Source organism: Cajanus cajan, chromosome 7 (assembly GCF_000230855.2).
Source record: "Cajanus cajan strain Asha chromosome 7, NIPB_CcT2T_4, whole genome shotgun sequence".
NCBI lineage: Eukaryota > Viridiplantae > Streptophyta > Magnoliopsida > Fabales > Fabaceae > Cajanus > Cajanus cajan.
In genome coordinates, this window is record NC_138523.1 from 60,898,462 (window position 1) to 61,040,728 (window position 142,267).

The 142,267-nt window shown below is 33.2% G+C and overlaps 16 protein-coding genes across 29 annotated transcripts in view; 7 read left to right on the forward strand and 9 right to left on the reverse strand.

Moving 5' to 3' along the window:
• Positions 1-6,800: 6,800 nt before the first annotated feature.
• On the reverse strand, positions 6,801-11,485 carry LOC109789091 (selenoprotein O). The gene is made up of 8 exons (XM_020347957.3): positions 11,200-11,485; positions 11,013-11,122; positions 10,711-10,767; positions 10,331-10,630; positions 9,628-9,875; positions 8,496-8,802; positions 8,129-8,402; positions 6,801-7,279 (listed from the first exon to the last, which is right to left on the reverse strand). Exons 1-8 carry the CDS (start codon positions 11,443-11,445, stop codon positions 7,025-7,027), a joined length of 1,797 nt encoding a protein of 598 aa, XP_020203546.1. The 5' UTR covers positions 11,446-11,485; the 3' UTR covers positions 6,801-7,024.
• A 931-nt stretch (positions 11,486-12,416) lies between these two features.
• On the forward strand, positions 12,417-17,297 carry EML3 (Emsy N Terminus (ENT)/ plant Tudor-like domains-containing protein). Of its 5 annotated transcripts, none has more exons than XM_083060406.1 (10): positions 12,417-12,690; positions 14,144-14,343; positions 14,433-14,542; positions 14,647-14,884; positions 15,010-15,198; positions 15,280-15,348; positions 16,095-16,340; positions 16,445-16,513; positions 16,603-16,666; positions 16,959-17,297. In XM_083060406.1, the coding sequence occupies exons 1-10, from the start codon at positions 12,663-12,665 to the stop codon at positions 17,024-17,026; spliced, it is 1,281 nt and encodes a 426-aa protein (XP_082916532.1). In that variant the 5' UTR covers positions 12,417-12,662; the 3' UTR covers positions 17,027-17,297. The 5 variants fall into 5 exon arrangements, with proteins under 5 accessions (XP_082916532.1, XP_082916530.1, XP_082916531.1 ...); XM_083060404.1 differs by having other exon boundaries at positions 12,417-12,687; positions 14,138-14,343; XM_083060405.1 differs by having other exon boundaries at positions 12,418-12,690; positions 14,138-14,343; positions 16,955-17,297.
• Positions 17,298-17,439: 142 nt separating this feature from the next.
• LOC109789119 (alpha/beta-Hydrolases superfamily protein) lies at positions 17,440-18,600 on the reverse strand. The gene is made up of 2 exons (XM_020348003.3): positions 18,143-18,600; positions 17,440-17,811 (listed from the first exon to the last, which is right to left on the reverse strand). Exons 1-2 carry the CDS (start codon positions 18,498-18,500, stop codon positions 17,489-17,491), a joined length of 681 nt encoding a protein of 226 aa, XP_020203592.1. The 5' UTR covers positions 18,501-18,600; the 3' UTR covers positions 17,440-17,488.
• Positions 18,601-24,346: 5,746 nt separating this feature from the next.
• LOC109795378 (cytochrome P450 76A1) lies at positions 24,347-26,404 on the forward strand. The gene is made up of 2 exons (XM_020354854.3): positions 24,347-25,479; positions 25,561-26,404. Exons 1-2 carry the CDS (start codon positions 24,583-24,585, stop codon positions 26,191-26,193), a joined length of 1,530 nt encoding a protein of 509 aa, XP_020210443.1. The 5' UTR covers positions 24,347-24,582; the 3' UTR covers positions 26,194-26,404.
• Positions 26,405-27,727: 1,323 nt separating this feature from the next.
• On the reverse strand, positions 27,728-30,258 carry LOC109818856 (Nse4, component of Smc5/6 DNA repair complex). Its single transcript, XM_020384393.3, has 7 exons — positions 29,928-30,258; positions 29,766-29,846; positions 29,445-29,667; positions 29,271-29,364; positions 28,835-29,051; positions 28,655-28,746; positions 27,728-28,210 (listed from the first exon to the last, which is right to left on the reverse strand). The coding sequence occupies exons 1-7, from the start codon at positions 30,052-30,054 to the stop codon at positions 27,956-27,958; spliced, it is 1,089 nt and encodes a 362-aa protein (XP_020239982.1). The 5' UTR covers positions 30,055-30,258; the 3' UTR covers positions 27,728-27,955.
• Positions 30,259-31,619: 1,361 nt separating this feature from the next.
• Positions 31,620-32,885, reverse strand: LOC109813673 (AP2/ERF and B3 domain-containing transcription factor At1g50680). Its single transcript, XM_020377906.3, has one exon. It carries the CDS (start codon positions 32,874-32,876, stop codon positions 31,872-31,874), a length of 1,005 nt encoding a protein of 334 aa, XP_020233495.3. The 5' UTR covers positions 32,877-32,885; the 3' UTR covers positions 31,620-31,871.
• Positions 32,886-35,121: 2,236 nt separating this feature from the next.
• Positions 35,122-38,013, forward strand: LOC109813682 (protein NRT1/ PTR FAMILY 7.1). Its single transcript, XM_020377917.3, has 6 exons — positions 35,122-35,196; positions 35,281-35,340; positions 35,487-35,592; positions 35,817-36,034; positions 36,133-36,689; positions 37,020-38,013. The coding sequence occupies exons 2-6, from the start codon at positions 35,293-35,295 to the stop codon at positions 37,843-37,845; spliced, it is 1,755 nt and encodes a 584-aa protein (XP_020233506.1). The 5' UTR covers positions 35,122-35,196; positions 35,281-35,292; the 3' UTR covers positions 37,846-38,013.
• A 3,637-nt stretch (positions 38,014-41,650) lies between these two features.
• Positions 41,651-46,367, reverse strand: LOC109816101 (zinc finger CCCH domain-containing protein 14). The gene is made up of 3 exons (XM_020380972.3): positions 46,155-46,367; positions 45,626-45,686; positions 41,651-42,502 (listed from the first exon to the last, which is right to left on the reverse strand). Exons 1-3 carry the CDS (start codon positions 46,222-46,224, stop codon positions 41,734-41,736), a joined length of 900 nt encoding a protein of 299 aa, XP_020236561.1. The 5' UTR covers positions 46,225-46,367; the 3' UTR covers positions 41,651-41,733.
• Positions 46,368-50,384: 4,017 nt separating this feature from the next.
• Positions 50,385-55,724, forward strand: LOC109795192 (uncharacterized). 2 transcript variants are annotated; one of them, XM_020354628.3, is made up of 11 exons: positions 50,386-50,752; positions 51,082-51,176; positions 52,246-52,303; positions 52,619-52,813; positions 52,897-52,973; positions 53,234-53,316; positions 53,872-53,923; positions 54,349-54,417; positions 54,798-54,884; positions 54,979-55,040; positions 55,251-55,724. In XM_020354628.3, exons 1-11 carry the CDS (start codon positions 50,635-50,637, stop codon positions 55,351-55,353), a joined length of 999 nt encoding a protein of 332 aa, XP_020210217.1. In that variant the 5' UTR covers positions 50,386-50,634; the 3' UTR covers positions 55,354-55,724. The 2 variants fall into 2 exon arrangements, with proteins under 2 accessions (XP_020210218.1, XP_020210217.1); XM_020354629.3 differs by lacking the exon at positions 54,979-55,040 and having other exon boundaries at positions 50,385-50,752.
• Positions 55,725-56,092: 368 nt separating this feature from the next.
• LOC109795191 (ENTH/VHS family protein) lies at positions 56,093-63,789 on the reverse strand. Of its 6 annotated transcripts, none has more exons than XM_020354627.3 (14): positions 63,497-63,789; positions 62,692-62,767; positions 62,509-62,560; positions 62,217-62,296; positions 62,072-62,150; positions 61,707-61,790; positions 61,432-61,577; positions 60,826-61,170; positions 59,654-59,695; positions 59,480-59,566; positions 59,172-59,371; positions 58,204-58,379; positions 56,877-57,789; positions 56,093-56,778 (listed from the first exon to the last, which is right to left on the reverse strand). In XM_020354627.3, exons 2-14 carry the CDS (start codon positions 62,724-62,726, stop codon positions 56,390-56,392), a joined length of 2,628 nt encoding a protein of 875 aa, XP_020210216.1. In that variant the 5' UTR covers positions 62,727-62,767; positions 63,497-63,789; the 3' UTR covers positions 56,093-56,389. The 6 variants fall into 6 exon arrangements, with proteins under 6 accessions (XP_020210216.1, XP_082916535.1, XP_020210212.1 ...); XM_083060409.1 differs by having other exon boundaries at positions 58,204-58,388; positions 62,692-62,762; positions 63,497-63,787; XM_020354623.3 differs by having other exon boundaries at positions 58,204-58,388; positions 63,497-63,787.
• A 7,257-nt stretch (positions 63,790-71,046) lies between these two features.
• LOC109806586 (uncharacterized) lies at positions 71,047-76,227 on the reverse strand. Its single transcript, XM_083060411.1, has 3 exons — positions 74,598-76,227; positions 71,556-73,900; positions 71,047-71,466 (listed from the first exon to the last, which is right to left on the reverse strand). Exons 1-2 carry the CDS (start codon positions 76,075-76,077, stop codon positions 71,592-71,594), a joined length of 3,789 nt encoding a protein of 1,262 aa, XP_082916537.1. The 5' UTR covers positions 76,078-76,227; the 3' UTR covers positions 71,047-71,466; positions 71,556-71,591.
• A 22,019-nt stretch (positions 76,228-98,246) lies between these two features.
• Positions 98,247-105,818, reverse strand: LOC109819091 (lipase class 3 family protein). 4 transcript variants are annotated; one of them, XM_020384685.3, is made up of 14 exons: positions 105,345-105,818; positions 105,139-105,268; positions 104,867-105,071; positions 104,687-104,787; positions 104,471-104,592; positions 104,292-104,383; positions 103,218-103,323; positions 102,055-102,209; positions 100,809-100,936; positions 100,399-100,520; positions 99,733-99,830; positions 99,375-99,637; positions 98,761-99,226; positions 98,247-98,658 (listed from the first exon to the last, which is right to left on the reverse strand). In XM_020384685.3, the coding sequence occupies exons 1-14, from the start codon at positions 105,591-105,593 to the stop codon at positions 98,583-98,585; spliced, it is 2,313 nt and encodes a 770-aa protein (XP_020240274.2). In that variant the 5' UTR covers positions 105,594-105,818; the 3' UTR covers positions 98,247-98,582. The 4 variants fall into 4 exon arrangements, with proteins under 4 accessions (XP_020240274.2, XP_082916539.1, XP_082916538.1 ...); XM_083060413.1 differs by having other exon boundaries at positions 104,867-105,052; positions 105,585-105,813; XM_083060412.1 differs by having other exon boundaries at positions 105,585-105,812.
• Positions 105,819-106,478: 660 nt separating this feature from the next.
• LOC109788023 (transcription factor bHLH128) lies at positions 106,479-111,427 on the forward strand. Its single transcript, XM_020346655.3, has 5 exons — positions 106,479-107,182; positions 107,370-107,501; positions 107,587-107,652; positions 107,738-107,806; positions 111,012-111,427. Exons 1-5 carry the CDS (start codon positions 106,664-106,666, stop codon positions 111,063-111,065), a joined length of 840 nt encoding a protein of 279 aa, XP_020202244.1. The 5' UTR covers positions 106,479-106,663; the 3' UTR covers positions 111,066-111,427.
• An 18,570-nt stretch (positions 111,428-129,997) lies between these two features.
• On the forward strand, positions 129,998-132,562 carry LOC109795221 (isoprene synthase, chloroplastic). The gene is made up of 7 exons (XM_020354660.3): positions 129,998-130,297; positions 130,461-130,728; positions 130,810-131,185; positions 131,269-131,487; positions 131,579-131,717; positions 131,814-132,071; positions 132,159-132,562. The coding sequence occupies exons 1-7, from the start codon at positions 130,052-130,054 to the stop codon at positions 132,453-132,455; spliced, it is 1,803 nt and encodes a 600-aa protein (XP_020210249.1). The 5' UTR covers positions 129,998-130,051; the 3' UTR covers positions 132,456-132,562.
• A 713-nt stretch (positions 132,563-133,275) lies between these two features.
• LOC109792306 (U3 containing 90S pre-ribosomal complex subunit) lies at positions 133,276-135,098 on the forward strand. Its single transcript, XM_020351705.3, has 6 exons — positions 133,276-133,600; positions 133,674-133,848; positions 133,919-133,991; positions 134,378-134,427; positions 134,521-134,634; positions 134,737-135,098. Exons 1-6 carry the CDS (start codon positions 133,378-133,380, stop codon positions 134,876-134,878), a joined length of 777 nt encoding a protein of 258 aa, XP_020207294.1. The 5' UTR covers positions 133,276-133,377; the 3' UTR covers positions 134,879-135,098.
• Positions 135,099-136,051: 953 nt separating this feature from the next.
• LOC109792983 (prolyl 4-hydroxylase 1) overlaps positions 136,052-142,267 on the reverse strand; it is a 9,752-nt gene continuing 3,536 nt past the window's right edge. Inside the window, exons 6-12 of the mRNA XM_020352443.3 lie at positions 140,872-140,946; positions 139,246-139,320; positions 138,654-138,724; positions 138,513-138,564; positions 138,302-138,391; positions 137,332-137,424; positions 136,052-136,325 (exon numbers count right to left, since the gene is read on the reverse strand). Coding sequence (XP_020208032.1) covers positions 136,218-136,325; positions 137,332-137,424; positions 138,302-138,391; positions 138,513-138,564; positions 138,654-138,724; positions 139,246-139,320; positions 140,872-140,946 — 564 coding nt within the window. The 3' untranslated portion in view covers positions 136,052-136,217. The remainder of the gene's footprint in view (positions 136,326-137,331; positions 137,425-138,301; positions 138,392-138,512; positions 138,565-138,653; positions 138,725-139,245; positions 139,321-140,871; positions 140,947-142,267) is intronic.

The following is a 142,267-nucleotide window of genomic DNA, read 5'->3' on the forward strand; positions in this document are numbered from 1 at the left end:
TTACATTTTATAAGAAGTTATTGAATGTATCATTTCATTAATTATATAATATCATTAAATATAATAATTAAATCAATTAAACTTATATTTTATAAAAGATTATTGAATATATTATTTCATTAATTATGTAATAATATTAAATACAATAATTAAATCAATTAAATTTACATTTTATAAGAAGTTATTGAATGTATCATTTCATTAATTATATAATATCATTAAATACAATAATTAAATCAATTAAATTTACATTTTATAAAAACTTATTGAACATACCATTTCATTAATTTAACATGTAATTTTAACGGCTAATTCATCTATATAATTGAAATGTTAATGACTTTCCAAATCGTTAATATATATAAATTGTGATACACGGTTTAATAAACTTATTAATACTTTGATTTCCTTTAGTGCCTTAAAATTTTGCTTACCTCGACTTTACTTTTGTATGTTTCTTTTTTGGATATTTTTTTAATTATATTGTAAGATAATTATGTCTCATGTGGAAAATATGTAATATATAAAGGGACTAATAAATAATTAAATAATTAAAGACTGAATCATAAATGGGTTTAATGGAGCATTTATGATAATAATTTTTATTTGATGGAAATAACAATCTTTAGGGATTATAAATATCCACTAATGTGAGACAAGGTCCACACCCCTGACACAAAGTATTCTCTCAAACCCTAGCCATTACGAAAGATAGAGAGAGTAGAAAAGAAAAGTCAAAGGGAGTGAAATCTTGGTTCTCTTCTCGAAGAAGATCAAAGCACTCTAAGGATCAAAGGAGTTTTCTACTATGGAGAAAGGTACACACTTTCTTATTATTATGTGAGCATCATGAATTTCAAAGATCCTTTAATTTTCTATAAAATAATGATGTACTAGAAAATTTATAAAACTTACATGTGGTATCAGAGCCTGGTTTTGAAATTGAATGATTCTCCGTGAATGATATGTGTTGTAAAATTGTATAATTCTCCATGAATGTTATATATATATACATATATAACGATTTTGCAATGATCAAGAAGACATTGTCAAATCAAGAAATTTCAAGCAATTTTTTCTCCCGGAAGTGAGATAATTGTACAATAATGAAAAGAATATTTTCTCACCAGAAGTGAGATAATTGTACAATAATGAAAAGAATATTTTCTCACCAGAAGTGAGAAGAATATTTTCTCACCAGAAGTGAGATAATTGTGCAACAATGAAAATAAAAGGATATTTTCTCACCCGAAGTGAGATAATTGTACGACAATGAAAATAAAAGAATATTTTCTTCACCTGAAGTGGGAAAATATTATGAAAAGTGAAAAGGAAAAGGATAGATAAATAAACGAATATTATATAAGTGTTATGTTTGATCCTTTGAGTACCACCGGAAGTGGAATAATTCTATCAAGGTCATTGTTGCAATATTATGTTTAATTTTTCGTTGCATGTTGTTTGTTTTGAATCATGAATGTAATTCTTAATTTTGAATTATGATCAATATATTAAATCCCACATTATCGAAATCCTAGTGGTAATCGCGCAAGAATTATTTTCTTGAAAGTTTCCTTTTTATGAAATACCTAAATTTGTATATCAAATTGGAAAGAATTGATTTTTTTTATAAATCAAATTTTGGAATTAAGTGTACGATGAATTTGTTAGTCACCAAAGTGGCCAAATTTTATATTTATTTAATTCCACATTAATGGAAAGAATTGATTTTTTTCTTTTTAGTCAAAATTTGGAATTTGTGACTGTGCATTCTACCTTATGTGTTTCAACGTAAAAATTAATATTTTAAATCGGAAATAATTGATTTTTCCTTTTAATCAAATTTTGGAATTTGTGACTGCGCATGTTACCTTCATGTATTTCAACGTAGAATTTCAATGTTCTCAATTTCTAAAGTATGAAGTTTTACTTTACTTTCTTTTATGAAATTCATGAATGACTTTAAATTGAGACTAGTAAAGTTTTCATTTACTTGGAATTAATTGTATGATGAATTTGTTAGTCACCAAAGTGGCCAGATTTTATATTTATTTAATTCTAAATTAATGGTGATTTAATTCAGTTACCCATAGAATAATGGAAGTTAAATAAAATATTTGTTTGTTTATGGGTATATTGAAATTCATTATTATAAGACATTTATGTATCGCCCAAAGGTTGATTAGTTGTTCTCATAATTAATGAATATAATTGTGTGTGACTTATGTGCTATTAAATTATTTATATACCCAAAGGTATTAGATAATTTTAATTGGTGCATGTTTAGTTGCAAAATAATGATTAAATTTATTAGCATCATTATGTTTGTATGTTGTGTGTTGATGTATCACCCAAAAGAGAGCATCAATATACTATTGATTGATGTTTGTATATATTATATGTAGCATGTACTTTATGTCTCAAAACACTCATGTAAAATTTTACTATAAAATATATTTTCCCAATTCACTGAATTCTCTTGTAGCGTCTGTTCTAATTTTAATGGGCTTAATTTCTCTGACTGGAATGAGCAAGTCCAATTTCACCTCGGTGTATTGGATCTAGACCTTGCTATATTGGAAGAGAAGTCTGCTACTATTACTGACTCTAGTGGCAATGAAGAGAAAGCCTATTATAAAGCTTGAAAAAAGTCTAATAGACTCTGGCTAATGAGAATGAGAATGACTGTTGCTGACAGTATTAAGACAACTCTACCCAAAACTGAAAATGTTAAAGAATTTATGGGTTTTGTGGGAGAGCGCTCTCAAACAACTAATAAGTTTTTTTGCTGAGACACTAATGAGTACATTGACCATCATGAAGTTTGATGGTTCACGTATTATGCATGAGCATGTCATTAAAATGATAAATATTGCAGCAAGACTTAAGTCTTTTGGAATGGTTGTGAATGAGGACTTCCTTGGGAATGTTCTACTTTCTTGTAGCATAGACGTTTAGGTCACATTTCTAGAGAAAGAATGAAAAGATTAATAAAAAATAAAAAAAAAATTCTTTCAAATCTAGATTTTACGGATCTAAATATTTGTGTGGAATGTATTAAAGGAAAACAAACAAAACATACAAGGAAAGGAGCTACAAGAAGCACTCAGCTTCTTAAGATTGTGCATACCGATATATGTGGTCCTTTTGATGTCAATTCTTTCGGAAAGGAAAAATACTTCATTACCTTTATAAATGACTATTCACGTTATGGTTATGTCTATATATTGCATGAGAAATCTCAAGCAGACGATGCCTTAGAAATTTACTTGAATGAAGTAGAATGACAATTAGACAAAAAAGTGAAAGTTGTAAGATTTGATAGAGGTGGTGAGTATTGGAAGATATAATGAAACTGGGCAACACCCAGGTCTATATATTGCATGAGAAATCTCAAGCAGACGATGCCTTAGAAATTTACTTGAATGAAGTAGAAAGGCAATTAGACAAAAAAGTGAAAGTTGTAAGATTTGATAGAGGTGGTGAGTATTATGGAAGATATAATGAAACTGGGCAACACCCAAGTCCATTTGCTAAACTTCTTCAGAAACGTGGCATTTGTGCTCAATATACAATGTCAGGTACACCACAACAAAATGGTGTATCAGAAAGGCGTAATAGAACATTAATGGATCTGGTTAGGAGTATGTTAAGTAATTCAACTTTACCCATATATTTGTGGATGTATGCCTTGAAAACTGTCATGTATTAGTTAAATAGGGTTCCTAGTAAGGCAGTTTCAAAGACACCTTTTGAACTGTGGATTGGTAGGACACCTAGAAATTGGATGCAAGAACAATCAGTGGATATTTCATTGGTTATCCAGAAAAATTAAAGGGGTATATGTTTTATTGTCCTAATCATAATATGAGAATTGTTGAAACTGGAAATGCAAGGTTCATTGAAATTGTGAAGTTAGTGGGAGTACAATTCCACAGAAAGTGGAAGTCAAAGAAGTTAGAATGCAAGTTCCTTTGACTTATGCCTCTGGCAATAAAGTAAATGTTCCTCTAACTGTTGAGTCAAACAACAATGAAGAAGAGCAACACAATAATGAACACATGATTCATAATGAACCTATTGTAGAACAACCACAAGAAATAGCATTAAGAAGGTCACAAAGAGAAAAAAGACCAGCTATTTCGAATGACTATATGGTATATCTACATGAGTTAGAAAATGACTCAAGTATTAATGAGAATGATCCAGTTTTGTTTTCACAAGCTGTAAGTTGTGATAATTCTGAAAAGTGGTTAAATGCCATGAAAGAAGAATTAAAATCCATGGAACAAAATGATGTTTGGGACCTTGTAGAATTGCCAGAAGGTTGCAAGAGAGTTGGTTGTAAGTGGGTCTTTAAGATTAAACGTGACTCTGATGGCAACCTTGAAAGGTACAAGGCTAGACTTGTTGCTAAGGGTTTTACTAAAAAAATATGGCATTGATTATAAAGAGACTTTTTCACCCGTCTCACGAAAAGATTCTTTTAGAATTATCATGGAATTAGTAGCTTATTATGACTTGGAACTACATCAAATGGATGTGAAAACTGCCTTTTAAATGGAAATTTGGAGGAGAATGTTTACATGGACCAACTAATGTGGTTCTCGGTTGAAGGAAGGAACACATGGTGTGCAAATTAAAGAAATCAATATATGGACTTAAGCAAGCTTCCCGCCAATGGTATTTAAAGTTTAATGATACCATTGTTTCCTTTGGATTTAAAGAAAACATTGTTGATCAATGCATATATTTGAAGGCCAGTGGGAGTAAAGTTATATTTTTAATTCTATATGTTAATGACATCTTGCTTGCAACTAACGATCTTGGTCTTCTTCATGAGACTAAAAAGTTTCTCTCTAGTAACTTTGAAATGAAAGATATGGGCGAGGCAAGCTATGTGATAGGAATAGAAATATTCCGAGATAGATCACAATGACTGTTAGGCTTGTCTCAGAAAGCATATATCAATAAAGTACTAGAGAGATTCAGGATGGAAAAGTGCTCAGCATCGCCCGTTCCAATTCAGAAAGGAGATAAGTTTAGTCTCACTCAATGTCCTAAAAATGACTTAGAACGAAAACAAATGGAAGCAATTCCGTATGCATCAGTTGTTGGGAGTATCATGTATGCTCAGATTTGTACTCGACCAGATATAAGTTTTGCAGCTGAAATGTTAGGAAGATACCAAAGTAATCCGGGAATGAAACATTAGAAAGCTGCAAAGAAAGTTTTGATATACTTATAGGGAACAAAGTGTTACATGCTTACATATAGGAGGTCTAATCACCTTAAGGTGATTGGATATTCAAATTTTGATTTTGCTTGATGTGTGGATTCAAAAAAAAAAAAATCCACTATTGACTATGTATTTCTTTTAGCTGGAGGAGCAATATCATGGAAAAGTGTAAAACAAACAATTTTTTGCTTCATCGATTATGGAAGCTGAATTTGTAGCATGTTTTGAGGCTACAATTCAGACTAATTGGTTGCAGAACTTTATTTCAGGGCTTGGAATTGTCGACAGTATTGCCAAGCCGCTGAAAATGTAATTTGATAATTCTGCAGCAATATTTTTTAAGAATGACAAGTACTCTAAGGGTGCTAAGCATATGAAATTAAAGTACTTTGTCGTGAAGAAAAAAGTTCAAAAACAAAGAATGTTAATAAAACATATTAGCACAAACCTTATGATAGTTGACCCTTTAACAAAGGGATTACTGCCCAAAACATTTATTGAGCATGTTAAAAATATGGGCATTATTGTTACTAATGATTATTAAGTATTATGTTTATTTAATATTAAGTGATTGACATTTTGAGCTCATTAATGATATGTTTCTGAGTACCTGTTTTCTATGGTTTTATGCATATTTGTGTTAGAGTAATGTAAACAGGTGTTATCTTGAATAAAGATATAAAGTTGGACCAAGTATGTGCTCCTTATTAATGATCATATTAAGAAGAAGACTTGTTTTTAGTACATGGAAGGGACTATGTCGATTAAACTGATGTACAACCGCCATGACTCAAATTAGTTCATATTTTTAAATATGAAATTATGATGAACCCAATGTATAAAATGATTTAGCCATTTTAATGCGCATTATGTTGATTTAATTATTTATTTATTAGTCCGTTGTTAGAAATGTCACATGAGTCAAGTGGGAGAATGTAAGATAATTATGTCTCATGTGAAAAATATGTAATATATAAAGGGACTAATAAATAATTAAATAATTAAAGACTGAATCATAAATGGGTTTAATGGAGCATTTATGATAATAATTTTTATTTGATGGAAATAACAATCTTTAGGGATTATAAATATCCACTAATGTGAGACAAGGTCCACACCCCTGACACAAAGTATTCTCTCAAACCCTAGCCATCACGAAAGATAGAGAGAGTAGAAAAGAAAAGTCAAAGGGAGTGAAATCTTAGTTCTCTTCTCGAAGATCAAAGCACTCTAAGGATCAAAGGAGTTTTCTACTATGGAGAAAAGTACACACTTTCTTATTATTATGTGAGCATCATGAATTTCAAAGATCCTTTAATTTTCTATAAAATAATGATGTACTAGAAAATTTATAAAACTTACATATATATTTTGTTTTATATTTTTATTTTAGGTAAGTTAACCGTATAACCTATCAAACCGTAATGGGTTGAACTGGATTCGCCTTTTTGTTACTCACTTTGACAGCTTTACCAAGTATAAAATGGAAACTGTTAATCACCTTATTTGGAATCTGATTTCATGTGAAATAATACTTGGGAACGGTGTATTGGAAATAATGTGAGAGAAGAAAAACCAATGTACTTGATGTGAAATAATACTCGGGAACGGTCTATTGGATATAATGTGAGAAAAAAATAAAAGTCAATAAACCGTAAAGCAGCCAAAAAAACTGTAAAAGACTAAATATACAATACAAGCACACTATTTTTTGCTCTTAATTCCTAGTTTTTGTATTTTAATTTTTTTTTAATTCTTTTGACCTATATCTGGTATCTGGGGTACTCACGAAGAACAAGAAAGCATGCATACCCCTGGTCTATATGCCCAAGCTGGGGGCAAGCGAGCATATTTTTCCATTCCTGGTTGCTCATCAAATGGATGCTCCACTAATTTCAGCAACCTCCGGACTTCTTCAAAATCACCTATTTCTGCTGCATCAATTGCAGTCTGGCAGAGATAGTTCCTCAGTATATATTTTGGATTCACCAAATCCATCGATGTTTTCCTCTGTTCGTCAGAAATACCACTGCTAGAGAGCTGCATTAACCAAAGGAATCATGTTAGATGACAAAAGCACAAGACATCTTAGCTATAATTGATTTAACCATGCTCAAATTATTACCGCAGCTTATGGCATAACACAAGTTCAAAATCTTATGAAACCAGCAATTTCCCCATAGTTTAGATAAGAAGAAAAAGTTCAGTTAATATTTATCGAATGGCAGTGATTAGTCCCAAATCCCAATTAAAATCAAATTTTAAGGAGGTATCCAAATCTCAAGACACTGCTTTGAGAGCCCAAAAATATGCAAAGCCATCAACTAGTATAACTGAGTACTTGTTCATCTTCTTTAATCTGAATGAAAAAGTTTGCAATAATTGTATGCGTCTTTCTCGCAAACTGGTGGTTAAATAAAGATATATGAACCACAAATTTCACCAGTATTGATCCAACATTCTGTCACTTGAAACTTTTAAATGAGCCAAGGAAATTAAGTGATGTAAAAATCAATTTATGTGATGTTGGTGGAACAAACTAGAATTTTTGGGCATGGGGAAAGAAATCAAAGAATAAATGGGGATGACTTTGCACATGGATGATAACCTATATACAGCATAAAGAAGCATAAAAAAAATGTTCCAGATGTTCATCATAAATACACAACAAACAATATGTTTCAAGAATAAATCAGGATGACTTTGCACATGGATGAAAATTGACAGTTTCAAGAATGGCAAAGGACATCCCGAGAAAAGTCATGCATATACAAGCTCCAGAGATAGAGAGAAGAAAGGTCACTATCAATGCTTCATAACCAGTCTACATGTATTTTTTTACTACAAGTGGATAACTTAATCAAAAGAAAATACATGAAACAACTGTACCTCGTGTATATAGGTTTTCAACCAACTGGTCCATGCTTCCTTACGCTCTTTACCAATGTCTAACAGTACTGACTTTAGTGGGACTAAGAGCTCATCATCCGGAATACTTGTGTCTGCTTTAACATTTGAAAGCATACGAAAGAAGTTTGTGTAATCAACTTTGTCAACAGCCATATTGCCAAGAAGTTTATTGATCAGCTGCTTATTATACTTAGGGAGGCCAAGCTTTTTGGTCATTATAACCTGATAATCATCCATAAATCTGGTTCCATATCTGAAAGAAACCAACCATGAGGTGAAACATTTAAAGGCAATTCACACCTATTTTCTCCTTTAAGGTTAAATATATCAGAAGTGTTACTACTACCTTTCCATAGCATAGTTAGCCTCTTTTTCATTTATTAAATCAGCAGCTTGTAGTGTTGTGGTGAACTGTGCAACATTCCACAAACCAATGTCTGGCTGGTTTGCAAAACAGTATCTTCGACCTGGAAGATCTGTGGTATTTGGGGTAAATTTAGGATCAAAAGCATCCAAAAATCCAAATGGGCCATAATCTATTGTAAGACCCAAAATGCTCATGTTATCTGTGTTCAGCACACCATGAGTGAAACCAACCCCCTGCCATCTGGCAATCAAGGAAGCAGTACGCTCGGCAATCTCCACCACCCATGCTAACATAAAACACCATTAAGAAGAAGGAGTAGATAGTCAAGATTAAAAGTCCGACTTTTTTTAACATTTGATATGACAATACAATGAAGACAGCAGTATAATCCAGGAGACACGAGCTTAACTACTTAAAGATCTAAAAATTTCAATAGTTTCGATGTTGGCCAGATCGTAACATTCATAGCCTTACAATTTGGAATTCTTATGTTTGTGGTCTGGCAGAGTTAACTTACTTAAAGATTTAAAAATTTCAACAGTTTCGATGTTGGCCAGACCGTAAAATTCATAGCCTTACAATTTGGAATTCTTATGTTTGTGGTTCTCGAAGTCAGGAACTAACATTCTCTATGGAAGAGATTTAGCCCATGTTTGGTAACAACTTTTTTTCAGGAAAGTAATCTCTTTTTTTTTTTTTTCAAAAGCTCTCAAGAAATTGGGCAGAAGAGAAAAAGCAATATTTATCCAAAATAAGCTAAATCAATGACACACTTAGTCTAGTGAATTTGTCCTTGATTGGTCTGTTATTTGGGCTATTGCTTATGTTTGTAGCAGTTGGTTTATTTAACCTTGGCCTAAAGCTCACAATAACCTGGTTCCCAAGTTTAACTAGTCACATAAAGTATTGTATTTAGTTTACAGAGATAATAATGATGAGGATATTAGGCTGACTGATATTTAAGCTGAATGACCAAATAACCAATCAAAAGTGCTAATTCAGTTCAAACTTCAGTCTGAATAACCATCTGTAACTGTTATTTGCTACTTCAAAATAAATCTTATGGTAAAAAAGTCACTACCACTATTTCTCCAAAGTTATTTTATTTTACCTGCATACTTGTTTGAAGTAAGATCTACAACAGAGTGATCTTCATCGCCAGTGCAGAAAGATAAGCTCTCGCTCTTACTCATATTCTCAATATGAGGAAAGTGGTGCTTGATAGCATAGTCTGCCAAAACACGAACAAGGCCTAGGTCCTTATCACCTCTGGCGGCATGTATTTGGTATGACCCAAAACGCAGAAAAGATTGGGCAACTCTGCAAACAATTGCGCCAGGTTCTTCCTTTGGATTTCCACTGCATGTGTGATATTAACAACATATTCATGTAATTAATTTTTAATATGTACAAAATACACAATCATAAAACCAAGGTTTTGATCTCCAATTCCAGTTATTCATCAAATAAAATTAAAATGAAACCTTTAGTTCTCTCTCTCTCTTTCTCTTGTGTGAACATAGCTAAGTTCTATTACAGTGCATGAAATACGACACTAAAATTTCATGACTCATACCAAAAATGCCAAGATACAGAATTTTTTTTTCATAACATGTATGTTATATATAGGAGAAAAAGGATTCATTTAGACATTCATTCTTTGAAGCTCACAGCATTTGTATTATAAGAACTTTGCAGAGGCTGGAATTTTAAATAAAACACGAGCTAGAGACATTTTAACAATAGTATAAACTGATACACAGAATTTTTTTTAAAAAAATAAAATAAAATTAACGACAGTTCAGCTAGCATACTCATAAAACATGTCTCGAGTGACCAGCTTCCCGGTGGTCACAAGACAAAGTGCACGAGTCGTTGGTATTCCCAGGTGGTGCATTGCTTCACTGCAAAGGAACTCCCTGACGCTGCTGCGCAGCACCGCAAGGCCATCCGCAAAGCGACTATAAGGAGTCCTCCCTGCTCCTTTAAGTTGCAGCTCCCACCTTTCAGACTTTGAATTAAGTATCTCCCCCAGCGTAATTGCCCTACCATCCCCCAACTGCCCAGCCCACGTGCCAAATTGATGCCCTCCATAGCACTGAGCATAAGGCAACCTGTACACCAGATCATCAATCACTTAGCACCATTTCCCATCCCAAAAACAATAACCCACAGACATATGTACACCACTTACGCTCCAACTAGAGGCGATGCACCAGAGAAGATAAGGGGAAAATCCGGCCTCTCAAATCTGAAACCCAAAACCAAGAACTGTTAGTAATAGCACATGATCTTGTGTCCAAGAAAAATGGAGACAGAAATATAAGATAATAATCCACATAATAACAATCAGAAATTAGAACTTAAAGCCCAGATATGCATGTGTTTGTGAACATATGTGGCCTCCCCATATCATCTAATATAGAGTAAATTTTCAAGATTAAGCTAAAGAGTCCTTTAGGATGTTATTAAAGTGAAGAAGGAAAAAAGACTGACTCTTTGTGGTCCAAATCGAGGATGTGGGCAACTGGTTGAGAGCAGGCGACAAGCTGAGGATTGTCCACTTGAGCAGAAGGCGAGAGTTTGGAGTAACAAGCATGCAGCACCTGAAATTGAAATGGGAGAAGATGAGGAAAAAGGAAGGTGGAAATGGAAGCGGTGGAGATTAGGTAACCTAAGGGACCTGGCGGGGAATGGAATCGGTGCGGGGATCGGAGGGCAATTGACGAACGAAGGAATGGTCCCAATTGAGATCTTGGAGAGTGCGGTTGTGAGCGGTGAGGTTGTGGTTCCTGAGGCGTTGGGTGACGGAGTCGAGGTCCATGGAGCGGCATGCAATCCGAGGGCAGAAATGGTAATTCCTTGGGAGAGAGAGTTTGAGTGATTTTGGAGAGAAATGGGTCAGGCTGAGCACCAACCCTCCTCCCATCTTTTATCACTTCTGATTTCGGGTCAACCCTTTTCAATTCATTCACACTTCCTTATTCTCTTCTCCACCACATGCCACGTATACCATCTCTACACTTTACATTTAATACCACAAAAACACTTCTTCTTTTATTCGTTACAAACAGATATAACATAACAAATTCAATTTCTTTCCCAAATTGAATTTGTTCTTCTTTATGTTTTATCTCAACCTGTATTCCTCTTACTCAAATTTAACAATATGACTAAAATTAACAATATGACTAAAATTAACAATTGGCCCCAAAATTCTTGATTATATAATATATATTAGATAAATCATCACAACTATCACTATTATTGTTAAAGTTTAGTACATGAGTCGGTCTACTCTATGAAGACTCAATTTACATGTACTCATGAATAAGGAAGTTATGTCAAGTTGACCCATAAAATAAATTGGTCTTTATAATAAATGGTGCACACTAGCTTACTATTAGTTGTTGGTTAGATTGCAAACTTGAAAAAATAACTAATGATTGGTGGTGATGATTAAAATCATGTAAAAAAAGTAAGAAAGAATATCTTACCAACATTTATCTATTTCTAATAATAATGTAATATATTTAAGATTTAAATACAATAAATAATGTGATATAGTAGTATTTTTTAAAAAACATAATTAATGATGTGAGAGAATACGAAAAATAAAGTAACGTTGCACAAATAAATTTGTTGTATGGTATTACTATCATTAATCATTCACATTGAGACATTAATTATTAAATGATGAAGCTAAAATAGTGAGTTAATTATTTATGCACTATTAGTATAATTTTTTTATATACTAATAACTAATTATATTTTTTAATAATATCATATTAATTATTTATTTAATAAAATAAAATAATTTAAAAAATATGATTAGTTATTGATATAAAAAAATTTATATTGGACAATCTATGATGATTAACTCTAAAATAATTATCATGGTCCTAAATTGTTCTAAAAAAAAACCTGGCAGGAACATTTTGAAAAATTGTAAACATCATCGCTTCACATTGCTTGGCTGAAGAAAGGAAGACATTGATCGCGTTGTGTTGGCCTCGAAGCTTTGAATTCAAATCTTCCTTCAGCTTCTGCCTCCGTATTTGGATGCGTATCGTCCCCAATTCTTAACAGCAGTGAGGAGCTCGCGTGCTTCAACAAGTTGATTGATTTTGACGCTTGGGGACCGCAATGGAATTTGATCTCTCCGATAGCAGTGGTGGGTCATTTCCAAAAAAAAAAAAACATTTTTTTTTCTCTGGGGTTTTACTTTTTCTGCTGAGTGTGTTGTGTTGTGTCTTTTCTAGGTGGTCTCCAGGACCCTAGCCTTTCTGGGCTGTGTTTTTGTTTATGATGGATTGTTTTTTACTTTATCTTGTTTATTTAATCTCTTACATTAATTGAGCTAGAGTCAATTTTCATAATGACATCGAACTGAAATAGCACTTTTGTTATTCTTATTCCTGAAGAAACCATTTGGCTGTTGCTGCTATTGTTGTAAGTAGAAACTTTGTTGCCTGAAACTGCAACTTTGTTAAGCTTTCCATTTGAAATGTTGACTCAATGTTGAGAATAGTTGCAGCTGTTTTGTGATGTTGGAGAAGTTGTTTGAATAGATAATTGCTAGAATGAGTTTGGACCTTAATTTGGGATAAGTTAACATCTAATTAGGAATTGCTTTGATAAATACTGTTGATTCTTCACCGGTTCTTATTGTAACTCATGCCACTCTGTCTGACATTATACACAAACACATATCACACATAAAGAGGTTCACTTAGTTTTATTTGGTCAATAACATTATGCAGGTACTAAACAAGTGACTTGAAAAACTTCATTTTACCCCTCCTTTTTGCTAGTCCTGATTTTCGTCTTATGCATGGGTTGTCGGGTTGAGGTCTTGACTCTTGACTTGAAAGATTTTAAGTTTGATGCCATTTATGTATATCCTAAATCCCAGAAATGAACACCATTATTAGCTGATATAGTGTTCTTATTACTTTTAACTCCAAATATAGGAGCAGTTAACAGTGTTTCAAAGAAACGGTTCTAACAGTGAGCAAGGTAGGAAAATAAAAAGAACAAAAAGCATGTACTATCTGTATTTTGTTATCATGACCTGTCATCCTGAATCCGAAACCAGACCATGTCATTGATAATGAACAATTGTTGTGAAATCAGTGTGAAAAGAATAGAGTATGGGACCGAAAAGTGAAAACTCGTGACATACATCATGTTTGATTTATACCTGAAATGAACATGATTTCAAATAGTTTAGCATCTGAAGCAGGGGGAATACCATAAAAAAGTAAAATAAGATAAGCACAACTACCGGCTCCCCAGGACCAAAATCACACAAAGCAGTCATCGCAAATTGGCAGCAATTTTTTTTTCCCTATAAAATATCTATTTTTTCCTTTATAATTATTGTTATCCAACATAAGATATCTATCACATAGGCATAATTCTTGTGCACAATGTTGAGTACAGTTAAACTGTCCTAAATTTTCCGTGATAAAGCTAAATCTCTTAATGATATGAGTATACATTTCACATGTGGAAATGATTATTGTAGGTATTATTTTTTCTTGTTCCACTTGTACTTTGGTTTTTGTATTCAAAAGATTGCTTGCATTATCAATTTCTATAATCTGAAACAACCACAGGAACAGATGATGATCTTCCTCCTTCCCGTCAAAATAGATTTCAACGATCAGATCATGCTGCTGGAAGTGGAAGATCTGCAGTTGTTGGCTCTAGTCCATTGCCTAGGATGCAGAATGACATGGAAACACAAATTCATAACATTGAACAAGAAGCATACACCTCTGTCCTGCGGGCTTTTAAAGCTCAATCTGATGCAATCACTTGGGTACCTTTGCCTCAATTCATTGGTTCATCTTGCTAAAAAGTATGTTGGATAGGACTGACAATGCATTTTTTTGTTCTTGTTTGCTATAGGAAAAAGAAAGTTTAATTACAGAGCTTAGGAAGGAGCTAAGAGTATCAGATGAAGAACACAGAGAACTTCTATCAAGAGTCAATGCTGAAGACATCATCCGCAGGATAAGGTCATATATTTTGTCATATTCTACTGAGAAGTTTCTGTATACCATTGAGCAAACTGTGGTTTGTTCTGCATTTCAATGAGGGGTGTAACCAATTGTGCTGTTAGGGAGTGGAGAAAGGGAAATGGGCTCCAACCTGGCACAGTAAATACTGCACAGCAAGTTCATGATCGCAATACCAGCCCTACCATTTCGGCATCTCGTAAGAAACAAAAGACGTCACAATCTGTGGCTTCATTATCCTTGGGTGCCCCATCTCCAGCGGTTCATCCATCTATGCAACCATCATCATCTGCATTGAAGCATGGACCTCCATCAGGAACAAAGACCAAAAAGCCAAAATCAGTAAGCCTTTTGGTTTTGGAATATCAAGTAAACAAAATACTGTTACACATCCTCTATGGTCATTGTTTCCTGTTCTCAAATAAAAAAGATAATTGATTTGTGCATCCTCAATGAAGTCCACACAGTTCCCTTGTGCAGGACATATTAGCCGAAGCCAGGTCACTAATCAAGGGGATTCTTCAGGTGCCTTTGCTGCAGATGGTCCTGCTGAAGCAGCTTCTTATGATCCTTGGATTGGAAGGAAAGTCTGGACACGGTGGCCTGCAGACAACCACTTTTATGAAGCTGTTATAACTGATTATAATGCTGCTGAGGTGTGTTTACAGTATAATACACTAAAATAAGTTGAGGAAAACATGGACTTCTCCTAATATTGTTATTTAAATATTTTGTAGGGACGACATGCTTTGGTCTATGATATGAATTCAGCAAATGAAACATGGGAGTGGGTCAATCTTAAAGAGGTAAAATTCTTGCAATGTTAATATTCTTCAGTCCACCACAATTACATACGATCTAGTTTTAGCTTTGTTCTTTCTTTTCCTTAAAAGCAATATTTTTCTCGTGATAAGCATAGCCAGAACTTTGTGTTTTCATATGTCTTAAATTTTCCATGGTGACCATGTGTCTCATATTTTGAATCTCATACCTTGAAATGTGTATGCAGTATCTCAAGAATTTGATAAAATAAACATGGTATTTCTGCCCAAAATTAAAATCTAGTTTGTTTTAGTGGTTGAAGGGATTGGCATATAGTCAATGTCGTTGGCTATCTTGGACCAGCATTTGCATTGGTGATTTCCTTTCTAAGTATCTGTAATTGACACAAACAAATGAAATTTCAAGCATGTGGGATGATTCTTTTTTAAAAACAAAAATCAGGCCACATCTCTACTCCAAAAATACGTAGTTACATGGTCAAGTTTTAGTTCACTTTAATTGGGATGCTAAGCATGATGGTGTAACTGTCAACATATTATGATGCATCTTTTGCCTAGCTTCCTGAGGCCTGCTAACTTGACAATATTGCATCATTGGTAGTATAATAAAATCATTATACTTTTACAGATTTCTTCTTTAGTGTTTCTATCTGTCATAATTTACCATATTAATAGCAAAGCAATGTAAATAAGCTTGTTCTCCGCATTTATTGCTAACTATCAACTCAATAAGTGATGAAATCCTAGTTACTATCTATTTGATGTGGTAGATATCTCCAAAAGATATTCGTTGGGAGGGTGAAGATCCTGGAATACCTCGTAAAGGTGGCCAGCCTGGTCTAGGTAGAGGATTGAAGAAGTCTATGTCTCGTGGTGGTGTAGTTACTGGTGCTGGAAGAGGTAGGGGAATGACAAAGGTTCAGCCTAAGAAAGAGTTCACTTCTTCACAAAATGGAAGCAGGAAGAAACCTACAGATGATATTGAGATACTTCATACAGATACACTTATCAAGGAGGTATAAGCATATGCAACAGAAATTTCCAAAATTTGTGCTCGTTAGATTTGGCTACTTTTCTTTGGTTCCTTAGTATATTACCTGACGGAATAGAACCAAAACAGGTTGAAAAGGTTTTTAGTGCCAGTCATCCTGATCCCATGGAAATGGAGAAAGCAAAGAAAATGCTAAGAGTGAGCATCAACCATTTTCTGACTTCCTAGCTTTATTTTTATTTTTCTTTTATTTCAGCAATAATGATGTCTCTCCCTCTGAAATGCAGGAACATGAACAGGCTCTTGTCAATGCCATTGCCAGGCTCGGAGATGTGTCTGAGGGTGAAAGTGGTAATAACTAAGTAGCTAGAAATTTGTTCTTGTATAACTAATTGAAAATTTCTCCAAATTCTGTTGTATTGCTAGTAGGCCAGCAACTGTGGGTGGCAATTTTTTTTTTTTTTTTTTATGAACATTTTCCCCACTATAGTGGTCTAGTATAAAGTCAAGGCTGTGAATAAAACATGTATTCTCTTATTGACTAACTTGATTTTTTACCCAACTCAAGTAGTTTTATTTTAGATTATTGATTACGAGACTCTTTCATCTTTTATGTTCCTTCAACTCTCTTGCTTTAAGCCAGATGCAGAACCTCCCTTTCCACATGGGCAATCAATGGATCAGGAAAAACGCCGGAATAAACACCAGTAAAATCCAGGTTGTGTTAGTATTCAAGGGTTCAATTGGTGCTAAGTTACCAAGAAAAACCAGTGCTCCATTTGAGCATCCGCAAGAAGTTGGCAACAAAACATTACTATTGTAAGATGCTATGTTTATTATTGTAATATTGTGGGTTTCCTTTTTGTTTTAATCTATTATGAGTAGTGCAGCGGGTAGGACTGGCTTCAATCATTCTAGAGGAACATCAAATATGTAACATGGAAATTATAAATAATGAAAAACATGGTTCTTATGCTTGTAATCCCCCGTGTCTCTCCCATTATCCAATAAACAGAAATGCTTATGCTGTCGGTAACTGATTTAATTCATTTAACGGGTGGCATAGGGGACACAAATCAACAGTGCAATCCACAGATTCAACAAGTCAGATTATGTACACAAACTAACCCCAATAGTAGAATCAATTCACACTCAGTGATAAATTATTTGTCTTTACAGTGATGCAATAAACTTAATGATGAGATCCACCATCTGAACATCATAACCAGGCCCTTCCATTTGGAAATGGCCCACCCCATCGATTAGATGTGTTTCAACACGTCCTGCGGCAGAATTAAGCTTGTTTCGTAGCTGCTTTACACTGGTGAATCCATCTTGTGTTCCCATGATGAAGAGTTTTGGTTTCGGGGACTGTAGGATGGCTTTGTGGTGCCGTCCAAAAAGGATCGAAGCAGTCATTCCGAATGGATAACCAATGCTTACATAGCCAATGACTTGTTCAATCTGATCAACAGCAGACCCTGCTATAGGGGCACCTGAAATGAAACAAATATATGGCACTGTTGAACTTGTTCTCAAATATTTGTACATGAAACACTTAAAAGACAACTTTTTTTTTCTTTTGTTTTCGTTGTTTACTAAACAGACCCTAACATTTGGACACTCAAAAAGGGAAACAAGTTGATCTGCAAATGGGTCTACATCTAAATCAGGATAGAAAGGATATACTTGTTTTTTTCAAGTCCTTTGCATAATTTGATTTGGGTAACCTAAAAAAAGTGTCTTTTAGATGTTGAGAGTGAAATTTAAAGGAATGGTAAGTGTGAGATTTGTTGGTAGAGTAGATCTAAGAGATGGAAATGATACCTGCGGAAGAACCAACCAAGAGAATCCTAGGAAGGGAGAGAGAGTGGGAGAGCCAGTTGGAGACAGCAACGACATCCTTAACTTCAGCGAAGCCGGTGAGAGAAGCTCTGCCGGTGGACCTGCCAACGCCTCTCATGTCGAAGGTGACGGCGGTGTAACCGTTCTGAGCCAATAACGAAGCGAGTCCTTTGAGGAGACCTTGGGAGCCACCCAAAATGGAATATGGGTGCACAAGAACGATCCCCAAGTTCCCATCTTTGGCCTCAACTCCTGCTCCTGGCTTGAACACCCTCGTACGGAGCTTCACTCCGTCGCTACCTTCCACGGTGAAGGACTCCAGTCTGTAGTTCTCTGACATCACAGCGTCATGAAAGATGAGAAATGAGAAGCCTTTCAATCACTCTTGTTAATCAATGCTTGCTTCCTTCACTCTAAACTCTAAACTCTAAACTCTAACCTAACCTACTTCAAATTTAATTTAGGATTATTTATTTCACTAGCATATAAAAAATACACTTTATTCTTCATATATTTCAAAACAAAATAAAATAAATTAAATTAATGCTAAAAAATAATTTATGGTTAGTAATTGATTTCTATATATTAGTATAAATATATTTATTTTCTCTCTCTTTCATTTACCCAAATAACTAAATAAGTGAATAAAATTGGCTTCCTTTTAACTTCTATTTGTTCAGACATATTTTTTCGTTCAATTTTCCTTTTATCATTTAACTTCTACCATTTGTATTTCATTTTATTTATTTATTTTCTTTCTATTTTATTCTCCATAGCATAGGCCGATCTTATTTTCAGCACCTGTTACTCTTCAACCCCAACCCTCTTTAAACTTTTTTTTCTTCTTCATGTCGTCAATTTAATAAAACTTAGTTTGCGTTATGTAATTATATACGTTGAAAACTAATTTAGTCAAAGATAAATTTATTAAAAAAATATTAAGTGGTGCAGAGAATAAAAAAGGTAGTACAAATAGCATGACTTAATGCATGTAGGGAAAGCAATTTTTTTTCTTCAGGAAAACACTTTGTTTGTAGGCTAGACAATGGTTTGGGTCAATCCTCACCGATTGGGCTGAAAGGTACATGTGCTGATAAAACGAAACTTATGCTCACAATTTTTAATGAATCATGATATATATACCTCTTTTTTTTTTTTCTTTTTTCTTTTTTTCTTTTTTAATAAGTACATCTACTTTTTATTTTTTTTAAAAATATTTTTAATTTTACACTCCTAATATTTAATTTAACACTCTTAAACTTGGATCATAAAGTAGCAACAATGAAATGCACTTTCAAATTTTACCTAAAAAAGTTTAAAATTAATTTATCTAATGAAATATAACAAATATAATATATATCTTGTTTGTTGCGTATGGTTTTGTTTAACGAAAATTAATAGTAGAAATTATTTTTGAAATATTATAAAAAGTAAGAAAATAAACAATTAAAAAATTATAAAAACAAAATTTATATTTAAGTATTTTTTAATTATTAAATGTGGTGTAAAAAGAATTGTTTGAAACTTAAATAAGGTTAGTTATTTCTAGTCGTTACCCTAATTTTTATGTTTCATTACTCTTTAATAACCATGTTAATTTTCATTGGAAAATTGGATTGATTGACCTATAGTAAGGTCTTTGCTTCCAAAATCTATAAGATTCAAACCTAAAAAACTTTTCTTAAGAAGATCGAATCTTGTACTACCAAGAACAACAACTTATTAATTATGATTCATTATTCTCAAATAATATATAATAAATTTAAACTAAAATAATAATTTAAATTTTTTATAACATAATAACATGTCGTGCATGAGACTGGTCACCACACTGGTTACAATTAATTTTCCGAAGCACACTTTTAATTATGGCAAGGTAACATTAACTTTTATAGTATTTTGTTTCCTCAATTTTCTGCTAACTTAATTACTCATGTATTAAACCAAATACTTTTAAAAGCTTTCTAATCAATACTCAATTCCTTTATTAATTACCTAATTTTTTAAATTAAAAGTTTCAAATATTTTACTCTATATATTTTATTTTATTATCTCGCCTTTTTTGAGTCATTGTATTATTGGTGAAAAATATTCGGATCACTGTCAGTGAAGTCTCATTTCTCAACGTTTTTCCCATCTAAAAATTTTCAGTAATCAGACATGAAATGTTGCTTAAAAATTATGAGTCCATCTCCACATAGCAATAATAAGCATTTTTTCTTTACAAGTGGGTTTTATTTTATAGAATTAAATTAGATTTTATAATGATATTGTAATAAAGACAAATGTGTCTGCATTGTGAATTCCTTTATCATCTGCATAATACAATTGATATTAATATGTTATGATTTATAGATTAATATGGTCCCCTAACTAAGTGTGATAAGTGCGGTCCCTGCATGACATTGGTTCAATTGATAATGACATTCAATGTTTGATTTTTCGTTTTACATGATCATATGTCATTGGTTTCATAATTGATTTTGGGATAATTCTAAACAAAAGAATGTTAAAACCAAAAGCCAAGAATTATTGGGTTAACACTTAATTTATAATATTGTTGATCAAATCCTTAGTAATCCGGTGATATAGACTGTTTGTTCCGTAAGAAAAACAACACTCAGAAAGAAACACTTTAGAATAAGAAACTAGTTTGAATGTGGTATGTATGGAGCATATTGATGCAACTAGATTTTAAAGGTATTAAATCCGATTACACGTTATTCAATGCCTCAATCAAGTCTACAATTTTATTTTCAGCTGCTTATGGCAATTAATTAACGTACACCCACCAAAGTTGTTGCATTTGCATTAAATAAACCCTAACCCCCTAATTGCTGGCCACCTTCCCTGCTCCCCTACAATAACCAAAACACATCATAATTATATATTTCTAATAAAATTGATATTATACTCATTATTATAAACGTGTTTTTATATGATTATTGTTATATAAAAATAAATTTAAGATCCTACCGAAGATATTAATATTACATATATTCTATCAATGTTAAGAAGACAAGATATAAATAATTAAAAAAAGATTTGTTTACTCAAAGAGTAAGTTTAAACTTATTTCGTCTAATAACTCATGTTTTACATCAAATTTCAAATATCTAATCGTTAAATTTAAAGTTCGTAATACAAAGATCAAGTTTATAATTTTTAAAAAAATTGAAGATTATTTTATACTTCATTTTATTAATTCAAATCAACGTATAAAATAATTTTATAACTATCTGTCAATTTGAATTAATGAAACGAAATCTCAAATGATTTTTAAATTTTTTAAAAATTTATAGACTTGATCTATGTATTAAAACTTTAAATTTAATGGTTAGATCTTGAAATTTGACGTATAACATGAGTTATTGAGCAAAATAAGTCTAAATAAACTTATTCTTGAAGTAAATGGATCCCTCATCAAATAATTATATTAGTCTTCATGAAAATATATTATAAAATGTATTGGTAACTTATATCTTTGATTTAGAATTTATGTACGATCTTCACAGATTCAACTCATGATTCTAAATTACTAAGTGATATTTTGATAAAAAAGAATATATTTAAAGTGTTCTAAGGTAATTTTTTTTCAAAATGATAAATATGTTTTCTTCTATTTTTAATTTTATTAATTATATATATATTTATTGATGGGGTTATTTTTATGGTATTTGTCTGAGAGAATATTTTATGAGTTATTTTTATAAGGTTATTACACAAACATACTCCACAATGATGAGATATTGTCCGCTTTGGGCCTTAGCCCTCACGGTTTTGCTTTTGGTCATCACCCAAAAGGCCTCTCAATCATTGAAGCATGTTTGTATTATATAAGTTATTATTATTTGTCATATTTTATCTATGTGGGACTTGTTTGTATCCCAACAATCCTCCTATCAAACAAAGAGATTATAGGGTTATTGGTTGTCACCGAATCCAACCTGCGGCTGTGATACCACTGATGGGGTTATTTTTTATGGTATTTGTCTGAGAGGATATTTTATGAGTTATTTTTATAAGGTTATTACTCAAACATACTCCACAATGATGAGATATTGTCCGCTTTGGGACTTAGCCCTCACGGTTTTACTTTTGGTCATCACCCAAAAGGCCTCTCAATCATTGAAGTATGTTTGTATTATATAAGTTGTTATTTGTTGTATTATTTTATCGATGTGGGACTTGTTTGTATCTCAACATATATATATATATATATGCATTTAGATAAATATTTTATATTGAATTATGGATTTCTTAATCGACACTAATTCGCTGTTCCATTTCAAAGTTCGTAAAATGATTTATATATAAGATTTTACAAGTCATGGTAATAACTTTTAAAATGAAAATGAATTATTCAATTTTCGTTATGTGGTCTTAAGAAACATGATAAAAAAATGTGTATTTATAAATCATATTTCACAATTTGTAAGTCAACATTTCTATTTCTATTCGAGACAGAGCTTGTATTAAAGAAATTAAATATTTTTAAAATAGTGAAATTAAATTGAACATTTAAAATAATTGAATTTGGTCATTTAATTTTCAAATGATGTTTAATTTTACCCTTCCATTAGACTTCATTAACACCATTAATATATTAATTTAGACGAAAGGATAACATTTAACATGTTTAAAAAATCAGAGGACCAAATTGATCCATTTAAAAATAGTAAGACAAATTAAATCTTAAAAATAAAAAGAGTAAACAAAAGTATAATTTAGCTTTAAATAAATGAAAAATGAATACATATGGTAGAACTTGGTTCAAACTCGACTCAACTTAATAATTTTTTTGTTTGATTTGAATTTAATATGAACCTTTCTTTTTGTTCAAATTTAACTTAACTCAAGCTTTCAAACTTTATTTAGCTTATGAATTCAAATTGCATGAATCAAGAGTCAAAATTATAAATTTTATACATTTTAAAATTTTAATTTATTAATCGATTTTAAATAAAATAATCATTTGTTTTTTTAAAAAAAATAAAACAAAACTTATTTTATTAACTTTATAAGGCAACAAAATATGACAAAACAAATATAATTATAGTCAAATTTTACATAAATAAAAACTTTCACGAAGCATAGAACAATAGCAAACACATTTTATAATGATAAAAGTGAACACCTCTTCTCACACACACCTTTAATCAATTCATAAATGAGACCAGTTCAACTATATACAAGTCAAATTTAATATTTGTTTATCAAATTTAATTTTTAATTTAAGTCGAATTCATTTAATTCATAAACTAAATTCATCGATTTAAAACATCAAATTAAGTTTGAAATTGTTTACGAGTAAAATACAAATGCACGTACAAGGCTCTACATTATTTTTCGATAATATAATCATAAAAAAAAGTAGACGTTCTAATACAGTTCGATGTTTCGCATGCGATAGATGTGAGTTTACAATACAAAAATGTTTTTTAGACACGTATTATTTTATGCAATATTTAGAGCATGATTAGTAACACACTTAAGAAATTTATAAGCTTTTTTTATTAACATATAAATTAATTTGATCAAAAATAATTTTATTTGGTACATATGAGAGTTTATTTTAAGTGTTTATAACTTATTTTTTAAAACTAATTGAAATAACTTATAGTTTATATAGTACTCCTAGTTTCTTCTCTCTCTCTCTCTTTTAAATTCTATTTCTTTATTTATTTTCATTAATTTACTTTTTTTTTTTTAATTTTTAAATCATTTTACCTATGTGATTTTTTTACTCTATCATCAAAAAAATATGTTATTTTATATTAATCAAATAACTTATCAATTAATCTTATTAAACACTTTTAATTCAATCATTAATTAATGTTTTCAAAATTTCAAACTCCTAACTTAAACTTATAAACACACTAATTTCACCCAACATATATAAGTATGATACATTATATCTTATGATAGGAAAAAGAGGAATAAAGAAAAATGAAGAAAAATTGAGATGGATCATCTTTGGCTTCTCATCCTCTCTATTTATCTCTAATTTTCCCTACCCTCTACGTTACTTTTTCACATTTTCTTCAAATTTTATTTTACGTTAATATATCCAGGAGAGGCAACACTACATGAAACGGTTCCAATTTAAAAAAAGAGAGGTGTTTTGATAGAATGTTAAAAAGAAAGGTACATGTTTAAATATCATTACTCTACATGACTGCATTTTAGAAAATGAATATGGTTTTTACCTGAAGCCAAACTTGATGGTTAGATCCCAAATCCGGCAGATAGATATTCTGAGGAAGCAAAATGACAGTCAGTTAAATATTAAATAATTTATCTATTGGATACCAATAATGTGGGTGTGTTTGTTAGTATAGCACAAAGCAACTATATAGAGAGCACATGAAGCATTACGTTTTACATTACAAGTGAAACAAGAAAGACAATAAAGTAGTGTGATGGAATACGAGGTGGTGGGTTTATGGGTGTTAGCCATGTTGGTGTGGATGGGGTGGGCAATGGTTATGGAACGTAGGCAGCATCATGGTCTGCTTCCACCAGGACCAAGATGTTGGCCAGTGGTTGGCAACATTTTCCAACTAGGCTGGTCACCCCACGAGTCCTTCACAAAACTGGCTCACAGACACGGTCCAATCATGACCCTCTGGCTAGGTTCCATGTGCACGGTGGTTGTCTCATCCAGCCACGTGGCTCGTGACATGTTCAAGAAGCATGACGTGGTTCTTGCTGGGAGGAAGATTTATGAGGCCATGAAAGGTGACCAAGGCAGTGAGGGCTCCCTCGTTACTTCTCAATACAACTCTCACTGGCGCATGCTAAAGCGCTTGTGCACCACTGAGTTCTTTGTCACCAGTCGCTTAGACGCCATGCGGGGTGTACGTGCCAGATGCATACACCGCATGATGCACTTGATGGAAGAAGCTAGTGAATCTGGCACCACTGCTGTTGATGTTGGTAGATTCTTTTTCTTCATGGCTTTTAACCTTATTGGGAACCTCATATTCTCCAAGGACTTGTTGGACTCCGAAACGGAGAGAGGGGATACATTTTATTACCATGCAGTTAAGGTTATGGAGTATGCTGGGAAGCCTAATGTGGCAGATTTCTTGCCAATTCTAAAGTGGCTTGATCCTCAGGGTATAAGGAGGAAGACACAATTCCATGTTAACAAAGCCTTTGATATAGCAGGGTTGTTCATCAAAGAGAGGATGGAAAGTGGTTGCAGTGGATCAAAGGAAAGCAAAGACTACTTGGATGTCCTATTGAACTTTCGTGGGGATGGTGTCACCGAGCCCTGTACCTTTTCTTCAAGAACTATTAACGTTGTTGTCTTTGTAAGTCCACCGCTTCATATAATTAAACATTTGGTTTGGTAGCGTGGTAATGAGTAGATTAATTAAAATATTTGGTTATAGGAAATGTTCACTGCAGGGACAGACACCACAACTAGCACAATGGAATGGGCGATGGCAGAGCTTCTGCACAACCCAAGAGTGCTAAGGAAAGTGCAGATGGAGTTAAGGAGCAAAATAGGGCTAGATAGGAATATGGAAGAAAAGGACATAGAGAATCTTCCCTACCTCCAAGCAGTGATAAAGGAGACACTGAGACTTCACCCACCCCTTCCTTTTCTGGTTCCTCACATGGCCATGGACTCTTGCAACATGCTTGGCTACAATATTCCCAAAGAGTCCCAAATTTTAGTGAATGTTTGGGCAATTGGGAGGGACTCCAAAGTGTGGGATGCTCCCTTGTTGTTCTGGCCTGAAAGGTTTCTGGAGCCAAACACGGTGGATTACAAGGGACGACATTTTGAGTTTATTCCCTTTGGTTCGGGTCGAAGAATGTGCCCAGCCATGCCACTTGCCTCTCGTGTACTTCCCCTGGCACTAGGCTCCCTCTTGCACTCTTTTGATTGGATTTTGCCCGATGGCCTTAAACCAGAGGAGATGGACATGACAGAGGGAATGGGAATAACGCTAAGAAAAGCCCTTCCTTTGAAAGCCATACCAGTGCGTTACAGAGGACCTCTTGTTGCAAATGAGTAAAACTGTAATGGCATCAAAGCGTTCGCCATAAGTTAAAACCAAAAAAAATAATGTTTAAATTATCTATCGCCTTCAAAGACTAGTATAGTTATCATGCACAATGTTATGTCAGAATTGAAGTCACAAAGAACATGGTTTGAGTGGCGTTCTAATATCGCCGATCAGATGTATTCAATGTAAGATATCTATATATATGATGATGCACCGACTAGACGTTTCTTTCATCATGAACACCAGCTAACAGGTCTCCTTGGTCGTGTTCTGGCTCAAAAGCTTTGAAAGACATCTTACCTGAGGATATCCTTGTTACAATACCAAAAAATGTTTGGATGAAGAACGATATACCAGAAAAATTCATACTGTTGGAGTGTTTGCTGTTTCTGTTAATATAATGTAGCCCTTCTAGGTGCTGTTCAGCTCGCTATTCTTATCCTGCTAAATTCCGGGAAAAAAAATGGCAAAAACAAATGCCATACTATTCAAACACAAAACGAATAGTAAGGAAGTTAGGGAGATTTGATTGTCGTATCAAACAAGCAATAAGTGAGTGCCGCAAATTTTACCCACAGAAATCGAAGTACTAATCATGGTTGTCAAACTCGCGAGTCAACTCGTAGACTCGTACGAGTTTACGATTCCAGGGCAGCAAAACGAGTTGACTCGTTAACAGACTCGTTTTTGGGTAGACTCGGGTAGACTCGGTCAGAATCGCGAGTCTGAGCCCGAGTCCACGAGTCTGGTTACGTTTTTTTTTTACTCCTAAATGGCCCAAAACGACGTCGTTTTTGCCTAGGGTTAGTTAGTGAGAATACCAATTCCCTTGCGTGCGAGCTTCCTCCACCATTCTCACGTTTTTGAGTCTCCCCCTCCGCACAATTGGAACGCCCAGCTTTGCCTCAACGAACGCGCGTCTCCGCCGCTGCGAACGCACGTCTCCGCCGCTGCGAACGCACGTCTCCGCCGCTACGAACGGTGCCGCAATCGAACGCCGCCGTATACGAACGTGCGTCTGGGAAGGACGCGATTCTGTTTTCTCTCCCTCCGCCGCATCTTCTGCCGCATACGAACGCCTCATTGCAGCTTCCAGCGCCATCGTGAGTGTTACTTCTCAGTTCTCACTCTAACATTTTTGGTTTTTGGTTGTTTATGTATGGTTAAGATTTGTATTATGACATTTTATTGTTGTTATTTGACTTATTTCAGACTTAGAATGTTGAAATAGTGATATCATATTGTGTGTTCATGTTTTTTAATATATTTTAATATTAGGTAGACTCTTACGAGTCTACGAGTCGAGTCTACGAGTCGAGTCTACGAGTCGAGTCTACGAGTCGAGTCTACGAGAGCTCCACGAGTTTGTGTAGACTCTCGAGTTTGACAACCTTGGTACTAATACTAGTAAAATCCCTTGCAGATAAATGTGATCAAGTTCAGCCTTCACCCCCACCACCAATGTGTACGAACCATTTTCAGAATGAAATGGTATGGTGCTAGTCCAGATCAATTACCCAAATTCACTAACATAACAACACACTTAAAAAGAAATGAAGAAATTTTCCATTAAGTTGAAATGCAAAGACAGAAAAGGGAGCTACATCATCCATTCTGCCATAATAAATTCAACCTTACAAAAGGCATACTACCAGACCATGGATCTACAAATATTTACATCCTATATACATCACAAAAAACTCAGTTTGATATGCCTAATATAACTAGTCATGTAAACTATAAGTTGATCTGGTACCTAACATGCTATTTCCTAATGAAGCCTACGCTTACACCTACGTAGAGCCCCTTCTCTGGGAGCATTTTCCTCATCACATTCGGGAGATTCTTCAACAACACTTTCATCCTGCACAACCAATCCTCGGTTCCGTGATAGCTTCCTGATAGGTGTTAAAGCCAAAGCAGGTTGGGAATTGTCACCACCCATCTCCTGAGAATCAACTGCAGTGCAACATTGAATCCGATTTGGCATTAACTCTTTTCCATCGGGCACTAAATCTTTCATCATCTGAAAACAATGTTGAGAGTTACAAAGAGAGTTGTAACATGCCTAAGCCATTAAATGAAAAATGCATTATGAACCATAGTATTATTTGCCTACATGACAAAACTGTAAATAGAAGGTTAATTAACTGTAATAGCAATGTAAAGAGAAGGTTAATTAACTGTAATAGCTGGTAAAACCCAAAGCTTTTTAACAATCATTTTGTTTTTCATTTCTCTGAAGGCTGTTTGGTTGAACAACGCATTATACAATAAACATTCAAGCTGTTGAGAAAAAAAAAAAAAATCACTCAAGAAATTATTAACACTTTTCCCTTTTTAAACAAAGATGATGCTGTAACACTAACATGACTGCATTCCCCTCTAAAAATCAATTAATGTATTAAATTCCCGATATGCTCCTTGAATTCTCACTTTACAAGCATTGGACATTTGGACCCGTTCATACCTTCCAATCTTTGTAATCATATCTGAATACAAAATGAGTGTAAGAAACTTCTTTTGACGATACTAAGTTGGCAGCTGGAGCGTTTTTAGGTGCTGAAAAGAAGACAGCGTAAGTATCCATTGTACAAAAAAAGAAACTGAAACAAGTATTCAGTTGATTGAAGTGGAAACACAATCTTACAAACATAGTGTGAACGATCTTCATCCAGACTAATCTCAGCACGACCATCTTTCACTAGGAATGACAGGGCAAACAAGTTTTCCACAGTCTGAGCAAAAGACGTCTTGTTCATAATTAGGTTTTCAAGCCGTACACGCTTTGCCCTCCTTAAGATGTCAAACATAGTCGCCATGTTTTTGTCCGTATCAGTCTTTTCCTCTGTCACAGCCTCATCAAGCTGCTAGAAACAAACAAGGAATAAATAAAAAAGCACTTGCAAGCATATACATAAATAAATTCTTGATCCTTTTCACAAACAAATAAATCACTATATTAAACATCCAGTGTGCATTCGTGCAACTTACAAGAATCTTGTTCATTTTATTTTCACGCACATTATGAACATAGTCAAGCATTGTTTTGCAGGAATGCATATAAAAAAGAAAAGGGAAGTGACCTGTTGGGGCCTAGTAATTGTAGCTGGGCGGGAATCACGAGTTCTGCGCACTCCTACTTTGCGCTGCTTTAACTGATTGTCCATGGGACCAAGCCTTCAAAACAAGCAAAATCATAAGAGAAGTGAAGCATTATAAGTAACGAATAGAGGAAGGAGGAGGGGGTTGGAGCTCACATGGTAGAAGAGCCATGAACCGAAAGGAAAATTGGGGACACAGCAAGGCCAAGTTTCTGCCAGTCGATTGAGTCTTGGGCTTGACCATAGTGTATGAGCAAAGAGGAAACAAATTGTGAAGGGGTGACACCCTCGTTCGCTAAAGACCTAACAGATCCCACCAGAGTGCGCGTGAGATCCAACAGCGCCTCCGCATCTGCAACCTGCTCTCTCGGCTTCTCAACTGCGAAATTCATCCAACCACACGAATGAATCAATCAACGAGGTATTAATGCTATAACAAGAAGAAAAAGAAGAAGAACCCTACTAAGTTGTAGGTACCTTGATCGTGTAACTTGTCGAACTCATCCAAGATGGTGTCGAATTTGCTGCTGTCCGTGTTCAACAAATCGTCTCTTTTGTCTATTAGGTATATTTAGGGTTAGTAAGGGAGAAACAAAATTAATTAAATGTTGTAAATTGAAGAGTGAATGGTAATGTTACCATTGATGAGAGTCTTGAGTTTGAGGAACTGGGAGCGTATGATCCTGCGAGTGGCGGGGTTCTGCTCGCTCGCCTCTTTCTGCTCGGCATCTTTGCCATTGCCGTTGCCTCTGCGCGAACCTCTCATGCTTGCAAAACCTAAACCCTAATTTGAGATAGATAGGGGTTTTGTTTGGAATTGAAATTTGAAACTAATTGTCTGGCATTGGCTTATGGGATTTGAATTTTCATGAAAATGGGGAAAATTGAACCGCGGGATACTTTCCCGCTTAGGTCAAATCTTCTGGCTTTTACCTCAAATCTTCTATCCACTCTCTTTTTATTGCCACACTTGTTTCTTTGGGCCACTCTCTTTTCATGTTTCTTCCTTAATATTGGATCCGTTTTAAACTGAAAAAAAAAAAAAATTAAAAAGGATTTTTAAATAAATACTTTTTTTAAAAAAATAGATAAGAGTTGTTTAAAAAAAATGGAAAACTGTTTATTTAAAAAGAAATAGACAAACATATTAAAAAATTTAAAAATATTTATTTTTATTAAAAAAATACTTTTCATTAGAGATTCTTTTTAAAACAAACAGACTCGTTATCAAGAATACTATGCTCAAAACAACAACGAATTTGTTTGAAAAATCAATAAAAAAAAATACCCTGAATTTATTACTGACAATACTGTTGTTGCTAATGCTAAGTATTGGCAAGTTTTTTCCTTTGACTTTTGAAAAAGTTATTGACAACTTTATTTATACAAATATGTATTCCTTGATAATCCATCAAAATACTTGCATTCCAATGATATTGTTGTATACCAACTACCTATGGTCGAAAGCAGTATTTTTTCTTTCTTTCTTGTAGACTACGAAACATAGAAGAACTTAGTAAAATAGGTGACGCCAATTAATTAATTTTATAAAATGGGTCAAAAATGTTAATTCACTGGTTTTTTAGTTGGTTCATTCACAACTTAATAGCATCTTCTATTTGTTCTTGTGAGGTTCTTATTAAGTTCAATATCTTATTCTTATTTATTGTAGGATGTTGACATGACTTATTATAACTATAAGAACAGATTAATTCTTATAGAAACAATATGTTTTTATGATTAAATTTTTTTTTATATGAAACTAGTAATATGTAAGATTCATTTTAAATTATTAGAGGATCGCACTATTGGAAAAATAAGGTAAAATTATGAAATATAATATAATATGACCAGTTGAAAGTGAGTTAAGAATTTTCATGTAAGCACACAAATAGAGGTGTTTTAAATAATAAAAAAGTAGAAGAATAAAAATATGGATGGATGAAAAATAAATGTATAGTATAAATGAGAGTATATAGAACTTAGAATTTTTTTATACCAAGAACTCAGAAAATATTAGAAATCGAGTTTAAGCTTTAGCAAACTTGAAATTGGGAAGTGAAAAATATTTATAAAAAATACTGACGACTCACAGCAAATCCACCACACAACTACGTGTAAATTATTTAGATTAGTGGATTGATTAGTAGGTTAATATACTAATCCAATACATAAAGATAATAAGTAGTTTCTATAGGTGAATTAATTATATTACCTATTTTTTCAAGTGTGATTTATCAAGAACAAAAGGTTTACCGAATTAATTTTTTGTGGCAAGGAAATATTGCCATACTAATTGATATCGAGAAGCTTGAGTCTTCTAGAGTTGTAGCAGCAAACTACAGTTCTGTGGATTACTAAAAGAAACGATGATGATGTATATGTGGCTATGGCTATACCTTGTACAATATTAATTATGTAAAAGTGGTACATCTAACAAAGTACTAAATTTCTAGTCTATCTGAATCCATAAGATGGAGTACATGTTTCACACAGGGATCAATCAATTAACACATGTTCCTGCTAAAAGGTAAAAGATAAGGATGAAGGACAAAAGTAAAACAACAAATTGCATAAATTTCTTCAGGAGATACACACACCAAAGAGCCTCAAACCCTTTTGTGAACTCAAATCCTTTCCAATGTTTCCATCCCTATTTTCATTCTCATCTTCATCTTCATCTTCATCTTCATCTTCATCTTCACATCCTAAAATTTGTTTGGTGTCTTTCTTGCTCTCTCCAAAACACTGGCTTCTCTCATGATCTACTGCATTATTATTATTATTATTATTATTATTATTATTATAGACTACATCGATCATTGAAAACGCTTCTCCCTTTGCCCAACTCATAGGTTCACAGATAAAAAAAGCAACCACATCTTTAGCCTTCAATTTCCTATCCTTGACAAAGCGGTTCCAGCCTCTAGTGAACACGTAACTTTGGCTGCTCTTCCAATAGCAGTAGCGAAACTTCCACAACCGCATCAGTTTGTCGTAAAACACAACCTCCATGTCAACACTCTCATCATTCGCGTAAGGAAAATACGTAACCGCGTGTTTCTTAGGGATCACAAGCCTGTTCAGCTTCCCCACATCACTTGGTGTTAATTCCTTCTGAAAAAGTTGGGTGCAGCAAAACTGTTCATCACCCTTCAAACTTATGTGTTTTGCAAGGCTTTGCTGGGGTTGGTGAGTGCTGAGAAACGTGGCAAAGTTTGAAGGGTAGGTGCCATCTCTGATCATGCTAAGCACTGTTTCTGCGCTGTAATGGCTTTGAAACTTAGGCTCTTGAACTGTTTGATCGTTCCATGGAAAGTTTCTGTGGCATTCTCCGCTTCTGAGTTTTATGGTGGCGCTGTCGTAAGCCATTGCAGCCTCTCTTTCGGATTTGAATGTCCCTAACCAGATTCTTTGGTGGTTTGCATATATTTGTGCACCCCAGTTACCATTTTGTTGAGGCACAACGCCTTTGAACTTGTGAACATTTTCTTCGTGCCTGGCGCGTTTCGCTGCGTCCAATGCAAACATGATTTCGCTAGAACCTGAAGAACTTTCCATCTTAGTTCTTTTGGAGGAGAGATTCATTAAAATGTGTTTTTCTTTCTTTCTTTTTATTATGTTTGAAATCGAGAACAAACAGGTAATGGAAACAGAAAACAATGTGAGCAGAAGACAGTGGATTAAATCTGGCAATTGTGTTGTACGAAAATGGTAACCAATGTAGTCACTAAATTTGGTAGTACCAACAGCGCAGTTAGGAAACAAAACTATTTAGTTCCAACAAAATTCAAGTTACAATCTGAAGTGGCCTTGCCTTAATTTAGGAAAACTAGTTATCTATTTGCTTCACCATCTTGTTTTGCACATTATGGTTACCATTTTACTTTCTTGAGATTCATTAATTATTTTCCTATTACAACAAGTTAACTGAAAACACCACCTGAATGACGAATCTTATGTTTTACCCTTCCCTACATAAAATTACTAATCCACCTGATTAGCCAAAACCAACCCATCCAGAACGCCCTAACTGCAATCTTTTCTTGTATGTAACGTGCCTGTCTTGGCTAGTATAACTTGTTAAGACATTCTTTTAATTTTAATTATAAATAGTTGGATATAACTAAACCAAATAATATTATAGTTTTTTAAAACAAAAATTACGACCATTAATTTATAAGTACGCATCATACTTATCTTAACAATAATTATAATGACTTGACTTAAAGTTAATATCGATATTATTCTTGTATTTTTTCATTTGGGAAATTATGTGTGACTCAGATTTTATTATTTTTTTAATCTTATAAAACTAATTTATAAAGTAAAAATTGTTCTCACTAATATATTTTATTTTAATCTTATCATTAATTATTAATCAATCTGATAAAAGTATACTTCTTACATTAAAAATGGGATATTTAAAATGTGAAATTTGCAAGACAAACTATATACTCGCTTACGTAACAAGACTGTAATATACCATAATGTGGGTTTTGAACATTTTCATCTAATGTCTGGTTGATCTTATAAGTATTGACTCAATTTATTTATATAATCTATTTTAATTTTTAATTATTCCAAACTTTGCAATCTCCAACAATGTGTATTTGTTTTAGCACCGATCACGGGGGATCACATACATTTTAGTACCTTGGAGAATGACACGTTAGACAAGGTTTTACGTGGAATTTTCACCACTTCAATTGGTTTGTTCTTGTAAAACCTACGCCATTCATTGTAGTTCTGCTAGATTGCCGCTTCTGTGTTTGGCTGCGTAAATTTAGCGATATGAATAATGCCTGTTATTATTTTTAGTACGTCTGCAGTACTCACAGTTAATTTACAATCCAAACCCAATTTCTTCGAACAAATAGTTGGTACTCGAACTTTAAATAATATACTACTAAAAAAAACTCAATTATATACCAATTATGTCAAATTTTATTGATTTGTCATACTCGTTTTCTTGTATTTTTCTGCACAATTGTTTGTGTTTAAACCAAGCAAAGCGAGAAGTGATGTCAACTTAACAGTTTGCAGTGCCAGTGTAGATGATGATGGTTCACGAACTGTTACTTACATGACTATACAGGTTAAGAAAGATAATGAATAAGATAACACGAGATTTCGTTTTTTAACATGATTTGGAACCGTGTATATATTCTAGGTAGGTCCAATTCAGTATTAATAGCATAATTCAAGCAAATAACTATATAGCTTGTGGATAGATGTTGAAAGTAGAACAAGCTTTTCATCAACTGTCAACAACGTTTAACAGAACCCCAATCACCATGCATGATATGCATGTAAAGGTGAGATCAATTTGCCTACAATTTGCAAATATAGATAGATAGATATTCACGATAAGAATATAAAATCACGTACATCCCAGTATATGTATGTCAAACTTGACGGTTGAGATGATGAATGAAAAGTCGATTGTACGTATAATTGAGGGATTCGGAAATAATATTTACCACATAAATAATTCAGAGTGAAATGGAAGTGAGGCTATCAAATATTTAAAGAAAATAAAAACTTGAAAAGGACGAGAAGACGTCAGATTCAGTGTTATAGGAGGAAAAAGAAACGCCAAGTCCCCACTTGTACTATGGCTGAAGCAACCAGTTTGTGGCAGAGAGTCGTCCATTAATACAGTGTCTAAGATTTCTCCACTTCCCTTTTGAGTATTCACCACTATTCTCATCCAAATTGTCACTTTCTCTCGTCTTATCAACTCCAATCATTTAAGATTTCTTTCTCTCTCACACTCCGTATTTTTGGCTAAGCAACGTCAATTTGAAAGTGATATCCTTTCCCACGTCCCTCTATATATTGCATGCTATAATCCATCTATACGATCAACCCTCTTCATCCTTATATTCATTATTCTCTTCACTTTGTAAGTCTTTTAATTTCTTTCTGAATTAGCTTCTCTTCTTCGCTAGCTTAGTAGTTTAAATTCACGTGGCTTTGCATCATGCAGATACCAACCAGAATGGCCACTTCATTCTCTGTCGACTCCCCCAATATTGCAGCCAACAAGGTACTATTATATTAGAGTAATATTCAAACAAAAATTTCTACACACTCATTTTATCTCTCTCCATCACATTGCCTTCCTTATCACACACTTCTCTCCTTTTACTTCAGTACATAAAAATATATGATATTTGCTTTGAAAATAAATAGGTAATAGAAGAAGATAGCAGCTACAGAGAAGAACCAGTTATGGAGAAAAGTAGCAGAGAGGATGGAAAGAAAACAGGAGGAACGAAAGTTGCAAGCCTCTTGCTAGGTACTACTACTAAACAAATGATCGATTAATTCATTTTTCAAAAATAAGAAACAAATAGTTTAATTTCCATGCATTGTTCCTTTCAATCAATCAAAAATTATTTTAGCTATAAAAGCCAGTCAATAAATATGTGGTTAGATGACATTGTTAATGTATTTTAATTAAATTCAAATAAAAATGTGTTTGTCTTATCCCATAATTTATCAAGTTTTGACTCAATGTAGTGAATCAAGCACTAGCTACACTAGCCTTCTTTGGAGTTGGAGTGAACTTGGTTCTGTTCCTAACCAGAGTTCTTGGTCAAGACAACGTGAATGCTGCTAATAATGTCAGCAAGTGGATAGGAACAGTTTATATGTTCTCGTTGATTGGAGCATTTCTCAGTGATTCATACTGGGGTCGATTCTTAACCTGCACAATCTTTCAGCTTATTTTTGTTCTGGTATATATTTTTCCCATTAGTCTTTCGCTGTAGCTTTTGTTAATAATGCAATCAACTTTTCCACCTTTTGACATGTTGAATTTTTGTGCATTCAATAGGGCTTAGCATTGTCCTCACTGTCATCTTGGCGTTTCTTGATCAACCCAGCTGGTTGTGGTGATGGCGACACTCCATGTAAACCCTCGTCAATTGGAGACGACATTTTCTACTTGTCCATATATCTAGTTGCATTTGGTTATGGGGGACACCAACCCACCTTAGCAACATTTGGTGCAGACCAATATGATGAGAAAAATCCAAAAGAGAAGAGTTCAAAAGTAGCTTTCTTCTGTTACTTTTACTTTGCCCTCAATGTTGGTTCTTTGTTCTCCAACACTGTATTGGTCTACTATGAGGACACAGGGAAGTGGACAATGGGTTTCTTGGTGTCATTGGTCTCTGCTGTCATAGCCTTTTTGTCTTTCTTATCAGGAACTCCAAGATATAGATATGTAAAGCCATGTGGAAATCCGGTGATGAGGGTTGCTCAGGTATTCACGGCTGTTTTTAGGAAATGGCATGTTGCTCCAGCCAAGGCAGAAGAACTTTACGAGGTTGATGGTCCACAATCTGCTATAAAAGGCAGTAGAAAGATTCGGCACACAGATGATTTTGAGTAAGCATTGAGATTTTAATAACAAATGACTGTTTTCTTTTATAATAACATTTGGACCAAACAAAGAACATAACCGTACTGTACAAAGTACAAACTTTCTTCAAAAGTACTATTTGCAAAATTGCAAAAGATTCAAGAACCAAATACTTAGAAATCACATTCATTAAAAATATGTAATAGTATACTTGTGTCATTTGGGGATGTTTCAGAGTCTTCCATATCAAGTGGAAAAACAAATTAAGCTGTGTTTTTGTTATACCTTGTATTAAATTAGTACACTGTACACCTACTTGGTAAACATAAAAATTTAAACCAATTACTTTTGGGCAGATTCATGGACAAGGCAGCAACAATTAAAGAGAATGAGGAACATAGTCCAAAGAATCCATGGAGGCTTTGCACCATCACTCAAGTTGAGGAAGCCAAATGCGTTTTAAGGATGCTACCAGTTTGGCTATGCACAATTATTTACTCAGTTGTGTTTACACAGATGGCTTCTCTTTTTGTTGAGCAAGGGGATGTGATGAACTCATACATAGGAAGTTTTCATTTGCCAGCAGCCAGCATGTCTGCATTTGACATCTGCAGTGTCCTTGTATGCACTGGAATTTATCGCCAAATTCTTGTTCCATTAGCGGGAAAATTAAGTGGTAATCCAAAGGGACTAAGTGAGCTTCAAAGAATGGGAATAGGCCTAATTATTGGTATGTTTGCAATGGTTGCATCTGGTGCCACAGAGATTGCAAGGCTGAGACATATTATTCATGGAGAGAAGACAAGTTCCTTGAGCATATTTTGGCAAATCCCACAGTATGTTTTGGTTGGTGCTTCAGAAGTTTTCATGTATGTGGGTCAATTGGAGTTCTTTAATGGGCAAGCTCCAGATGGCATAAAAAGCTTTGGAAGCTCACTTTGCATGGCTTCAATTTCTCTTGGAAACTATGTGAGCAGCATGCTGGTGAACATGGTTATGATAATCACATCAAGAGGGCAGAATAAGGGTTGGATTCCAGAGAACTTGAACACAGGGCACATGGATAGGTTTTTCTTCCTCCTTGCAGGGCTAGCAGCCTTTGACTTTGTGCTATACTTGTTGTGTGCCAAGTGGTACAAGAGCATCAACCTTGAAGATAGTAACCAAGAGGAGGAGGTTTGAGTCCAATGCATGTGTTCACTATTTAACTATTTATTTCCCCTCCCCAAGCATTATAAGAATAGTCCTCATCTTACACTGTCTTAGTCTTAGGCTTTTCTTTTTCTTCAAAATGAATCGGATGTGTAAGCCAGTGATTTGTTAATAGTAGCTGCTTAAATTATCCATTTATACCTTAGCTTAATCATCACCTTACAATTAAACGTGTACATTTCAATTTTCCAATAAATAAATATATGAGTTATGAGAGGCATATGTGCTAATTGATGTATGCTCTGTCCTTGAGGGATGTAAAATAATTACAATTTACCACTTGCCCACTATTTCGAGAAAGTATTTATAAACTAATTTTTCAAACACAGTCGAAATATAAAGTATTTATATTTATCTCACCTCTTACCCACGTATTTTATTTGGGCAATCAATGGCTCATGGTGTTCCACCTCCCATTACATGATCATCCTACTCAACTTCATCTCATTTGTCAACATGTGAAATGCACACATTATATCGCAAGAAATCACCCACCAATGCACCAAAATATTTGAACACAACACTAACAGTATTAAATACTCGTGTCTCCTGTCCCTAATTACGTCGAAAGGGTTTATATTTATATTTTCTGCCACAAAAGAAGCTACAGTACATATATGTGAATTAGGCCTTGCACGCTTCCTCTTGTGCCTCAATTCTGGGATACAACTAAGTCACTAGGTTGGGTTCATCACGTATATATATAGCCATGATACCAAACATTTTACACTTTTACTGCATGTTGTTTTATCATATATATTTTGTATTAATTAATTACTTGACAATTAAGGTTTATATATATAAGTATCATCTAATTGAATAAAAGACATGGGACTAATTTCAAATATTATATGAGACATGCATGCAACTATAATGCAAGATCGTATCATCTTGTCTTGGCATGCAAGCTAATCATTCATGACCTTAGGAACCAAATACATGTGGAAGAGCATGAAGATTCCAAGCCATGAATTGTTTGCCTCCACAGATGACATAGCAAGCTGTCATGGTTAAGTGTTCTCACATCATATTCAACATCGCAAATTAATACAGGTTACATGCATGGTTACATATGGATTAAGAAATTTTGAAGATAACACGATTTTGCAAATTATACCAAACATGTAGGACAAGGATAAAGCAACTTAAATACAACATTACAAGTATTATTGGTGTTATTCTTTAATTAAATTTAAAATTTTATCTAATTAATTCGATAATACATATTAACATTTAATAAGATCTTTTATTACATATTGTAAGGATAAAAATTCTATTTTAAGTAAAAAATAATACTAAATTTTATCTTCATCTTAAGCATAAATTTTCTATTAATAATTTTTTTACTTGTCATTGTTTAATATTCGTCAATAGAACTATATTTATAAATAAAGAGTTTTTATTTATTTCATGAATATTTTAAATTTTCTATCACTAGATCGATTGTAATTAATCTTATAAATATATAATATAAAAGTATTAAGCACATTTTATTAAATATTTTAAATTATTTAATTTTTTACTTTTGATATAATAAATGAATACTTTTTTTAAAAAAAATTATTTCCATTTGTGTTCATGGATTAACACTAAAAAAATCCTTAGACATAGTTTTATTAAAAAAATATTTTAACATTTTTGAAAGAATGATAATACACATACGATAATTAATATAATGTTATTTTTTATTTTTAACACTTTTTCATATCTTATTCTTTATTACATATCAAAACTTCCTCTTTCTTTTTCTTAGTTGTAAAATTTGCTGTATAGTTTGTTGTTTATTGTATAAGAATCACTTTCTGAAAATGTGCCACTGAAAAGAAAAAAGTTTCCTATACTTAGCAAAAAAACATATAAATAACTTTTGGATATATGAGATTTTCTCAAAAACGTTCATAGAAGATGAATAGATAAAATGTTTAATAGGTAGACATAACATTTTATTGTGATAATTGATTATTAAGTTATTAATTGTTTTTAAAATAGTTACCAGAGTGTAAACATATTACTTTTAAGCAAGTTAAATAACCAAACATATTTTATAAAATCGTTAGGGCTCCAATTTCAAGAAATCACATACTCCAAAAAATGATTATATAGTAGAATGAAACACTTCTTATATTAAATGTGATAATACATATGTTTTTGTATAAAGCATAGGACTGAATAGGCACTGGTGGACCACATAAATGAAGGCCACAGCCTACAAATAAGGATGAGAATTGGATTAACATTGAGTCTAATTATGCGACAACATTTAATGAATATGTAACTTTGGGGATGTTTCACCTTTTTAATAAAATAATAATTTTGATTCATTAACTAATTAACAAAATTGTATTTACATATGTAAAGGTTTTAGGGTGCGACTGTAGTCAATCTAAATGACCAAAACTTGTGAAAATATTTTAAAATTTCATTAAAAAAAAAACCTTAAAACTCAAGCTACGCTTGTTATCAAGAAAAAGGTATCAGTGTTTAAAACCAATCTAATTCAATCGGGACATCGAAAATAAATTTTAAAAATTAAAAATCGATAAAAATAAAATAAAATAATTCGCAGTTTTGTTCAGAATTTTTTTTACTAAAAAAACGCGGTTCGGATAAGTTTATGGTTTGAGATATTAAAATCGATATATATATATATATATATATATATATATATATATATATATATATAAATCTAACTGTTAGATTGAAAGTTCATATTTCTTAAATCATATATGTCAAATTTTGTTAAAATTGAACAACAACTTGAAGGTAATTAAAGTGTTCATATTTTAATATATTTTGAAATGTATATATTATGTCAATTTTGTTTTATGAGAATGAAGTATCAAATCATCTTAGATTAATATAAAATTTGATATATATTATCTAAGAGATATGAACTTTCAATCTAACGGTTGAATTTACAAAATTCATAATTAATATAAAATTATTAAGCGGTATAATAGTTAATAAAAGTTACACAAGTGTAATTATAACTCTCCTCATATATATTAAATATATATATATATATATTAAAAAATAATTTTTATTTTTATTTTAATATATATATGAGAAGCGTTATAATAATGCCGGTATATTTTTTATTAATTATTACATCCTTCAATAACTTTATATTTAATGTGAATTTTGTAAATCTGACCATTAGATTGAAAGTTCATATCATCTTATATATTTATATCAAATTTTGTTAAAATTAAATAACTTAAAAATAACCAAAGTATTCATATTTTAATATATTTTGAAATATATATTATGTTAATTTTATTTTATAAAAATAAAATATTAAATTATTTTAAATTAATATAAAAATTTATATATATAATTTAAAAATAAAAAATTTTCAATTTATCAATTAGATTTACATTTACATTTACATTTTATATAAAATTATTAAAAAAATATAATACTTAATAAAAATTACACCGATAATTTATATATATATATATACACATTATCCCTAAATCCGTTTGTTTCTCCTTCATACTTGTCCGCAGCTATTATCCATGAAACGAGGTGTTTAGTGGAGATACCGATTTTCTTTTGGGGTCTTTTAACTTTGGGTTATAGGAATAAAATGTTGGTAATAGAATAATATACCTCTTAGCATTGTTGGAGAGTTTTGCTCTAAGGAAAATGCTAATTTATTTTCATACTATTTTACTGTACGGACACAAGTTTTTCTTCACGAAATATGATGATAGCGGAAAGCAATTAAATTTTAGAAGCTGAGGTAAGAATCAATTAGTTATCACGCGGCAAATTAGAAACTGATTGAAAAATTTGAAAAGTAGAAAATTTTGCACAATTCAATCCTCACTAAAACCATGAAAAATTATAACTCTATCAGATTCCAGGCTTGCGCAATTCATCAGCTCCATGTGCGAAGTGACACCTTTCCCCAAAAGTGCAGGAACCTTTAGCAAAGTTTTCACATAGCTTAGTCTTGAAGTTGTTTGACGGGGCAGCAGAACTCTGTGTAGTAATGCTTTTCATTGGAGGCCCAGATGCAGAACTGACATTTAGAATAAGTTCGTGAACCATGGCACTGGCTTGTTTGATCTGATCAAAACTGCCTTCAAGTTCAATGTTTCTAAGGTTAGGATCTGAATCATGATCCCTTATGGAAAGTTTGGCTCCTGTTGCACGACATATTTGCTTAGAGTTGACACCATTTTTTCCAATGACAGCTCCAGCTAGTGAAGCATTGATACTAATTTTTGCAGTAGCCGAGGCTCCAAAGCCGCCAGCAGCTCCATGAGCTGGAATTGGGGGCTCAATTCGCCCACCAACCCTTCTGCTTTGCATTTGTCCCAAGCCACGGGGATCTTCATATGATGGGACCGTAGGCCTTCCAAGCTCCCACTCACCATGGGCAAAGTGACATTTGTCACCAAATTTGCAACCTTCAGCTGTATTAAACTTGTTGCACAATCGGGTTTTAACAACTGGAGGAGACGACCCATCTGGGAAGGATGGTGGAACAGGATTTCTACCACCACCTTGAGGAATAGCAGGATTGCTACTAACATTGATCAGCTGAGAGACAGCTTTGAAGCCACCAGGAACATAATGCAGGAAATGACATCCTTCACCAAATGGACAGCCAGATGTGCTGCACAATAGATGAAAACAGATGACATAAGACATGTAACCAACTAGTAAGATTCCAAAATTATAGATCCAGTTTGACCTAATCCAGTTCATTGAATATGAAACTGAAAATTAGCAGAGGGATAACATACACCAAAGTTGCACCATTAACGAATTTATATACTTTCCCTTGCAAAACTATTGCCAATATACAAAGCAACTAATTTTTTTTTGTAATTTGAAAATATCTCTCTGGTTAAAGCAAAAATACAATTGAATATTATATGGGGGATTTTTTTAACAGTGCAAATCACAATGATTACCAAAGTAACAAGAAATACTGAATACCCCAACAACGGTATAGCATAATACTGGGAAAAATAAGGTCCAGATATATACAGTATCACAAATAAGATGGCACACTTAAAGTTCAAGTATTCTAATGATAAAATGGGATAATATTGATGGTTACAGTATAATCAAGTACAAATAATATGGCTTAAATGGAGTAATTTGAGCACCTCTTATAACAAGAGATAACATGAAACAGACTACAACAGGCATATCTAATTTACTTCATGCAGCACTTTATCAAATAATAAACTGTATGTATTCTTCAAGCCTAAAATAATACTTCTCAGCAGTAACTCAACAATGCTCAATCTGATTTCTCATAAAAGTAGCAGCAAACATAGAAAGGCTAAAAACATCAAATTGCTAAATCAATGAACATTAACAATACACATTAACAGAGGATAATGGAAAATTTAAGATCCATAAGACACAATCACATGATTATTATCATGAGGCTATTTTGAATTCTTTTACAGTTTACATAATTCATACTAAATACACATAAATTTACAATAAAAAGTTAAAGGTCGTATCTCTTGAGCAAACATACACAAGTAAATACTAAACACTAAACAGTAACAAAGGATGCCATGATTAGCCAAAGAGATGGAGTAAAAGAATGAATGAGTCTGGGAGAAGATGACCAAAACAAAAGGCCTCAAAGACTTGGACCAAGGGACAATAAACAGAGAAGATAGACTGATGGAAGAGAAAACAGGAAAGGAAAATCGATGGTATAAAAACAAAAACACAAAACAGATTAGAAAGAGAACAATGAAAACAAGACTTTAGGAGAAAAGAGAAGAAAAAAAAAAGAATGAGAAAGAGAGATATAAAAAAGCTGCTACATGGGTTGCTGAAAATTGCCAGATGGTCATATATTGCTCACTGGAGGGCCGGACAGGGGTCACACAGTAGTCAAGGTAGGAGAGAAGAAAAGTGAGGCATGATAGTTATGAACTCAAAAGAATTCTAACCCTTTTTACCAAAAATCCAAAAATTATCACCATATATCGCCTCTCGTATGTCAGTATTGGAGGACATTCTCAAGATTTTGGCCACCATAAGCTTAGTGGCCATATTATATAGCACTCCAAAATGATACTATTTTGGCTGCTGCTACTGTGAAGTATAACACTATGGCACTGCATGTAGCAGCCAGGGGCCGCTACACAATACAATAGTACAGACTATAGAGGTGTGCAAGGGTTGTGAATTGTGAGACGAACAATTATCAGACATTCACGGCACACATGTATCTTAAAAAGTAGAGAACAAATGAGAAAATATGGTGGCAGGACAATTTTAAATTACAGAAATAGAGATTGTCACTAGAATAAATCAGGAATGATAATGAGTTTGAATAGAAATCCAAACTCAAGAAACACTGCAAATCAGCAGCTTCCTTGGTGTACAGTAACTGTCTGTATAATGTGCAAACAGGATAATGATATAAATGGCTGATTGATTTACCAGATTGTTCGAGGATGACCCAATTCCTTATTATTAGCAGAGGCTTTTTATTAATTCAGAGTTTAGACTCGAACAATAGAAATCATTTACCGAAAACAAACCAGAAGGAACAAACTCATAACCTCTCCATGTTTCAAGTCAGAGAGATATGCAAAGCAAGGAAAGACAGCAAGGTCATGTCAAACCTTGTGACTGAAAACACAGGTAAAAGGCTTAATCCTAATATTTTGTGAGTGTACATATATGTGTTGTAAAAGGTCTACTCTTACAAAGAAGCATTGTGAAAATATATCGATACATATATTAATCTCCAATCAGCTGAGACCACTTCCTAGCATAGAAACTTCTACATAGTAATTACTTAGTAGTTAGTATCAATCAAGATGATGCAACAACCACCAACTTTAAACATAAAAAAAGACAAATATCTATCTGCATCAAGATTTTCATGAAATAAACATTTACACAAAGAAATGATGTAACCACTCAAAAAAAAAATCATTAATATAAGTTGACAACAATACATTGTTAGATAAGACAAAACTGAGCAAACAACAAAAGATTGTTCCAGATTCCAGGGCAAATGAGAGAGATCAAGGGTTAACGAAAGTAAGGAAGATGCTGAAGTTAACAAAAAAACTGAAGGTGCAATTCCATCTAGTAGTGATACTTGAAGTCTTATTTGGCATGTCAGTTGGAAGATTTGCAAAAGCAAACAATTGCATATGGAGGACATAATGATTTTCACATGCATAGAAGCATATCATGTCTAGATGTGTATAGTCAACTAAGCAGTATAGTAACATAAGAAACAACATTATCATCATTTAACACCAAATAATTACAATAATTTCAAAACAAATCAGAATGAAGTATGTTGAGAATGCTGCTTGCAAACAACATTCCAATTATGTTTCGGTGTATTGATAGAAATATAGCATTTCTTAAGCCATATACTGCTATAGCCATTTCAGTGATCTGCATCAGACCTCTTTACTTGCAAAGATTGTAGAAAATTGTATACAAGTACAACCAAATATGTAGATCAAGTTAAGCATCTCATAGAACTTCTTTCATTTATATATAATCCAGGAAGCACTTAATAGAACTGATCATTCTTGAGAATCAACAATTTCTGTTCATAGTCTTGTTATCGTAATTAGAAGTAGGACCTGTATCAAAGCTTTAACTACCCAATTCATTAGTCAAATAATAATATGAATTCTGCTTGCAGAGATTTTGTATCAAAATTTTCTAAAACATTATACATATATCAGAGTGAATTAGATTTTATTTTAGACAAGTTAAAGATTTGAACCTGAAAAACTTTGTGCATGGCTTCGATTTGCTTCCTAAACCAGATGGAAAGGAGTCCGTTTCTGTTACAGAACATTAATTAAGTCCTCTCAGTTAAAATTATTGATGTTTTATGATTCAACTTGGGTAACACCCAATAGCCATTTTTTTGCTATTATGTGATGAATATTAGCTCATTTAATTTCATGAATAGCGGGTGCTTTGAGAGCAAGGTGCTCGACATAATAATTCAACATCCAATATAAATTAACACGACAAAACCTAAATTTTATGAAATTTTAGAAAAGACTGAACAGTATGTGGTAAAATTGACAGAGAGAAGCGGGAACGAAATAGCCCTAACATTTTTTAAGATTTTGTAAGACGCTCTTGTTCCATTAAAAAAAAAAAAAAAAAGAAAAAAAAAAGTAGCGCATCTAAGAAAGATGGATGAAGAGAAGAAGGGGTTGTAAAGAAGCAGGAAGAAAAGTAAAAGCAGAGAGAGAAAAGGAGAAGAATGGAAGGGAAGTGAGTAAAGAGTAAAGACGAACCTGGGCGGGATTTCTTGGCGCCGCCATTGGCGTTGAAGGCAGCTTCAGGCCTGCCCCTCTTGCGATCCATAACAAGGCAACGACAGATCGAAAAACAGTCGAGTTGAAGCGAAGCCCTAAGCCTAAGGCAAACCCTAACCCTAACCCTAACCCTAGATGTTGTGAAGAGAGAAGAGAAGAGAAGAGAAGAGAGAGTATCTGAGGAAGAGCGTCTTATTACCTTAGCCTATATATGTGTGCCGTGTGCGCTACCTTTGATTAGATCTATGGACAAACATCATACCCTATCTCTTTCTTATCTCACCGCTTTTTTTTTTTTTTTTTTTTTTATTCACATATTCTTACTCTACTCACTATTTCTTAACTTGTATTTTATAATTAACAAATACATACATACAAATAATAAATTATATTGTGAGATAAATTATTTTTTATTATTATTATTTATTTTAAAATATTAAAATTTAATTTATAATAAACAAAAATTATATTAAAAGAATTTTAAGAAGAAAAGCATCTAATACTGTTATTATTATTTTTTAAAAAAAATAAGCGTCTAAAACACTATCTCGATACTCATTCATGTTTATAATGTTTATAGGATATACACTCTTACTATACTTAGTAAACAATTAAAACTCGCATTAAATTAATCTTATATATTAAATATAAACAGGTTTCTCGTACTAAAGTATATTTAGCCATTTTTTTTAGTTCGATCATCGATGGGAACATTTGTAGTTATTGATTATTTTTTATATTTTCTTATCTTTCACAATATATCATTTTACTTTAATAAATATAACTTAAATATAATTTTAGTGTTTATAAAATAAATAAATTTTGGTTTTAATCTCTATAATTTTTATTTTTATTTTTTTTAATTTATAAATATTAATTTTGCTCTTTGTGAGATATTTGTAATATTTGTAAAATAAATAAATTTTAGTTTTTTTAATAAAATATTTTTTTTTATTTTCATCTCACTAACATATCAAATCACTATGTTTTATTCTTAAAATGATTTTGAATAAATAAATAATATTTAATTTGAGGATATATAAAAGAAATTAAAAAAATCATAAATAAATATGATATCAATAATAATTATAAGTAATATGGCAATTAATGATTTTAATGAGATTATTTTTAGGTATTTTGTTTAATGTATATTGTTTCTTATTTTTTTTAAATAAATTTTATATTTTTATTTTTAGTATTTTAAAAACATTATTTAAAATAATTTTGTATCATAATATAAACTATTTTTCACAAATATAAAATAAAATATAATTTATATGTTAAAGATTTTAATGTATATATATTTAAAATTAATATATATATATATATATTAAAATATATTATATTCATATATCAGTATAATTTATTATAATTTTATTTCAATATAAAATATGCTAAAATACTGATTAATAATATAAACTATTATATTTTGAATCAATTATCAACTCAATATTTCATTCAATTATGAACATTTTGTTGTAATCTTTGGATACATCTCACTACGTATATTTCATTATAAAAATTCGCACTAGAGCAAAAGAAATTTACTAAAGTTAAAGCCTACAATTTCCTTAGCTGTGTCAAAAATATTGCTTTTATAAAGTGGTATTTATTATTTTATTAATTAAAAAAATCGCTACACAGACTCCAATAATCAACACATTGAAAGATGATGAATAGAAGCCTTAATTAATACATTATTTTAGCAGATGGATTACATAAAATAAATGTTTACAAACAACACAAGCAAATACTTCATAAATTTTGATTGGAAGCAAAATGTAAATTTGAAGATAACCTTAAAAATATAATAGATACTATGCCTATTATATTTAGCCGTTAAATTTTCAATTAATATATCTAACAATTCTAAATTATAATTTATCCACATAATATCTAACATATATTTTAAAATCACAAAATTTTAGTATCTTACGGATGAAACACTTAGCACACAACCATAACTTATGGTTGAATGGTTCATTAATAAAACAAATAAGTATGAGACTCTTTATAAAAAGTTATGAAATGTGACATTTTAGCGATGTAACTCTTTATCAACAATTATGAGATCATTCATTTATAACTATTCATTCATTTATGTGACATTATTCACTAAAAGTCTTGAGATGTATCTTTCTTAAAAGACTATTTATCTTTATCACATGGTGCAAGATGGTCTAAAAACATATTTAATTTGCATGAAAAAATATAACAAAAATAAATTGTCATTTTTTATATATGAATAATTTTCTTTCTCTCCTTGCGCATAGATAATTAATGAAATTATCCTTTGGTAAGTTGTCAGAAAATGAAAATGTCTTCAATATAAATATATTTTTAACTATTTAAAATATTTATAACCAATAAACAACGTGCTAATATGTTGTTTAAAAACATATATTAAATTGCATATCAATTCATTTGATTCAACTATTAATTTATTGGTCTATTACCTTAAACAAATTGCTCACCGATTTGAGTTTTAAAACATTGTGTGCAAGTGTTATTAGAACTAAAAAGTATGAGAGACAACAAAGTTGGTCATCCACAAAACTCCAAAACTCAAATCATATTGACATTGCACCACCTGTATATTTGCAAAATTAATCTAACTAAGTTCATGTGTTAGACTAGTTCATCTTCATCCATCCATTCAACTGTTAGTCAAACCATTTTATCCAATTTAGCTTCAAGCAACTCCACAACATTTACAACAACATAACCACTTCTTCATCATTTTTCAATTTGTGAATAATGACACAATGTTAAAATATCAATATAAAATAAGAAAACAAGTATTTTTTTCAGTTTCTCACATCATTTTATAGTGTGAAATATTTTTATACAATTATCTAATTAAAAACTATAATTTGTATGACTTATCAACACGCTTATCATTTATAAGAGAATTGTAATTGAATAATCATGTAAATATTTTTACACTAATAATATATCATTGTTAAATTTATTTTTTTTGCACATTAATATACTCGCATTATCTTTAGACATGAAATCATGATTAAAGATATCACTTTTATTGTTGTAGGAATCATTTGATAGAAAGAGTTAATTTTTTTTATCAGATAAAATAAATATAATGCTAAAAAGTAAAATTATTAATACATTTTATTTTACTTTTAATTAATTATTTTTCTAACCATTTCTAAATGCAAAGAATGATTAGACAATAATTTAATGGAATTAAATATTTTTATTTATTTTTTACTTGTATTGATATCAAATTAATATTGTATTTATGATAAATTACACATTTTATTCGATCAAAGTCAGATCTTATTAATTAGTTATTTAAATTGACTTATAGAGGATAAAATTTCTTTTATCTTTTTTGTTGATAATAAAAAAAAGTTCAGTCTAGAATATGGTAAGACTCATAGAAGGATATAAAAATTAAGAAAAATTGGATTCTCTTTCATGAAGAAGAAAGGAACTTCTCTTAAAAAAGCTTCTCTTAAAAAAAGCAAAGAAATTTAACAAGACATTATTTTTAAAATTTAACTCCTTTTAAAGTGAAAAGTTTATTTTAAGAAAAAATGAATTATAATTATTAATTAAAATTATAACTAAATGCATATGCATATATAATAAATCATGTTGATATTTAAATATAAATGATTAAGTTTAAAATAAATAAATATGACTTTAAATTCAAATCTCATTATAATTTTAATAAATAAAAAAAACTTATAATTTAAAATACATCTCTTACCTCTTATTTTGAAAATTAATTCCTTAACTTATTAAACAAAATATATTTTAAATTAAAGTCACAATATATAAATTTCAATTTTCATGAAGCCAAATCAACTTGATTCGAACACATACTATTTTCTCTCTCTCTTCAACAAATTTTAAATAATTTCATAAGTTTTTTTTTATTTCTTATAAAAATAGAATAAATTTACTAAAATGAAACAAAAATAATATATATAATTATATATATTATCTTTTACCTTATTTTAAGATTTTAAGATTTATTTTAATCTCAACCTCAGTTAGGTTCAGTAATTTTTATATTGATAAATTAATAAGATAAAATTTAAATTAATTAAAAATAATTTAAAATCGTGTCACAAATTTGAAAATCATATATTTAAAAAAAAAACTGATAAAAGGTAAAAAGAATTTTTTAAAAGATAAAAAAAGAACTGGAAGAGAGAAATTTAAGTTGAATTTGATCTGGAATCGAAACAAACTGGAAGTTCCCTTTCCATTTAGTGAGTCCAAATGATCCTTTGTTGGACGGCTGAAAACAACCATTCAACCAATAGTAAACTCCGCGCTATTGCCATTCTAACACAGCCAACCTCTCAGTGTTCTACCTCTTCACAAAGTTCACTCCTTTCAAACCTTAAATGATAAAATATCATACTTCTGCACAAGGGTTTTAATATTTGGACTGTTTTTTTTTTCCCTCTCTGGGAGTAGGAAAAAAATGGTCTCTTTCGACCAGTTTTGGAACAGAAACACGGTAACAGGTCTTGGGTTGGGACAGTTTCTTTCCCTTCTCATCACTTCCACTGGTTTCACCTCTTCAGAATTGGCCAAAAAAGGTTTGCTTGCATTCTCAGTCCTTTAAAATTCACTCCTTTATTATTAATACTATTATTATTATTATTTTATTTATATTTTTGGCTCTTAATTTTTAGTCCAACATTGTCTTTGATTGATGAATGTTTTGGATTGTTGGTCTGATTGCTTTATTTTCTTTACCAGTCCTTCCTTCCTTAAATTATTGTAAATGTGCCTTTTGATTAGTGGGTTTGGCTTACTAAATTTCATGATAACATGTTCTGTTCTTCCTTCTTATTTTGCCCTGCTCTATACTTACGTTGATTTTATGCAGTTTAAAAAAAATTGTCCTTGAATTATATTGTTGCAGGAATTAATGCACCAACTTCACAGTCGTTTCTAAACTACGTGTTTTTGGCAATTGTCTATGGGAGTATTGTTCTGTATAGAAGGCAAGCACTCAAGGTTAGAGAACGAGGCTTTGATTAACTTGCAGTATATGATGTAGTGCCTTAGAGAATTAATATTCTTAAATTTTTTATTTTTATTTTGAGTGAAATTGGAGGAAGGATATTTGAGACATTCTTATAAATGATTTGTGCATGTTAACATCATATCATTTAAGCTGGTGCTTTCGTTAGATGACAGGAAGTTATCAATGATATGTTTATAAGGACAAAACTTAGGTTAAGTTCCTTAGGTATGGTTGGTGTGATTCTCCTATTAGAGTTAGACCTTTACCTCAGTATTAGTATTATGTACTTGCATTTAATACAAATCTTATCCATATATATTTACGCATAATATCAAGGTAAAACCCCAATTCTGATTGGAGAACAACACCAATCGCATTTAATAAATTGTACCTAACTTTTATTCTATTTATAATTATTAGTGCTTTCATTCATTGCTCTCATTTTTAAATGATGAGCATCAGGTGAAACAAGGCTTGATATTGGTGGTATGCTTATAATTATCATTTTCTTTGTGTTACTTTGATAATAGAAAAGGGATAATGCTTTATGAACAATACTCGAAGGGAACAGAAAGGAATAATGAATTTGCAGAGCCATTCGGTTGCTTTTGAAGTTGTATAGAGAAGTGTTGATGTAGCACTGTATAGAGCCGGAGATGATTATAATGTTGCACAAATAGATGGGTATTTGTATATGTAAAGTGTTGTTCATATTAAAGTAAAACGAATGTTTGAGAATAGTATCTTAGAAGTCAATGAAGCTTGTATTTCTATTTTTAAAAAGTATATTGTGGATGAATGATATCTTAAGGCCAATATCTTGGGCAGCTGGTTGGTATGGACGTACAAACCACCACACTTTTGGGACATGTAGTGTTAATATGGTGCTTTTACTTGATAGCATTAAATGTGATATTGATCAACTTCTTCCATAGTCAAAAAGAACAAATCCCTAAAGAGAGAGAGGGAGATATATTGATATGCTATTTTTGCTCTATTTTCCTTTTGGCATTCAACATTGGAAGATATTTTCATTAAATTCATATGGTATTGATGCAGGCAAAATGGTATTATTACATAATTCTTGGATTGGTTGATGTTGAAGCAAACTTTCTTGGTAAGTCTTTATGATTGCAGTGACATAGTATTACTTGGAGAACATTGTTAAAAATTAAAATTAATATATTTTTATTCAATCTGCTCAAGCAACAGCAGGTCAGAGACGAATTAGAATCTTATATTCTCACGAGGCAACTATAGGGCTCAATTTTAATTGTCCAAATTTAGATTGCTTCAGTATAACTGTAATATATTTTTTTCTATTACGTTTATTGTTGGACCATTCATACATATTCTAATGAAGCAAGCAACCAGTTGAGTTGCATTATTTCACTTTTGATGATTTACATTCTAATTCTCATCTAATGAACAGTTGTAAAGGCGTATCAATACACATCACTAACAAGTGTGATGCTGCTTGACTGTTGGTCCATCCCATGTGTCATGCTTCTTACGTGGATTTTCTTGAAAACAAAATATAGATTCAAAAAGATAACTGGTGTAGTTGTTTGCATTGCTGGCCTTGTCCTGGTTGTATTTTCAGACGTCCATGCAAGCGACAGAGCAAGTTGGTGGCTTATAATTTCTTTAATATTGACCCCTATATCTTTCTCTTTGTTAGTTGTATAATGATATATGCACATTCTATAGGTGGAAGCAACCCTCGTATAGGTGATCTTCTTGTTATTGCTGGTGCTACATTGTATGCTGTCAGCAACGTCAGTGAGGTAAACTGATTGCACTTCTGCTTTTAACACATTTTGTGGTGTTCAATTTACTGTGTGAATATACTCATATTGAAAACTTATTTAATTAATCCAAACTTTCAAGTTATAGTACCGAGCTTGACTCTGGGATCTTGACAGCAAAGAATATGTTACATTTGGGCTAATTGAGATGCTCCCACATGATTCATCTGCATTTAGGTCATATTAATATTTCATTATGTGCAATCTCTTTTTTTATTGTTGTTTCTTTCCAATTACAGGAGTTTCTGGTGAAAAATGCTGATAGAGTTGAATTGATGGCAATGCTGGGTCTCTTTGGTGGCATTGTTAGTGCCATTCAAATGTATCCTTAAAATTAATTTTGTTAAGAGTAGGCTTATATCCTTCAGTTGAATATATTTTCTTAACTACTACTTATTTATCTGTCTGTCTTCAAACTCGTGCTTTATGCAATTTGCATTTAGGAATCCATTTTATGACACATGCTCAAACTTCGTTTCCAGCATCTATTATACAACATATATTTGTATTTATTTGGACTCTCCACACATCTTCATTCATGAATCCATTGCATAGCTGAGCTGAAGCGTCTAATTGCAATCTTTAAGCTAAATTCAAATATTGCTTTATGCAGTGGTTAAATAAATCAAAATATGTTATTATCATATTGTGTTGGAGATTTTAATTTTAGAATTAACTATGAAATGTTAAACTAGATGGCACAGTTTATCAAAGATGAGAGATAAAGATAAAATTTTGGTATCAAAATTTCCCTTTAAATTCAGAAAGTTAAAAAAAAGAAAGTAAAATAAGACACTTGCATTTATTGCATGGATCACATTGTTAGTTCTCTCTCTTTTTCCCCTGTTTTTGCCTTGATGATTAATACTTATTACAGAAGCATACTTGAGCGCAATGAGCTCAAATCTATTCACTGGTCAGCTGGGGCAGTAAGCTCTCTCTCTCTCTCTCTTACACACACACACACACACTCTATTATTGAGTAATTGTCAAAGTTCTACTTTGGCTAAGATGTCTGCAAGGCTGTAAGAGTCTATCTCAGATGTACCTGTTTGACTATATACATAAAACCCTGAGTTGCTTTTTGTTTGCAATTGTGGAATGGAATAGTGAGTCTGGTCCTTAGAATTGCAATGTGCTCTTTTTCTTCGAATCAGGGGTAAATAAATTTAGAACCATCGTCATCCACAACTGGCCTGATGATTAAGGATTTTTTCTACTTTTTTTTTTAATATATATTTTACCACATCCCTTTTATATTATCTGTTTTGTATGTCAAATTGTTTATGTTCTAGCAACATTCCAGTTTATTATTTATGCTATTTATGTCCCTTTCTTGCCATGCTGATTGCAGGCCCTTCCTTTTGTTGGATTTGCAGTGGCTATGTTCTTGTTTTACTCTTTAGTCCCAGTCCTACTTAAGGTGTGGATTCAAACTATAATGATTCTGCAGATTTTATAATTTGAAATTATATGTTCTTGTTTTACTCTTTTAGTAATTCTTAGGTTTTATTGTTTATTATTTTTTTATTGTATAATTCTCTATTATTTTTACACTAATGTTTATTTCTTGGATCAAATGTTTCAATAATATAGTTGGTATTGTGAAAAATTGTTTACCCTTGAAGTTGCTTGAGAATGTTGCTCAGTCCTTGGACTATACTTGGCTGACTGGTGATAGCATCTATCTTGCATCACTTATAGTATTGAAGTATCTGATGGCATTAAACCATCTTACAATTCAGATTTAGCTTTACCAAAAGGAGAAAGTATTTTTAAATATTGTCTGTTGTTTTGTCACAGATGAATGGTTCAACTATGTTAAATCTGTCTCTATTGACCTCTGACATGTGGGCTGTCTTAATTCGGATTTTTGCTTACCATGAAAAGGTCTGTCAGCAACCTTCACTTGCACTATTTTTACCACTTAGATGAGTGGCATGTAGAGTGTGCTAACTTTTATAGTGCCAATTTTGCTTTACAGGTTGATTGGATGTATTTTGTGGCTTTTGGTGTTGTTGTTGTTGGTCTTATCATCTATTCTGTGTATGTAATTCCACACTTTGTACGCATAAATTTATTCATTCTTTGCATGCTGAATCATTGAGGCGTTAGTTCTCAAAAAGACCTATCTGCATGTACTATTGGCCAGTGATGATTCTAGTTCACAATCCTGTTTTCAAGTTTTACTCACGAGAACAGCAAGGTTCCTAATGTTGTTTAATTTCACTAATATAATTTCTGATCTGATTGCAGAGGTGAGAAAGATGAGAATCAAGACCCTCTTCATGTTGCTGAAGATGCTGACCAAAGACAAAGACAGCATGATGAAGAAGCTACTACTTCAGGTAAATCATAATATAACAGAACTCAGGCTGGGAGCTCAAAAAACTAAGCACGCCTTAAGAGGTGCTTGAAGGGTGAAGTCGTGAGAATTCAGATTTCAGAATAAGCATTCGATTCGATTCAATTTGTGCTGATGGAATTGAGTTTCTTGGAAGTTGATAGGAAAATTTCAGTCAATAATAGTTTTCTAAATTTGATATTTAATTACTTTGAAGAAAGAAAATATATAAGATAGATTTCCGGAGATAATGAGTAGCAGCCATTTATTATTTTCGTGTGAAATTTAGGATGTACTTAGGTTTTGGATTATCCTGTGACAGTTTTGAATTTATTCATCCCCATGATTGGGAGCAATTGTTAATGGTACCCTTCTTCGATGTCCAATCTCTCACAAGCAAGAAAATTTATATCAGAGAAACATATATATATTGAATAACATTGGAACAAACAATATTAACACGATTGCTTTTATGGTTTATAAAAAATAAAATAAAATATTAACACGGACACTGCATAATTTATAGTCAGAATCCCACCATAATTATCACGTGTAAATATTGATGTACAAAGGCACAACGGGAAAATAATATATTGATATTAGCACTGTTTGGTGTCGGGGGGGGGGGGGGGGGGGGGGGTATTAATTAAGAAACTAAAAACAATAACCCAAGTAAGCTTAGGTTATTTGATCCAGTCACTGGTACACAGTTATGATGCCACAAAGCACCACCTATAGAAACGTGACCCAAAAATGAATGGAAAGCATAAAACATAAAACAAGAATAAGCATACATCACATGGGTTACTTTACAGAGAATTACATCTATTGTTAGAAATATAAATGGAAGACGTAGACCACAAGTATTGGCTTGTCGTTTCTCTAAACTCATAAATTGGTAACAAAACAATTGAGTAATAATACTTTACCTTGCTATCTAGGTATAGTGCTCAATCTCATACATTTTAACATTGCTATCTTGGTATAATGCTCAATCTTATAGTTATACTTATACACTTGGACATTTGCTATCCAGTTTTAATGCTCAATCTCATTGGTAGCCACCACGGCCATAAGGATGTTGTGGATAACCACCTCTTCCCGTCATATAGTTATAATTACCAGGCATGTTGGTCCCGGGTGGTGGTTGCATCTGCCCCATACCCATGTTCACCCCCATTCCCAAAGGTGCATTCATGCCTCTGTAGCCTTGCATACCCATACCAGCACCAGGACCCATGCCCATACCCATACCCATCATTGGGTTTGGTGAAGGCCTGAGAGCACCAGCGCCAGCCCGTCCCATACCTGAACCAGATCCCATGGCTTTACCCATGGTTACAGTTGCGGTTGCTGTTGTTGTTGGCTTTTCCATCCTCTTTTCCTTCCTATTAATGGCATCAAAGTCAACTCCAATATCTGCTAGAGGGTTTATTTTAGCTGCAAATGGAAAACATGAAAAGTCAGTAGTTCATCCAGATAAGATCACACATTAAAAACAGCTTGAGAAGGCACAAGGTTATACACACAGTACTCACATCCAGATATATTCAAATTAACCAATCCCCTGCTTAGTGTATCTGCCCAAACTGTCGATTTTGTCTCAAACTTGTCCTTGGATGGTTGAGAAACGACATTCTGAGGAGCGTGTACTCCTTGACCAAGTGGTTGATGGTTAAATGGAGAAGCATTCCCCTGTTGTGCCATGAAGTTTCCACTGTTATATTGTGAAGCTTGGTCAATGGGGGATTGAGAAGGCAAATAGTTTGCACTCTGTGACAGTTGTCCTTTTGAAGCTTGGGGAACTGTGTGCAAAGGAATAGGTGCCATAGATCTTTGTTCATAGGTCTGGTTCATATGTCCACCTTGAGATTGAGGGAACATGCCTGAAGCTCCTTGAGTCAGATAACCAGTCTGAGAAGGGAATCCACCATACACATGACCACCTGGCTGTGAAGATTGATCAGCATGTGCTGGAAAGGGATTCTGTGCATGTTGATTAGTGGGACTGGAAACTGATAATGAGGGTTGTAGCTGTTGGCCACCAGAGGCCTGTGCTACAGGTTGACCAGACTGTGCATAAAAATATTGTGATGCTGTTTGCCCTGATGAAGCTAGAAAGGAGGATGAGGATTGAGCTTCCGGAGAAGCTGAAAAGTTCTGTTGTGAAGTTGTCCCAGGTAATGGTGCAGGGGGAAGAATGTCTGCAAGAATATCAGATTCCTGTGATGGCATAGACAAAAACTGAGAGCTTGATGACAAAGATTGCGTTTCACTGGCACTAGTCGTAGCAGAAAATGAGTCTCCAAACCCAAATTTAGAGACCGATTCTGTATTAGGACCACTTGCTTGGGATGGTGCAAGACTCTGTTGAGTCTGGGGTTGAGATGGAGCAGATTCAGTTGAAGGAATGGCCTTAAATGGTGAATCACCAAATGGGTCTTCAAACACCTGCCAAAAGTCAAACCAACAAAAAACCAGGGTTAACAAAGCGATCAATTCTTGTAAAAGGATATGAGAAAAGCTGCAGAAGCTTTTAAAAAAGATTATTTGAAGCATAAGCACAGGTAATATGCCCCCTCAGAATCACAGCACTTCCTAGTTTTTAGATTTCCCCCCATTTGTACAAACATAAGTTATAGTAATTATTATGCTACATTTCACAACAAGAATCCAGCCACCTAATTGTCCACAATCATGCATGCAAAATCTTAATAATAGAGTAGGAAAACAGATACAACAAAACAGTGAAAACAAGAAGCATTCCAAGTCTCACGAAAATTCATTCTTAATAATAGAGTATGAAAGAAAAAGATTCAAATACTTTCTAATACTTAAGGTATAAACGAACAAACAAATTCCTACCGGATTGAAATTATTGGATGCAGACGGTGGCGATGCAAAGGACACTGTTGAATCAAGGTTTGCATTGCCTTGAGAGGTTGTGGTTTCTGTCGCAGAAGGTACAAGAGCCAATGCATTTGAAGAGAATGACTCAGATAGGGAGCCGAACAGGTCCATTTCAACATTATTAACAGTAGCTGAGGCAGCTAATAAGAAACATAAAGATATCATGAATATAAATCATAACATTTGTTTCTAGCAAAGAGGGCAGAATTCAAGCATTAATACAAGCCCTTGAAAACTGTCAATATTAAACTAAAACCCCAAATGGCAGATGATAATAATTTTATCAAATCTCAATTAGGGTCATGCCACCGATTATTCAAGTGTGGGACACGAGTGATGGATATAGGAAGTGTTACATCTAGCGATACAATATAGTTAAACAATCCTTAAAATTTAAAAGCACTTCCATGCTTTCAAGTTCTAACTGGTCCATATTATATTTCTCTATTACACCCAACTCAGGCATATAAGTGAAAAGTGCAATTATGAGCTACGCTAGTAAAATGTCTTGCTATTTTATTAGCAGACATTCACCTTTATATCCCCACTATCCTCGCTACCTGATAAAATGTCTCATTGTCAACAAATTTCAAAGTGCTCTTACAAGCCTTTGTAGAAGACTTGGGAGCAGATCACAATACATGCTCAGGGAGTTATCAAACAAAAATTTTTTTGCAATGAGAGGCATGCAAAGAAAATTACAATCCAATAACTGGTGTGGGCAATGGCAATCCCCCTGTCCCCCATCCACACCTCTCTGGCAGACACTATGTAATTAAGAATTTAACACATGCATAACACACCAACAAAAGCACTATTCCACTATGTGAGTGTTGAACCCCGATGTGAATTAAAAAAATATATAAAAACTCCAACATATATGCACACATTTTTCAAAGCAAGAAATGAAGAACTTCTCACACCTGATACAGGAACACGAGGATCAAATTCATCAAAATCCTCAACTTTACGGTTTCCAGATGTAGCAGTACTGGCAGCAGCAGTTGCTTCTGTTGGAATATGGCTTACAAGAGAAGATCCTGTAGGAGCAGAGGTTTGGTGTGGATTATCACTTACAGGAGAAGAGCCTCCTGGGGCAGATGCCGCTGAAACTCCTCCTTCCCTGCAATCAAAATGATAATATAGTAACAGATTTCTGAGAATAAGTAAACTCTGTATTATAGTAACAGATTTCTGAGAATAAGTAAACTCTGTATTATAAAATTCTTACCTTTCATTGTGTAAAGGGCTTCGAGAAACAGCTTCTTCATAACTAGGGGGAGCACCCACATTTTGCTCAGAAAGTTTCTGCTCTAACCTGTTCATTGTATTGCATATGGTCAATCAAAATAATGCCAAGTGACATTATGCATGGAGAGAGAGGGAATCTCTATGGATGATTTACCTTCCTTCCAGTGAATGGTCTTCAGCTTTAGCACTGCTACCTCTGAGAGAACATTGTATAAAGGGTTGAGTTAGTGGAATGAAAGAAGAGCGACACACAGCAATAATATTACAATATTCGCCATGTTTTCATGATAAATGAGAAGAAAAATTATGAATTTATAAAAGGAAAAAGATTCACATTGTCGAGTGAAATTATTAATCATTACTGCTTAAAAAGACCCCAATCCGAATGCTTATATCTGTTTCCATTCTGATCGGTTGAGTTCTCCACATGGTAATCAAAATTGGGATTCAAATTGAAAAGTCACTTGATTATATGATTTGAATTATGAATATCTCTGACAGATTCAAATCACCAATGAAATCACAGACAATATGAAATCAGGATCCAATCCGGAAAATTGAAAAAAATCGAGTGATTTTCCATTTTCATAATACTGACCGTCTGACCCATTTAAAAGGTTTTTGACCTAGTTTCACCCATTTTGATTCAACAGAATCAACACTGTTCAAAGAAGCTTCTTCATCTTGTGTGATTGTGCACCCTAACATTGAACTGCTTCTCCTTCACGAAGCATCTGTGTCATTGAAACCTGATCCCTAACCACAATTATTCTTCCTCGTCTGAGCCAGCCACCACCCACCATTGCTGTTAGAAGTTCTATTCTCTGCGCTGGACACCATGTCTTCTCTGTTCTCTATTATGTTCTTTTGGTTAAGTTTTATGCTTCGTAACTTGTGTAAAACTTGATGTGTTTTGTAGTTGTTACGTTTTTAGCTATGCTACTTTATGACTTAAGGCATATGAATATGGAGTATGTTGTGTACTGGTGTTTTGGAGTTGATAAGTTTTTTTACTACTAATAGGCATATTGGCATAAGTATACGGATTTTTTAAACCCTGATTTGACTACCTTGGTTCTTCATAATAAATTTTAAATAGAAAAGCTTAAAGATAACTTGTTTATCTTCCCCCACCCAAAGTCAAAGCTACCCAGAGCTAATTGTTGAAAAGTCCAAAAAATTCATCAGCTTAATGCAATGCCACCCAGAGAACTCTAATTATTATCAATAAAAGCATTATCTATTTCAGATTTTTTTAGATAAAAGAATAATTTATTAAAGGCATTATCTCATTCAGATTATCAACAAATAACAATAGGCACATACCGAGATGAACGATGACCATCATCATCAAAATTATGATCATGATCTCTATCAGAATTCCTGCTTCTTGAGCCATATTGGTCTTCATCAACACTTCTTCCACGGTACTCATCATCCCTGTAACCATCTCGGCTGTAGCGTTCCTCATAATCTCTGCCATAACGATCTCCGTCACGACTATACGGATCATTGTCCCTATAGCCCCCTTCTCTTTCCCTACCATAGCCATAACCACTTCTATCTTCCTCCCTGTTCCCATAACGATCATCTTCATATCTATCACCATAAGCTCCACTGCTTGAGTATGAACCTGGTCTATACATTCCACCTGATGCATTGTTGCGAAACCTGGTGAATCATGCAGGCAATTACATATCCCCTCCAGATTGAGAAACCCATATACATGTCATGTTCTACTCAGTGATTCTACATTTGCGATCTAGAAATTCAAATATACAAATGATGGATATTACAGAACTCAGGGAAAAAAAGAAAAAGAAAATATCTGCTTAAACTGTCTTATTCTTCCTCAACAAGGTAGTTTTTATAGCAACTGGAAAGTAACAAAGTTCAAAATATGTATTAAAAAAAAGCAATGAGTAGAATTACTTGTCCCTGTTAGCAGCAGCCTTCTGTCTAACCTCTATGATTCTTTCTTTATCATTCACAAGGAGAACGAGACTCTGTGATTTCCTCCTGACATTGTTTCCCTGGTCTCTTCCACTGGAATCAATATATTGAAAATCGGACAATGTCTGTTCATGTGACATTTACAATATTGTCAAGTTCCATTCTAATTTTAAATCATTTCAACAATATTAGGAATTTGTATGACCAATACATAACAGTTTATAAATGTCTACAATCAACAAAATGGAAATTACCGATATTTGGTGGGCATGCTCTCTAATCTCATCTATCACTCGCTCTGACCCATGAGCCACCAAGTATTCTAATACTGTCAAAGCCTGTCGTTGAACATTTAATGCATAAACATAAGCACTGTTCTATTCAAAGATAGTAAGATCGGCGGTAAATGCAAAAGACATACAAGATAGAATTCTTAAATAGTAAGAACCCATCATGGCTAGTAAATAAGTATTAAGGCAAACTTCATTAATGATGTTATTTCATGGGTGCATTGATGTATTGAGTGAAAAAAAAAGGAGCATTATAACAATTAAAAAAAAAATAAAAATAAAAGATTCCAAGAGTAACTGCATCTAAAACATAAAATAGTTCTACAAACCTTGTAGACATGCCGCCAATTCTTGCCAGTGTCATTAATCCGCTTCCAGATTATTGCCATGATCATTTGGTATTCATGACTGCAAGGAGCCAAAAAATGAGTAACTTAAACAATATCAAGCATAAAATGAAGAGTTTGAGCTTACTAATTTCTGGTCGCCAGTGCAATATCTGCAAGAAGTGATCCATGAGGACCCCAGGCTTCATTGTTGGTAGCATCAAGAACCTGGAAGAGGGGAGAAATTATTCTAATTAAAATTTGTGCAATAAGATGATGTGCAAACTTCAAGATATTCAAACAACAATTTCTTTCATGAGCAAATATTATAGAAAAGTTAATCCAGATTGCAGACTTCACACAAATCCTTACATCACTATCTTGCTATGTGTTACGTGCAATCATAGTTTTACAGTGAATGTTCAAAGAACAAAATTTACCTTTTGTTCTATCCCTGGAACTTTCAATACTTTCTTATTTACTTCTCTTTTACTGCAAGAATACAATGTAGAGAGTAAGGAATTTATGAAATAGGATCGGGTTCTTAAAAGGTAATAAACGTCTTAAATAGAAATTACATTCATGGCATATGGAACTATACATTAATAAACAGTAAGACTTACAGTTCCCTAACAGTTTGACCAATGGCCTTCTTCATTGAAGCCTACGCAGTTTAGTGTGCCAGAACCACAGACTGAACTGCCAAATAAAAACCCATTTCAATTTTTTGTCACTCACTAGCTCATAAAAAGCTTTCTCGCCAATAACATGACAGTCAACAGCTACTTGAATTCTGAAAACATATTTTTCCAAGCAATATTCTTTGTTTGTACTAAGATAGCATTTTTACCAAACCAAATCGGCTAGAGACTTAACTAGTCCATCAAAGAAGAAACAATATCAATAACTGTACATTATATGATGACACAATTACACAAATCAGCATTAAATATGAAGAAAAACATCTCACGATTTCATCCCATCGATTCTCATAGCAATCAAAGTTCAGACAATCCGAAATTGTACATGAAAACATTGAAAGGCATAAAATAACGGTCCATGAATGATAGCACAGAAAAATAAAAACAAAATAGGACACCAGATACTCATTCAATTAAAGTTGAATTGGAAAGAGGGGCACGGACACCATAACTGAACGTAAATCCCAAGCTCATAATTCCAAGAAATGACAAAAGATGATATCTTGATAAATAAGGACCCAAAAGAAGAAGCAAGGAACAAATTATAGGAGAAAGCAAGCATGATGAAAAGGGTTCCTAATTGAGATCCAGAAGAAACTTAACATGAAAAAGTGAGAATTGAGAGAGAATCAGGATAGGATATTGAAGGGGTGCAATAGATCCAAGAAATGAAAAAGTGAATAAATTGAAGCAAGAACAGATCTGGGTAGGTGAAAAGAGATGAAACCTGATCAAACAGGAAAGTGAAGAGAGAGAAAATGGAGATTACGAGGAAGCCAGCAGCAGCAATTTGCAAGACTTGCGTGAGTTGTCTCAAAAATAAAATTACGAGGGAAACAGAGCCTGTCTTGTCTGCCTCAGACTCATTTTCTCTCAATACAATTTTGGAGTTAAATCCAAAGAAAATAAAATTCACACTGCAACTTACGTGTACAGTTAAGAATTAATACTAACATTTTTAATCTACTTTCTGGGTAACAATATCACACCACTCTATTCAACTTCTCATATCTCTTCCAACTTATTTTTATTATTTCTTTCTATCCCTCAAATTTCTTTTTCATGATGATTAAGTCAAAATAATTATGAAACAAGTTGGTTTCCAAAAGTTGACTCGGTAAATGAAAAGGAAAGTGATTATTATTCTAAAGATTTTTATATTATTAACCAATTAAAAAATTATTTGACATAACTAATTTTAAAATCATTATTACATTTATAAAAATATCATTTTCTTTGAAATTGCACAGAACCCGGCTCCGTTGAATAGTTGTGTTCTTTCTGCTCTTTGACATCTTATGCAAATAACTTAACAGAGTTTTCTGGGTAGCTGCTACACAAAATTGTCACATATTATGAATAATATTGAAAATAAAATATTGAAACGTTATCGGAGTAATTTTTTTATCCATAAAAATCACAATTTTTTCTATATAATAACAAATTAACCATGAATGTATTATTTTATGATGCTCCAATCTCTTTAAAGAGATAAAGAAAAATGTGCATCGTGTTCTAGCAATTGTTCTTTCCAGAAACAAAGGTTGTTGGGATACAACTAGTCTAGCATAGGGATGGCAACGGGGTTCATGGGGCGGGTAATAATAAATTCGTCCCTGTCTTGTTAGATGAAAATTAGTCTCATATTCACTTTATATCCGCGTGGGTATCCATGAATTTTTTGAATACTCACGGATATCCATAGATATTTATAAATTTTATAATAAATTAAAAAATTTATATTATAAATAATTTTAAGTTTATATTTAATGTTATTGAAATATTAAAAATAAAAATTCAATGTTAATTTTAAACTTGTATTTAAGGTTAATTTTGTTGAAATAATAATAAAAATGCAAGATAATTACGATATTTAAGAAATATTATTAAACAGGTACTCGCGGATATGAATATCATCATACCCCTTCTTATCTCGTTTATAAACGAATAAAAAATTATCCATTCCCATTATCTACGGATACTCAATTAGCCTATCTATTTATTATTTATAACAGATTTTACCTGTAAATACTCGCGAGTGCGGGTATTTTTGCCATCCCTAGTCTATTACAAGGAATTCCCTTATTAGGGGAAAAAAGACATAGAAAACAGAAAACAAAAATCCTTAATCCTACACCGACCCGTTCTAAAGAATTTCGAAACTAATTAAAAGTTGTGAATTTTTATTAAAAAAAGTCTTAATAATAATCAAATAGTTTTTAATATATTTTTCATTATTATTTTAAATCTATTAAAAATATAAAGTTATAGAGAAGACTCATTAAATAAGAACAGAAACTTTATATTTTTTTAAGTTATTTATAATTTCCAACCACTAATGTGTCAAAAACTGACAACTCTTCAAAACACTCGCACTTGTATATCCTATATATATTTTTTAGTTTACTATCTTCTATTGGTTGTTCGTATAAATCAGTTTAGTTTTTTTTATAATTATTTTATATCAATGTTCAAAGGTTTTTTGGATTTTAATGTTTGAACTTTCAATGTTAAACGTTGACAAGTTGAATGATAGTGACAAATATCTAACCATTAATTTACTTGTTTTTTTATTAAGTAGAATAAAAATACATAACCTGTTTATATCTAGCACAACAAACAATTTACTTGGTACATCAAATATTTGTGAGATTGAATTACCTACAAGTAAAGAAAAATCAATATTTTCAAATATGCCTGTCTTTGTAAAACTAAAAAAAATTCCCATGCACGTTTTATTCCACTTTACTACTTTTCTTTTCTTTTTTCGTTGCTGAAGTTCTACAAATTATAACTGGCATGTTTTTTTTATAATTGTTTTACATTTAGAAATTAGTAAATATAAATAAACCAAATTCAACACAATGATTGATCGTGATAAGAGTAGTTGGATTTAAGGTCCACAAATTGCCTCATCAAATATTGAGTTGAATACTTAAATGCAATCCGATTAAACAAACGTGTACAAAGTGTTAGCGTCATCGCAGTACTTATGGTTTATTAATCAATAATTATTAGGCATTTTAAATTCATTGATGGATCTATTCGACTAAAGAAAAATGTTAATTAACACATTTATTGATGAGTTATATTACATACTTTGTTGGTCTAATCGTTCTTAAATCTTAAATTTAATAAAAAAATTGATGTTGAAAAAATTGTAACATTGTTAAAAAAAAAAAAAAAAAAAGGCTGATTCAGTAGCCCAGAACGGGCCGTTCCCAAATTGGAACGGGCCGTTCCAAGCTACTGAATTGAACTACATATTGTAGTTGAGAACGGGCCGTTCTGGGAAGGAGAATGGACCGTTCTGGAGGGAGAACGGACCGTTCTGGAGGGAGAACGGACCGTTCTAGAGGGAGAACGGGCCGTTCCGGAGGGAGAACGGGCCGTTCCGGATGAGTCCCGGAACGGGCCGTTCTGATTTCAGAACCGGCCGTTCTGGGCGTTAATTTTGTGCGTGATTGAACTCGGTACGGGCCGTTCTAGGCCAATCCGAAAGTCTATAAATAGGGGGTTGGGGGCCTTCAGGAGTTTCGAAGTTTTTAGAGAGAAGTTTTAGAGAGAAGGTCTCTGGGTCAGTGAGCTCCTTTCTCTCCCAAATTTCTCTGTTTGACTCCTTTTCTCCTCTAGATCACTAACTCCTTCTGACTTTTCTTGAAATTCAGATCAGAAAGCTTGTTTTGGGAAGACTGAAGTTCCGAGTTGAGCCTCGAGGGGAAATTCTACTTTTGTTCAGTCTTTGGCTATCTGAGCCAATCTTCAGGTAAGGGAAGCTAGAATGTTTGTTATTTAAGTTGCATGTGAGTTTAGAAACTCAATTGATGCATGAAAGTTGAGGATCCATGGCTGGATCGGAGAATTCGCTAATTGTTCAAAGTCTTGGAAAAAAAATGGGGGTTCTGGTGAATTTGATGCATCAGATGGGTGCATGTTGATTCTAGGTTTATTTAAGTTGTATGGAGTCTATGCATTGTATTTTGTGTTTGCATGTGGCTGGATTTGTTGGTGTGGATGAGAGTTTGTGAACTCTGTTATTGGAATTTAGGCCGGGCGCAGGTTGAATGCGCTAGGCGTGGATGAGTCTTGGGACTCTCAGGCTGGGATTAGGCTGGGCGAGCTCAGGCTACGCCGAGCGTGAATAAGTTTATGAATGAATTGATGCTTATGCATGTTTAAAGTTAAAGTTTTAGATCATGTATGTATGATATATGATGTATGGTGAGATGTGATTCATATGTATGCTTTGTGATGATACGTATGAATGTTTGAATATGATATGACATGCGTATATGTTCATATGAGTATGATTGTTGATCATAATGGTGGGCAGACCATTATGATGTATGATGCATTATTGCATGTGATGTCTTATGACATGTGTATGATTGTTGATCATGATGGTGGGCAGACCATTATGATGTATGATGCATTATTGCATGTGATGTCTTATGACATGTGTATGATTGTTGATCATGATGGTGGGCAGACCATTATGATGTATGATGCATGATTGCATGTGATGCCTATGGCATGAGTCTAGCCTAGGACTTGAGGAGAGGAAAAATATTTTCGAACTGGAAGAGCTCACATAGAGTCTCTTGAGAGTGGTGCTTGGATAGACCACTGATATATGAGAGTGGTGCTCTGGGAGGCCACTGGATTTGGGAGAGTGGTGCTCAGATAGGCCACTGGGTTGGGTGAGTCTCCTCTAAGTCCTTAGCTAGTGTTGGAGCGGGGTATGAGGTCGAGGGTTATTCCCTTAACCAAGTACTCGGGAAGGTGCGTGGATCCTTGCGGATAGTCGGTGGGCGAACTCCACAATTGACTTGGTTAATGCATGCCAAGGTCGTGGTAAGCCCGTACCCAGCTGTGCTATACCTGACGGTGGATCTGGACTTCCAAGTGTGTAAGTGACATCATCCGAGTAAACCCGAGGGAGGATTATATCCTGTTTAGCTGTGACCGAGCGGGCGCTTTGGGCGTGAAAACGGTTGGGGTGGTTTCGGTAGGATGGAATGTCACTTATACAACTCTATTGTTATGGAGATCTCCTAGGTGTATGCGTGACGACGCATTAGATGATTGATATGCATTGATATCTTTCATGAGATGCATTTATTGCATGATTATTAATATGATGAAGTGTGGTGTTTGACTTCATGACTGGTGGATTATATTTTATGCATGAGTAGTATTGGATAGAGTGTATGGTGTGACTCTATGAATACGATTGTGTAGTATAGATTATTATGATTCATTTGTGAATTCTAGCTTACCCTTATGTTTCCATGTGGTGGAACTGCGATGATCATACTTAGTATGGGAGCAGATCAGGGCTAGCTTGGAGTCGAGGTGACCGCTGCGAGACAGGGAGTTTGATCCTCGTGTTAGGGTTACCATTTTGGGTAGCGATTTTTGTCTGTTTGACCGGCACTAGGGAATATTATTTTTGGGATGACTGTACATATATGGCATTTTATTTTGTATTTAAAGAATTTGGTTATTTTTATTCTTATCTATACCCGTATGTATGAGTTATCCAATTTAATATTTTCCTTAGTTCACTAGTAGTAGTGCGATTCCACTAAGTGTAGAGACCATGGCGGGTCGTTACAAAAATAATGTTAATGCAGAGAAAGGGTTTGAGTAAAAAAAAAGCACTAATATGAGGCGTGGTCTTGGATTGAATTGATTAACGAATTAGGTGATGGAAATGCAAAAATACAAATCTAATGCATTTTATATCATCCTATACCACCACAGTATACAAAAATGAAAGGGGAGAAACATTACAAATAACAAAAATAAGCTGAATTCACAAATAATTCGATCACCATCATTCTAATTTATAGAATCGTTATAAAAACACTAATAATAAAAAAAAATACTCTGTATCTCTATGAAAATAATAAATATTTTAATAGCAAAAAAAATTATTTTGATGATATATCAAAATTAAAATATTTTTTATGAATACTTAAAGTAAATGCCTCGGTGCATTTTCTCCGATAAATGAAAAACATTAATCTATAAATGTAAAATTAATTATTCTTCAAATATTTCTTTTCAAGATATGACAAATTACAAGTTAAAAACAAAGCATTTTTCTTCTTTTAGTTTGGCTTGCTTTTCCAGTTTTAATTTTTATTTTCCTAATTTATTTATCAAAAAATAAAAGCTCAATATTTCACGAAAATATTAAAATGAGAAAGAAAAATTCCATTTATGAATAAAGAGGTGTATAAAACATCAGAATAGTGTTAGCTTCTTTCTCCCAGAAAATAGTATTTGTATACAAATTATTTTATGTATATTATTTAGTATTTTAAATTATAAAATAATTTCATAGGATTTTTTTTAAAAAAAGTGATTGTGTCTTAAAATTAGGCTAAATTACAATTTGTCTTTGTTTCCTATAATATCTATAACCTGCAATTTTTTAATCCATCAATATTTAATTTCATAATTTTGATTTATCAATTTTATAAAATTCACAATTTTAATTTCACTAATAAATATTTATTCGTTAATTGCTAAAATTATAATGTTAGTTGTATCTTAACATTAAGTAAATAATGTGATAATTAATATTTAATAATATTTAGATTAAATTATATCTTAATTTAATATTTCTTTTATCATATTTATGAGATGAAAATGATATTTAAAATATAACTTAATTTAAATATCAATTATTTTTTAATATTAAATATTAATTGTTAGTTCAACATTGAATGTTGAAAATAAAATCAAAATTGAAAATGTTACGCAACATAGCTTACATAACGTTACAGAATTAAAAATTAAAAGGTTGAAATTGTGAATGGAATAGGACTATGTTTAACCTAAAAATATAGTATTCTTAATTAATATTAGGTAATGATGACGAATTCCTTAATTAATAATTACTAACTAGCTTAGGCCTGTTCTTTATAATCATTGTTCGGTGCGGCATCGTTCTTTTTGTGACTTTATATTTTGAAATTGAAAGTATAGTGAGTGTAGTGAAAGTTGATGAGCATGACAACACCCACACACATAAATTAGTTTCTATCATATTTTCTATCTTTACAACCACTTCCTCTACTTTCTCTTCAATTGCTTAGGAGAATACTTTTTCTTTGCCTTCTAAAAGAAGCAATCATTAGTAATGAGGTTGATATATATCTCGTACTCTTTATTTAATGAATTTCGCATAAATTTCAAACTATTTGTGAAACTCTTCATACAGGAAAAAGAAAATAAAGAAAGTGTTGAATGTTCAACATGTCCTGAATTCATAACAAGCAGCATGGATGTGGTTTAATCTTGCAAAATTTGGGCCACTGAACAATAACATGATTGTATTTTCTTTCGATCTTCTCATGAAGGAGTTAACTAATTTTTATGTGTGATGAAATAAGAAGAAAAGGGCCCGCAAATTAGTTATGTGGATTTTATTAGATTCTTCATGGTTAGTTAATTAGATAATGGGGAGGGTGGGAACGTAGGTCCAGGTTTGTTAATTAGAGAATGGGACCTTCTATGCTATGGTTGGATAATAGATATCACTACAAGTCTTTTAATATATAACTAAGTTAATAATTGCTACATAATAATACAAATGCAAGTAGTCAAGATTCCAAAGAAAGAAACAAGATTTGCTGTTGCGTTCAAATAATTCATCGTTTTTGTTTATCATTTGTAATTGGGAGTTAATAACCGAAGCATTCAATCTGAAAACTTGAAACATAATATTAGATAGAAACATGACGTGGTAAACCTGATTGGATTATTTATATAATATTTAGCTGGCTCCTACCCTCCAATTGAGAAAAAAGCATCATATCTGCCAAAACTTAATATTTTTTGAGTTTGATAGGCTTCACCGACTGTGACTCTGTCAAGATCAATAATCCAAAACTTTCTCATTCCCTTCTGCCACAAGAAAAATAAAATAAAAAGCTGATTTTTGTTTGAGACACGTGACGTGTATCACACATCTCGGATGTCTATTTTTTTTCTTTGATATAATCCACTAAATGGCCCATAGTTAATAATCAAAAATTAATTTATTATATTCATAAACGTAAGTTTTATTAATTAAACATTGTTTTAATATAAAAAAATTAATCTTAAAAGTACCAAGTTAACTCTTGGGAACAGACTTTACTATTACAAGTTCAAGAGGGGCTTGGTTATCTACATATTTGGAAGCCTTGGGAGCGAGTATATATTTGAAACTGTGACAATCGTATAAATGCTAGTGATTGGAAAGAAACATGCATGAATTAATTTGCGAACAGAAATTGAATTTGCTGGTTTATTACTAGTACTCTTATTGCAAACACAACAACAGGGTACAATCCAAAAATGGCACAATAAATAGAAAAGCAATCATACACGAGCATATTAATCTATATGAACAAATAAATTAAAGAGATGACTAGAAGTGGACTGTACTTTGGACTTTTACTTGGCATTTACATTTCAAATCTCTCTTCCCCGTTCTCATTTGTCCCTCACTTGAACACAATAAGATCAGGACGTGCAAGATGCCCATGAAACAAATAGAACCAACCTCGTCTGAATCACGAATATTGTAGCGCAGGCATGACACATTCAGACTTTTATTCAAAGAACTTGTACAGGAAGATAGATGTTTCACTTGGCTCCAAATGGAGCTTGCCTTTATTCCTCGATGAAAACTAGAACCTGAAATCAAAATTAAATAGGAAATTTCATTAATAAAATTCATAATACATGTATGGATAGCTGATTTTCACTTCTGATCGTGAACTTACATGATTTATCATGGCTGGTGCTTCCGCATTCCGAGCTTACTTGTAGATAGGTGGAGGTGGGGAAGCATAGATGTAAACCGGAGGTGGAGGAGGCGATTTGTAAATGTATGTGGGAGCGGGAGCTGGGGAGGGAGGAGGTGGTGATTTGTAATGGTATGGTGGGGGAGGAGATGGGGAAGGTGGTGGAGGACTCACGTAGTGGTAAGGAGGTGACGTTGGTGGTGGAGGGGATTTGTAGTAGTAGGGAGGATGAGGAGTGGGAGATGGAGGAGGAGGACTTTGATAGTGATAAGGAGGTGGTGGAGATGGGGATGGTGGTGGTGGAGAGTGGTAGTAGTAAGGGGGAGGAGGAGAGGGGGATGGTGGTGGAGGTGAGTGGTAGTAGTAGGGAGGGTGTGTGTGTTCTTTAGGTGGTGGGGGCGATTTATAGTAGTATGGAGGAGGAGGGGATGGTGAAGGTGGTGGGGGAGATTTATAATAGTATGGAGGAGGAGGGGATGGAGAAGGTGGGGGTGGTGACTTATAATAGTATGGGGGAGGAGGAGAGGGGGATGGTGGAGGTGGAGAGTGGTAGTAGTAGGGAGGGTGTACATGCTCTTTAGGTGGAGGTGGTGATTGATAATAGTATGGTGGAGGTGGGGATGGTGAAGGCGGTGGTGGAGATTTATAGTAGTATGGAGGAGGAGGGGATGGAGAAGGTGGGGGTGGTGACTTATAATAGTATGGGGGAGGAGGAGAGGGTGATGGTGGGGGTGGAGAGTGGTAGTAGTAGGGAGGGTGTACATGCTCTTTAGGTGGAGGTGGGGATTGATAATAATATGGTGGAGGTGGGGATGGTGAAGGCGGTGGTGGAGATTTATAGTAGTATGGAGGAGGGGGGGAAGGTGAAGGTGGAGGTGGTGATTTATAATAGTATGGGGGAGGAGGAGAGGGTGATGGTGGGGGTGGAGAGTGGTAGTAGTATGGGGACTTTGGAACTGGTGATGGTGGGGGTGGTGACTTATAATAGTATGGGGGAGGAGGAGAGGGTGATGGAGGAGGTGGAGAGTGGTAGTAGTATGGAGGCTTAGGTTTTGGTGATGGTGGGGGTGGGGATTGGTAGTAGTATGGAGGCTTTGGCACTGGTGATGGTGGAGGTGGAGAGTGGTAGTAGTATGGGGGTTTAGGAACTGGTGATGGTGGAGGTGGAGAGTGATAATAGTATGGGGGTTTAGGTTTTGGTGATGGAGGAGGTGGGGATTGGTAATAGTATGGAGGCTTTGGTACCGGTGATGGTGGAGGTGGAGAGTGGTAGTAGTATGGAGGCTTGGGAACTGGTGATGGTGGAGGTGGAGAGTGGTAGTAGTATGGGGGCTTAGGAACTGGTGATGGTGGAGGTGGAGAGTGATAATAGTATGGGGGTTTAGGTTTTGGTGATGGAGGAGGTGGGGATTGGTAATAGTATGGAGGCTTTGGTACCGGTGATGGTGGAGGTGGAGAGTGGTAGTAGTATGGAGGCTTGGGAACTGGTGATGGTGGAGGTGGAGATTGATAGTAGTATGGCTTTGGTGATGGTGGGGGTGGAGATTGGTAATAATATGGAGGCTTAGGTTTTGATGATGGTGGAGGTGGAGATTGGTAGTAGTAAGGAGGCTTAGGTACTGGTGATGGAGGAGGTGGAGAGTGATAGTAGTAAGGAGGCTTGGGCACTGGAGATGGTGGAGGTGGAGATTGATAATAGTAAGGTGGCTTAGGAACGGGTGATGGAGGAGGTGGAGAGTGGTAATAGTATGGAGGCTTAGGTTTTGGTGATGGTGGTGGGGGAGATTGGTAATAGTATGGAGGCTTGGGTTTTGGTGATGGAGGAGGTGGAGATTGGTAATAGTATGGTGGCTTAGGCTTTGGTGATGGTGGAGGTGGAGATTGATAATAATAGGGAGGTGATTTCACAGGTGGAGGTGGTGACTTGTAAACATAAGTAGGTGATGGTGGAGGTGGTGACTTGTATGTGTAAACTGGAGTTGGAGGAGGAGGTGAGTTGTAGTAGTAAGGAGTTGGTGAAGGCTTGGGCTTTTCACATTCTTCAAAATGCTTCTTTGAAGCATAAGCAAATGGTTTAGCCTTGAGCACAACTTCATACTTGTCCTTGGATTTCACCTTCAAGTCAGTTCCCTCATTTAGCTTGGTAGGGATGTTGAAGGGTGAATCCTTAGGTGGAGCGTAAAGCTTGGCCTTGCACACTATGGATCCATATTTTACATAGTTGAAGTCCTTAAGTGTGATACTGTACTTTCCATTGCTCTTAGTTTCACCATAAGCCTTGATGATATTCCTTCCTGCTTTGCATTTAACCTCAACAACGGCACCTGCATGCCCCCAAAATGTTTAATAATTACAATTCATAAATAATACATGTTATTATGACAAAGTTGATTATTAATAAAACGAAAGAAAGATACTACATTATGATGCACTACTAAAAGAATAATAAGTTTAACTATCCATGTCATATAGCATATTATATAAGTCAGCATCATTTCAAGGATAATAACAAGTTAAATTATCTTTGTCACATGAATTATTTCTTTATCTTTTACAGGTTTTAGCCGGTTCTAATCTAGTTATATTATTATTTTCGTTCCTTTTTAGGTATATGATTTTAGGGGTTAACACATAAATTAAGAAATTTAATTAATATCTTTGTTTATATTAATATTTTTATACATAAAGGATAAATTTGGTTTAAGTTGAACCAGTTGAATTGTTTTTTTCTCAAGCCTTAAAAATATTTTTTATCTTTATTAAAACGATAATTAGCATAAAAGGTTAATTTTAAAAACAAGACAACTAAGTCGTAAGAACAGGTGACACTTGTTTAAAAGTGTGACGAAATCTAAAAATCAAAGACATTTATGGAAACCGACGAGCCTTAACCACAAAAAAAGGCTAATGAACATATAAAATGGCAATTCAGGTCTCTGAAGTGAGAAGCACAAAAAATGACAGTTTAATGGTAACTATAGTGAGCATTAATTATGATCGATGCAAGAAATGTGTAGGTACCTTTGAGGTGTTTCTTGTTGTGAGACTTTTCGGGATACTCCCAGTTGTAGCACTTGTAGCTGTAGACTTTACCCACTACCTTGACAATCAAAGGGTGGTGGTGGGGATGTGGGGGATACACAACCGGTGGAGGAGGAGAGTTATAGTAGTAGGGAGGTGGTGGTGGTGAATTGTAGTAGTATGGAGTGGGTGAAGGAGGAGGAGGAGACTTGTAGTAGTAAGGAGTTGGGGATGGTGGTGGTGGAGACTTATAGTAGTAAGGAGCTGGGGATGGAGGAGGAGGTGATTTGTAGTAGTAAGGTGGTGGGGGAGGAGACTTGTAGTAGTAAGGAGTTGGTGATGGTGGTGGGGGGGATTTGTAGTAGTAAGGAGCTGGAGATGGAGGAGGTGGAGACTTGTAGTAGTAAGGAGTTGGGGATGGTGGTGGTGGAGACTTGTAGTAGTAAGGTGGTGGGGGAGGAGACTTATAGTAGTAAGGAGTTGGGGATGGTGGTGGTGGGGACTTGTAGTAGTAAGGAGTTGGTGATGGCGGTGGTGGAGATTTGTAGTAGTAAGGAGTTGGTGATGGAGGAGGAGGAGATTTGTAGTAGTAAGGTGGTGGGGGAGGGGACTTGTAGTAGTAAGGAGTTGGTGATGGTGGTGGTGGAGATTTGTAATAGTAAGGAGTGGGGGATGGAGGAGGAGGAGATTTGTAGTAGTAGGGAGTTGGAGCTGGAGACTTTACAGGTGGAGGAGGAGACTTGTAATAGTAGGGTGGAGGAGGAGATGGTGAAGGTGGTGGTGGGGACTTGTAATAGTAAGGGGGTGGAGGTGAGGGTGAGGGTGGTGGAGGAGACTTGTAATAGTAAGGAGGTGGAGGTGACGGTGAAGGAGGTGGTGGTGACTTGTAGTAGTATGGTGGAGCCTTGTGCTCATATGGGGGTGGAGGTGGTGACTTGTACACGTAAGGAGGAGGAGGAGGTGACTTGTACACATAAGGAGGAGGAGGAGGTGACTTGTAGACATAAGGAGGTGGTGGTGAAGGAGATGGTGGAGGTGGTGACTTGTACACATATGGAGGAGCCTTGTGCTCATATGGTGGAGGTGGTGGAGACTTGTACTCATAAGGTGGAGGAGGTGAGGGTGAGGGTGGAGGTGGTGACTTGTACTCATAAGGTGGAGCCTTGTGCTCATGAGGGGGTGGAGGTGGAGACTTGTACTCATAAGGTGGAGGAGGTGAGGGTGAGGGTGGAGGTGGTGACTTGTACTCATAAGGTGGAGCCTTGTGCTCATAAGGGGGTGGAGGTGGTGACTTGTACTCATAAGGAGGTGGTGGTGAGGGCGAAGGTGGAGGGGGTGATTTGTACTCATAAGGTGGTGGAGGAGAGTAGTAAGGGTAACCATCTGCATTGACAGTGGTGGATATCAAAGCAATGGCCAATGCCATGGCCATTTGTGGCCAAAGACGACCCCTTCTGGGGTCACTGCCCCTTGCAGTCATGCGTACAAGGTAAAAGGTGACCAACTCTGGCCAATGCTTCTTCTCTGATCCTCACTGATTTTGTTGGAAGTGGAGGAATGATGGAGGGAAAGTGTGAGGAAAAGAGAGAGAGGGTTTGGTGTTAGTGGTGACTGACAAAAGCTGCATGAAATACTTAGTACTTATAGTGAAAGTGAGTCGTTAAAGAGGAGCTGTCATGAGGGACCATTTCAAAATTTACAATTCCATTCATCTTCTTTAAATTAAGCTTCACCAGCTGGCCTTATTACTTTAATTTTTTTCTCATTTCTTTTCCTCCAAATGGCCAGAGCAAGGCTCCATTCCAATCTCCAACTACTAAATAAAATATAAAAAAGCATCTTATACGTTCCATAACAGTGTTGAACGCTAGTTACCGTAACGTCCTATTCTTTTATCATTCTCTCCCTGCTCAGTTGCCTATCTTGACGATAAAGTAACTCCAAAATGCTTTATTCATCTTTTTCCTTCTACATTTTGTTTACGAAATAGTGTATTTTGCATCACGGATCCATCAATGGTCATCATTTTTTGTTGGCATTGGCAGCCATTGCAAGCCTTGGATCAAATCCTCTTTTGGTTAAGGTTCAAGATATTTGACTTTACTATTACTTTTTTGAGTACATTTTGAACACAAGCTTTTGGCAGTTTATGATAAAGAATAATCCAAATTTTCCTTATTTTGCTACCCCTCCACGTGTTCGCTGGGGTTAGTATACAAATCAAATTATAAAATTTATTTTATTTTTTATATACCCCAAGAAAATATTATATCCATTAATATTATTCACTTATATACAGATTAATTTGGCTTGATACGTTGATTGGAGTGGGGTGGACAATAAGTGGGGAGAAGGAGACAGAATGAGAAGTTGCTATGAGAAGAGTACAAGTTCATCACCACTTTGGTTCACTTCACCTATTAATGCTTTTACTCTTTTCTCTCTTTCTTTAAGAATTTTCCGAGCCATGTGATTCCTCAATGATGAGATATTTACATGTGATGCTGCACGTTACTGCTTTTTCAGCTAACTCGTGGTACCCAAACTCTTGACGAGAATGAGAAAAAAAATAAATAAACAAAAGGCTAGAAACAGTAACCACTAACCAGGGAAAAATAGTGATTTCCAGATTAATTTCATTTCGTGCAAGAAATAATAATTGATGTTTTCTTCAGCCTTCAAGGTTTGAACTTTATCTGTGTCTTACATCTCTAGAAAACGACACTTTTGAAAAAAAATTAATGCTCTATAATTAAGTCTTTCTAAATGTTTTTGTTTGGGCATTTTGAATATTATTTCTGAACACTTCAGGGAAACAAAAATAGTTTTATTTGGGCAATGCATGCATAGCTCGTAGTGGCACCAGAAGAATATATTCCAGTAACATGACAAGAAAATATTCTAAAAATTGAAACCTCACACACAATTGAAATATTTCAATGCCAAATGACTGAATTATTTGAGTAACAGAATGGAATTGTTCCGAAATTTCAATGTGAACTCAGGGAATTCGTTGGATGTGTCTCTTAATATGTTTCTTTGTAATCAAAGATAGTTTAGTTTATCTTTGCGCGATGCATTGGTTTCAGCAATTGATCAATGTCGGCGTGTAACGTAAATTTATGACATGAAGTAATCAATAATTGTAACACAAATGAATGAAACGTGCACACTATTGTTCCCTTAAAATATAAAATTGTGTTTGGTCCTGTTGGGTAATATAATATATATAATTGAACAACTAAGCATTAGCCAATTAAAAATAGCCCTACAGTCCCAAAAGGAAGAAATCAGCTACATTTCTCTATGATGCTCCGGACACATCTAATTTTATATGGTCTGAAGAGTCAAGATTCCTTGATAATCTCTTTTTCTCTGGAAATGGAAAACTAACAAGTGATTTATACATAAGCATAATGTGTGTACAAATATTATGGTCATGTGAAAAATAGTGATGAAAAGTGGACGCATGGCAGTGAATTCCATTGTATTTAGTCAAGATTACCATATAATGTGTGCATTAACTGTGTCCCCATGTGAACCTACTTAATACTTAAATTTCTAATAGCCACCCACTCATTGTTTATGGTAGTCAATGCCGTGTAGTAGAACGTCTCTGAATTGAGGTGTAAGTAGAACATGAAATTCGTGATGGTTGTTGAATTTAAGGGAAAATAATTCACTTCCATTTGGTTAGTAAATTTGATTTTGGCTGCATGCATAATCATAATGAGATTGAGATGTTGGTAGTGATAGTGGGGTGGAAAAGCTAGAGAGAGAAAAGGATTGGACAGTTTGGAAGGGAATAATAATAAGATAGAGAGGAAACGTGAGTCCCTTTCGATGCTTATAATGTAGGAATGATAGGAGTAAAATCGTTGTGAAAAATCAGAGAATGACTTTTCCTTTAAGAGGTTTGGAGGACCACACCATCAACCACTTTGGTACTAAAATTCTCATGTTTAGGTATGGTGCAGGTTGTTACAATTCTGCAAAATCAAGTTATCTTCATCCAACCACTAATCTCACAACCTCGTCTTCTTGTGATTACAATTCTTTCCCTTTTCCTATATATGTTTGAGATCGCTTATGCTATGCATTCTCTAGTTATACGAAGAGAATAGGACTTTGCTCTATGTTTTTTAATTCTTAGAGAAAAATGGTTTATGCAATAGTACCATAGCACTTCCTCATTTGGTCAATCTTGCACACTAGTCTATTATTGTGAGGTAAAACGGGGAAGGTGAAAAGAAGTCTGTCTCTCTATGCTAAATAACAGCATCGGAATACCGAGACATAATATGTAGAAGACTTTAGAAACATGTAAAACATAATAATTGGATCTGTTTGGTCATTGAATTATTAAGCAGGGAAATATGGGCTAGACGCTAGTATAAGCATGTGCATAGCCAAACACCAAACTTGAAGGGTTGGGTTATTAGCTGTAGCAGAATTCATGAGACTTTCTTTGGTCAAAATATAAAAGATACAGCGGCCTCCAAGCTAGGATGAGAATATACATTATGATTTATGAAGGACGTGGATGTTGACTGTTGACAGGTGCATGTTTATCACTAATACTTGTGCAATGCAATGTGATGAGATCCAATTCTAATACAACAATAACAGTACTCTTATTCAATTATATGTAAGGTTAACTTGTTTCAAAATTTCACTTGTCATAATAAATTTCATGATTTCATGACTTCTATGTCCTCATTCCTCAAACGACAATTTTGTTATTCTTTTTGAAGAAGTGGCAATGCAGTGCTTAATTTGGTTTACATCTTGAAGAAAAAATAATGATTCAAAGTCTGATTCTTATTCTTTTATTATATATTCCTCTTTATTTAAAGTTTCTTGATCTGTACTTTCACATGATCCATAAACCAGGGGACAATTCTTTTTCTTTTCTATGATCATCTTTATATAAATTCACATGAAAAATAACTAAGAAACTCACGAGACTTCACAAGCCCAAATTAATCTTTGATTGTTAGTTTTAAACATTGAGTATATCATTTTTATATTAAAAATTAATTTTAATAAAATAATAATAATAATAATAATTAGAGTAAATTATACTCTCTTCCCTTAGAAATATCAATATTATATTGTCTTCTCCTTTTATATTAAAAATTACAGTTTTTTCTCTCAACCGATTTCAATACATGATATTTTACTTATTTTTTTAAAAAAAAATTGTTAAAGTTTTGTTAACTTTCATTACTAAAATATTTCTTATTAAAATAAACATTTTTCTTTAACAAATATAAATGTTACACTTTAACAATTTATCTATTAATTTCTAGAATGAATTACATATTATCCAAGACTCTACTGACCACAAACCACATTGCAGAAGGTCACTTGAAATGTAGCATCGGCACCACATTCTTTAATTTCCTGAAAACAAAAGCACTGGATTAGGTAGATGCTTGAGAGACAATAGCAGTCACTTTGTAAAAGTAAGCGAAGGGGAAGCCCTTAATCTACTTACTGTTATCAACCAAGTAAAAAGGGAAGGCCACCATCAAGTCTTCATTGAAAGCAATTGTAAACAATTCACAAATGACATCTATAACAAATTAATCTTTTAACAACACTGATTTAGGAACCATCATATATGCCAAACTATCATATTGACTTTGTTAAGAGGCAAACATAGTGACTCATGCTATTGCAAGTGCCTTTAAGTTCAACCCAAATGTAATCATGTCCTGAATTGTAAATACCATCTAATCCAAAATCATATGAGTATGTTTTTACATATATATAAAATATAATTAATTGCATATTTAAAATAAAAATTTTAATTATTAAAATATTTTTAAATTTATCAAAATAAAAATAATATATATAGATATATAAGTATAATAAAATTAAACATACATAGTAGTATTTAATTAATATAGTTAATGTAATATTTTATAATTTTTATGTAGTGAATAAATGATAATGAATTAAAAATATTTTAACATATATTTTAATAAAAAAATGAAATTTAAAATCTTATAATGATTATTTTTTTAGGATGTTAAGTTAAATATTCTAAATTATATATTTTAATATAATAGAAGTGATGATACAATATTCATATCTCTAATAGATAAAAGTGTAATTTATTTTATATTTTAATCCAAGAAAAGAGGATAATGTAATACTTGTATCTCTTAGTAAAGGGAATTGTAATAAACTTTTATATATTAAACACAAATATTTATCTTACGTGAGAATGTTTTTAGGAATTTTTTTCAACAAAAGGATTTTTAGAATTTTTTAACTTCCTATATAACTCAATTTTTATTTACATAATTAATTATTTTAAGACTAAAATACCTTTAATTAATGTGTGCTCTCATAATTTGATAAAAATACATTAATTATAATTTTTTTTAAAGTATGTACTCAATTGATAATGAGAAATATGAGTATTAATTAGAAGAGATAAATAATATACAACAAGCACTCTAATAATTGGATTAGAAAATATATGAGTATTAATTAAAATAATTATATATCATTTTCAAAATAATTATATATCATTTTCAATCTACATAAATAAATAAAAAAAGTATTTCATCCCCTAATTTATTTAATAGCATATCATGATCAACATTACAATTTTAATGATGAATAAATGGATAAACATGTAATTATTTGACTAAAATTGTAGACTTTATAAAATATGAGAATAAAAATTTTATGGTTGGACAAAATTATGAATTTTATACAAAATTAAAGATTAAAATTATAAACATAAATTAATACTTATTAATTATAAATTTTAGAATATTTTATACAACATGTCTATAAAAAAAGATATAACCCAAACATATCCCAAAAACATATCAAATATAATTTCTGTAATTCAAATTCATCATAAAAAAATTAACTTGAGTTCAAACTAAGTCGGCGATACTAGACAAGTTATATAAACACCCTATATTTTGTATGCAACATTTTAAGATGTGTACTATATTATAAACACATGTAGTTTTATTTGTTTGGCCATCGGCATAAAATGAATAAAAACTAAAAACAAGAAGTGAGACAAAGAAGAACAGAGGGACACTACACAGGTATACATATTCATATTATACTCAACTACACTTATTCAACAACTCCAAAGTAAAATCCGGCTAGATTGTAGACAAGCTCGTCTTTGTAGACAGGAAAATGTTTTTTTAGATTATATTTTCTAAATATGTGCATAAAATATACATATATATATATATATATCACATCATGTACATTTTTTATTTATATTTTAAATGATAATATAAAGAGTTTTTATGTTATTAATAATCTTAAGTTTTATATATGATTATTTTATTGACTTTTATTAACTAACTTTAAAATTATTTGAAATTGATTGATTTACTATGTAAAATCTACACTATCAGTGTATATATTTTAAACTCATTTTATATAACGAAATTGTATTTAAATTTGATTGACATGGTTAGAAATGATTTTCATAGTATATAATAATAAGGGTTTAATATTTATCTTTGTGTATATGTTTTTATATTATCAATATATTAGAAATTATTTCAAATATAATTTTTAAGTAGTTAAATAAAAGTGAATAAGTTCATCGTACAAAACAATTTAATAAGATTGAATGACATTATAAAAAAAATATCTACACCGTTTATATATTTTAATTAAAGTTAGGGATTTTAATAGCTAGTAACTTATCATATAATTTTGTGATTTTAATTACGATTTAACAGAACAAATTTTTGAAGAGACATGCACAATGAGACCGTTGTATGTATCATAGATCTGTCTTTTTTAAATACCTAATCAGTTTCTACTAAAAGTTAAATGTAGGAATCAGAATAGGTGTTATTCATTGATTTAATAATGGACTTTACATTTGAGGTAGATATGCTCTCATTTAATTTAATTTAACGTGGTTAGGATTTATGATATCTCAACTCTCAACTCTTGTTTTGTCTTGACTTTCTTCTGTCTCTGCACCCGAGTCCTATTAAATATTCGACCCACATCACTATTAAGTATCAGATTTCACTGCAATACAGATATAAATACTTTATGCCTATTCCTTCCATATATATAATGCTACCACAAACATGCATGTATCAAACGGCTATATAGAAAATTAAAAGCTTTACATTACAAAAAATAGATTTTGTTAAACCCAATATTTGATTTTTCTTTTTAGACAACTATCATATTATCTCTTTTAAACTTAAATTTATTTTGATCACCACTTAAAATACTTCATTTATATTTATTATAGAAGGGGTATTAGAATTTGTAACCATTTTTTTTATCTTTATTTTTTTAATAAATTATATTTTAAAATGTTAAAAAAAATAATTTCTCATACTCTCTTTAAATATTCACCTATAATCATCTAATATCCTTTTTATATAATTGTTAGAGACATAAAATATTTTGATTCCTCTAATATCAATTATAATAATATTGGATTTTGTTTGTATCCAATAAAATTAACATACAAAATCTTCGTGTTACAAAGTTACAGGAAATTTGAACTTGACATTGATTTATAAATTAATGCATTAATGGATTTATGAGTTCGATAGCAATTGATGCAAGTGGAGAATGCATAATACATTTTTAATTTTTAATTTTTTTACATTAAGAACACACAATACTAAACTCACCGACAACGTAGAAAATTGCCGTTGTAGAAGGATGAGGAAGGATTAATTATAATATTTGTATGGTTTAAGAATGTAATAAATTTCAACACCCGTTTCCGGTGGGCGATGGTTTCATTGGCTTATCTTGTAATATTCAAAGGTTTGCAACTTCCTTTTTACTAGATTTGAATTTTATTCATTTTCTTTACATTCTTATTTTTACACATCTCACATTATTGTATAAATTTTCATAATGTAATTTTAACTATTTTTGTTATATCCAAGATAATTAAGGTAAGATGATTAATCTTAACTAAGCTTTGTAATTATTTGATTGACGTATATTTTTGGTTGCTGAACTCGAAGATGTGACCAAGATATCGTGGATAGGCAAAAAGTAATCCGATTAATATTTAAGTTAGCATAGCATATTTTTTCTACTATTGTAACCTTTGTTACATTTCTTTGGCAAGAGACCCGTGCAAGTCTTAAAAAGTTTTCTTAAACTCAATATATATTTATTAATTCGTGTATCGTTATCAAAGAAAGTGTTTCTATCGTTTTCTTGGTTTTTGAAAATGAAAAATAATCGGTAAAGAATTCCGCTAAGAAACTCACCTCAGACGAAAATTAATGATTTGTGTTCGTAAGCGTCAATTAAGTCCAAAGTCTCTTTATGAATAACTCATTAGCTGTCACCTATTAACTAATCAACATCGTCCTCCTATACTTTTTTCCAAATTCATTCTTTTTTTTTAAAATAATCATAATATTAATACAAGTATATACAAAAAAATTATTTTTTATATCAATATATTTCTACATATGTGTATATATTTCAAAAAAATTTATATTATTTAATTTTTATAAAATTTGAGTCTTTATATATCAAAATCTTCTTTATATATTCAAAGAAATAAATAAAGAATGTTGAACTTTGATGTATGAGAAGGAGCGTTATAAGCACATCTGTGTGTTCGCTATGTACAAAACAACGCATATTTCATATTAAGGATAGAATTCGAATTCAAAATATATTAGTTTTAAAAAGACTATATTATAACATAACAATATCAACTTATTAATGTTTTTAAAAGGGCTTTTCTTTAAGTTAGTCAATAATTAATAGTGAAAATATTGCATGCTATTTGTGCTCAAAACTCAAAACATTGGTTTAATTTAAAAATTTATTTAAATGGAATTTTTTTATAAAAAAAAAGTTAAGTTTTGGACCTTTTGGTCTGTGTCTATGGATTTATTTATTTATTTTGGATAAAATGATATGTCCATGGACTATTAATTTCGCCTGGAATAAGAATTTACATTTTTGTTAGCAAAAAGATTTTATTTTTCTGGTGAGGGGTATTTAAAATATTTGCATATATATTTATATTAAATTTAAGATACTTACACTAAATTTATTATGCATTATTGATTCCAAGTATATATTGAACAGTGAACTTTAATATTTATCTCATTTTATTTTATTTAATTTTTGTTTTAAATATCTCATGTATTAAATATTACATTATAGTTTGTTTTCATATATATATATATATATATATAGAGAAAGTAAATTATACTTCCTTTCCTTGAAAAATACAAATATTATATTACCCTTTCTTTTTATGTTTACAGTCTCCTCCTTTGACAGATTCTAATCACTAGTACAAAAAGAATAATTTACGCCAGTTATTTTAAATTTTTTATGTCAAAAAAAGGTCCGACGTAAATGCAGGAGACGTAAATTTACGTTGTTTGTGATAGTCGACATAAATTTACGTCGGACATTCACAAGAGCCGACATAAAAAAGTTGTAAACAAAAAAAAAACATAACGCATGCAAGCAGATAGGGCCGTTCTGCTTGGAGATCCACCCAAACACGAAAAATTTTCTACTTAGTATTAACTAATATATTAACAAATGATGATCCACCCAAACGCGAAGAAGATGATAATATTAACTAATATATTAATAGATCAATACATACATTTATTTTCAACATATTAGCTAATATATTAAGAAATGATTTTCCAAACTAACCTCAAACGCAAACCCAATGCAATCGGTCAAAAACTCAAGAACCACTCAAACGCGCAAACATACTCAGATGCAATACACTCAAACGAAATCTTAACTCAGAAGACTCGAATTGCACATACACTCAAAGTTCTCTTATTTAAATATTGACGCGCGCGCGAAGAAATTTAAAATTTGTAGATAATTTTACGTCGGCCCCTATGAGGTCCGACGTAAATTGGAAAATCTACGTACATCGGATACAAGCTATATCCGACGTAGATTTTCTTTTTTAGGTCGGCCCATATAAGGTCCAACATAAAAAACTTGATTATAATTACAAAAGTGCCACCACATTTTTTTAATGCCGAATTTTTCTTTGACCGACGAAAATACACTGACGTAAATTACCCTTTTTCTACTAGTGAATGTATAGTATTTTATTATTTTTTAAATTTTTTGTTAACTTTTGTTGCAAAAAAATTATCAGTAAAACACCTTTTATACCAATATCCTCTCAAAGATATAAATATTAGGTTAAATACCTCTTTTGGTCCCTTACAATATTTTTTTGTTTCAATTTAGTCTCACTTTAATTTTAGGTCTCAATTTAGTCCCCAATAAATTAAATCATTGCAATTTGGGACTTCCGTCTAAATGATTTAAACGGAGTTAATTGATGGCCACGTGGATGCCAGGTGGATGCCACGTAGATGCACGTAAATGGATCCTAAAATACTAGAATACACCTGGAACCAGAACGGCCCGTTCTGAAACCAAAATGGTCCGTTCTGGTTACACTATTGGTGTGTAAATTTTGTACCTGGAACGGGCCGTTCCAGGTGCAAAATTAACACACCAACAGTGTAACTAGAACGGGCTGTTCTGGTTTCAGAACGGGTCATTCTGGTTCCAGAATTTATTCTTTAATTTTTATTTTATTTTTTTATTTTATTTTTGCTAATCCAATAAAAAAAATTCAATAAAATCCAAGTTATCGAAAATAAAAATTATCATGGGCAAATATTTACTAAAGTACAAAGCATTTCAAACACTAGATTTGGTAATATTGTTAATTGGGATTGATAATTTCAATTGCAAAACATTTGAGCTATACAGTGTATCATTAAGGACGATGCAATGTATCACTAAGGACAGTGGTAACAAGTTTTATTTCATTGTTAGTCAAACTGGAGTGAACTACTTACTACTAAATTGACACTATACAGTTAAGGATGAAACGAAATGGTGTTTCCCCTTGAAGTTATTGACGATGTACCCCAACAATAACAACCTGTTCTTGAAGAGGTACAACCTGAATTTTTGTGATTTAGGGTTTTCCTTCAGCGTTACTCAGATGATTTCCTTTCTCAATAATTTCTTTGAACTTTTTTAGTATATGTTATGTTCTGAATTTTTGTTTTCAGTTTCTGAACCATGTTTCTGTCTTTGAATTTATGATATATTATGAATTTTTATTTTCAATTTTTGAATCACATTACGGCAGTTTAGTTAAGATTTTGAACTGGATAAGTTCAAATCAAAGAAGGATTTTAGAAAATCTTATCTTATTTGATTTTTTTTGTTTTATTCATAAATAAATATTAATTTATTGTATTTTTTATTTATTATATTTTTATTAATATAGATATAATAATAAAAAAATATAATTAAAAACATGAATTTGGCGTTCTGGAACGGGTCGTTCTGAATTTAGAACGGCCCGTTCTATAAGCAGCACGGCCCGTTCTGGTTTCAGAACGGCCCGTTCTGCTGCACTCATGTTGTGTTAAATTTGCATTTGGAACGGCCTGTTCCGGTTGCAAAATTAACACACCAAGAGTGCATCCAGAACGGACCGTTCTGGTTTCAGAACGGACCGTTCTGGTTCCAGGTGTATTCATGCAATTTGCCGTCCAAGTACACATCCACGTGGCATCAACGTGGCTAACAGTTAACCTCGTTTAAATTATTTGGACGGAAGTCCCAAATTGCAATGATTTTAATTATTAGGGACCAAATTGAAACCAAAAATTAAAGTGAGACTAAATTGAAAAAAAAAAAATATTATAAGGGACGAAAAGAGATATTTAACCTAAATATTACACCACTCTCCCTTCTTATTAACATTTTTTTCCCTTAAAAATTTAAACATGCTACACTTTAACAATATGTCTCTTAATTTACATATTTAATTATTTTTTAAAAATTATTAATTTTTTTTTACTAAAATTAACTATATATATCTAAAAAAAGATTTTTATTATTATTTTTACAAAATATTTTTAAAGTTACATATCAAAATAAAAATAATATCTATATAAGTATAATAAAATCAAATACAAGTGTTAAGATATTATTTAATTAATATAGTTAATTTAATATTTTTATAAAAATTTCAATAAAATAATATTTTCATTATACAATATTAATTATATATATATATATGTGTGTGTTAAATTAATATATTATTTAATTGATGTTACTAATAAAATATTTAAATAATATATAAATAAATTAGTGTTTTATGATCAAGTATTATTTATTATATTTAATTAATGTAATGCTAAAATATGTATATTAAATATATAATTTTGAAATAAATATATTTATATTAAAAATCTATTATTAAATAAAATATGATTATTATATAATTTAATATATATATATGTGTGTGTTAATTTATATTATATATATTAACATATATATAAAAGTATAATATATAATTTAATTTATATTTTTTATTTTAATAAATTAATTTAAATTTAATTAAATATTTTATAACTTTTTAATACAATGAATGAATGGCAATCAACTTAAAAATATTTTGAAATATGTTTTTAATTAAAATTAATTTTTTATGAATAATTAAATTAAAAGTATAACTTTTATAAATAATTAAATTAAAAATATTTTTTGAAATTTTATAATAATAATTCTTTAGTGATGTAAAGTTAAAATAATAAAAAGTAATAATATAATACTTGAAATTCTAAAAAATAAAAGTGTAATTTATTTTATATTTTAACATACAGGATAAATAATATAATACTTATATTTTTTAAGAAAAGAGAATATAATTTATATTAACGACTTTAAGTTAAATAAACTAAATTATTTATTTTAGCATACTCCTTCTTCTTTGCCATTGTACTCCTTCTTACTTTGGTTTTGATCGATCTCCAACATCATGTATGATGTATCGTTATTGTACCATTTGATTGAAAGTGGCATCACAATAGGGGGTGGGGTTGGAGCTTTCCGTTGCATTTGGAGGGTCCCCCTTCGTGTTGTTAAGTGGCAAAATGAGGATTATATGCGGGGAATGAGGATTATTGTATTTTCATGATGCTTCTCTGAGATGTGGAAGATGGGTTTCAACATTCAATTTAATAGGCAAAAGAAAACCACTAACTTGCCAATATTTTTCATTGCTCAACCAGTAGAGTTGGTATCCTACGTAAACAATGGAAAAAGAAAAAGAAATTAATAATAAAAGTGAATAGAGTAATGAGTAGAACAGGAAAGAGAAATTGCGCTTTAAATAACATATTAAATTATCTTAATATCCTTAAAATAAAGTGTGGTATGCATTACATTGACTACAGCCAAATGCTTTCATAGACGTTGTGAACCTTCTAAGCTATGCTCTTTGAAACTGTTTGAGACTATATAATGACTTTTTTAATCGACAAATCTTCTTATTGTATGCTTATGGTATCTTGCACCTTGGAGGAAGATCCATGTAGACTTCTTCAAACAATTCACCATGAAGAAATACATTCTTCACATCAAATTGTTGTAATGGCCAATCCAAGTTTGTTGCTAGAGATAACAAAATTCAAATTGTGTTGATTTTAGCTATCGATGCAAACGTCTCTATATAATTGATTCCATAGGTTTGGATGTACCCTTTGGCCATTACTCTAGCTTTAAAGCGCTCAATCGTACCATCTACTTTGTACTTAATTGTATAAATCTATCGACATCTAATTTTTTTTTTGATGGATAATCAACAAGTTCTCATGTATTATTTTTCAACGAGGACTTCTTCTTCTCATTCATAGTTGTTCTCCACCTTGGATCCATTAGGGCTTCCTGCTCATTGTTAGGAATAAGTAGTAGATAATTGATTTGTAAAAGAACAATTTGATTTTGACAGACAATGATTAGACATAATGGCTCATTGGATATCTAACCTTATTGAAAATTTCAAGTTCATAAGTGGGTTTAGGGATGATACCTCTATTTTATTGTGGTGATCAGTGACGGATCCAGAAACTTTAGATAGTGGTGGCAATACTTATTCATATATTTGTAATATTAAAAAATTTATATATAATTTTTAAAAGTATAAATATATTTTATAAATACTTTTTACAAGTTTTTATATTTATAATTACGATTAAGGATGAAAATAAATTATGTTTGACTATGTTATATTATAATTTAATATGTTTGAACCTAACTTTCTTTAAAAAATACATGTTCTAAATATGACATATTTATCTATCATAGACATTTTTTTTAAATATTTGGTTAAAATTATAATTTTAAAGACCTACTTTATAATAATTTAACACTAATAAAAATATAAAAATAAATATGTTAAATTTTATAAAAATCAAGTTTAATTTATTTATGATATAAACATGTTTTTAATATGTGATATAAATATTTAGATGTTAATTTATTTTAAAACATTTTATAATAAAAATTATAAATAGAACATAAAACTTCCAATTTTTCCAATTTTGATATTTTTAAAATTAACGTATACAATTTTACAATTTTTACTATTTTGATTTTTTTATTAACATATACAATAAATAGAAAGAATTACTATATTACATTATATATGTGAGCATTAATATATACATATATATATATATTATAATTAAACTTTTTAAAAAAATTAATTTATTATTAAGAAATATTTTTTATCACGTATGAAAACTAATCTCATTTAAAAATTTGACAAATATCAAATAAATGAACAATTCTTCCAAATTTATATTTTATACATATGATAATTTAAATATATATATATATATTATTAGAATATAATTTTTATTTTTTAAAATATATTATTTTTTTAATAAAAAAAATTTGTATATGCAAAATGGTAGTGGGGGCAAGTGCCCCCACTCTCTTGTATGTAAATCCGTCTTTGGTGGTGATAGTTGTTTTTTTTTGGACAATTTAACCACTAATTCAAAAGAATTATTGGCCAACGATTGATTTGGTACAAGAGTTTCTTGAAAAGCTACATGTTTCTCTGATGGTGGTGAACTTGTTACTTTCATTTATTAATCATCATTGCCTCTACCTCCCACTTCGCCAAATAGTTTTATTTTCTCAAATACATTCATATCATTATCTAAAGTTAACAAAACTTTAACGAAAAGTTTAAAAAATAGATAAAGTATTATACATTAGAATCTGTTAAAGGAGAATACCATAAACATAAGAAGGGAGGGTAATATAATATTTATATTTTTCAAGGAAAGGAAGTATAATTTACTTTCTCTCTCTAAAGATTTAATTTTTTTTTTTATAAATCAGGAAACTATAATTAAGCATATTTGTGGATAAAAGTTATTATTTTTTTTTTTTAACTTTCTGACACCGTAATTGATGACTATATATTCTATACACAATTTCGTACAATAATAATATACATGAAAATATTTTTTTAAAACTTTATCTGCAACATTGTGTAATTTTAATATATAATAATAAACAAAAAGAGTACAGATTAACCTGTGAGTCAATGCTGGTGTCGTAATCCAAGTGCACAATAATGCTTTTTTATATATGTACGTTCATGCAAATGTTAGGCCTACATTGTTTAAAAATCTTGATCCGGGTCCGGGGCCAATGCTCTGTTAGCTTTAAACCAAGTTTAGCATACAACTTACATTATTTGATTAAAAATAAAATACTGAGACGAAGATCCAACATTATGACTGGTAATATTTCAGAAGAAATATAGAGTGTTAGAAAATATTAGAAGAAAAAAGGAAAGAGAATTATTAATTATGTTGTGGCAAAAATTACTATTCTAAAAAGAAAAAATAATTAATATATTAAAGACAAAATAATTAAGAGTTATATGAAATTATTATGGTGCATACAGCTGTGATTATGAAAAGTGTTTGATGATGCAATATAGTAAGAAAAGAGATACATAACATGAGCATGAGAAGGCCATGAATATATTATATTAACATAGAAGCATTTGTCTGTAAGGCATAATTGAATTTGGTGGACCACGTGCATGATCGAACATCATCCACCATTTTTGGTTCCCCCACCTCCTTAGCCGCCGGGGCCCGTCACCAATTTCAAAATTGCAACTTGATTAACTACGTCTCTCTCTCTCTCTCTCTCTCTCTATATATATATATATATATAAATGTTTAACCTTTTCTTTTCTTATCTTTTGTCCTCTCCTCTCTTACGTCTCCACGTACCTTACCTTATCTACTACCCCACACTTAACATAATCTTGCCCTTCACAACGTCATTGACCCGTTGACCCTTCTCTCCTCGTGTAGGAAAAACATAATTCAAATTCACCGTTGCATTAATTAGCTACGTGATCTGCGATAAATAATTAGTTATTTGCAACGGTAAGGTTTTATTAATTACTGCATTCAAAACCAATTAATAGTAATGTGGTCGGGTAGGAATCTGCCATTAATTAATGTCTTGTACACATGCTAATTAAATGTGTGGTCGTCAATGTCATGATTGCGATGAAACTTACAAAGGTCAATCTTGGTTCTACAAGGAGTATATTTGATGCCATTTTTGTTTTCCTCATCGGGTTATGGACGGTCACTTTTATTATTAACGTATTAAGGACATCATATCGTAAATCGAAACATCACATGTATTTTTAAATTTCAGTTTAGGTGAGAGTTTAACCTAGTTAAGACACTTGGACATTACAAATTAATGCTAACCTAAACATGTTTGTTTGCGTGTAAGCATTTGAATTAATATGTTAATTTAACACACTTCAACTCCGTCTGATGTGACTGCTCAGCTACAGATTCTAATTAGATGCTAACAGACAAATGTAGTTAATAGTGAGAACGGTCGTTTATTATAAATAATCATCCATCTTAGAGAGAGTGGTAAATTAGTAATGGCCGTCATAACTAATTAACTGCATGCACTATACCTTAGTAATCTATACATGTTAATTTGAAACTATAGTTGTACTCAAAAATTAAGATTTCATTAATGTAGATTTCATATGCTTCCCGTAGTTCCGACATATAACGCGAAAAACGGCACATGTGCTACATTATGATATTCATGTCCAGTCACTTTCCTGTTCAACCTAAGCAACTTTGTAAGCGTAATTTCTTTTGGCTTGTGCACACATTTCAAATTTTAAACATTTCTAATATAATTGCTTTAGCGTACTATACGTGTGAATAGATAAAATGTAATAATAGTCCCACCTCAGAAAAGGTAATAACACATTTACATGTAACTCAAATTCAAAATAAGATCTAGAAACAAGGATAGAATATATAAAAATACTTTTATCGATCATAATGTAGCCGCTGATAGAGGCAAAAAAAAAGAGAGAAGAGTATATATCTTTAGATCTATCTTGAGTGGGGAGAGATAGTAATAAAGTTGAGTGTTGATGGGTGTCTCCGTGAGTGCAGCACCGATAATGGATATCATAAAACGCAAGGCAAAGGACCTACACTCAGTAGAATTATGTATCGATGTATCCTATCCCATAATACTTACTTGTTCATCTATTTTGTCTGAAAATTAAAAATTGTGTGTTAGTTTAAATAACGTTGATCTAATCTTCCCTATTTTATTTGCAATTAATATTGCTGTTTTCTTGCCTTCCCACCCCCATGCCCCGGGCAGTATATTCTGCAAAATGTTTTGGTATATGCTATTATTTTCAATCACTGTTTCTGGACAGCAAAAAACCATAGGATGTCATTTTCATTGAAAATACTTTTTATCCTTTAGAAACCCTCATGCATTGCATCTGAATGGCTCTATGTTTGCTACTTGAATTTATTAATTTGCCAAGAAACAATCTTTTTTAATATAATAACTTAGATAACTTCAATAATCAGACCCTTTATCACTTTATTGCAAAGGCTTTTTACTATTTTAATTTAAGTTAAATGTCGGGTGGCTCTTGGTAATTTCTCAGATTCTACCATGATTATAAAAAGTTAAACACATATCTATTCCTGTGACTTTCAAATAATGTGATTGTTCTTGAAGTCACAATTTCCATTTTCTGTATCAAAGGTTAACAATAAATAAATTATAAAATATGTTCGTATTTGTAATTTTTCAAGCCTATCATCTAGCTGCCCATTAAGCCTAACCTAAAAAGTCATATGATTACGAGAATAGAAAACCATTTAGTTAGCTTTCATTTTAAAAACAGCTAAGAGAAATGACTAAAATTTAATGATACATATAAAGTATCAATTATATGTTTAGACAACAATATTAGTTTTACTTTGGTCATTATCACTTCATTTTCTTTATTATAAAATGAATGTAGACATCAAATATGTCTTGCTTTACGGTGAAGAATTTTGTGATGACACGGGTACATAGCTAGTTATTTGAACATTACAATCTTATAATGCAACTTAAAGAAAAACAAGAAAATAATAATAGTTTAATGAAATGATTGAGTGGAGGGTTTTGAAAATGAAGATTGAAGATATATGAACATTATTGGGCCCACATGCACCAATTTTCTTATCCCACGTGGAGTCAAATTTAGTTATTTTATTTGAAATTGTAACCCAATCATGACGAGTCACTTTCTTTCTCTATAGCAGACGAGAAGCTTCCGGTGTTTTAGTTGAAAAGTCGCCACCGCTCCAACCATTCAATATCTTCACACCGCTAGTATCCTATGTTTCTCTTTTTTCTTTACTTTCTCCTCTTATCAAATATACGCCTATGTCTTGTTTGATTAAGCAAAATGGATAAAAAAAAAAGATTGAAAATAGAAAGATAGAAATAAGTGATATTGTTTGGTTCATGAAAAATAAGAGGGTAAAATATTAAAAGATGATAAATCTTACCCTCTTATTTATTTATATTTTCTCTCTTTTATATGTATTTTATTTTTTTTACATATTTTTCATTTATTTTTTTTAACCAAACAATTAAAATTTTGCTCTATTTTCTTATCTATTTCTACTTTTCATTTTTCTCTGCTCTATTTTTCATTTATCTCTTTCCTCTCAATCAAATCCACACTTAAACAAGACGTACGTGAAGAATGGAGAAATCAAAATATTGTCCTAGAATTAAAAAAATCATTTGTTTGTGAGTGCTTAGACAATAGGACGCCAATCCATGCATTCATCAACACTTTAAAAAACAAAACATGTATATGTCCTATTTTCATTGTGTGCCACACATTGTCGTATTCTCGTTATTTCAAACACACAGTAAATTAACTATTTCACTTTAACATGCATGTCTCTTTAATTACCTAGCATGTCTCGAGATCCATCGAATCACTTTTATAGTTTTATTAACCTACTTTGTTACTTTTACTGCTATAGTATATTGCATTATTCTTGTATGGATAGCCATTTTTCTTCACAATACTCGGGTAATTAACTTTTTTTATTTTTTATTTTTATATACAAGCTAAGAATTCCATGGATATAAATAGAGGATTGTATGAAAGAATAAGAGTACAGATGGATCGCAAACCAAAAATCAGCAATTTCCAAACAGCGTAGGACGCAACTAAGAACCATCTACAACTGTGGTCGTAGTTGTACATAAAAAGTATCTGAATTGAACGAAAAGAAGTTTAAATAATAACATGTTAAAATATGACGTTTGTAATCCCATGATAGATTGGTACGTACGTAATGGAAAAAGTAATAAAGAGAAAGTTACCGACGCGAGGTTGCAAGGAAGCAGCAACCTTATCCATAGATTGACCAAATGTCCAACCAAGGCTACATTTATTGGGTTCCTCAATTCTCCAATCAAGTGGACACACTTTTAATCAACTTTACCTGTTTGTTTGTTTTCTCTCATATCACAACTCCGTTTCGTCACGTTTCTATAAAAATTGCCTCATAGTCCGAGATGTAAATCAAACTCAATAATCAATCACCACATTTGATGCTAACTTTTGTTTATGGATTATTGCAGTAAAACTCTAATTTTAATTAAAAAAATTTAAATGTCGTGCTTAAATTTTAACTTGTTTTTCTCTCATATCATAACTCCGTTCCGTCATGTTTTGGGCGTAGGAGGATGGATACCAATTAGTGTTGCGTATAAGACAATTGTCATTACATGGCCAAGTGTCGTATGGACCATCTTGTATGCTCCCTCCTCTAACCTCGATTGAGTTACTCTACGAAGTTTCTTCTGACTAAATGTTGTACCTCAAATAGCAATTAAAGTTTGACTATGTAGAGTTGAGCAAGACAAATGGTACAAGGCATTTGATATGAACACAGTAAATTCCTTGAGTTGGAGGCCAAGGTTCCTCCAAACAAAATAAATAAACTGAAATTTCTCTTTTTCTTCCTTTCATCCAATACTTTGCATGCCTTATATATAGGCTCAATACAGCAAGAGAAATCTGTAAAAACAAGAATGCAAATAACGGAATGATGCAATAACAAATGATGTAATAACATAATGCCTTTGTGACAAAACAAACTAACAGAAATGTAGTTTCTATTCTGAATTAGAATCTTCAATCCCTATAGCGAATGGACTTGACAATTGTTCTTTTGGACATGCTGTCAACTTCTGTTTCCAACCTAACTTCCACAATTGTATTCTTTCCTCTATCAGCATTTTTCATATATGCTTTGATTTGTTTGGTATATTTGTACAGAGACTACTTAAAAGTGGAAAATGATGGCTTCCCCCAAAACAGATGAAATCAATCACGGCCAGCCAGGAATATATATAAAAGCTATACTCTGATGATGCAGCTTTTCATCAGCACAAACTTGGTCACGCTTTGTGTGGTGGCTACCCACGATTTTCTAAATTTGATAATTAAGAATTCATTTGTATTTACACTTTACTGGACCCACATGCTTGCATGTTTTATTTTTTATTCTTTTCTGCTTGTGATTTTGTCTTTGTGACAATGTTTTGTATCTTACAAACCACCACTTTCACTGCCACTAGTTATTACTAGTTGCTATCATGATAATGCAACTCGAAAGTTGCAACATCTTAAAATCTTTGCCTGCTCCTCAACTAGAAGACATCATTTTGGTGTCTAACCACAAAGAAATTAATTATCATACTTTGTCAAAAGCCCAAAACCTGACAAATTCCACTCCAAAGTTGGGCTCACCATACATTTGAATGTATATTATATCTGATTTCATTGAATCAAGTTTTTACCTTTTTTTACAGAACAATCATGAGAATAGGACTATATAATAGCTTTTCTCCCCCGCCCTTTTTCTGATCATGGAAGTACTGCACAAACTGAACGGGTTTAATTACAGCTACCATATGTAGCATCCAAGTTACAGCATACAGGACATACATGGTACATTTAAAGAGATTGTACAAAGAAGTACTACCTTGTCTCATTCATGAAACTTTCAAACCAGAAACTGGTTATACTCTTCAATTTTCTACAAGCACGAAGGAAGGTTTGTGCATTATTGATGGAAAATTTTCTGGCATGTTGATCAAGACGCATGTCCGACATAATTTTCTTTTAAAAAAGCTCCTGGATCAAGTTGCAAAGTGGTAAAATCCAGCACTGTATTGTATGCGAATGATTATGTATGCGACTAAGGTTAATCATGCCATATACATAGTCACAGAACGGTTTGATCACATGCATTATTATATATCAGAAAAGAATTGTGTGTAAGCATGACGTGCATCTGATCTGACAATAGGAATATGGAGAGATGAGCATAAGCATAAAGGTATACGATGATAATCAACCACACCAGGTATTTAATTACACACAAACCTTGACTTCAACAGCAACTATTGCTTTCTAAAGACAAAAGGGAATCGAAAACAGTTTCATTTCGTGGATGGAAAAAACCCACTTCAATAACTAAAAATTTACGTAGAAAACTTATTACCTTGCTACCACTAAAAAAATTACAAATTATCGTTTTACCAAGTGTTAAATTAGCATTTAATTTTACAACAAAAAATTAACATTTAATTTTACATCCTCTTGGATCAAGTGATTATACTCCGTTAGGCGATATCGATATTGATATATACTAACGGTATATATGGCTCCAACTGATTTTGGGCATCTTTCAATGACAAATTTTGCTTGTTTGATTCAGTTAAATGTGAAACAATAAAACTATTAAATAGATTTCTAAAAAAGCAAGTAATTAGATTTATTCTTTTGAGAAGTAAAAAAAGCCACAAACAAAGATTTAGTCTTGTACCACCATATTTATCAGCTGGGAATGAGGTTTTAAACAACCCTATGCTGGAAGAGTGATATTATTAATGGTAAATAACTTATGCCCTGATAGTGATTACAAATTGTTATAAGTTTATTACCTTATAATATTCTTTAAATGCCTGAAACATTTAATTTACAAAAACTTAGCTCATGTTAAAAAAATATAAACCACTCGGAAAATAAAGAATATTTATGATATGCATATTCTATAATTCTATTCACTGTTCTAGTTAAGAAAACACAAATTAGATTTATTCCACAAAAACAAATAAAAATGTTTATTAATAAATAGAATATAAAAATCATTAAAAAATTAATACGTTTTTTTTTACATGAAAGCATCATTTGCTTAGAGTAATCACCACTCATTAACAAGATCTTTTAAAATACAAGTAAACAAATGATGAAAAAATCTCATTTTAGAAACGCAACCATACACAAATTATTAAAATTAAAAGCATAATTTTCCTTTAAAAATTATTATAGAATTATCTTTTAATGTACCATTCAAGTAAGACCTAATAGTTAATATTATTCTCATTTGGTATAATAATCAAGTATTCTCTCAATCCAAATATAATTATATAGCCTACATCAATCACCTCTCATATCTCATTACATAAGCTACACCTACCTTATATAATGTGTGAGAAAATAAGCACATTTACTTTTTCTTAAATGGTAATATACTCTTCATAGGAGAGCAAACTAGTCAAAAAACAAAAGGCTAATTCCATGTTATAGATCTTGATCTCACTCACAAGCATCACCAGACAAAGAACCGGGAGCAAAAAAATAATCCAGTTCATGTCACGTTCAATGCCAAAGTTCTATTGTCCAAATAAATATCAGATGATGTGAGGTTCCGTTACTTGATCTTTGGCAGTTTGATACTTCAATATCTTTTGCAAGGCATCATGACATCTGAAAGTTGAACATTTGACCAAAAGAAGCAACTTCTGTAAGAAACTATCAAGCATTTAAGGTTTAGAAGAGAGGAAAGGATCTGATTGTAATTTTCCATACCTCCATGGAAGATGATCAAGAAACATTGAGGGTGAAACGATAATATCCTTGAAGCTCTCTCTATTTGCTATGTAAGCTCTATAACATTTATCCTTCTCATGCATTCTCCACGATGTCTTCAGATCAGTTTGAGGTCTTTTCTGCTCCAGTACAACATGAATTACAAAACCGGGCAGATACATCTCAGGGGGATCATCGGCAGATGGATTTTCAGAACTTGGAACAGTATCTATAAACTGAGACACTGGATCATCAATTGGACGTACACATATAGCAAAAGGATTTGTAAATTCGTCATTTTCTATTTCAACAATATGATCACTTGCCCCAGTGTTTGGCCAGAGTGAACATTCTTCATGCTCATTGTTGAGGAAATCTTCATGGGCAAAAGGATTGGAATATTCACCATAGTCAGCCATAACAAGATCCCTTTTAATAGTCTGAAGCTCGTTTTTGATGCTGCCTCCTGCAATAATGGAAATCTTTTTAGAAAAAACACCTTCCATAAACCAAGTCTGTTGAATCATGAAGAACACTGAATACACATGATTTCCACACTCATAATAGTGGCAACAATATGTATACTCCAAACTATGTTATTAAAGATGAGAAACCTTTATTATCAGTCTCACACTGGCTTCTGGGGATTTGATGGTTTAGATCTTCCTGGGTGACCCCTGAATGACACTTAGATTCATCCTCTGTCTTGGGATTATTTCTCTCAAATTTGCTTATATATAGAAACCTATGGGCAAGTCTGAAAATCATGGCACTATCTGCTTTAGGATCTTGTGATAGTGATGTGATTGCAGCTGCCCTTAGTCGCATAATGGATCCAATTGATAGGCGAGATGAAAACTCATTTCCAAATATAATGCTGCATCATAGAGAACGAAAACCAAGCATGAAGGAAACTGAAAATGTTACCATAAGAGAATAAACCACTATCAAACTTTTTACTAGTATAATTACCTGGTAACAAATTCTGAACATGCATTTGCCACAACAAAGTCCAGACATGGGAGTGGCCCATATGAGTAAACATGCAGATTAGGGTAGCGATTATAAAGCTGTGGAAAAGTTCATCAATTTTATTTAAAAATAAAATCAAATGCTTAAAAGATTATGCAGCATGAAAAAAAGGGACACGAAAATGATGTTTTCTTTTACATATTCACAAGATTAATTGTTTTATAAGTTCTACCGGATTTATAGGTTTTACCTTGGATTTTTGGCTCTGTTAAAAACCCTATATAATTGGGATGCATATAATTCCAATAATTGCATATATATTTTGTTGAATCGAATCTCTCTAATGTGGGATTGGTTTTAGTTTTAATGATAGCAACTCTCGTACTTGAGTAGCATCTCATAAAGATTCTGAACTTAAGGATAAGCAAGATTTTCTAAAGGCAGCAATTCAATCCACTTAAGACCTCAAGCCAACCTCATATTTGCATTTACAATCTGCATTTTCTAAGGAAGCAAGGAATACTTGTTTTGTGTGTACATTTTTTTTTTCTTTTCAAAATAGCCTTTCAATGAATACCTAGTTCTTGATGCAATTAAAATAGCAAATTATGCTTACAAAATAAGTAAATTTAGTAACTAATTATACTTAAGAGAGAAATGCCATACTTGCAGTCCAAGCAGTGCAGCTATAGCACCCCCAAGCGAATGCCCAACTATGCGGACATTATACCCAAAGCATTCGCAACCAACTCCCAGTAATTTTGAAAGAAGTCCATAGGATTCAGAGTCTGCATTTCCACTTCGAGAAACAATTGTTGTCAAAAATGAAGTTTATTTTATGTAATGAGTTCAATTTTTTTTAAATTAAATAGAATTTCAGTTTTATTTTGGGAATCAATATGTAAAAAGTAGGATGTTTTACTTAATTGCATAACCATTTGATCGTGACTATTTCACTTCACAGTAACCAAAGTGTTTGTCATAGAAAGCAGGAAACAGGAAGAAAAAACAATTTGACAGGATCAACTCTCTAGAACAAAGAACCATGACTAAAAAAAAACTGAAGTATTTCTCACCAGGTCTTTCAGGATTTCCTTCAATCTGCTTGAAAAGCTCTCGTGCAGCCTCAACTATGCCTGAATGCCCGTAGTGAGGGAATGATGAAGTCACGTTTTTCTTTATATCAGAGTGAATGTAGTTGCAACTGCAAACAGGAACAAAATATTTAAGTGAGGGGGCAGAAAATTGTGTTGGAACATATAAAGGATCAATACAGTTTGGCCCATATAAACAATTACACATTAGAACTGAAACAGTAAGATATATAGAAGAGATGCTTTCTGCATATATGAATAACTCAATAGAGATGTTATAAGCCTTTGTTTAAAAACTTAGTTGATAGTCATGTAGCATAACATGTCATAATTCATTTTCCCGGTTATATATGTGGCCAACTTCAGAGTCATTTGAAAACCAATCCGATTACAAAACCAATGAATATGCATTTATCCAAAAATTTGGAAGTTCATATTACACCTTAACATTTTGAGAATTGTGTTTGTCCTTTGTGTATTGTTCAATCAGATTCAGAATAGTTTACTGACTCCAAAAAGTTCTCAAAACTAATTTTTTGGTGCTCAAAATATTATCTTGGTACAGTCATAAACTTCCCACTTTGTTCCATCATTTTGAGGGCACAGGGTGTTGGTAAATTAAACTTTTTATCATCAAATATTGTCCAACAGTATTGTCCTGTCAATAGGCTTGTGATTTGTGATTTTAGTATAAATGTAATAAGCACATGATTTCAAACACAATTTTGTATTCCCGCTTGGTGGTTTTCTCTCCTTCTCACTCATTCTCTACACTTACAAGTTCCTATAAAGATTACGTTATGCAACTATAAGTTGACAATATCTAAATCACAACTCCAAACTAAATAGCTCAAGGCTTGCAATAAACCTAGCATCCATATATATTCACTATTCAACAACACAGAACATTGCCAATCATTTTACTATCATAGATCCCAATAAAGATAGATGTCATCAACTTATCTTAATAAAGATAAACTGCTGTCGAATAACAAAGTTGAAAGCAACAGTTATTGGATTCTATCATCCCCATTGCCTAAGGGAATCCTTGTATGGCTAGTCAATGCTTGTGTTTATGAGTTGTAGGTATTAGGGTATTACAATTTACAATGTTTAGGGTTTACAAACCATGTGAATTTTATATAGCAATTTTTCAGCTCCACCCTAGAGTTATCTCTCTGTTTGTGAAAGTTGTCAAAGGGATGAAAACAGGGAGAATGAAAAATACTTTATCAAGCCAGCCAAGTCATCTGCAGAAAGTGTGCATTCCTTGCATAACCCATCAGTTATTAGGTCCTCAGGGGTTTCAGTTCCACGTATAGCAATTACTACAGATTGTAGATTATGTAGAACCACAATAAAATATGCAGCCTCACATTTGACCTGGCATGGGTATGAAACAATTTTTTTTTATAAATAGTTATATATAAATTCAACCAGTATAATATAAAAACAGAAATATTCATAACATCATGCATAAATTGAGCATGTTATCATCTCCAGTTGGGTAGAACTGAATTACCTCACATTTCAAAATTAAATTATTATCTTTTGGAATAAAAATACTGATTAGTCCAAACGAAAAAAAAAAGCGGCAGTTAGTCATTAATAAGCCAAAATCTACGTAAGTGTATAAATTATTCTAACATTACCAGTTCAATTGTTATGTTCATATTATCAAATTATTATATTAAAAAGTAAAATTCTACTTTTCAAAGAAACAGCGAATTCTATAAATGAAATATCACTAGCCTAATGAGCAAGCATTTTTAAATTAAGATTGCAGAAGAAGATCAAGTCTGCTCTGATAAGCCACTCTCAATCAGATTTATTTTACAAACTTATAGAGATTGGAGAACCAACCTTTTTTTCATAAAAAGTATTTACTAGATATTTAGATGGAAGAAAGATGAATTAAAAAAAAATACAATATCCTGCTTAGCACACATGCACACACAGAAGAGGACATTGACTTCAATATCTATTAAGGAAAACAGCCTTACAAAGGGAATGAGCTTTATACAAAATAGAAGGCATTATTTGCTCAACACCATGATGTCTTCCCTTCCTTGATTTTAAGTTTTTAATAAAAGGCCCAACGTTAAACAAAAGAATCATACGATTGTTGGTAAGTGACATCTTCCTTTTGTTTTATGTGAGTTTATTTTGTTGTTGATGATGAGCTCCCTTCAATAAAATTTAAACATAAATGATGGCAACATCATTTAAGCAATGTTATTTATTATTACTGATATTCAAGCCCCTCTTCGATTTTGTAAAACTTCACGAGATTTTGTGCAGAATTTTATTATTTCACATTTTTGTATGGTAAGCCTCTGTGTCCTTGACCAAAGCATTGCAGAGAACAATCAAATATTTAAATTCTCTAACCTGGCTGACTCGCCCATGTCTAAGCACTTCTGGAGGCAAATTGACGTACTTTAGAAAAGCTGCAGCATGACCTCGCCACCAGTTATCACCATCCAATACTGGTCGACTATGAAGATGAAATAGGAACAATAAATCACAATGTTGAAGATGAAAATTTTTGAATTTGAATATTGAAAAAGGCATAATGTAAAGGGAGAGATTGAGAGACAAAGAGAATGGAGCAAAATAGCATACTTGAGAGCCAATGAGTTCTAAAGAAAAATATTGACACAAGTATTCAGAAATTTTCACTTGTAACACTGCATATGCCAAACACTCATATATGCACAGTGGTAATTGAGTAAAAGCAAGTAGATCTTCTTCCATTTCTTCTTTTGTTCATTTATTCTTTTAGTCTTTCATTTTCAATTCAGTCATTTACTCTTATTTGTTCTTTACATTTACTTTGTTGCTGAAAATTCACCACTAATATCTTTCAACTTTGACTATAATTTGTGTTTTTGTTTTATAAAATTCATTATTTATAATGCACTAATAAAACGTGAGACATCAAAAGAGGAAGTGATTCCCTTTCCTGAATTAAAATCAGGAATCGCAATTTTGAATCTTATGTCAAAATTTCAAATATACAGATTGAGTACACAATGGATTTAAACATTGGGAGCTTGCTGACAAGAATTTGAAACTACAAACATACTACATGCATCACCTTGTGTATTGATTTACTAAACTAAACTAGTACAAAATAATACGTTTTATTTTCTTATGATGAAAGAAATATCAACAGAGAGAAGAAAGAGGCAACAAAAATGGGGCAAGTATCACTGACTGAAAAAGATAAAGGACCAATCAAACCAGAGAGGAGCCCTCCAACCATGTAGCATAATCTTTGATAAGCAATATACATTTTGGAGTTTATAGACGATTTTAAAGTTACGAAGAACAAGTATCAAGACCACCTTGACCATAAAGGTGTAATTAATATTCAACCTATAACACGTAAATGAAAAGGTTCAAGCCATTGATCTGAGTTACATAGTAGGCCATAAAATTGAATATCGAACAAAATGGCACCTGTTTCGTGACCAAGGACACAAAATTCCTTGTCTATACAGCCATGCGCAAAGAAATACAAATGGATTCCGTCCAACATCAAGCAATGGACCCTGCATCATTGAATGAAGGATAAATGTTTAAGGCAATTTAGTAAAAACAAAACCTTAATCTGGAAGAAGTTTTTATTATAGCAATACCGTGTATGCAGCTTCAGCAAATTTATGAAGAGCTTCAGCCTCCCTGATATGTGCCACGGGTACTTCCATGGATTGTTCATATGATTCTGAGGATTTTGTTTGGCTTTGAAGTAAAGCTAAAGCTGAAGAAGAAGAAGAAGAAGAAAATCCGTTGTGGAGGATGGATGTTAAGTGACATAATTGAAATAAGAACAAGAGATGAAAAATTGAACAAACCTGCCAAGAGTTCCATATGGCCGGTTCCGGAAGCACGATAAGCGACAAGCTCACCCAGTAATCGCGCAACTGAATAGACTTCATCTTCTTCCATTGCGGTCCTGCATAAAAGGATCAGGGTTGAGAGAGAGGGAGAATAGATAGAGTGAGGGAATAAAAGGTTATAGGTTAGGTGTGTACAAGTATTTGACCCGTCCCAGACAACACAAGGTCTCGCGAATGCCATGATCAAAGACCTCGCTGTAGTGGCACTTCCAAGCGTGATGATGGGTTTGATAGAAGGACCTCCATTTGAAGACATCGGATCCGGTAAAGCAGTGGAGTATGGCAAGGAAAGAGACGAGGATGGTGAAGAAAGATAAGCACCTGCTGTTCCATTTGGATTCTGCATTACAATGGTTAAGATTGAAACGGTGATACGTGAGAGTGAGTTGGTTGGAGAAGCGACTGACCTAAAAGGCAATGATTGGAGGTGGAGAAGTGGTGAGCGGAGGTGATGACAAGGTAGAGGGCCAAGAGGAATTGGAGCACAACGAGGAGCGCGGAAGATCGACTCCAGCAGAGCCATTTCTTATACATGGCCTAAACTAATGAAGAAAGATATGTTAATTAAATAGAATTGAATAATCAAAGTATTATGTGATAATTGATAATTCACCCTTCTGCGGAGGCGTAGGAGGAGATCGGCGGTGTCCTCAAGAATGAGGGTGGCGGCGGCTTGTTGGGCCAAGGCCGTTTGAAACATGACGATAAGCCTAAGCAATGCGGCCAGGGACACCAGCAGGATTGGGGGGAAGAAACGCCCATCGCACAGCCTTTTACTTGGGTAGATCAGGAGCCCACCCGTCACCACCACCGCCGTGTTCAAACCTCCAACCACCAAGCTCATACATCTCACCTTTCTCATATCCCCTTATCCAAAATAACTGAAAATCTCTTCCTCTTCCTCTTTTACAATCCACCATTCCAAACACATTACTCAATTCAGACAAGTGGCGCTTTTCTTTTCATTCATGTATTTATTTTATTTTCTTTTTCGGCTTTTCCTCCTTCACCTTCACCGCTACTTGAATAATTATTTTTTCTCATCCATATATAATTACAATTCTAATTACTATCCGAACTTACTATTCATACACTTTAATCATGTAAAAATACACAATAAACTTATAATATATGTCTGTTATTATATTATATATTATTTTTTCCTAATTGAATACTATTAAAGTTAGTTAAGATATATATTTAAATTTATCTCAATCCTATGTCATACTAATAAAAAAATGGAACATGTGACCTAATGCACATTTGATTGGCGGAGAGACGAAAGCATGAAAGATGAGAGAAACATGTAGCGAGTCCAAGAAAATTAGAACGGAGCGTGACGCTTGGAGATGAGAGAAACATGTACCCCGTGAGTGACATCATGATGCATCTCAACCACGTATTGCTTGGCATTATTTGACATAGATGGGAGAAGTATATTTTTATGTAATACAATAACATCTACTTTGAATCAACTTGTCTAATTTTAATTTTGAGTATAAAATAGATGATATTAAAAATAGCATTTACTTTTTGTATATATTTTTTGTTTAAACATAAATTAAAATTAGTTATTAGTATTTTGTAGTAATAATAAAGAGAGTTTGAATTTATTTAAAGTGAATATTTAGTTTTCCGTTGAATAGGATGGGAAAATAATAGTGGATTCCGTCCAACATCAAGCATACAAAGACGCTAGCAAGAGTGGATGAGGGGAGAATCTTGTTGAGTAGTTTTGAGGAAACGGGGGGCGACTTATTGATTCGATGAATGGGGTCACGTTTGCGATAAAGTGGCACGTGAGGCAAATGCAAATGCAAATGCAAATGCAGTGCGCAGCCTTAAATTATTCCACAAGTGGCATTGGCATTGGCATTGGCAAATTGGCTATTTTTTGTAAGTGTCTTGGTTCCTTCCCATTGGTAGCCAGCCATGTACCCCTCCTCCTCTTCCTCCTCTTCCTCTTCTTCTGCCCAATCCATGAGCCAGGGGCTCACCCGCTACGGCTCGGCGCCGGGCTCTCTGCTCACCAGCACGGTCGAGGCCGTCATAGGAGGAGGAGGAGGATCGCGCCCCTACTATTCCGGAGACTCTTCCGAGTCAACCTGCAAGGAGCAGAGGTCCTACGACGCCCACGCCCACTCTTACGGATCCGGATCCGCCTTGCTCCGCCAGAAAAGCTCCCCCGCCGGCTTCCTCTCCCATCTGGCCGCCACCGCCACCGCCACCACCACCCCCAACCACATCCACAGCGGCTTCACCATCACGCGCCCTTCCCAATTGAGCTTCACGCCTCACTGCCAGGACTCGGAAAATAGTGCGACCACCAGCTTCGGAATTGGAATGGAGGCGTGGGACAATTCCATCGCCTTTTCCGCTCCCCCAACTAAGCGCTCCAAAACCACCAACGATCCCGACATTCTGCATTGCCTCAACGCCTTGGAATCTCAGGTACTCGTAGCTACTAGCTACTATCATCATTCATCATTCATCATTCATCATTCATCATTCATCATTCATCATTCATCATTCATCATTCATCATTCATCATTCATCATTCATCATTCATCATTCATCTATCCTATTCCTATCCATTATCCAAAACCTCTTTCCTAATTTAACTCCACACTTTCTTCAGTTTAGTCTGCCCCAAACGAGCCTCGAAATGGCAACCGTCGAGAATATGTTGCGTATTCCCGAAGATTCCGTCCCTTGTAAAATCCGTGCTAAGCGAGGTTGCGCTACTCATCCGCGTAGCATTGCAGAGCGGGTTTGTTACTTTTCACTTGTTACTCTTACATTCACCACGCTAGCTACTACCTATACCTATATATATTTAACATTTATCTATGCAGGAGAGAAGAACAAGAATAAGTGGCAAGCTCAAGAAATTACAGGACCTTGTACCTAACATGGATAAGGTATATCATTGCTATTTCCTTAATACATCCTCTCTACTCGCCCAATGTCTAAATCTTGTTCCAAAATCTCTTTCTTTCTTTCTAGCAAACAAGCTATGCAGACATGCTGGATTTGGCCGTTCAACATATCAAAGGTCTTCAAACTCAAGTTCAGGTCTGTATAACTACCTTACCCATTCATCATAATAATTTCTTCATCTCACCCTCTGTAAATATATAAATTTCTTGTTTAGTACATTCAATTTCGCATGTAAATCAATCTTAGAGTCATACGTCGTACACGACCCATTGTCCTCAATTTCTTCCTGTATGCAGGATGCTACGAATTTCAATTTCAGATGTCTCCACCAATTAATCTCCTTGTATAATCCAATAACTGTTCATGGTTATAGAACCTGCAAATTCCTCGCATGCTGCTGATGAAAAAATTAGTGCAGTATCAAGCTTAAGAATATTTTAGCATCCCTAAAACTTAAGTCTTCAAAATAACTTGCTGGGCTGTCTTCCCTTGAGCTTTGCGTATGCTAGTTCCCACCGCTACCCGTCATCTCAACATACAAATAAGGTTCCACATCAAGAGAAGAAATAAGTCCAATAACGGTTTATATAACACACATATTCTACTCTAATTGTTGAGAGACCTTTAAGAAAATAACCAAAAGCAAAATTGTAAGTGTTTAGTCTTAAAATGAAAAATATCTCACGACAAGCAATCACCACAAACTCGCACCTCACCACTTCCTTCTATAACATAAACATATTTAAACAAAGTAAGTTTCAGATTGTACTGGAAAGCAACAACAGGGTCAAGAAGACAACAACACAACTTTATTCACTGTCTTCTACCATTTTTAGAGCCAATGCTTCTCTCAATCCCACAACAACTATTCTCCATTCTCCCAGGCCTTGCTTGCTCAACGGATATTCTATGAGTTGTCAGGATTCATAATTTTCCATCGCCACAGCTCTAGTCTGAATCCCTCAACTCTTCTCCCTTCTTCTAAGCCACCGTCACACAATAGCTCCACTAGGATTCAGACAATCACTTCCCATCCTTCGGATAATTTTGCGAAACTTCAACAACTGGAGGCTTATTTTTCCCACTTTTTTGGTTTCCTAAAACAATTTTATATTACTCATCCAAATAAATCTATGAGTTTTGAAAATTATTTTCAAGACAGGTGTTTAAAAAGCAAACCGCACAAACAACTGTTTTACATTATTTTGTAACTTAATGGCTAGTGGTAGGAACTAGCGTATGCAAACTACTTTAAAATAGTTTTGTAATGAACTAAGTAATTTAACCTTTAAAATATAATGTTAAGTGTGTACGATAGCTAATTTTACTATGTATCCCCTCACATAATCATCTTTTTGTCGCACATTAGGTACTATAAGGGGTGTTTAAAAATGTTTGAAAAAACTGTTCATCCGAATGAACTGCATTGAAAAACAGTTTTGATGAAATAAACTGAAATGACTTATTTTTATTAGTTCAGCAAACTGTTTTCTCAAATTTGAACAACTGGATTTTGAATTAAACTAAAACAATTATATTCTTTTTTAATGACAAACATAATAAAAAGGCTTAAATGTATTTTTGATTCCTCAAGTATAATAATTGTATGATTTAAGTCCCTCAAATTTTAGTTGAATAATTTTAGTCTTGTAAGTATCATAATTGTGGAATTTTAGGCAATTTCAGTCCTTCAATTCTTAATTGAGAAATTTTAGTTTCTTAAATATTGCAATTATGTGATTTTAATCTCTCAAGTATTGCACTTATATAGATTTTTACTTATTTAAGTTACATATATTAATAATTTTAATGATAATAAATGTATATCATTTAATACATGAATGAAAAATTATAGTATATGTAATTTAAATAGATAAAAAAATTATAATTGTAATACTTAGAAGAATAAAATATACGATTACAATATTTGAAGATTAAAATTATTTAATTAAAATTTAGGAACAAAAATTGCATAATTACATTACTTAAGGGACTAAAATTACTTAATTAAAACTTTAAAATCAAAATCACACAATTATAATATTATAAGGATAAAAATGCAATTAAGCTTAAAAAAATTAAAAGTAGGAGAACTTTTATCTCTTTATAGAAATAATTCAATTTAGATTAGTTTGATTTTCAAATAGTTCAATACTATTTTTTTATATTTATGAAAATAGCTCAGATTTTATAATCCAGTTCACGATCAATTTCGTTCTGTTTATTTTTAACACCCAAAATGTAAAATTTACTTGAGGAGTGATACATTTACAACAGGTTTTTGCTACACTTTTTATAACTTTTTTTTTTTTATTCATCTCTATCCATCCCAAGTTTTTACAAAACTCTTTACAACATAGTAGCAATTTTTGCTTCTTTTTTTTTTTTTCTAGTACATTATTCATCTTATCTTACACTCTTTTTTATGAATATTTATCTTATGTAATACTTTTTTTTTCTTTTTTTTCTTTTTCTTAAATTGTAAAATTTGTTTTATAAAATTTATGTACGAGTAGCATTATCCTTTATGATGAATTATATTCATACAAACAATTCGTATATGAATATGATGATCTCTATGACTTCCGTGAGGAACTATAATTCTTAAAAAAGAAAAGATAAAATATTTTTTTAGTCTCTATTAATTTTAATTACTTACCTTTTGGTGATTATAGTTTAAAATAGATCTTTTTAATTTTTATAGTTATCTTTTTCAATTCTTTTTAGTCTATATAGTTTAAGTTAGATTTTTTTAGTCTCAATACTTATAATTTTTTTAATCTTTTTAATTTTTGTTGTTAATTTTTTTTGTAATTTTGTCTTTCGATGTGAAAGATGTATTAATTCAACAATTTATTTTTACCTTCATGTGTAATGGTCATTGTTGAAACAAAAAATAACAACAAAGAATAAAAAAGATTAAGAAATTGCAAGTCTGATTAAAAAGATCTATCGTAAATTATAGGGTATAAAAAATTGAAAAAGATAAGTTTATAGACTAAAAAAATTTATTTTAAATTATAAAAATTAAAAGGTAAAGTAAATAAAATTATATGAATTAAAAAAATATTTTAACTTAAAAAAATAAGAAAGAACTGGATGTGAAAAGTCATATTGAATCATTTAAACTTGTACGGACAATATAGATGTTCTCCTAGGGTTGATTCCTGATTTATTTAGTCTGTTTGTTACATGTTTGTAATGAATTTTACATATCTTCAAGCATAAAATTACAGAGAATAGATTGAAGCGTCGGTTAATTTTTATTTATTTATGTATTTCGGTTAGTTTTTATTTTACATATGTTGATCTTGACTACAATATTTTTCGCCTATTTCAGAAGCTTCACAAAGAACTTGAGACTTGCACTTGCGGATGCAAACAAAGCAAATAACATTTTGCTTTACGAGATTCTATGGCAACGTGCATAGAAGGCAAGGTTTTGATGGCAAAGAATGAAAACTGATTTTGTACCGACCCACTTAAATGAATAATGAAGGAACCGAAAGTTTGTAGATTGTCAATTCTACAATTGTACAGTGTATGTTGTAATATGGTAGTCTAGAAAAATTTCTTCGTTTTCTTCAAGAATTGCCTCTTGAGGTTGATTTTCTATTGAGATTGTCTATTTTCTTGTTTGGGTAAGTCTGGTACAATTAATGATTTATTTTTATGGAATCAGAACCAGAATAGAATTATCAAATCCTGTTCTAAGTTTGATTCAATTAGAAATTAAATCTATTTTGTTTTATTTCATTCTATTTTTATGTTTGGTGAATTTCTGTGGAATTTTATAACCAATGAAAATGTGTACATTCATGTTGTAAACAACAAAAAAAGGTGATCGAGTTAATTCCATTATGCTGCCAAAGGCTATTTTTGTCTGGGATCAAAAGCTTCGGATAAAATGACTTATCATGGCTTCCTATACCAAAAATGTAATTATCCATTTGCCTTGGATAAATGTAGGAATAACAAATTCAGTGGAATCTTTGTTTGGAACTGGAATAACATGATCATTTATGTTTGAGAAAAATGATCGTTGTGGAGTGGAAGAAGATGAACCGAGAAGGAGTTTTGAATTGTACACTTCCAAAAGCTTTTAAGGAAATAGCTATGAACATATGGGGATGGACTTGGAAGGCCTGACTACACGACCGAAAACAGAATCCTCTACCAAACAGCACAGTATGAACACTTCCAAAATTGTTTTGGTGTTTGGGGTCACCACTTCAACATACCAGCCCAACCACTATTATCTAACAAAAAATAAGTTTAAAGTTAAGTTAAATTTGTATAAATCTAATTGATGGTCCATTATTGACTTTAATCGTCTCTTGCTGAACTTAACTCAATCCGACTGTATGTACAAAATTTAGATATATTTTCAGTTTCTATATGTTCTTAATATTTATAATTTTTTTTACAATTTTTATATCTACATTTTTTATGCTTTTATTATACAAATTAAAATACAAGGTTCCTATGAGCTTAAAGTAGCAATGTGACATGATGAATATAACTAGACCAACGGAAGTTGGGGTAAAATATATTAATATGTTATGAATTAATTAAAAAAACTATCCCGTACTTGACATGGGTTACCAACCTAATTTGTACAAAAGACAAATTCATAACATTCAACTTTCTTATTTTTTTTTTTTACAACGTGAAAAATTTTATTATTAAATTTTAAAAAAATTTAATAGAGTTTCATACATTTTAATATACTAAATGTAGAAATTACTTTTGAAAAAGTTACATTCAACCTAATTTGCTTTTAATAGGAAAGAAAAGAGTTAATATAGTATTGTGTGTTGAATTATTTCCAAATGATTTGTCCCATCATATTAAAAGCAAGGTAAATTTTTCACAAACACATGCTATTAATGAATTTGTCGATTGCATAGTCCAGTATGGCATTAGCACGTGGACTGAATGCGGTCAAAGGGTGTTTACGGTGGAATTTGTTTAATGATTCTTTATATTCGGACTAGCATGACAAATATTTCAATTTAGGTATATTATGATTTGAATATTACAGGACGAGAGAAGGAGGAGTAGAAGATTAGTGATTACTTGTTTCTAGATGTTCCTCGATAATTAACAAGTAATAATTTGCATGCACGTAAATGCTAAAATGAACAGAATGAACAATGGATATATTCGCAATACAAATCATGGTTCAAATTACATACTGTCCAAGAGTTACAATTAACGCACTACAACTATGTGATTAGGAGAAATAAAGGAAGAAACCTACACTACAACTACTCCTAGAACAAGAAAAGAAATGTGGCCGAGAAGTGATCATACCCAAAGATAATTCCTCGCATGGAAGCCATGTGTGCAGGCAGAGAGTGCTTGAGAGTTCAGTTCAAGTATGAGTTTTTCCGACCTTCGTAAAAAAGTGTGCCTTTCATACTTATAGAAATCCTCCAGAGCAGTTATTTCTGTGTACACGTATTATGGGCACATAATTGTTGTCCACTGAGCCCATTACGTGGGTTAAAATAAAACCTCTCGTAACCGTCTGCCCCACGTGTTTTTTACCTCTTTGATCCATGTTTTATTAACTGCTTTAAGATAACTACTCAAACTACTTTAAGAAACCTCCAGTAACCTTCTTCATTTATTTTCGAGCAGTTCTCTGTTCGATTCGACTAATATTTTTTGACCCATCTCGCACGTGAACAAATAGGGCTGCTGATACGATCCTGGTAAGTGTTCGACCTTTCTCTCCCTTTCGAGTAGTTTCATAGATATAGCTTTCAAGTAGCTTTCGAATTCTGGGTTTCGAGTAGCTCTAACAAATGCCCCCCTAGGAATTCAATTTCGATGAACATGCTGGGTGAGAGAAGAACTGAATTCCTATCAAGGGATCTCTTCAATGCTCTTCCAACTATTTGATGTCAATTGACAACCTTTTGATGAAAACCTATTCTGACCTGTACCCTGATTTGCATTTAATGCACATGACCGTTTGATGCGACCTTGATGGCAATAACGGCGCGTGTTTTCGTTGTTTCACTGTTATCAAAATATTCTGGCGGCCATTTTTATTATTTGATTTGAATTTTAACTTGAGTTACAGGCCCGTTTCATCTCAAGCCCATTAAAACTCCTTTTTTACCCTAGGGTAAAACCACATTCACTACTTTTCTTCTTGGCGCTCAAGTCTTATTGCTTTCTGCTACTGCGTTTCTTGGCTTCTTCCTTCTCCGGCAACCTTCATTCCTTCATTCTAAGCTCTTTGCCTTCATCAATATTTCCACTATCATGGCCTCCTCTGTTGCGTCTACCTCTGCTGCCATAGCTTCCACAGTGTCTCCTACTGCCGCTTCTGCCTCATCTCCAACTATGGCTTCTGCTTCGTTTCCTACTGTGGTTTCTACATCATCTCCTACATTGGTCGTTGCAACATCCCATGCTGTAATGGCGACTGCAACCTCCAGTCAGTCCATTCCTTTGTTGATGAGTAATGCGCAAGTTTGCACTATCCCTAAGAGCAATGAGACCTTTGTACCCATTCCTAGCATGGAGGAGGCCAGCCTCAAGATTTATAATTCTCAGGTACTTCTTCCCTTCTCCCTTGAGAATGGTAATATGCATGCTTTTCTAGGACCGTTTATTGGTCAAAATAAGAAGAAATTTGGCAATACTTTGTTACCTGAGGATTCGTCCACTCTACCCTTTATTCATTCACCAGAGATAGATCTTTCTTTGCTTAGAGACACTACCAAGATTTTTAGGGCCTTTCCCCCCGTCAAAAATAGGCATTTGGAATGGTTACTTCGTGTAGAAAATGAAATGAGTTCTTCATGGGTCGAAACTGGTATATTTGAGTTCATTCAGCTTGCAAAATTTGACTTACATCTGTTCGACCCACAAATGCTCTTGTCTGCGATTTTCTTCTAGAATAGGGAGACGCGAGCCTTCGAGTTTCCCTATGGGTTCGTTTGCCCTACCTTATTGGATATTGCTGCAATAACTGGTTTAACCCCTTTAGGAGATAGATTCCACCCTGATGTTTTCGAGGAAGAAATTTCGATCAAAGAACTTTCCATCACATGGGATAAGAAGACGTATCTAGCTTTCATCAATGCCCATGTAGGACAACCCGGGACCCCTGTTTCGCCTTCTGAACATATTGCCTTCTTAATGTACTGGTTATCTGCTTGCGTTTTTTGTACTCCTTCACTTCAGGTTCCAAAATACTATTTTACTCTCGCCCAAGCCTTACATTTGAAAAAGAAAGTTTGTTTAAGTAAACTTTTATTGGCCTCCTTGTATACCTGTCTCGATGAAGCTTCTGAAAGCCTTTTCCGAGAGACTGGACCTCGAAATCTTTCTGGACCATTATGGCTACTTCAACTATGGCTCAATGCCATTTTCGAGAAGAAACTATCCCTCACTTCAACCTTCACTCCCACCTGTGAACTTGAGGGTGCACGTTTAACCACTTTGACCCCTCGAAAACATTTAGTTGATAATTTTGCAACATATATTGACGCCATTCTAAGCTTCACTGAATTTAGTGAGGATTTAGCTCCTTTCATTCGACCCACCTTGACAGGTCCATCTTGGCTTCGACAAAATAACCAGGTTTGGAATATCACACCAGCTTCTATCGAGATGTGGGCTAGATTTTTATCCTGGGACGTAATCATGTCTGGTATGAGACAAAAAGAAGTTAGGATCTATCCCTACCAGCCTCAAATGTTTGCTCGCCAATTTGGTCTGTGTCAGATGAAGCCTCTTCCCCTTCGGAGAAAAGAAAGTATTGACTCTGGCATCTGTGTCGATACGAGAAACTATGAGGAAGTTTTAGAGTTTATTCTTCGACCTAAAAAAGAACTTAGATTCACCCCATGTCGTTTCTCTCCCTCTTTCTTAGTGTCAAAGTGTTATCTTCGATGGTGGTGTACATATCATATGGATAAACTTCTCGATTTTGATGCATTTTTGAAGAAGCTGATTAACTCTCCTCTTTCTTCGCAGGGTCCCAAACAATCAGGTACTTTCAAGAACCGAATTATTATTTATCAGTTTGAGCAATTTTTTAAAGTGTGTTATCGACCTGACAACGTTGGTCGAACCATCTTCGACGCGTCTGTCTCTCTATCGAAAATGGTACAGAGGAACATTCGCTCGAAAAAAGTAATTAACCCTAAAGGAAAAACTGATTTCGAAAAATTTTGTCCTAAAAGGATACCTCCTCTTCCAAATGCTCTTTTTGGTTTGGCTAAGTATTTATCTCACCCTCCTTGGGTTAAAATGCTCGACCCATTTTACCTTGAACATAAAGCAATCCCTGTAAAAGATCGAGTTACTTACGCGAGATGTTCCTTGTACGATTTTCCTCGAAGAAGATGGTGGCCTCTATGTTGGGTCGATAACACTAATCCTCCCCCTGGTAAATGACTATACCCAAGAAAATTTTTGATTTATTGACTGTAATAACCTCATTCACTCACTATGTTCTTACACAACTGCTGTTTTCCAACGTGTTCCTCAACATTATGAGCAAAATCCCGATTGCGAAAGTGATGATAATGATGATGCAAAGGGATCATCATTACAAAGTCGAAAGAGAAAGACCGCTGCTGACAAGGTTTCTTTACGTTCTAAGGTACAATTCTTTTCGATTTTTTGCCCTTTACTAAAACTTTTAGAATTTATTTTACTTTGCCTCTTCTGGTTCTTACATTGTAGAGTACTGAAACCTCGAAAAAATAAAAAGTGAGTAAACTAACTTGCTCAACAAGACAGGTGCTACCTTACCTTTCGAGTTTTCTAGTTATCACAATTGTTCTTTCACTTTCAGGTCTTGACCACGAAAAAACCTGATAAAGGGAAGGGAAAGTTGGTGGCTCCCCTTTTCAAGAAAGCTTAGAAGCCTCCCACTGAGAGGCTTCTTAAAGATGCCATGAAATCAGTGCCTAAGGTATTTTTATTTTTTTGACTTCGACTGGATTTTCTCATTCGACTTGGATATTTCTAAAATGCTTATTCGTCATAGGGCACCGAAATCATCAATGTTGATTCTTCTCGAGAAATGTCGAGAGATATTCCTCCTGTCACTGGGGCATCTCAACAGGTTCATTCTTGCTCTTTCCTGATTTCCTATCATTTCCTTCGTGAAATGTTTAACAACAACTAACAACAATTTGCTTATGATCTCATCATTGATTTGTAGTTAGCCACGTCTCAGTTGAATGTTACTGAAATAACTTCGATTATGGCCTCGATACAGATTCTTCCTCAGGTCGAAGAGGACAAGGTTCCCCTATCGGAACCTTTGGTGAATGTGGAGACTTTGCGAGAGTCTGCCCAAGGTGAAAATTCTTTTACGCTCCAACCCCCCTTGAATCCAAATAAGGGTATATTTCTTTTACCTCTACACCTTTATCGGGACTCTTAACGAAATTATCTCATATAGCTATTTTCTCTTTTTGTGCAGATTCAACTGAGTCTCCTAGGCCGTTCACTACTTCCCCCTCGACTCAAGGAGGTGCTACCTCTTCCATTCAAGGCCTTTCATCAATTCCTTCCCCAGACTTGGACTTGATGAGCTTCTTTAACGATGAGGATGAGGATATTAACAGTATCTTCGAGGTGTTGGACAACTGGACAAGTGGTCCTTCTAGGTCAGAAAAAGAAAAAGAAAAAGAAAAGGTCTTCGAGCAAGGTTCTGAGACCCCATCTTATCAACCTTTGCTTGATTCTTTCCGATTGAAAGCATATGTCGAAAACCTTGACCAAGCCTTTCTCCTCCCTACGTTTAAGACAGAAGTGGAACAGATGGTCGAAGATTTATTGTCTTATTCGGATCTTCCTCCCGAGGTTCATTCTGAGTTGCAGGAATTTATTAAGCCCTTCAGCCTCGCATGGGATCTTCGAACTCAATGATCCACTTCCTTCCAGGAAGTGTCTCAGATTGAGATCGAAAGCAAGGACGACCGTGTTAAGCTCGAGAGCCTTCGTGAGGAGTTGATTTCCATCAAGAGCTCAACGGCAGAAATGATTTCTTCCTTGCAAAAATTACAAAAAGAGGAGGAAGATATAGAAAAAACTATCAAGGCTCTTCAACATGAATTGGACAAAACCCGCTCGAAGAAAGATGGTATCAAGGTCCAGAGCCAAGAAATCAAGCAGCGTCAAACAGGTCTCAAAGATGAAGGCAAGGCCATATCTTCTCGACTTGCGAAGACCTTGGAACAGAAGAAGCACTTGGAGGCTCAATGCACTTCTCGAAGGTAAAGCCTGGATGAGGCTTATAAGGCTTTCAAGGATTTTAAATCAAAATTTTGTAATAATTAGATTTCCCTTTTCTATCTTTACTTTTTATTTATCCTTGAACAATTAGCACCCTACCCTTTTATGAAAACACTTTAAGTATTTCCCATTTATTACTTTGCTTGCATTCGAATTTAATTCTCTAATAACATACGCATTGTTGGAATATACTTCCTCGACTATAAAGGGACCATCCCAATTATATGACCACTTCCCTAAGTATCGAGATTTCTGGTCTATGGGAAGGATAACTTTTAATACCAGGTCCCCAACTCGAAAGCGTTGTATTTTGACTCTCTTATTGTATGCTCTTTCGACTTTCTCCTTTTGTTGAACAAGGTTTTGTACTGCGATTAATCTTTCTTCGTCTAAAGATATTAATTCATCATACATTAAATTCCAATAATCTTCAGTAGGCAAATCATTTTGTTTTTGCACGTGAATTGATTGTAAATTAATATCTAAAGGAAGAATAACATCATGCCCATATACCAATTTATAAGGAGTAGTTTTCGTGGCATCTCTAGGCGAATTCCTATAAGCCCATAGAATTTGAACCAGAGTTTCGTGCCAACTTCGAGGCCTGTTCGATATATGTTTTTTGATTAAACCAATTACCACTTTATTAGCAGGCTCGACTTGACCATTTGCTTGTGCATAATACGGTGTTGAAGTTATTAACTTGATTCCTCTTGATTGAGCATATTGGGCAAATTTTCGACCTGTAAACACCGTGCCTTGATCAGTAGTAATTGTTTGGGAAATCCCAAACCTTGTAATAATATGATCTTTGACAAAATCAATTATGTCTTTTTGCTCAACTTCTTTTAAAGGAATAGCTTCAACCCATTTTGTAAAATAATCTATGGTAACTAATATATACTTGTGGTTTTTCGAGGATGGTGGATGTATTTGCCCTATAATGTCAATTGCGACCCTCGAAATGGTCAAGGCTTAATGATCGAATGTAACTCACTTGCAGGTACCTTTTGTATTGGTCCATGTTTTTGACACTCTTCACAGCTTCGTGCGAACTCGATAAAATCCTTAAACATAGTTGGCCAATACAAACCTTTTCTCGACAAAACCCATTTCATTTTTTCACCTGCTTGATGCACTCCACAAATGCCTTCATGTATTTCTGCCATAGCTATATAACTTTCATGAGTTCCAAGGCACTTGAACAAAATTCCATCGAAACCCTTTTTATATAATTCATTGTTCAACAAGACATAATTGAGAGCTTGTAGCTTAATCTTTCTTTCGACCTTCATATTGGGATTTTGCAAATATTCGATCAATTTGCTCCTCCAATCTGGTTGACTCGAGGAACCAATACTCATAATCTCTCGATGCTTCATCAATTCATTTTCTGTATGAATTAGATACTCGAGACACTCTTTACCTACTTTATACCCTGAGGCTATCTGAGCCAACTCATTTCCAATGGTATTCGAGTTTCGAGGAATATGTTGTAGCTCAGCTTCATCAAAAGCGTTAAGTAACTGCACAACTCGAGTTTTGAATTCAATTAACTTTTCATTTAAACACTTATACTCTTGCGTTAATTGTTTGATGACTAATTGTGAATCACCTCGAACTGATACGTTTCTAGCACCTAACTCTTTGAGGATTTCGAGTCCCAATATTAGTGCCTGATACTCGGTTTCATTGTTCGAGTATCCCTTGTATGTTTTAAATGATAACTTAGTCGGGAACCCTTCAGGAGAGATGATTAAAAGACCTATCCCAGTGCCTAATTCGTGTTTCGAGCCATCGAAATATAATCGCCAAGGCTTGGTGGTTAGGTAAATAATTTCTTCAGTTTCATTCGAATGATCTACGAGAAAATCTGCAATTATTTGTCCCTTAATTGCTTTTAGCGGCTCGAAAGTTAATAAGTATTCAGTTAACGCAAGTGCCCATTTGCCGACTCGAGAATGTAACACAGGTTTACACAACATATATTTAATCACATTACTTCGACAAAATATTACAACATCACGAGTCCTAATATAATACTTCAACTTTGTACAAGCAACATAAAGACTTAAACATAATTTCTCTAAAGGGGTATATCTAGTTTCTGCTCCTACTAACATTCGACTTAAATAATAAATGACTCTCTCGATGCCATTATTATCATCTTGCGCCAGCATGCCCGCAATAGTCAAATCGCTAGCTGAAATGTACAACTTTAGTTGCTTCCCTTTAGAGAGTGGTGCAAGCACTGGAGGATGAGCCAAATAAACTTTGATTTCATCGAACGCTTTCTGGTGCTCTTCATTCCATTGAAATTCTTGCTCCTTTTTTAAATGTAAAAGAGAAGAAAATACTTTAGTTTTACTAGACAAGTTTGATATAAATCTTCTCAGAAAATTTACTTTACCTAGGAGAGATTGAAGTTCCTTATTGTTCGATGGAGGTTTAGTTTTCATGATAGCTTTCGTCTTGTTTCGATTTACTTCAATTCCTTTCTGGTGTATGACAAACCCCAGAAATTCTCCCACTGTAACACCAAAAGCACATTTTAGAGGATTCATTTTCAAACCATGTTTTATCATTCTCTCGAAAGATAATTTTAAATGGCTTAGGTGATCCTCTTTTTGCTTCGACCCAACAATTATATCATCAATATATACTTGTACAAACTTACCAATTAAATCATGGAATATTAAATTCATTGCCCTCTGATAAGTAGCACCTGCGTTTTTTAATCCAAATGACATCATCACCCATTCATAGACGCCTAAAGCACTTGGACATCGAAAAGCAGTTTTCGACACATCATTAGCTGCAATATAAATTTGGTTATATCCAGAATAACCATCAAGTAAACTCATAATTTCATTACCTGCAGCAACGTCTATCATAGTTTCAGCAATGGGCATAGGATATTCATCTTTGGGAGTTGCTGCATTAAGATCTCGAAAGTCGATGCATACTCTGAGTTTTCCATTCTTTTTTATAACAGGCATGACATTCGATATCCACTCAGCATATCTTGAAGTTATGATGAACTTTGCTTTCAGTAATCTCTCAATTTCTCCCTTGATTTTTTCGATTACTTCAGGAGCGAACCTTCGAGGACTTTGCTTCACAAGTTTCTTTCCTGGGATCATGGGTAGCCTATGTTCTACCAATTCTCGGTCTAATCCTGGCATTTCATTGTAATCCCAAGCAAAGCAGTCTTTATATTCATGCAGTACTCGAATTATTTCTTCCTTTAACTCCCCTTGCAAGAACTTGCTAACATAAGTGACTCTCCTATTTTCGACAGTTCCCAGATTAATTTCTTCAAGTGGGTCTTGGGATTCTAGGTTATGTTCTTCATTGGCGGCTCTTTCGAATCCCAGAGGCGAATCATCAAAAATACAGTCTAATTTCAACTCCAATTCTTGCTCTCTATTTTCTTTTGAAATTTCAATTTTTCGACCTGCCTGTCCTTCTGTTTTTTGATTTTCTTTTTTGGTCGAGATTCCTTAATCTCTTTGGTTTTCTATTTTTTATTTTTCTTCATTCTTTTCGATTCCGAAGTCTATCTCTTTTTCTCCTCTTTTTTGTTTTTGTTTTTCCTTTTCGACCTCGAAATCTATTTTCCCTTTCTTTTTTTGTTTTTCTTCGGCCAAAGTGGTCGTGCTATTTTCATCAATTTCCTTTGAACGTGCCTCTTCACCTTCATTTTCCTCGGCCATGTTGGTCGTTCGATCGGTCACATAGGCCGATATTCGAGTTAAGAAGTTCGAGTAAGGATCTTCATCCTTCATTCTTCTAGTGGAGCCGAATCCTTTTCGGCTCGAATCACAAACCCTTTCTTCACGTTGTTGAGATTTCCGTTTAAACACTTTTGTTTTAATCTATAAATCAGTTAGATTCTATTAACGGTCTCAAACACAGCAAGTATACCGGCCATTCAAGTAGTAAAAATATCGTATCCATAGGGATTAGAAGGTAACATAAGCATTTATTAACTATTTGTGACTAAAGAATGATTCCAATTTGTAGTTTGTCATGTGAATGTGAATTAAAGATCATGACTACTGGAATGAAAATTATAAAAATATTTGGTTGTGAGTGGAAAAGGTTAGAAATGATATTGTGGTATTGTGAGGTTGTGGGGTCAGATTTCACCAAACGTTAAACTAATGAATCCTTAATCTCTTGTTAAATTCATTGCTTAGTCAACCTAATAGTTTACTCAAACCTAATCCCTTAGAGCAAGAGCCTAGGTGTGGATATTGAATATCAATCCCTTGAGTATCCAATATCTACACCTGCATTACGGGCTAGGGTTTAAGACCACTAATGGGCCAAGCTCCATTCCTAGATACATTTCCCACTAGGCATTTGTTTCAGAGCTAGTTTCAAAGGTTATTTTCCAATACCCATGGAACCTATATCATGCAAGGAGAATCAATCCAAGGCAAGCATTAAGAATAGAAACAACACAACAATGAATGAACAACATATATATATATATATCATTGAAAACATTAGGATTACACTAGAATTCGTTGGTTACATCTAACCCCACAAAAAATGGGTGGAACCACTCAAAATTGAGGGCAAAACAAAATAGAGATGAAGGGAGAAATGAAGAAACCGAAGGAAAGACCCACACACGAACAACTCCAAGCTTCAGGAATCCCTTCCACAGCTCCTAAAACTCGTCCAATGTGTGAATGAGGGAGAAACCCTCGAAAATGGCTTCAAATACGAGCCTGGGAGGTCAGATTAGGGTTTCGCGCCCGGCGCATAAGTCTTCGCGCCTGGCGCAGCGTCTTCTGAGCACTTTCTGCCTCATTATAAGCCCGGCGCAATTACTTTTTACGCCCGGCGCAGTGTCTTCCAGAGGCTTTCAAGCATTCTCTGCCTTAGATCAAGCCCGACGCAATTCTCTATTAAGCCCGGCGCAATTCGTTCCAGAGAGTTTTGAGGTACTCTCTGCCTCGATCACGCCCGGCGTGGTGGAGTCTCGCGCCCGGCGCATGTATGACTTCCAGAAGTTCACTGCTCTGTTCTTCTCAAGCCCGGCGCGGCGTCATCTTGCGCCCGGCGCAGCCACTCTGCTCTGCTCCTTGGCTCCTTATGTTTCCAATCCCAAATATCTTCAATCCTCAAATCTCTAGCTCAATACCTGCACAAAAAATGAGGTGTATTAAGGTATTGTTAGCTGAATTTGGGTTAGTTATATCTGCACGCAAAATGAACCAAAAAGAGAACAATTATATTGCAATGGTTCAAAGGATGAGTGGAATTTGTTCAATAAGTCTCATCCAAAAAGAGGTAAAATTGAGACTTAACACACGTCTCAGCAGAAAGTTTTCTTAATTCCTTCTTCCTCATCCATCACTCCAGAATTATATGCATCGAAAGGTTTGGTCTTTGCAAATGCTGTCAATTGTTGATCAGCAAAATACATACCAACCTCATACGTTTTCTGGTCAGCCTCGAGAACTTCCAACCCTTCGTCATTGTTCCAGAAGAAGATCTTTTGATGCACAGTGGAAGGGACCGCTCCTACCCCATGGATCCACTCTCGACCTAGCAGGACATTAAAGTTCGCCTTGGATGGCGTCACTATAAACATGGTAGTCCTCTTTACACTTCCAATCTGCACATCGAGTAGAATCATACCTTCAGGGTGTGAAGATTTTCCTGCATAGTCTGAAATCATTATATTGTGAGGCTTCAAATCAGGCAAGAATTTCCCAAACCTCTTCAGCATTGTTTTGGGCAAGATATTCACAGCTGTGCCTCCGTCGACCAAAACCTTATTCACCTCTTGCCCCTCGATCATCAATGTTAACAATATAGGCTTAAGGTGTCCTTTCATTTCTTCTGTAGGTGAGTCGAACACGGCAGAGTTGAATTTGGGGATAACCCTTGAGATTTGATTGACCCATATGATCTTCGACTCATAGTTGGGGTCATCGAAGAAGTCTTCCCTATGGATATCCTCTTGTTCATTCACGGACTCCATAGCCCCAGCGTACTCGGATGGTAGAATGGAGACTACCCCACAAATATCTTCTAGGGAGTCCTCAAAACCACTCTCGAAACAATCTGTTATCATATCTTCATCATCTTCGATGAACTTCCGAGATGATTCCCCTTTCTGAGGTACCGGAATCGAGAAACGATTTCCTTCAAGACTATCAAAGGTAGCCTTCCGTATCCTTTGCTGTCTTCTCCACTATGTTTTGGTTAAATTATTGAATGGCTGTCGAAAGCCACGTCCATATCCTCCAGTCGAAACTCTACCAGGCCCTGTAGCCAAATTCGAGAATTTTCCAGGATTTCCATGTACTGGATTCCCGGCATAAGTCATCACTTGCTTCCCTCGACCCATTCCACCAATCGCAGGCCTTGGTGGTGCATTCCATTTTCCTACAGGCACATTCGCGTTCGGCACAAAAGTATTGTTGAATCTTGACGAGTTATACATCTCCATCTTCCCTACTGGAGCATTATATTGAGGCATGTGAACTTGCCTCATGGTCAACCCAGCATTCGACCCAGCATTGAGTCTAGCCTTCTCACGCTGCTTTTCAGCTTTATAGCTTTTCATCATTTCTGATTCCTCGAAAGCCTTAGCCGCAGCTCTATCGAAAACAGCACTGCACCGAGGACACATCATAACTTCCTTATCAGTTTTTTTCTTTTTTGATAAGAACTCAACTAAGCTATCTCCCTCTTTTGGATAGATAGGCTCCTCTTCCTTAGCAAAATCATCCATTAATTCTTTGAGCTTCTCATCCGAAATGGGCTCGATGTTTTCATCATCCTCGACATTGACTTCGACCATGTTGATAACCATTGACACTGGTTCCACATAACCAGTATGAGCAGCAAATGGATCAACGTCCACCTTCATGTCTTTCTCTTCGAAAGCTAGGCGACCATCAATAATCTCCCTCTCGATCAAATCCCTGAAACGCACACAATTATTAGTCCAATGGTCATACATATTAGTCTAATGGTAGAATTTTATGGTTTTCTGGGAGTACAATTTGTTTATCCTTTAATAAGATATCAAATATTTTTTCTGCCTTACTCACGTCAAAACTATATTTCTTAATCGAATTTCCTTCTACACTATCTCCTGGTTTTAACATTTGACACTGATACGTAGGACCAGGACGCAATTCCGCTAAGTTGATCTCAAAATCTTCAGTCGAAATCTCATAATTAAGATCATCATTGAACTCGGAATTTTCTAAATAAGCCACTTTTTCCTTTCGAACAAATTTATCAAATTTTCTTAATCTTTCTTTTTCTAGCTTGATCTGTTCGATTCTTCTTACCTTTTCGGCTAACTGGGCCATATCTCTCAACTATTCATTTACTAATTTTTTACGTATCGAAAAATCTAACCCTGTTGCTGCAATCCGAACTAATTCATGTTCAGGTATATTAGTATAACATCGAGATTTTAACTGCCTGAACCTATTTAAATAATCATCTAAAGTTTCATGGCTTTGTCTCTTAATGTTCATTAGATCAACTATACTCACTTTCGTTTCTTCTCTGAAAAAATGTTCATGAAAACTACCTTCCAATTGAACCCAAGTGTGTATCGAATTAGGGGGTAAGGTTGTGAACCATGTAAAAGCATGCTTAGTCAATGAACTTGGAAAATGTTTCATTTTTAAATATTCATTGTTCGCTAAATCCCCACATTCGACTACATACCTAGTTATATGTTCGACTGTAGACTCAGTTAATTCTCCTGCAAATTTCGAAAACTTTGGGACTTTCATTCCTCTAGGCAATTCGACTTGGGTCACATAATCTGGGAAGGCTGACACGAAATAAGGACGTTCATTTCGACCTACATCGAATCCATGTCTATTCAATATCCTTTCTACCATTTGATCTAAGTTATCATTTGGATTTCTATTAGGTCGAACTACATTCTGATGAAAATTTCCATTCCCACCAAGATTTTCCATCTCTTTCAAATTTGCACTCATAGCTCTCGAGGGTGGCCCGTCACCCAATTTATCCCCTATTTTGTTTATTAACTCATACAAAGGAGTCATTATGTTATGCATTTGGGTTGACAACAGGTTGACCATGTCATGATTACTATGGTCCATCTGTTGTCGAAGAGCCATCATAGCTTGGTTACTAATACCCGTAGGTACATAACTACCGGTCGAATCAGAGAACCTTCCTGACTTGTTCCTACGTGTTGATATGGGTCTTGCATAACGAAACCCATGCCATTTGGTCCAGGATTATATCCCTGTGGGGATACGTGCATTTGCGGATTTGGTCCTAAGAAAGGCACTGACATTTCGGCATGCACTGGTTGGGTATTTCGCCAATTTTGTGGCATACCCCAGGGGTATTCCCTAGTGACATTTGCTAGTTCCTGAGTAACATTTGTTTGCCTAGTTGTATTTTCGAGCAACACAGGGGAAGATGCTGCCCCCTGGTCACATTAGTCACATTATCGGGGTGCTCTACATCTACGTGATTATTATTGTTCGAGTTTGTTTCTCTCTGATTATTAGATGTAGACATGGTCCTTCCACTCCTAAGTCTCATGCAACATGCATACCTAAAACTAGTCCAATTATGTTTTTTATTTCAACGAGTCCCACTGGGCGTGCCAATTTGTTTACGGTGGAATTTGTTTAAGGATTCTTTATATTCGGACTAGCATGACAAATATTTCAATTTAGGTATATTATGATTTGAATATTACAGGACGAGAGAAGGAGGAGTAGAAGATTAGTGATTACTTGTTTCTAGATGTTCCTCGATAATTAACAAGTAATAATTTGCATGCACGTAAATGCTAAAATGAACAGAATGAACAATGAATATATTCGCAATACAAATCATGGTTCAAATTACATACTGTCCAAGAGTTACAATTAACGCACTACAACTATGTGATTAGGAGAAATAAAGGAAGAAACCTACACTACAACTACTCCTAGAACAAGAAAAGAAATGTGGCCGAGAAGTGATCATACCCAAAGATAATTCCTCGCACGGAAGCCATGTGCGCAGGCAGAGAGTGCTTGAGAGTTCAGTTCAAGTATGAGTTTTTCCGACCTTCGTAAAAGAGTGTGCCTTTCATACTTATAGAAATCCTCCAGAGCAGTTATTTCTGTGTACACGTATTATGGGCACATAACTGTTGTCCACTAAGCCCATTACGTGGGTTAAAATAAAATCTCTCGTAACCGTCTGCCCCACGTGTTTTTTACCTCTTCGATCCATGTTTTATTAACTGCTTTAAGATAACTACTCAAACTACTTTAAGAAACCTCCAGTAACCTTCTTCATTTATTTTCGAGCAGTTCTCTGTTCGATTCGACTAATATTTTTCGACCCATCTCGCACGTGAACAAATAGTGCTGCTGATACGATCCTGGTAAGTGTTCGACCTTTCTCTCCCTTTCAAGTAGTTTCATAGATATAGCTTTCGAGTAGCTTTCGAATTCTAGGTTTCGAGTAGCTCTAACAAAGGGATTAAAATCAAAATGAAATTTCCACATTCTTGACAAATGACAAGGTTCTTCTCACTTGGCCAAACAAAAGGTGTTATCATTACTTAGATTTTTTGCCCCTCCTCGAATTGTAATTTTAGAGTCACATTTTATGCTTGTCTAATCATTCATCGTCCCCACAGTCCACCAATTCCCAAACCATGCCCACTTATTTATTATCTTTCCTGTTCCAAACCATGCCCACTTATTTATTATCTTTCCAGTTCCAAACCATGCCCACTTATTTATTTACCCAAATAACACAACACCATACTCCACGTTACCAGCCAAACCTTTGGAATTTTAAAAGTCTATTTTAATAATTTAATTTAAAAATATAAATGATATATATATATATATATATATATATATATATATTTTATCAGTAGATAAAAATAATATATTGTTAAAGATAATAAGTTATTAAACAATGTCTAAAAATGTTTTTGTTAACGAATGATTCTTAAAAAAAATATTTTTTATAGAAAAAATATTCTTTACTAAAAAAATCCATTTTGAATTGATTAGAAATGACTGTGTTAAAAACATTAAGACTCTAGATAACTTTAATATAGGATTAATTTGTGGTTTACAATTACATGGCAGAGTGCATGTGCTGGCTGCGGTCAAATGGTTTTAAATCGAAAAGATTTTTCCTTATTCTTTGGGCAAAGCAAAGGTATCATATATCATCAATTAAATAAATTTAGGGCTGATTGACCAATTTGGGGTATTTTTTTTAAATTATTTACGTAAATGGAGCTGTTTTTAAATAATGTACACTTTTGGGGCACTTTTTAACGGTGTCGTTATGGGCCATAGCGACACCGGTGACACGTGAAATTTGTTAAGTTCAGGAAAGCCATGAAAGCCATATTTACAATGTCGTTACAGTCCATGACGACAAAAAACGGCTTCAATGAAGTCGCTATAACCTATAGCGCCTCATTTTTAATATAAAATAAAATATTTAGAAAAATATAAGTAAATGGTTTTAAAAAAAACGAATTTGTAAAACTGGCGCTATGGCCTATAGCGACACAATGTCGCTATAGGCCATAGCGCCACTTATTTAAATATTAAAATACATAAATTTAAAATTAAATATATTTAAAAATAAAGAAATTACAGAGAAGATAAATAAAAAATATATAATTTTATATTACATTCATAATATAAATTAAAATTTGAACAAAATAAATAAGTTAATAATTTAAAAAAATAATTTACTGCAATTAAATAATTTTTTGTAAAATAATTTACTGGAATGTTGAGTATATAATAATTTTTAACAGATATATTTTATTTAAAAATTGTGTATAGTGTATAATAAAATATGAAAAAAATAAATTTTTTCTAGGGATAGAGTTTTTTTATATAAATGGAAATAATAAACAACATTTTCAAAAAATTTGTTTTTTTTTTGTCATTGGGTCATTTTTTTCTTCAGATTTATTCTAGCAGTTTTTTTTTAAAATTTATTTTGTAATTCATTTTTTTTTCTACATTTTTTTCCTTCACTTATTTTTTGCCCAGTTTTTTTTTTAAATTTACATATAAAAAAATTATTAATACACTTAAACAATAAATTTTCTTTAAACTACATAATTAATTATTTTTAATTAAATTTATTAACAAATTACTGAAAATATATTTTTTGATTATATTAAACAAAATACTGAAAATAAAAATTTAATTAAATTTGTTTATTTCTGTACTTATTTGATTAAAAATATAAAAATTAAGTTTTTAAAATGAAATATTAATATTTAAAAAATAAATAATATACAAAAATGGTATCGCTATCCATAGCGACACCTATTTTTTCAGTTTTTTCGTTTTTATTTTATTTACTTATTTTTTCCCCAGTTTTTTTTAATTTAACATATAATTATATAATTTTATTTAAATTATTTTGTTTGTGTACTTTTAATTAAAAATATAAAAACAAAAATTTAAAAATAAAACGTGATTATTTGCAAAAAAAAATTATACAAAATGCTTGGCGCTATGGCCCATAGCGGCACCAAGTCATTATGGCCTATAGCGCCTCTTTAAAAAAATTCATATAATTTAATTTAAAATTACATTTTTAAAAAACTTAATTTTATTTTTATAAATATATAATAAATAACTCAGTTTATTATTTTTATTTTACATTTCTATTATTTTCGTTTTTATTTTTATTTTTTTCTTACGGAGTGTCGTTATGGGCTACATTATTTTTTTTAGTTCATCAAGTATGTTGCCTTAGCCTATAGCGACATTGATGTGGCTCATATTTCAGCCCAATCTAAACAAAAAAAAATATCACGTGTCATGAGTGTCGTTATGGGTCATAACAACACTGTTGTAGCCCCAAAGATGTAATTAGTTATAAAACAACACCATTTGCATAAAATATTTTTAAAACAGCCCCACAATGGTCAAAAAGCCTGAACCTAGACTTATATAAGGTGATTTACTGCCCCCACCTCTACAATTTTCCAGTGCTTTCTTTTACTATATTCCTTCTTCCTTAAGTATAAAAGCAGCACATGGAATCGCAATTTTAGAAGCTTAAGTTAAGGTCATGGCAACCCATCACCTTTTATGTTTGTCTAATCCTTTCTCTTCCCCCTCACCAACTCTAAGTACTGCTACTAGATCATTTCCCCTCACTAACAACTTCAACCACAAAACATCTCTTGCCAATTCCAAACCATGCCCATTTATTTGCTCTCAAATAACACATCATCATCATACTCGACGTTCAGCTAATTACCAACCAAACCTTTGGAATTTTGAATTTCTGCAGTCTCTGCAAAATCACCATCAGGTGTTTACCATGTTTAGTTAGTTTGCATGATTTTTTTTGTCGCTTATTATGTTTAAAACTGGTGAGACTAAGCGATGTAAATAATATGATAAGGGAAAAAAAGATAAAACAATAATATGCATGTTAGATGTTAAAGTATCCAATATATATATATTGTACGTAGGTGGAAAAATTGGAAGAGAGAGGAAGAAAGCTGGAGAAGGAAGTGCGATGCATGATGAACAAAGCAGATGCTGAAGCGCTAAGCTTACTAGAATTGATCGATGATGTTCAGCGCCTCGGATTGACCTATAGGTTTGAGAAAGACATAATCAAAGTCCTTGAGAAGATTGTTTCGTTGGATGAGATTGAGAAACACCAAAGTGGCCTTCATGCTACTGCTCTCACCTTCCGTTTACTTCGACAACATGGCTTTCATCAGGTCTCCCAAGGTATCTATATCTATATGTTACGCTTATTACCACCACATTAATTAAACATGTTGACTAAGTTAATTAACATGCATGGAGCAGATATGTTTAAGAGGTTCAAGGACAAGGAGGGAGGATTCAATGATGAACTTAAAGGTGATGTGCAAGGTTTGTTGAGTCTATATGAAGCATCCTATCTTGGCTTTGAGGGAGAATATCTCTTGGATGAGGCTAGGGCATTTTCAATAACACATCTCAATAACAGCCTAAAACAAGGAATAAACACCAAATTGGCAGAACAAGTTAGCCATGCACTCCAACTTCCCCATCACCGAAGACTGCATAGACTGGAGGCACGATGGCAGCTTGACAAATATGAACCAAAGGAACCCCACCATCACTTACTACTCCACCTTGCAAAACTGGATTTCAATATACTGCAATCCTTGTACCAGAACGAGCTGCGAGAACTGTCAAGGTTAATTAATTAATTAATTACCCGATAAGAAATTAAATAACAAGTAGGAATTGTTAATTAAGGTACGAGTTATGTTACGTTAGGTGGTGGAGGGAGATGGGGTTGACAAGCAAGTTGGAGTTTGTCCGAGACAGATTAATGGAGGTGTATTTTTGGGCATTAGGAATGGCACCTCATCCTGAATTCAGTGAATGTCGTAAAGCTATCACTAAAATGTTTGGACTAGTCACCATTATCGATGATGTTTATGATGTGTATGGTACTTTGGATGAGCTACAACTCTTCACCGATGCTGTTGAGAGGTTCGTGTCTTATCATATCAACTTGAATTAATTGGCTTATAAATTAATTATGTATATGTGTATGTAATTAAATTAAATTGGACGCTTGCAGATGGGATGTGAATGTCGTAAATACACTTCCATACTACATGAAGTTGTGTTATTTAGCTCTCTATAACACCGTCAATGAAACGAGTTATAGCATCCTTAAAGAAAATGGACATAACAGCCTTTCCTATTTGGCCAAATCTGTGCGTGCTAGCTTATCTCTTTCATTAGTTAATTTAATTAATTAATTGGTAATTTTATTTATATATATTATATGTGGATGGTGATGATATATATAGTGGTGTGAACTGTGCAAAGCATTCCTGGAAGAAGCAAAATGGTCAAAGAAGAAAGTGATTCCGGCATTGAATAGGTACTTAGAAAATGCATGGGTGTCCTCCTCAGGCGTGGCTTTGCTTGCTCCTTGCTATTTCTCAGTGTGCAAAGAAGAAGACAAGATCTCAGACGAAGCTCTTCATTCTTTAACTAATTTCCATGGCCTTGTGCGTTCCTCGTGCGCCATCTTCAGGCTCTACAATGATCTGGCTACCTCTGCGGTATGGAAGATGGATAAAAAGAGAAATAAAGAAATAAAAATGGATATATATAGTACTAGTTGATGATGCATGTGTTTGTTGGTGTAGGCTGAGCTAGAAAGGGATGAAACAACAAATTCAATGACGTGCTACATGCATGAGAATGGTAGTTGTGAGGAGCAAGCACGTGAGGAATTGAGAAAAATGATCGAGGTGGAGTGGAAAAAGATGAACCAAGAAGGAGTCTTGGATTGTACACTCCCAACAGCTTTTAAGGAAATAGCTATGAACATGGCTCGAGTTTCCCATTGCACCTATCAACATGGAGATGGACTTGGAAGACCCGACTACACCACACAAAACAGAATCAAGTTGCTACTTATAGACCCTCTTCCAATCAATTAACTATTGCATTTCTTTCCTTTTCAACATCAGGTTGGGTTCTATAAATATATATAAATAAGTTGGATTGTATAAATTTATATAAATAAACAACTTGTGTTGCCTATCCATTTCATAGAGTTGGATTCTATAAATTTAAACAAGTTGGGCCAAGTATGTGTTTGATACAACACAATCGTCATATTACTTGATTTAACTTGCTAATTTTTTGTAATTACTTTTTTATTTCATTTTTTTTTTATATTTTAACAATTTTTTATTTGTTTCAATTTAGTTGTTGTTTTATAGTATTAATGTAATATTAAATATGGTTTTTTATTATACTCTTAACTATTATTAATGCACTTTTTAATTATTAAAAAGTTTCGTAATTTATTTTATAAAATTAAATATATTAATTATATTTTTGTAAGTCTCGTGTGAAAATCTTTAACCGTCAAATAAAATAGAATGGCAGAATATTTGACTTAACTCCTTGATTCTCTTAATAGATGTGAATTTTAGTTTCAGTGAGATCTATGAACTCATATCCAGAGGTGTTCACATACCGAATTGGATTGATTTTGTTGATTCAATCAGTTGGGACAAGTGAAAATTCATGTCAAACCAAAATGTCTCTGGACATAAGTTTTCATAACCCAACTTGTTGAGTCATAATTGGAACTCATTTTATAAATAAAAGCATAAAATAATAATAAATATAATCAAATATATTGTCATAAAAATAATGATAAATAAAACTGTTTATAATATTATTCAAGTAGCCAATAAAATTATTTTTAATCAAACATATTTTTCATATATATTTATATGAAAGTAGCAGTATGTAATAATAGATTTATTTGTGAAAAAGAGAATACAAAAAGTATGGGCCAGGATTGAAGGAGTTGAAATAAAATGGCCCATAAAAATTAGGGTTAGATGAATGAAATTGGGGAGAAGAGGGAGTGAAGAAGGAATGGCGATTGAGAAGGCAAAACGAAAATCAAATAGTAACAGTGAGGGCGTGAGAAGAGAGAAGAAGAAGAAGAAGACGAAGAAGCACGAGGAAGAGGAGGCAATTGATGCATCGGAATCAGCGCAGTTGAATTTCTTGCAGTCGGCGATGGGTATTCAGCTTTCTTCGCTCGAGTTGGAATCCCTCAAAGGTCACTTTACTATTCTATGCTATGTTATGATGTGCCATGTTGTGCCAAAACATAAACTTTTTCAGCATTGCAGATAGGTGCATCCTGGAGGCTGATTCAGACGTTGAAATGTTGGGGAAAAACATTAAGGCAGCGTTTGGCGCCTCATGGAAAGAGGTCTTGTGCGAAGGGCAGGGCAAAGTTGATGCCGGAAGCCCCGCGGTTCTGATTCTAACTTCCTCTGCCCTCAGATGCATTCATCTTTTAAGGTATTTCACGCACTCATATTCCCAAACAATGCTTTTTTTCTTTAACCCTAACCCTAATTTTCTCTTCCAGGGGCTTTCGCTCTATGACTAAACAATGCCATGCTGCAAAGCTATTCTCAAAGCATATGAAGCTTCAGGAACAGGTACTCTCTCTCCCCAACACTCAATTCAATAATGCATTCTCATTTCGTTGTAAATTCTTCTTATGCACTTCCTCGGCAATTCCTAGTAGTTTTGTATGTTCAGATTAACGATTTCAAGATATTGTCCAACAAAGTAAGTTTAATTTCCAAAAATTTAACCCTATGTATAATGTATATCGGAGCTGTGATTTTAAATTTATACCTATAATGTTTCAATCCTCTTTTCCCTTGGACCCTAGGATTTTAGTTTTGATATTTAAATAACTGTTGTTCTTCAGTGGTGCATTGTTTCTTTTTCATTTAACTTGCTGGTTTTTCCTTCATGTGCATGATGTACAAATTTTGTGGTCCTTCATCCCATTGATTTTGCTTCATGATCAATGCAGATTGCTTTGTTAAAAAACCGTGTTAATATTGCTAGCGGCACACCAAGCAGGTTGGTCATCCCAAATACTTTGGTTAGAGAAAATCTTGACATTGTTAAATTTGTAGTGATGTAATTATTGTCATATATGAATATCAAATTCAGGATAAAGAAGCTAATGGATGCTGAGGCATTAGGCCTGTCAAGGTTGCAAGTACTTGTACTTGATTTACATCCTGATGTGAAGGGTTATTCGTTGTTTACCCTTCCACAAGTCAGGTTTGCTCTTTGCTTCTACTTGTACCTAACCTATACATGTTCTGTTTTAAATTCTTCTAAAGTCAGCCTTATTAATATTACGAGTATATAACTGACTTGCAGAGATGAATTCTGGGAGCTGTTCAAGAATTACTTTTATCAACCGATGATCCAGGGTGATCTGCGTATTTGTCTCTATGGTTACCAGGAGGCTGCTCGTTTAAAGGGAAAACATAAAAAAGGAGATACAATACCTGATACGTAATATACGAAGTTAATCGTCCATGTTTTGATTTTGACTTGTTGTATTCTTAGAAGTTAATTATTTTATTACGCCTTCATTTTATCTACAAATGACATGTTTCTCATCAACGGAATGGCCTTGCCTTTGACGAAGAAAGGGTGACATTATACGTGGTGGAAAAATACATTAAAAAAAAAAACACTTTTTTATGATAAATTACTAATCCCGTTTTGTTTTGGTAGATTTTTATTATTAACGGAATGGCGTTACCTCAACAGAGAGGGTGGACGACATTATTGTTTTACGTGGTGGAAATGTAACAAGAAGATAGACATCACTTTTATTTTTTCTGTATATTGTTATTGCAACTTCATTTTTCATTTTTCAAACTCAAACTCAGACCGAATACAAAACAGCAATGATATGGACGTGACGTGAGTAAGAAAATGTCTACACATTTTGCCATCTTGAAATTTGTGTCCTTATAAGAATAGGAGAAGAAAAAAGGGCAAAAGAAAATGTCATTTTGGGATTTTTCACAATTGTGTTGATAGAGATCCAGTATTTTTTAATCTTTATGAGAGACTTACAGGGGGGAAAATCGACTTAGGGAGAATTGGACTGCAAAATATGAACCAAAAAGTTAATCATGATATACCTCATAACAGTACATCAATTGATTGGAACAAAAGTTGAAATTAACATACCTGACAATCTTCATTAATGAAATTTTTATTATATAAGAATAAATTTAAAATATACAGTAAAGTATTTGAATGAAGACTTACCAGTACCATCTCTATATTAATTTGGGATTGATTAAATTTGAACAATAATACTTCCGGTCTTTTTTTATTAAAAAAGAATAAAGAACGCTTGTTTATAGTAAAAAGAGACCTGAAATAGTAACATTTAAGAATAAAATAATTGAGGTATTTGATAAAAATAAAAGTCATATGATACACTTGGATAGTTATATCCTAAAAATTCCTTTCATTCAAGAATGAGAGTTATAATATAAATAAAGGTGGATTAAAAAAAAGAACATACCAGTGGTATATAATAGTGGGATAAAGCTCTGTTGCGCAAAATACAAATATTTCAACTAAATTAAAATATGGGTTGAAATCTTAACCGCAGTTTATTCGAATTGACATTCTAGATATTTAACAGGAACTCGAATAAAACCATAGCTGGGCATCTAATAATGTCAGATTATGGTGTAGTTTATTGATCAATAAAGCTTAACACTATCAAATAATTATATTAATCACTAATTTTTTATAAGGACAAATATAATTGGGGAAATCCCTTTAGTTATTTTGTTTTTTTTTTCTAGAGTGACACTGCAGCCAAAAAATCAAGAGTGAGCCGTCTGCCTCATCCACTTGGTAGCTGACCACTTCTCTCCAGAGATTACCTCACATCCTCCATGCACACTATTCGGATCTGACTGTCCATCCAACCCCTGACAAGATCAAGCACACACCGTAAGGGTTTCGTTTCAAAAATGTATAGGACAAAAAATTAAACTCTATGATTCAATACTGTTAGCATTGACATTTTCTATCACAAGAATAGTAGGGATGATTAAAAGTTATTTAAGCCTTATTTTGTCTTTGTCCTTTTAATCTTTAGGTTTCCAAGAATTTAGGCCCATTTTTATCTAAAACACTTTTGTCCTTGATGTTCACTGATATCTTTGCTGGTAATTTGTTGGCTAATCTTTTAAGATTTTTGAATCCCTAGTGATATCATTCAATCTATATTTTGAATTTGCAAGATTGGACCTTAAGGAAGCAAAGAGACTTCGAGAAGGAAAAAAATGAAATCACACGAAGACGGTGAAAAGAATTCATAATGAATACAGCGTGCCAGGCTTTGCAAGACACAGAGGAACGAACCTAAGGCTTAGCCAGACAGCAAACCTTGTTTTAATATTTATTTCTAATTTAAAGGTTCATTTTTGGATCTTTTTTTTTTTTTAGGACTTTTAGAGAGATAAAGTGAGTTTGGGAGAGGAAATTCTAGAGACAAGCCTCAAGAACCTAAAGATCAAGACTTTTACAGATCCAGATTGAAGACTCTCTACCACTCTAAATCCTTTTTCTCTTGTATTTGATTAATGATGTATCATGATCAAGGGTTTTTGTATTTGATCTTTATGGATTTCTAAACTCTTAAGTAGAGGGGATGCTGCTTTGGATACCATCACGTAGCTTGACGATCTTGCAAACCCTTTTTCTTGATGAATTTTAATTTGTCTGTTCATATCTATTCTTAATGCTCTTAATTACAGTACTCAAGTCATCATTCTATGACTTGTATGACCCATGCACTTGTGGTAAAAGCTCAAAGATACATATTCTATCCCTAGGGATTAGGGGTACAATCTTGAAAACATTGAAAAAGAATGCTCCTATTTCATAATTCATATGGATAATGTCCATAATAAACAAATTAATTACACTAACCATACTCCAAAAAAGCACTGCATTTCCTTTAGTTGGTTTCACAGATAGCCCTTTGACAAGTTTCCCACCACAGTTACATTCACCTGAACCAGCCTGCATCATATTGCATATTATTAACAGCAGCTTCAAAACAGTCAAAATGTCCAACTAGAATGCCACATAAAACGGCCTAGCACATACCACAGTACTGATAGCTAATACTAGCATGTTAAAAACTGAGCACAATTCTCATGGTAAAGGTAAAATCCAAATAGAATCAATTTATACCTTGAATCAGGAATACAGACCATCAGTCTTACACTTACTAGGTGCTTTAATGCTTTATTCAGTTGGACATTTCATTCCTATCGAGTGTTTCTTTTCTTTTCTTTTTTTCGTGCAATATTTATGTCTTCATTTTTTAATGTATCATAATAATTATTATTATTTACATTTTACACTTTTGCTTTTAAAATAAATTGTCTCCACATACTCAAGGTCCTATGTGCGCCACTGTAGTCCATAAGGCATAATATTGACATACCTAGTTTAAGCAGTAAGCATAATCATGTATTCATAATCATTTGGCATTTCATAAAAAAACATGTATAAATCAATATCTAACTGATTATCAATGAGAAAGAGGAATGATGAATAACATTTGGAACAAAGCCGGGGGACATAATATTTTGAAAGTTCTAGGAAATGCACAATATTTTGATAATTCTAGGGACTAACCAGAGGAATGCACAATATTTTGATAGTTATACGAACAAAACAGAGGAAGATAAAAACAAAAGACCAATGTGTTTTGTCAGTCAACAAGATAAAACACATTTTCTTCTCAGTTGGAACCTAAACTTTCGGTCCAAGACAAATCCAGCTTCAGCCTGCCACCTAATAGAGTCAGGCTATTTATATGCTGCATCATATCTATGCAACAACTACCAAAATAAGTTAAATGACAAATTTCAGAAAACAAGAAGCTTACCAATGGGAAATATGTTTCTCCCCCTTCAATATTGTCACTCAAGTACATAAGCATTGTAGCTATTCGCTGCCCACCACGCTTCAAGTTGAACTGTCTCAAAACAGAAAGGCACAAATGGTTGCATATGGGGTTTCATTGAAGCCACTTCAATCAAGGCAATTCTTATGTTGGCTATAATTTGAAAATTAACAAAGAGAAAAATACAACTTACAGTGTCAGAAAAATAGTCATGATGAGGTTTGTAATATTGATTCTTCTCATACCTGTGCTGCTGCAGATGTTAGCCTTGATACTAGCAAAATCCATCATGTATTGTTCAGATATAGTGTAAAAGAATATGTCATATTCTCACCTCAGGACTTGCATAAGCTCTCCATTTTCAATTGGTATTTGAGAATACACCGAAATTCTTTTTTCAATTGCCTAGTAGAGCAAGGTGAACATATTTTATCATATTGTACAATTAATGCTATTCAATAAAATATTGTTTTGTATTAAAAAAAAAAACTGGGTAAAAACATTAAATATAAGGTTTTCAAGCAATCTAAAAGTTTTATATAATGATGATGAAAAACAGAAATAATATTGTACATATACAGAGATTAAATTTATTATGATTAACTGGTGCAGGTTCATGCTTAACACTTAAAGGTTCTTTCTCAAGGACTACATTAAATACTAAACTGGTTCATATGTTTAAAACTAAATCTAAACCGGATCCCTGAAATCCAATCCAGTTCAATTATGAAAACCAAACGGGTCACTAATGACTTCCCAGACAAGGATTCTTAGCGAACCAGCTAGTTCCACGCAAAAAGTGTGTATCAGACCAAAAAAACTGTTCCAATAATATGGTCACATCAGATGGTGCAGTCCATGTTTTTACACTGATTTATTGACTTAAAAGTAAAAGATTTGAGGGGAAGGTAAAATTTTTAACTTACTTGTATCATGGGATATTTTCTCTCTTGAGGATTCAAAAACATACCAGAGCTGGTCCTGACATCACTCTTGATTCCCTGTAGAAGATAGAAATATCATGTTTCATGAAGAAATACATGTTCATATATGCAAATTAACCCCATATCCTACTGCATTAGATGTCCAGATTTGTTATGATATGGATTTCCTTTCCTTCTTAATCGGATTTTGTAGTGGTAGAAGCATCTGAAAGTTAGTTGTTTGGCCATGTTGGAAGGAGCAAAAGCAATTCTTAGTATTTGTTTGTGGTTAGCTCACTAGTAGAACTGTGATATAGCAGAAACACGAATTTGCCACTTTTCCCAACAATAGAAGTACTTGTAATTGTTAAAGAATTTTTTTAAGATTGATGTTCGATTAATAACTTTAGTTGTTGACAAGTTCAACTCCTCATCCAAACTTTCCCCTTTCATAGTTCTGATAGTAAATAGCACTTATGCCTAACAATGGTCATATATATATATACACACACACACATACAATATCAAATTGTACTCTGAGGAGGATATAGTGATCTATGAGCCTATTTGACCATTACGTGAAATCAACAAAAACTTCTTTTGATCTTAAAGAAATGCATTTCTTTGAACTCTTTAAGGAGTTTTGCCAAATCCCTTTAAGTGTTTTTTTATGACAGCAGATGCACAAAATTGCTGCAAGAGTGTAGTGTACTGTAAATATTTCCCAGTAAGGCCAAATAGACACATTTTATGTGATAGCAAATGCACAAATGTTGAAGAGAAAAGGAATTTTGGTACAATTAGGAAGCAACTCAGAGCAATAAAAAAAAATCAATTTCTAAAAAGGGCCAAAATTTCACAGCAAGGCTAAAATGACATTGATATGAGGAGTGCACATTACAATTGTACTATACTCATATATTGTACACGTCCCTCTTGGGTAGTATAATAAGACTTCAGGTGCTACCCGCATCCAATCAGAGTAACTGGGTTTTCTCTCTAGATCTTTGTCTCTTTGGGTTCTACAAGCTTCATAATCTCCAATTGAAATGTATTTTGCTGGAGAGAAACAAAGAACTTGCCTAATAGAGGGATAGTTGTGTACTCCATAGAGGAGACCAAGCAATAATTTCTAAGTAACTCTTAAAATGGATTCAGTTCTTACATTGATTGAAGAACGGAATTCTTCTTGTTAAGTTTGAAAACTTCTCATTCATCTTTTTCCTTGTCTTAGGTTAGGTATTTTCTGTGAGAAGGGTTTTCCACCCATCAAATTAAGCCATTGAGTAGCTTACAAAAATATAATCTATTCATAAAAGAGAAGAAAAAAATAAATAAAAACCAGAATCATAAAGTGAATTGGCTAGTTAGTTGCATTCAGAGTGGCAACAATATAAAAGGTTCAATTGTAACAAAACAGTGAGCTGCTGTGCATATACACTTTGCCTTCCTAAAAGGCATTCAGTATATCATGTCAAATTCATACATACTAAGGAGTTCCCATGGTGAATCTGACTATACTTCACTTGAACAAAATGAAACTTAAACTTGATCTCATCACCTAGCATGTATTGATGATTATCATCAATCAAAGTGAAATTTCAATGGAAAATAAAACTGTCAATGTACCTTTCCAGTTTTTGTATCCACCACAGTTGAAATTTGCAGGCGCGGGAGAGCTACAGCCCGGAGATAATCACATTCCTGTTAAGATAAAATAATTGTATTCAGCAGATGATTTTTTTAAAAAAAATACTGTTAATTACCTAGGTGTAGCATTTGATTATTGATCCACTTTCATTGGATAGGAAGATCTTATATGTTGCTAACAAGTAACAAGCATATCACACTTTACAGCAGACAGCCTAGCACCACACATGGAAACTCCTTTTTTATTTATTTCCCACTCAGTAGGTGAGAGACTAATCTAGTAATCTCCCAAAGCATGATCAAGCACTAAAGCATAAAACCCTCCCAATAGTGTTTCTTCATGCACACAAATCTTGGAATCAAACCCAAGACAACATGCTTAAGGGATTTGACCTTCTACTCAGACCAACACATATTGGTACCTCACAGGAAACTTCTGCCTTCAAATAATAGTTAGAAATTTTAATTGACTCTTCAATCCTCACTGATGAAGCACCATAATAAATCCACTAAATTGTTTTTTGCGAAGAGAAATTTAAGAATATGCAATTAAGTGAAAAAGGTCCAAGATGACAACAGTGGATGCTCAATAGGATCTTTTTTAAAAGCTGAACACTAGTACCAGTAATTTATATGACCTTATATAAATGTTAAGAGCCAACAATAGGATAGAATAGAAAAGTATGAAATTCTGATGAAGGATAATTGCCCTTTATGTTCTATTAAGGAAAACTAGTATAAAACAGTAATGAAATCCAGATGTGCTCCTTACAAAGTTGACGAAAGTGACAACATAACTGCAGAAAACCTGAAAAGGAAAAGGTCCCTTTTTTTTTCCAAGGAAGAACTTTCTTCCATCTGCCCAGCCTATATTCCCCTAACAATTCTCTCCGGTCTCCATACCCTCTCTTGACCACCACCTCCTTGCTATATAGAATTGTTTCCATCTACCTCTTCACTTATCAATTGCCACCAGTTCTTTCTGTTGTGCCCACATTTAACTGCTTCCTCTCCCTCCAATTCCCATCCTATCCTTACCACTCCTTTATTTGTTAGCTCCTAACTGCGGGCCCAGCAAGCCTAACAACGGGTTACCCATCAATATATATATATATATATATATATATATATATATATATATAGAGAGAGAGAGAGAGAGAGAGCGAGAGAGAGAGAGAGAGAGAGGTTCCAAACATGCTGCTTCTAGTTTCCCCATAAATAACAGCATAGAATGTAATGACAAATTGACAATTGCAGAAGGATGTTACTATTGGATTTATGTAAATTGTAATTTAGGGATTCTGGGTTTAAAGAGTGAATGTTTCCCTTGTTTTCTTGTTACTGACAAACATTCCTGGCTAAATACCAGCCAACA

Excerpts from the sequence above, each read along its gene's own strand:
- LOC109789091 (XM_020347957.3), bottom strand. The coding sequence starts at position 11,445 with ATGGGAGGAGGGTTGGTGCTCAGCCTGACCCATTTCTCTCCAAAATCA. Across the intron at positions 10,631-10,710 it reads GCATCGCCTCTAGTTGGAGC|GTTGCCTTATGCTCAGTGCT; the intron begins GTAAGTGGTGTA and ends TCTGGTGTACAG. Across the intron at positions 8,803-9,627 it reads TACTTCAAACAAGTATGCAG|CATGGGTGGTGGAGATTGCC; the intron begins GTAAAATAAAAT and ends GTTTTATGTTAG.
- EML3 (XM_083060403.1), top strand. The coding sequence starts at position 12,663 with ATGGAATTTGATCTCTCCGATAGCAGTG. Across the intron at positions 12,691-14,137 it reads TGATCTCTCCGATAGCAGTG|GAACAGATGATGATCTTCCT; the intron begins GTGGGTCATTTC and ends AAACAACCACAG. Across the intron at positions 16,667-16,958 it reads TGTGTCTGAGGGTGAAAGTG|ATGCAGAACCTCCCTTTCCA; the intron begins GTAATAACTAAG and ends GCTTTAAGCCAG.
- LOC109789119 (XM_020348003.3), bottom strand. The coding sequence starts at position 18,500 with ATGTCAGAGAACTACAGACTGGAGTCCTTCACCGTGGAAGGTAGCGAC. Across the intron at positions 17,812-18,142 it reads CTTGGTTGGTTCTTCCGCAG|GTGCCCCTATAGCAGGGTCT; the intron begins GTATCATTTCCA and ends GTTTCATTTCAG.
- LOC109795378 (XM_020354854.3), top strand. The coding sequence starts at position 24,583 with ATGGAATACGAGGTGGTGGGTTTATGGGTGTTAGCCATGTTGGTGTGG. Across the intron at positions 25,480-25,560 it reads CTATTAACGTTGTTGTCTTT|GAAATGTTCACTGCAGGGAC; the intron begins GTAAGTCCACCG and ends ATTTGGTTATAG.
- LOC109818856 (XM_020384393.3), bottom strand. The coding sequence starts at position 30,054 with ATGAGAGGTTCGCGCAGAGGCAACGGCAATGGCAAAGATGCCGAGCAG. Across the intron at positions 29,052-29,270 it reads CAATTACTAGGCCCCAACAG|CTTGATGAGGCTGTGACAGA; the intron begins GTCACTTCCCTT and ends TGTTTCTAGCAG. Across the intron at positions 28,747-28,834 it reads AGATCGTTCACACTATGTTT|CACCTAAAAACGCTCCAGCT; the intron begins GTAAGATTGTGT and ends TCTTCTTTTCAG.
- LOC109813673 (XM_020377906.3), bottom strand. The coding sequence starts at position 32,876 with ATGAATCTCTCCTCCAAAAGAACTAAGATGGAAAGTTCTTCAGGTTCT.
- LOC109813682 (XM_020377917.3), top strand. The coding sequence starts at position 35,293 with ATGGCCACTTCATTCTCTGTCGACTCCCCCAATATTGCAGCCAACAAG. Across the intron at positions 35,341-35,486 it reads CCAATATTGCAGCCAACAAG|GTAATAGAAGAAGATAGCAG; the intron begins GTACTATTATAT and ends GAAAATAAATAG. Across the intron at positions 35,593-35,816 it reads AGTTGCAAGCCTCTTGCTAG|TGAATCAAGCACTAGCTACA; the intron begins GTACTACTACTA and ends GACTCAATGTAG.
- LOC109816101 (XM_020380972.3), bottom strand. The coding sequence starts at position 46,224 with ATGGATCGCAAGAGGGGCAGGCCTGAAGCTGCCTTCAACGCCAATGGC. Across the intron at positions 45,687-46,154 it reads CGCCAAGAAATCCCGCCCAG|AAACGGACTCCTTTCCATCT; the intron begins GTTCGTCTTTAC and ends GTTCTGTAACAG. Across the intron at positions 42,503-45,625 it reads CCATGCACAAAGTTTTTCAG|CACATCTGGCTGTCCATTTG; the intron begins GTTCAAATCTTT and ends TCTATTGTGCAG.
- LOC109795192 (XM_020354628.3), top strand. The coding sequence starts at position 50,635 with ATGGTCTCTTTCGACCAGTTTTGGAACAGAAACACGGTAACAGGTCTT. Across the intron at positions 54,418-54,797 it reads TAGTCCCAGTCCTACTTAAG|ATGAATGGTTCAACTATGTT; the intron begins GTGTGGATTCAA and ends GTTTTGTCACAG. Across the intron at positions 54,885-54,978 it reads TTTTTGCTTACCATGAAAAG|GTTGATTGGATGTATTTTGT; the intron begins GTCTGTCAGCAA and ends TTTGCTTTACAG.
- LOC109795191 (XM_083060409.1), bottom strand. The coding sequence starts at position 62,726 with ATGAAGAAGGCCATTGGTCAAACTGTTAGGGAACT. Across the intron at positions 61,791-62,071 it reads ATTGGCGGCATGTCTACAAG|GCTTTGACAGTATTAGAATA; the intron begins GTTTGTAGAACT and ends GTTCAACGACAG. Across the intron at positions 61,171-61,431 it reads GCTGCTGCTAACAGGGACAA|GTTTCGCAACAATGCATCAG; the intron begins GTAATTCTACTC and ends ATGATTCACCAG.
- LOC109806586 (XM_083060411.1), bottom strand. The coding sequence starts at position 76,077 with ATGACTGCAAGGGGCAGTGACCCCAGAAGGGGTCGTCTTTGGCCACAA. Across the intron at positions 73,901-74,597 it reads CAACAAGAAACACCTCAAAG|GTGCCGTTGTTGAGGTTAAA; the intron begins GTACCTACACAT and ends GGGGGCATGCAG.
- LOC109819091 (XM_020384685.3), bottom strand. The coding sequence starts at position 105,593 with ATGAGAAAGGTGAGATGTATGAGCTTGGTGGTTGGAGGTTTGAACACG. Across the intron at positions 104,788-104,866 it reads CTGGGACGGGTCAAATACTT|GACCGCAATGGAAGAAGATG; the intron begins GTACACACCTAA and ends CCTTTTATGCAG. Across the intron at positions 100,937-102,054 it reads GACTTGGCTGGCTTGATAAA|TTGCAACTACATTCACTCTG; the intron begins GTATTTTTCATT and ends TCCTGTTTGCAG.
- LOC109788023 (XM_020346655.3), top strand. The coding sequence starts at position 106,664 with ATGTACCCCTCCTCCTCTTCCTCCTCTTCCTCTTCTTCTGCCCAATCC. Across the intron at positions 107,183-107,369 it reads TCAACGCCTTGGAATCTCAG|TTTAGTCTGCCCCAAACGAG; the intron begins GTACTCGTAGCT and ends CACTTTCTTCAG. Across the intron at positions 107,653-107,737 it reads TTGTACCTAACATGGATAAG|CAAACAAGCTATGCAGACAT; the intron begins GTATATCATTGC and ends CTTTCTTTCTAG.
- LOC109795221 (XM_020354660.3), top strand. The coding sequence starts at position 130,052 with ATGGCAACCCATCACCTTTTATGTTTGTCTAATCCTTTCTCTTCCCCC. Across the intron at positions 131,488-131,578 it reads TTCACCGATGCTGTTGAGAG|ATGGGATGTGAATGTCGTAA; the intron begins GTTCGTGTCTTA and ends GGACGCTTGCAG. Across the intron at positions 131,718-131,813 it reads TTTCCTATTTGGCCAAATCT|TGGTGTGAACTGTGCAAAGC; the intron begins GTGCGTGCTAGC and ends TGATATATATAG.
- LOC109792306 (XM_020351705.3), top strand. The coding sequence starts at position 133,378 with ATGAAATTGGGGAGAAGAGGGAGTGAAGAAGGAATGGCGATTGAGAAG. Across the intron at positions 133,601-133,673 it reads CGAGTTGGAATCCCTCAAAG|ATAGGTGCATCCTGGAGGCT; the intron begins GTCACTTTACTA and ends TCAGCATTGCAG. Across the intron at positions 133,992-134,377 it reads ATATGAAGCTTCAGGAACAG|ATTGCTTTGTTAAAAAACCG; the intron begins GTACTCTCTCTC and ends TGATCAATGCAG.